The sequence below is a fragment of the Python bivittatus genome, unplaced genomic scaffold, assembly GCF_059951505.1.
Source record: "Python bivittatus isolate LINGU-HERP-01145 unplaced genomic scaffold, Pbiv_v1 ctg000070_np1212, whole genome shotgun sequence".
Lineage (NCBI taxonomy): Eukaryota > Metazoa > Chordata > Lepidosauria > Squamata > Pythonidae > Python > Python bivittatus.
In genome coordinates, this window is record NW_028277034.1 from 40,894,679 (window position 1) to 41,038,857 (window position 144,179).

Here is a 144,179-nt window from a genome sequence, read left to right on the forward strand (position 1 = left end):
GTCCTGGCTTTATGTGAGATTTGCCCCGTTCGACAGAGAAACTCTCGTGACACGTGTGGTTCACAAAGAAGGTTTACTCATGCGTAACGTAGTAGTCACAAGCAAAGCCAGGACTGGCTTGGTACAATTGCATCACTTGTTATATTCCCCCCTTCCCGCGCTTTTTCCCGCCTCGTGATCGCGTTGCGGCTGTGGGCTATTAGGCCCCCCAATGTCCCCCCGATCGTTCATGATGGCAGGGTCGGTCAGAGTCCATTGTCCTTGATTGCCAGTCCCCCTCCGGCTGGGTTGGTCCCTCCCTGCTACGTGCAGACCCGCGGGTTCTGTGCTGCGTTGCGATCTTGTTTCGCTGCCCTGCGGCCCCGTTCCTTGCTTGCTCGCGCCGTTATCAGTTCATAGTTAAAAGCTTCCGCTGCGGTTTTCCTGTTTAGCTGGCCGCAGGTGGCTCGTTAATTAGCGGCGCTTTCGGTTCCTCTTTTCCCCGCTAGCTACCGCCGGTGGATTCCGCGTGGTCTGGTTGCGAGCTTCCCTGCAACCCCGTGCTTCCCTGAAGCCTCGTGCTGACCGAACCTGACATCCTTCACTTGAAAAAAAAAGGTCAAAAACTCCAAATATCAATTAATCAATGTTTGGAAACCCTCCTTTCCAATAAAGAAATTTTTAAATTAATAATTAATTTAATCTTTTAATAACAGGACAAAAAGTTAGATTAAACTCTTACCCATAATAGTTGTTACCAACTTCCACTTCTGCATCAGCTTCTTTTCTTAACTTTTTAGTTTGAAAAATCATGTCCACTTTTCTTATTTCATATGTTGAAATAATATGACAGTGATCACATTATAGCCAGGAATTTCCAGGTTTCATTCCTATTGCTTGCTAAAATCCCGGCAACTGAAAAAGTTAAAGCAACTGAGAAACCAAACAAAACGAAATACTATTGCATAGAATCATACTGTTGCATAGAGTTCAAAGGGGCCATTTCGAGGTTGACCCCTACTAAGTGCAGGAATCCAGATTAACGAATCCTTACAATTGACAGCCTAAGCCTCTGCTTGAATACATCCAGCAAAGGGGAACTCACCATCTCCCTGGATAATTGGTTTCATTGTGGAACAGAGAGGTTTTTCTAACATTCAGTTGAAATATTTCTTTCCTGCAACTAAATCCATTAATCCATGCCTTGCGCTCCAGAATGGTAAACAGGTCTTGACCTTCTTCTGTAGGACATCCTTTTAGGTATTTGAAGAGTGCTATCATATTACTCCTCAGTCTCTGCTTCTTTAGGCCAAACATGCTCAATTAGTAGTCCTGTTAAAATCCTTCCTGCCCTTCTCTCAGGCTCTTCATTTGTCTGAATGCATCTTCAAGTGTGTTACCTGGATGGTCTGTCTGTCTGTCTGTCTGTCTGTCTAAGGTAGAGTACTGAAGCACAATAGAGGCGAATATGTGTAGCTCAGGGTACTGTAGAGTACTGAAGCACAAACCAGTGAAATTACTATTTGTGATCCCATTACTGCATTTGCTTTTCTGCAGCCATATTATTCGGCTGACCCATATGTAATCAACTACTATCCCAGTATCTTTTTTCACAAAGATCATTATCAATCCAGATATTCCCTAGTCTGTATCTGGGCATCTGATTTTGTTTCCCAGATGAAGAACTTGGACTTTCTCTTAGTAAATTTCAATTCAGCCTGTATTTTTTTTTAACATATCCAGGTCATGTTGAATTTTATTTCTGTATTCTTGAATATCAGTTATCCCACCCAATTGTGTCATTTCCAGATTTGGGGGGGGGGGAATGGCAACTGCAATCCCTCCACTTCTTCATCCAGGTCATTAATAAAAATGTTGAAAAATATAGGACCCTGCAATTAACCTTTTGGTATCTCACAGGATATCTTTCTTCAGTTTAATGAGCTATCCTTCCCTGTTAATGACTGCTGATAATGAACATTAATCTGTTGGGGAAAAAAAACCCCAAAACACTATACTGTTTCAACACTAGAGGGCTGTTTTGCACAGGCTAACAATTTAGGGTGCTATCTACAATTAGCCCAGGCCATAAATAATATGTACACTTCAAAAAATAAAGTTATATTCCGAACCATCATTCATGAAACAGTATTGTATTTTTACCTGGGATATTAATGTAAATACATCTACTAGGGGAGTTTTTGCAGGGGAATACGTTGTGTCCTTCAAAACTGATTTTCTCCCTGGGAAATGTTTTCCTCCTAATGAACTTTCCTTGACATTTGAAATAGCTCTTTTATAATCAGATACTGAAGTGTGAAATTGTGATGCTTTTCCTTTCTCGTCCTCTGGGGCTGAAATCCCTCCCACCTGATCTTAGATGCAGATGGTCTGAGAAGTGATTCATGATTCAAACTGATTCCCAAATTTGGGTATCCTGTATGGCTGACTGATGGGTTATGAAAGTTGTGACTGGCTCAATGCCTCATTCTGATTGAATATCCAGTCTGCAATATAACCAGAGCATGTGTTTTTCCTAGAAATGCTGTGTTCATTCTAATCAGTACTACGGTTTATTTAGTCACAGAATCTTTCTTAAATATCATTACTTTTTAAACCACAAATGTACAAATATATTATAACATAAACTCTAGCCTTACTGAATCTCCGAATTCATCACATCTAGTACAGAAGAAATTATTAGAAACTGGCATGGGTTTTTGTAGTTTCCTTTGCATATATATTTATTTCAATATTTTTTAAAAAAAATCTGTTAGACCCATATGGATCAACCTTCATGTACCTCAGTATAATTAACTTTGAAATTTTGTAACCTTCTCTTCAAAATTTTAATCAATTTGTATCCTATATTCACAATAGCATCTTAAAGGAAGAAAAAGCAATTGCAAACACAAAAGGAAAATGTCACCCCCAAACCTACATCTTTCCAATTATGAATATACTTTCAAAGAACCCTATCCAAGGCAAATCTATTGCATAACAACTTTTGTCTATACTTGAACCTAAGATTGGCATCAGAAGCCCTCATGTGTGACTTCAGAGGTTGCCATTCTAACTTTCCAGATGTTTAGAGATGTAGCCTAAAGTAGCTGGGAATAAGAGGCACATCTTTATTGATCATAGTGCTCTAGTTCTGAAATTCTGTACTTAAAGAAAATACAGAAATTAATTTTTTCCCTACTTTTAGATAACCTGTGGCCTGATTCCTACATGCTAACCCATAATCTTGTTTATATTTGTTTTACAGTAGTATGATGTGCAAACCAGATCGCTATGCCACTACAGATTAGCATTAGTATGAACTTACTTTTATTTAACACATTTTTTAAATATTTGTCCTGGTGTTTAAGAGTTTCGTAGTATTTTAATGCTGGTTTAGTATATTATTATTTTAATGTTTATTTAAATATTTTTATATACCTCTTTGGGTATACTACATATAAAAATGGAATTAAAATGAAAAGAAATGACATAGTATTATAAAACTAGTTTAGTAATATTCATATTGGTAAGATATATTCATATTGGTAGGGTAATATTCATATTGGTAATAATTGTATTAAGGCATGAGTCCAAAAAAGGGAAATGTTAATAGGTTTTTTTTAAAAAAAACAGAATACTTGAAGTTTTCCAACTAGATTTCCTTTACACTACATTATTGCACATACCTAATTCTACTTCAACAATAATATTGTAATTATATGCCTTTTTTTTGTATTTGTCTTAAATATTTGAAAGTAGAAGAATGGGGCAAAAATATATTCGCAAACGTCTTGGATTCTTGCAATGAATGACAGTCAAACACATTTATTTTTACTATGTACAAATGTGGTAGTTTAAAATAGTACTTTATTCACTCGGCTGAAATGACACACAGTCTATGTATAGATAATGGTTTTGACCTAGCAAGCTATACTGATCTTACAAAAATGCTTCAGAGTTTTCTTACTCTGAACAAGTCATTATGAAAATCAAACCAGTTTGGAATTTTCCCACTGCTTCTCCTTTATCTCCTTCACATCCTTTTAAAAACTTCTGAAGATGAGAAGAAAATCTTCTTGCAAGATCTAAAGTACTGATTGCTATCCCTGGATTAATACTATAAGAATTAAAGAAAAGGTAAGTGTGGTGTTGTTCAGATTGCTTTTTTCTTCTGTGCTGAAATATTATTAGACCTCATTGTAACAGATAAAGCTTATTCAACTTACACTAGAGAAGCTTGATACCCTTTAATTTTAATAGGACTCAAGTGCGATTTTTATTATGGCTGATATAATTAACTGAACTGAGTACAATTCTAAATCAACTTAATAAATAAAGAGGCATGAACAAGTTAAAATTAGTTCTATTTCTCTATTTCATGACATATTAAGAATTGTTCTAATTCCACATGTTGCAAGTATTTTTGCAGGAAAGAAGCATGTTGATAGAATGAGAGGATGGGGAACATTTTAAATGTTTTTGCATGCAATTCAATATATTCAAATAATGTTCCATAAACTGGGAAATAGTGCTTTTTAAAAATTACCATTAAAAATACAAGTCATTTGAAATTGCCAATGTCTTATTAACACTAAATTCAGTCTTATATTTTGCCCACTGAAATATTATCTGGGAACGAGGTAATATTTTTAAAAATACTGCTTTCAGCAGTAAAGGGTGCTTTCCATGTAACTCCCCTTCATTCTCATCATCCAAAAAACTAATAATCTTTTAAAATCATTACATGGATTAATTCCCCATACATACTTACATATTTCTTAACTAGAAGTATAAGAATTTCCATATGCTTTCTCTTCATTTTGGGATGTCTGGGAAAACTGAGTGGCAGATGCTGCTAATGCTGCTACTTCTGTTACCAATGGCATTCAGACTGACAGCTCTTCGTGCCAAACTAACAACTGTACTTCATAGCTCAGGAATAAGACACTGGCAGCAGCAACAGTCACCCCCCCCCCAACTCCACAGAGACAACAGCAGCCACCCAACCTACTACCCCAGCACTATCAAGCAGCTCTCCAGGGTCTACAGCTAAACTACAAGGAACAACGTTAGGAACCACGGGGGAACACGTGTGTAGGGGTGTGTGTGTCTCTCTCTCTCTTGACTTTGAGTCCTGGGTCCAAATCTTGTTGTTCCCTTCAATCAGCTTGAAAGCGATCACCATGGAAGTGCTTACAAAACTGCCTGCTGAACAGATAATTATTCAAAAAGAGAATGCTGGAAAAAGCAACAGCCAAATGTTCAAGTATCATCCTCAAGAGCCATCAGTTTCCTCAGCCAAGGAATCAAAATATGTGGAGATTTACGATTTTCCTGGAGGGAGTGGAGAGAGTCCCCAGACTCTAAAACTGAATCTAGCACAGAATGGAAGTAAAGTGGCTTTTATCAGATCTAAAAATGGACCATGCGGGATCAGTGAGGTTAACAGATTGGCTAACAAAATCTTGGCAGACAAATCTGCGAATCAAGAATCCCTGGATTATACATCTAAAATGGAAGGCACTCCTTCCCCCATGGGGATGAAAGCTGATGAGGTTGGGGAAAGGATCACTGGCATCAGCTCAGAAGGGTCTGAGAACACTCTGTCCCCTAGTATCTCCAACGTTCAGCTTTACACACATGGCTGCCCAGAATCATCTTCATCATCTTGTCCTTCACCAATACAAAAGACAGGGAGTTTTCCAAACATGGATGACTTAGAAAGAGGGGGGAAAACCTCTTCCTCATTTGGGTATGACAGCGATGAAGATGAAACAGACTGCAAAGAAATCTGTCTGAGCAATGAGAGAGGAAGATGCAGACATGCTTCACAGCTGTTGCAGTCACAACCTACCTATACCAGTGAAAACAACAATAGTAATAATGATGAAGCACATTATATTACTACCCATGAAATCCAGCTTAGTGAAGTAGACCATGACATGGATTTTGACTATGGATTAGCTTCTCGGTGGGACTTTGAGGACAACAATGTAATTTATTCCTTTGTGGATTATGCTTCCTTTGGGAGCGAAGAGACTCTTGCAGACACACAAACAGAAGAGGATAATAGCTGTTATCTCAGCACAACCACCAGTGATCCTAATAATCAGACAGACAGTATTGATAATACCAGCAGTACAGAGATAGTCAGCATTAATTCTGAAAATGATACTCCAAGCACAGACAAATGCGCCAGCTCGGAAGAAAGTCAGTCCAAGAACCTCTGCAACATGAGTGAGAATTCTGCAGGCCAGATACTCCTATCAATCAAACCAACTTCCAGGGCTATAAATGAGCCTAGCAACCAGCACGGAAAGCAAAACATTATTTATGCTGCCAAGCATGAAGGCGACATGAGCCTCTGTGTCTCCACAGCTCATGAACGAAATTCAAGTTTCAAACAAGATGTGTTTCATGACTATGCAAAAAAATTTACTGCAGTTCCTGCACGCTTGCAAACAAGGTGCGGAGCCATAAAAGCAAGAGAACTGGGTGGATATTCAAGTGGTGCCTCCAGTGTGGTAAGTGAGTTGGATGATGCAGATAAAGAAGTAAGAAGCCTGACAGCAAGGGCATTTCGGAGCTTAGCTTATCCCTACTTTGATACCCTGAACTTGAGCTCCAGTGAGTCTTCCACATCTCTTTCAGATCACAATCTAGGAATCAACCGGTGGTCAACTTACTTGGATTTAAAGTGCAACAGCCTTGGACAGAAAGCAGAGCAGAATCTTTTCAAAAGTAGCGCTGCATCTGCTGGATGGAAAAGAAGCTCTGGGACTAAGACATCCAGTGACCATTTCTACATTCACTCCAATAAGTCACAGACTAAAGCATTGGAATTTGTTGTCAGTAAACTTGATGGGGAAATAACGCATGTTGAAACACCACCTTGCTTTGAAAAACAAGTCCAGTCAGGCTCCCGAGTTGTTACTTTGCTGGAGACTTTGAATTTCAGCAGCAATATTAATGCGGGTGTCCCCAGACCTGCTAAACCTTCTGAAAATGCTGCTGTTGGATCAAGTTGCACAGATGAAGTTACAGAAACACTGCCAAAGGAGCAGGGCAATGAAATCTGCAAACAAACCGGAGTGGTTGCAGAAACCATGGAAGGAACGCAGAAGTCAAAATTTGCATCTAGCCTCCTCAAAAATGTTATTTCAAAGAAAATGCAACGGGAACATGAGTTCAAAATGGAAAGGGGAGAGATCACAGACACCACATACTCTGGTATGTCAAATTCCTCATCTTCTAAAGAGGTAGATAGCACTGCCAAAGAGAAGTTAAAGAATGGGGGGTTGCAAAGACAAAATTCAAGATATTCAGAAGGCAGCTCTGATTGCACTATTGTAACAGCGGATGATTTGGGGGAGTTTTTTGACAGCAAGTCTCCAACCTCCAAGCCCTCTACTCCCCGCGAGGCCACTATTAGCTTAAATCGAAGCCTTTCAGAATCATTTTTAGAAGAAGCATGTAAAATAAAACGAAGTGCCTCTGAAACACTCAAGGCAACTTTCCTCCGTAGCCAGAACAGTGCATTTAGAATGTGGAAAGAAAAAGAAGCAGAGAAAAAAGAGGAAAAAGTTCCTGTGGGAAAACTGAAAATTGGATCTAAAGGTAACTGGAAGGCTGATATGGGAGAAATCACAGCTAACAAAGCAACTAAAATGTCTCATCTTTTTGTCCCAAATATTCAACAAACAACCAAAGATAATACTAATTTGCATGTAACAAAATACTCCTTAGCAACTACTCCAGCAGCTCAGACTGCTATTGCCACCACAATGATAAAGCCCAAACCTCCAGAGATCAAGATAAGCTTGGGAAGTGTGGAGCAGAACAAAGATAATTCTTTCAATATTGCTAAGCTTCTCACCCCCAAGATAGCTGGAAATGCCCCCAATTTTTTCAAGACAGCTGTTGATACCAGATGTCAACAGCAAAAGCAAATAAAAGGGGAGACTATGGACAAACTGCCTCAATTTCAGGTACGTGATGTAAGAGAAAATAAGTCTAAAGTCCAAGGGCCTATACATCAGGTGAGAGATGTCAGGAAATTAATCAAGAGTAGTTATGGTCTTGAGTCAGGGGATAGCCACAGTGACAGAGGTAGTGTTAACTCTGATCAGGGAACCTTTGACCAGAAAGCCAAACAGCTGATGTCAACAGGCATTCCCAGGTCTCTGTCTCCCATGGTGATAACTTGTCAGGCAGTAAGTAACAGTAAAGAAGACAAGAAGCCCAACAGATCTTCTGAGGTGGGGGCCAAAGTAAGTAATGGAGGCAAGATGCTCCCTTCCAACCAAGAAGGAACCATCTTGGTGCACAGGACCTCAGGAAGGCTGCCAGTAGCCACCATTGCTCCCAACAAAAGTGACCCTCGCCAGCCTGCTGTACTGAAGATAGTCTCCAAAACATCTGTGCCCTGGAGGCAGCAGTCACACCCACCACCACAGCAGTCAGTGACAACTGAGAAAAGCAGTAAGGTGGGACCACTGGTGGTGGATGGAGAAGAACAACTTCCCAAAGAAGAGGTGACCAAGGCATCTGTCTCAGCAAACCATCAGGCACTGCAAAAACTCACAGCAGCAGTCCGGAGCATGGAAGAGCTGTACAGTTTCAGTAAAAATGAGTGGAAACGGAAGAGTGACCCGTTACCGATAACTGACAGCCATGTCCTGTCCCTCATTGCCAGCGAGGAGCGGACCATGGGAGGCATGAACAGTGCTACAGAAGAATCAATGACAGCTGCCAAGGCTGAGGACCAGGAAGCAGCTCGGATGGTGGGCTTAACAACTTCTCCCAACAGATCCGCCCCAGAGCACCAACCTCGGGGCAGGTTCAGCAACCCAACCAAGAGCGCGGAGAAGGTCTCAGCCAAGACAGCGGCCTTTGAGAGCCTGGCCCTGGCCCGAGAGCGGACACGTGGTTCAGGCATCTACGGGGAATCTGCCGCCGGGCCTGCTGAGAGGGGCAGAATCCCTGCGGTCCCCCGCGCCACCTTCACCTTCAGCGCTCAGGCCCAGAAGGCCAAGCATCAACCTCCGGCGCCTTCGCCGCCTTCCCCTCCTCGAGGCCTCAAAGGCCAGGCCAGGCCTCGGGCCATCAAGCTCTTTGGCGGCCGGCAGGGGAGCCTGGTGGAGCCCGACAAGGACCGCAAGCCCACCGTCCCCGACTGCGGGAACTACCTGGCCATCTCTCTCAAGGAGTCGGCCGCAGAGCAACCTGGATCGGTCGGCGCAGGCGCAGGAGCAGCGGTCAGCCGCGCCGGCCTCGTCGCGGCCGCCTCGCCCGCTGCCGCCCAGCCTCTCAGCCTGGGCCGGTCCCTGGCAGGCTCCAGCCCCAACAAGGAGCCCCAGCAGCAGCCCGCCGAGGAGCGCACTGGCCCCACCACAGCCACCACTCAGCCGCAGCCTCAGCCTCAGCCTCAGCCCCAGCCTCAGCCTCTGGCCAAGCTGCCGCCGCCCTTGCCGCCGCAGCTCCAGGCGGCGGCGGCGGCGGCGGCGGCTCCCCCGCTGGAAGTGTCTCCGGCGCACATCTTCCCCCAGGCTCTGTCCCTCGCAGCGGCCGCGGCCGCCCTGACCGGAGCCGCTCAGCCAGCGCCGCCTCTGCTGTGCTTCTCGCCGCCCATGCCCGCCGACCCCACCGCCTTCCCGGCGCCTCAAATGCAGCGCAAGGTGCTGCTGGACCTCAGCACGGGCCAGTGCTACTTGGTGGACACCCCGCTGCAGCCGCAGCCGCAGAAGCGGCGCCTCTTCGACCCCGAAACGGGGCAGTACGTGGAGGTGCCCTTGCCAGCCCCGCCGCCGCCGCCGCCCCTGGCCCCCATGACCATCCCCATGTCCTCCCTGGCGCTGGGAGCGGCCGCGGGAACCTACGGCGCCCCGGCCGGGGCCTACATGTTCTACCCGGGCTTCCTGCCGGCCGTCCTGTCCGCCAGCGCCCTGCAGGGCCAGCTCGCCCAGCAGCCCAGCGGTGAGCTTGGAGCCGCGGCCGCTTCGTCCAGGAGCGCCGCCAGCCCCGCGGCAGAAAGCCCGTATTACGTGCCCACGGGCGCCCAGCAGCAGCAGCAGCAGCAGCAGCAGCAGCCATCCCCGCGAGCGGCTCCCGGCGACGGGAAAGCGCCGCTCATCAGCATCACCTCGCAGCCGCTGGGCCCCAGGATCGTCGCACCTCCGTCCTTCGACGGCACTACCATGCGCTTCGTCGTGGAGCACCGGTGATGGGGCGCCGGCCCGGAGAGATGCTGCTGCTGGTACGACGGGTGAGTTGTCGGGCTGGGGGCGGGCAGCTCAGACCGCTGCCGTGTTAATTATCACAGTCTCGTCTCCCGCCGTAATCAAAGGGGAGCGTTTCTGCAAAAGGTCGCGCGAGGAGCAGGGCCGGCAGGGAGGGGGAATGGGAACAGGCCTTGCAAAGCGCACTAACGTTTGCCACCAGACAAAAGGGTCCAGCTGTAGCCGGAAAGGGCTCTTTTGCCATTTACAGGTTATTTTGATTGATAGCACAATCATTCCTAGCATTAGCAAGGAAAACATACGGTGCAACACTCTAGATCGGTGTTTCCAATAGAGGTGAATATGTTTAGCTCAGGGTTGAACTGTGGAGTCCTTGGGGTTCTCTGAGCTTGGTTCTTTTCTTGCAAACGTTTCATTACCCAGCTAGGTAACATCTTCAGATGTTACCTAGCCGGGTAATGGAACGTTTGCAAGAAAAGAACCAAGCTCAGAGAACCCCAAGGACTCCCCAGATCGGTGTTTCTCAACCCTGGGCACTTGAAGATGATTGGACTTCAATTCCCAGAATTCCCCAGCCAGAATTCCACACACCTTCAAGTGCCCAAGGTTGAGAAACACTGGTCTAGACTTTTCTTGCTGAACAGATTTTTGGGGTAATGAAAAAGCTGGAACAGTAGTAGAAGGTTGCAGGTGAAAGATGATGCTGTCTAGGCCCAGCAGCAGCAGCCCTCACAGTATTCTGTTCTATGAATGAGGAAGGGGCCAGCCACTTTTTCCTGGGAAGAAAAAATATTGAAGAACAATGGGAAATGGAGATTGACTTACAAGTGAAAGTAAATTCTTTCCTGGGGATAAATGCCTTATCTGGAAAACTGTCTTGGTGACAAGGAGTGCTTCCAGAGGAACAGCTTCTAAAGGCATTTATGCAGCTATTTTTTCTCTTTCCCTCTTTATGAACCTGTATGTGTGTGGAAAAAACTAAAAAGAAGAAAAGGAAAAAAAATGAGAGGGTGAACTATCACAACCTCTGGATATATCCACATTACCTTAGATTCTGTAAATGGGGCCAAGGAAATACATATAACATTTTAGTCTCAGAGTGCTTGCAGCATGCTTACTCTAGTGTTCAAAGTGTATTGGGCAGCTTATTTATCAAAACATAGCAAGAGATGGCAAAACATGGCAAAATTACAAATGAAAGACAAAGATATTCTCCCTCCCTGCCTCTCTTCCTCCCTGCCTCCCTTCCAGTCAGTTTTGATTCCTGGCGACTGCCTGGACAAGTGCAGTTTTCTTGGCAAGATTTTGGAAGTGGTTTGCCATTGCCTGCTTCCTAGGGTTCAGACAGAGTGACTGGCCAGAGGTCACACAGCTAACTTTGTGCCTAAGGCAGGACTAGAACTTACAGTCTACTGGTTTCCAGACTGGTGCCTTAACAAAAATCTTGTTTGGCAGCATCCATATTTATGGACACATTCACTCCATAATGTGCAGTATGGTGTCACTAATACAATAAAAAAAGACAGTAATCTTGATTCTATCATGAATATTCATGAATAGGCTTGCATTCAGGGCAAATAGCAGAAACAGTGGCCCATGGGAAGAGGTAAGATACTCATGCATGATGGTGTTCATACCATATATACATTTTCTTTCTACTCAGAGTTTATCCATAAAGACAGCTGTGGCATGTATGAAGCAGGTTTGTATATAACTGTAGAATTGGGAGGTGTCATTTGGAGCACTGAGTCTATCTCTGTGCTCAGTGGAAAAATTCAAACCATCCCTGATTGTTCAGAAGAAACCTCTGCTTTCAGAATAATAAAATATTTTTATAATGTTTTATTTCTCAGCACTTTATATCTATTCTAACCCCATTTTCACCAAGGGAACAGAGAAAGAAAGAGAAAAAGTGAACATATGTTTGCAGGTTTCTGAAAAGAGGAAGACAATATACATCAGAAGAGTTTTTATACAATGAGATGAACCCAATCAGTGGTCCTTTCTTGAGAGTAATTTACATGAGACACAAGTGAAGGGGATTGTCTGTGTGTGTGAGAGAGAGAGACAGTGTGAATGCTTTGACATATCACAGAAATTGTGAGACTGCAAATCACCACCTGCTTCACAATATACACTTCAAAGAAATGCCGCCAGCCACTGAGCCTCAGTTTCAACACTGTGATATATGAAACCATTCATTTTAATATTGGAGTTGCCAGCTTTATTCTAGTAAGGCTTTAGCAGTTTGACCGAAACTCCATAGGTAAAGTTTTTTTCCCATTAGGTACTGTGGATAAGAAGCTGAGCTCAGCTTGTGGGTTTCTTTGCTAGAATATAATGTATATTTCACTGAATAGAATGTAATAATATGAAGTATAATATCTCTAATATACTTTAGATATATTAATATACAGGAGTCCTGCCTACAAAAAAATAATTTTAGTTTCAGTAACATTAGTAAATTGTTATGAGGAGGAATTACTGCATCAAGCCATTTTTTAATGACATACTTAAAAATATCTGCTCTGCAATAACCTAGAGGGGATTTTCAGCAGGGGAAAGAGTTAACTTTTCCTCCTTTAGGACATGATCTTGATCTGGACTGCAGTCAGCTGTGCCTGCCAAATGCTGTATTAAAACATGCTATTGAAGTAATGTCAACTTTGGCCCTCACTTGATGGAATAGATTAGGCATGGAGTAGCAGTATATCTTTGTCAAGGGGTTTCCTTGAACTACATTGTATTTTTCTTTTCTGAGATATATTTGCAGAGCAGTACAAAAACACCCAGTCTTTCTTTCTTACAAGTATTTGTGGGGAACCTTATGGAATAAAGCTTTCATTTAAATGGGAGGTATACAGTACAGTATTTGTAATTAATAATCATCTTGCTCTTCTAAGCATACAGCTAAATATAATGGTAGGTGATTCATGCACAATTCTCCCATTAATTCTTTCAGACTAATGAGTAACATTAGACTCTTTGGAGATGTAGCAGTTTGGGGGGACAAGAGGCTAAGTATAGTCTGTCAGTGCTGTGACTCAGTCCAATTTGGGACTGATCCTAACCTTTAAAAACGCAGCGGGCCTGACATCTCATCTAAGCTGATGCTAATTTGGTAGATTGATTGTAAAGTATATTTTCCAGTAGGCTGTGGAGAAATAGGTATATAATATATATTTTTATTTTTAAAAGTTGCTTGGATGTCTGTTTCATTTCACTGATTTTTAATATGCTTTATTATAGACATTATTACAGGCAAGCATAGAGAGGTAAACCCAAACGTCTTCCTTAAAAATGGAAACTATCTGGCTTACACATATTGTCATCTTAGTAAAGTTCTGACTCCCAAGTTCATCTTACCATTGGTCCCTTGCTTGAAGGCCTTTGTCATTTTCCCAAAAGGACCAGGAAGTCTCATTTTGACATTACTGGGCTAAGAGGGAGGCCAGCCAGGGTGGCAGGAGGGAACAGCAGCTGGAGTGCAAGAGTGCCATAATGGCAGAAAACAAGGCTCACGGGGTTGCAAAAATACACTTTTGGAGCACTTCAGGTTTGAGGGAAAAAAGATACAAGGAAAAGCTCCTCGTTCATGTTAAATTGCATTCAGAGTTCACAGCCAAAATCACCAAATGTCAACACTCATTTCTCAGCCACCTAAAACTACTTTTCTTAAAATATTGGGGCATGCAAAATACTGGGGCGTTGTGTCACAGTTACTCATGTGTGCATGTTATATGTATTTGATCAGCAAGTCTTACAAATAGAGACAGAAATTGGAAACAACAGTATTAGACTTGCTTTAAGGTTTGTGGATTTGAATAGCACTTTCATATAATTGTTTAATAGTAATATCAAAATAAAGTTTTTAAATTATAGGATTATAGAGTTCAACAAAACTATTAGGTCAGATATAAAAATTACAATACCAGGGATCTGCTTAAATTTTGTATTGGGATTTTTTAATATAAAATACCAACCGCCAACCATTAGCATAATAAGAATCATTCTAAGGGTCAAATTACTTAAAGTGATATGAACATATTTTTCAAGAATGAAAAATGTAACGTTAATTTAAAGTTCAAGAAAGTTCAGAGAACATCTCACATTGATATAATGACGTTGCTAAATGTATGTGTTTATGCTTTATCTTACAGGCACAAAGAACAAGAATTTGGAATTTATCTCCCTTAATCTGAAATGTACTTGGTAATTCTAAATTTTCATTTAAATTGCTGTCTTCTGATGTGTTGCTCATGCATTGCTTTGTGCAAAACATGTGTTACCTTGTTTTCATGTTTGAATAAGCTGTCCCTCCATTTTTAACTATGCATAAATTTAATTATGCAAATATGAATGATTGAATTGTAGCATTTCCTGTAGTTTTTTTAAAATGTAGAAACTAGTAATCAGTGTACTGTGCAACACATAGCTAACTACATACTACCTACAAATGCATATACAGAAGGAGAAGGAATCATTTTTGGTTTTGAACAAAAGACAATTTGGAGTGAAGGAGTGACATTCTGGTATAGCCTTGCAGATACACATTTGCAGGGTTTTAAAAAAGCATGGAAAGCTTGAATTATTACTCCAATCTGTTTTTCTGTTTAAAAAGTGGCTATAAGGTTACTTTAATACATTTTTGATACCTCTCCATAGTCTTGGGAGGAAACGTATATGTAAAAGTATAAACTTCTTTTTTTTTTTAGTTTCGTCTCTTCAAATATATACAGAATTTGCCAATAATATCCACTTAAGTTAGGCTTAAGTAGCTCCCACTGAAGTCAGTTTTAATTTAGGGATAATCTTCAATAGCAGCTGAATTAGGATTCCATTACATAATAGGTATGCACTTTGATGAGTTTAGTTCAAACTAACTAAACCCCAGGTTGGCTAAATCAAAGGATGACAATATAGTATCCATGGTTACCAAGGCAAATATCAGACCTACAACAGTGTCCATTATTCCTCAAAAAAAAAAAAAATACCCAGATCTTGCAAGATCTCCAGAATCCTATGAGATTTCAGCAGTACTGTATCACATGTGAGAGTTTGCAAGTTATTTCTGGCAAAAAAAGTATACTACATTTTAGAAATTTTCAAATCTTGCAAAATTTCAAGCAGTTCTTTTGGGCAGTGCCCATTGCACAAGATTATATGAGGGTATTTTAGAGACAAAAAAAATTGGTGAATCCTGAGTTAAATGTATTCAAGGCCCACTGAAAACTAGTTTGTTTCATTTAAAATCCTTGGGATATGAAGCCTAATTCTATGGATGTTTACTTGGATTTAAGTCCTATTACTTTTTCTGGGGCTAACTGCCAAATGCATGCATATGATTTCAGTTCCTATTATTAATAGATCTACAAAATACAGACTTTATTTAATGGTTTCCCCTTAAAACGGATTGTGAAAGTAACTGGAAATATAGTTCTTTATTTTGTTTAAATGCTGCTTTATATTATTTTCAAAGAAGTCCCTGAGCTGCACTTTTTTTAAAAAAAATACCAGAAAGCTAGAAAAGTGATACAGTTAAATTTACTACACTTTCTTGGTGCCTTCAGTAATTATAGAGCAGGCAGGTATTCAACTAGTGAAGCTTTCCTTATCACTTTATCTCCATGTAGAATAAATTGTGTGTGTGATGATAACTGAGTGTTATGCAGCTCCCCAAAAGGTGTTAACCTTTTGTGTGTGTGTCTTTATTATTTCAAAGAAGAAGAGACATTCTTACTTCTCTGTATGAGGATTTAGTTTTAAGGTGGGAGGGTTTGTTTTGTTTTTTACAAATGTATGAATTTTAGGAAGTTATTTTAGAAAGTACTTTGTGATTTTAACCTAGCTATTTCCGGTCAGTATTCTAAGCCAGTAATGTATATTTGGCACCAAGCTATAATTTAAAAGATATACCTTGAAGCGTTCAAGGGAAAAGAATGAACACTTTAATGAGCTTTTAAAATGGAGAGTTCTTATAGGAGATTTACTTGGTGCAGGCATGACAATCTTAACCACCATTAGGACAGAGCGGTGCAGGAAATCCTGAGCAAACTCAGGGTGATGTTTAAATGCAGAAAGGTACGAATCCCAAAAATATGGTTCAGCATGATGAAACCTGGGGTGTATAACTCAAAGCAACAGGGCCACATAGAGCCCCTAAGTCTTTGGTGTAGTCTCCAGAAGGCCTAGAAAAGCTGCTACTAATCTGTATTTTTTTAAGTAACCCTAATGTCAAGATTCTCTCCTGTCTGTCATGTCAACTGGACGTGCCTTATTGCTCACAACACTTGTGACCTAATTCACATGGCATGGTTTGTTGACTAACCCAATTGACTGGATTCACATAAGGTGTGATTTACAAAAAGTTGTGATTGGATTCACGTCACACTAAGGCTTGATGTATTGATTGGAGTTTTTCAGAATGTTCTGTCAGATAAGCTGATCTTAACCCATCTGCAGAATACATCTAACAGGGTTATATATATTAAATCAATTTTAATAGACCTATATGTTAAAGCCAGAATATCAGGTTGAGGTCCCACTTTTTATTCTCAGGTACGCCATTTGCCTCTTTGATTTCAGTACCATTAATGCTAGAGTGAGTGTTTGGATTTTCCTTTTGAGAAAAAAATAGAGGAATTTCCAGGGAAATCAAAAGATTTCCCATAAGATTAATGGCAAGTGTCCTCAGGGTATTTTCATAAATCTATAAGCTATTATGATATTTTGCACTGGGGAGTTTTAAAAAGTTCAGAGAATTTCAAAAGGAAGCTAAAAAGAGTTTCAGTAGCAATGTATAACATTTCTCGGGGGAGGTATCACATCAGCGTGGATATTACTGAAAGTCATTTGTGTTACCAGCACATTATCAGATAATTTAGATTTTCTGTATATCATTTGTTGCATTTATATCATTTGCTGCATTTGCAGTGACATAAACGTTGTTGCAATATAGGGAAGATATAACAGAGATTGAAGCTAAACAACCTAAGGAAAATTGTGTATATGTATACATACATGGACACCCATGTATACATACACACAGTGTTGCATCTTAAGTTCTGTTTCTGATTATAGCTGTGAAGTATTTTAAGATGCCCTAGGTGAAGCAAGTGTTTTTAATTTTACAAATCATAAGGAAAAGTGTATTTGGTGCATCAATTTTAAGAAAAGCTTGGCCAAGGCAGCAGTGATTTACTGCCAGTATTCAATTTCTGGTTGGGTATGTTGCAAATGCCACTGCCACCCACAACCATACCAGTGGGTGTTGTATGGCACATGATCCATGCAGTATACAGATCTCCAACTAGCTACTAGTTTCCTGTGGCTGGTGGACCATCAGTATAGTGCCACAGGTTAGTAGATCAGATCTACTTCCTTAAACCAAATAGCCAATAGCTTCACTCAAGTGTACAGCCAAAATGCATAAGCCATGGTGTTCTAAGAACAAGTCTTATTTTTTTCTGCCATACTGTTTTACTGAGAGCTCTTTGTGTTTTTGGCCAGAATTCAACACAGTGGGGCTTAACCTTGTATAGTAATACCCTTGATTCTAGCCCTGTTTTAAAACACTGAGCTTAACATTTTGAAAATACAGTGGTACCTCTACTTATGAACGCCCCTACTTATGAATTTTTCGAGATACGATCAGTTCCGGCCCCAAAAATTTACCTCTACTTACGAACTCGCCTTGACTTATGAACCGGATCCGCGGCCATTTTCCGCCTGTTCCACGTGGTCCGCGGCCATTTTCCGCCCGTTCCACGTGGTCCGCAGCCATTTTCCGCCCATCCCACATGGTCCGTGGCCATTTTCCCACCCGTTCCACGTGGTCCGTGGCCATTTTCCGCCCATTCCACGTGGTCCGCAGCCATTTTTCCGCCCCTGACACGTGGTCCGCAGCCATTTTTCCACCCTGCCATGTCGTCAGCGGCCGTTTTTCTGCCCCTGACGCATGGTCCGCGGACACCGGAACGGATTAACGGTAATTACATTGAACCTTATGGGAAAATTTACTTCGACTTGCGACCAACTCGACTTGCGATCAGAGTCACGGAACGGATTAAGTTCGTAAGTAGAGGTACCACTGTACAAGGCTAGATGGACCATCCTGCTTTTTAAAATATGAGCATTTCCACGTAAGGCTTTTACACACACACACCCCCCATTCAAGTCATTCCCATAGCTCTGATTCATTTGTAATTCCTTCATCCGCATTAGAACTTAAATCTTCATGCCAATGTAAGTTCAGGAGAAATTCTCCACTTTGCTTGCTCCAAGAAGTAACAGTAAATGAAAGACCAGTTATGTTCGCATTGGGTACCTGAATCCCCTGAAGATTGAACATGCAATTCACCTTCCTTTGGAATAGCTAACAAAAAACTGGATTCAAGCACATTATGGGTTCCTTGTAGTCATTGTCATTTGGATCACTTAATATGAGAGTGGCTTAAATGTGCTTTCCATGGAATGTGTGAAAAAGCTCTCAGTGCTTACAGACTTATTAGATATGATGCTAATTCAGATCTACTTAGAAATGATTTAACATGGGCTATTTCCATTTTCTAATAGCTTTATGTGAAAAAAAAATTATCAGGTTCTGAAGAATGAAATAATTAAATGTGACAATAAGACAATTGTTATGGGATTAATATGTTTATTTTTCTAGTTTGCATTTTGTTCTTTTTCAAATTATTTGCTTCTTAAGGGAAAATGAATATATTGTTTCATAGTACGTCCCAACTGCTCTTTTTTGCTATTTTTTTTTCCTGAAATGTGTGTGCTGCATAAAAGATTTCTGTGTAATCAAATCCATATAGTATTTTCAGACTGCCGGACAGTATGGGTGCAAGATTATCTCAGTTGTATCCACATAGTCACACAAGTGTCTGTGTAATCAGTGGCATGATTTTTTTCATCTCGGTGCTCACAATAAAGTTTCCGTCTATAGTTTACAAGATGCAGCTTTTCACCCACATGTATATCCTCACACAAACAATTTAGTACACAATGAATTGTTAGTTTTATTTTAAATTTAATTGACAGATGCTCAGGGGTTACAGTTTTACCCAGTGTACTTGAAAAAAGAGTGAAATTACGTTTTATTAGAAAAGAGGCCCATCACCAGGAACAGCAACTCATTGTCAGGTTCTCCCTTCCCTTTCTCCATAATTTGTCATTCAAATTACCTCATGTTTCACAAATTACCAAATGTATCATACATTTTCTCTCCGTCTTTCACTTTTTGGCAGGCAGCATTGTGGAATCAGAATCATAACATGACTGAATAACCAAATAAGTGCTATTTATAACATGAATGTTGGCCTACTAAAAAATGAGGAACAGGCATACTATTTTAAGTTTTGGAGAGATTTCTATACCTATAAATATCTTCTCTCAGGGCAAAACTCTTCAGAACAGTGCCAAAGAAGAAAGTGCTCCAGCATTTCTAATGCCTGTTTAGAAAAGCAAGTTTTAGCTTATGTCACTTACTATGCAAATGACTCCCTTCCTTATTCATCAATTGTAAAATTAGTACTATTATTTGCATTACTTAATTATTATTACAAACAAGTAATTTCATGATTTCAGAGAGGACTTAATTCTATCAAATTGCAGTAATTTTTAATTGAATATTTTGTATCTAAGTCAGCAAAAAAATTAAGTCTGTAACTTAATCTTAAGCGCAGAAATGGTCTCAGTAATTGCATTAAAAGCCAAACAGAGGTGTAAATATTTTAGAACATCAGGACTAGGAGCTTTATAGATGATTATGTTGGATTATCTCCAAATTCTGTATGTTTGACCCTCTTGTCAAACTGAAAAAATAGAAGGGTAAAAAGAAAGAGTAGAAGTTGCAGAAAATAAAGGAAAAAAGGGAAAAAAGAGAGAGAAAAAGAAAGAAAAAAGTATAGTAAAGAAAAAGAAAAGAAATATATAAAGAAGTGACTTCCCACTTTCATCATAAGTATAAACAATTTTAGTAACTTATCAGCTTCTTTTAAAATACAACAAATGATCTCTTCTTCCCATATCCAAAATCTTATCTATAAATAAATCCATAAAGCCTTGTCATTCCAATCCTGATGTCAGCAAAAGTCCATTGAGGGTTACCAGAGATAACAACATATCTATTTTAACCTTGATCAAATAAACCAACTTTATATTCCTTCCTTTTACTTCTAACAATCTTAATATTTAATCCCTTTGAATATTGTAATAGAATTTGATTTCTTTTCATTTTTTCTTTGTCCCTTCTCCCAAAATTCTTGAAAACTTTAGCAAGCCTCTTTTGTAAATCCCATATAGGAAAATTATCCAGGTCACTCTCTTGGTTTGTTGCTTGTATATCCCTTTCAATCATTAAGACATCAGCCAGTTTCTTTTGTATGACCAGTGTAACATCTTTTTCCATGTCATTCTTGTAGCCTGTCATTTTTAAGCCCACTTTCAACTCAGTCTCAGTCTTGTCAGGTAGAACTTGTTCCTCTTCCATAACATCTTTTAGACACAGTCTATCTATGGAGGCAGACACTATTAAAATTATTTTCTTGGTCCATTGTTCAAAAATATCCTTCAGTATGTCTAATGTTAAAATATTTTGCTTCATTCTGTAATTATAAGTGGAGTTTAAGTGTTCTTTTCCTTTAATTGGAATCTTTAGTTCCCTTTAGTTCCCTCTAGTATCCAGTGTTTAAAATCTTACTGTTGTTTTTTTTTTTAAAAAAGCATTTTCCCATGGGAAGGATTCTTTATAATTAACTCCAAAATCTTATTTCAAATTTATCTGAACCCTTAGTCCAGTTGTAACTTTCTAAAATCATCCTTTTGCTGTTTATTAAAAAAATTTTTTTAAGTTCTTAAACTTGTAGTTAAAACTTTTTGTGCTAAGGATTGAAGGAAACTCACCGGCTGCTGTCAAACTTGTCCATCCAAAGGTTTCTATTAGCTGAAAATCAGTTAACAAGCAATTTCCTAAAGTAATTAGAAAAGGAAGTATGTGAACTTAGTGTCCTTTCAAAGGTGCCGACTGCAGTTTGAGCAAGTTGGCCATTCCCTTGTCCTCAGAGCTCTAAACCGGCCGGAGACCACTATCTTGTGGTCTCTTCACAAGGAGCAGCTGTCTGGAGCACTTGGGGCAATCTCAAGTCCTCTCCTTGTCCGGAGAGGTTTCGAAGAGTGGGTCTACTCACTGGCTCTTCCTTCCACTGTGGTCGTTAGCTCCGCTTTTCGTGGAGCTGTCTTCAATCTGCCATTTCTTCTTCGGAAGTCTCCCATGTTTTACAGAGAAGTCCAGTAGTACATAACATGTTCTACATGTTTCAGATGTAGTGAAATTAAACGTATTTTAGGAGGTAGAGAGGCAAATAGCTATTTTATTTTATTTGTCTAATTATGTGGCTAGACAAATTAGACACAAAAAATTGGACAAATAAATGCTATTTTCCTAAAATCCTGGAGAACACATGCCAATAACGGTAGAAAGCACTAAACAGATTGTTGATCTGGCTTAATACAATTTCAGTTATGTTACAACACAGTGTACAGTTCAGTGTCACTAATATAGTTAGGAACCTGAGATTCTTTGATGCTCAAGTTCACAAATAACTCACTCTCATATAAAAACAAATTTGTTTATATTCATTTTTGCAACTATTATATAGCCATGAGTGTGGCCTTATCTTATATTAAACCTATCATATGGTAAACCAAAGTTTCTGATAATGGAATAAGCTTTAAATTACAAACCTTTTCTGCCAGAGCTCTGAAATGGCATGCAGCTGAGAAGAAAGGGGCTTTTAGTGTCAGAATTTTCATTCACAAGTTCCCGTCCCTCTCAGTGAAGCATAGTTCAACTTTTTTGCCTTTACCTGAAGGAAACTTCATTCTCCCATTATTTATTTATATGCAGTTTTTAAAATCTGGCAAAAGTTTAGTCTGACTTCTGGTTGTCCTGCTTATAAATAAGATATTACTATGATGCAGAACGTAATTTCATGTACTATAGGATAAATTAATAATTCAGATTTATTAAATATGTTTTGTATCCAAGCTATAGAGTTGGATGGAAAGAACTGTGAGAAGGAAAATAGTCACTAATGCAATTCTGCAAATACTTATGTTTGCTCAGTGCTATTATATGTAGGCTATGTAGCAATTTGTATGTATCTTCTTGTTCAAACTGGGTCATAAATAGACCCCAATTTTAAAACTTTATTTTTCTTAAACAGTGTCTTGGTATCAATATAAAGCAACATTTTCATAAGGAGATGGTCAGTTTTGGATTTGAGCATATAAATAAACTGAATTAGGTTACAGTCATATCTACAACTACACTGATATCAATGGGGCTTATTTCCAAATATTGTAGATGAATTTGGATAATGCAATGAGTTGCTTGTCTCTAATCAGTTGCTAATTCCTGAATTATTTGTTGATTTATAAAAATGAGGCCTATTGTATTTCTTGTTCCAAGCTTTAATTTCCAGGCCACAAGTTTTACTTTTTCATTTATAGTGAATTTAAAAGGATTAACAAACTGATTGTTTTCTTGTATTTCACACTGTATGTTATTACAGAAAAACTTTATCTCAGTCATAATATTTAGGCATCAATGAAGTGTTAGGACCTTTATCCCAACGCTGTTTAAAAAGGAAAAAAAATCTATCAATTTCACTGGCTTGTGTATGATATTGTATTTTCAGACTGAGATGTTGTACTGAACATTTGTACCTGAGATTGACTTTTACAGCATTACTTCTGCAACTATTTAATTCTCCTTTGGGACTACTCCAGATAGCTGTGTTTTCTGTCTAGACTGAAAGATACCTTTGCTGTATGAGTTGGATGGCCAAGGTATCATTCCTTTTTCTGTTGCAATTGCACCAAAGTTTTGGGTGCCCAAGGAGTGAGTTAGTGTTAGGATTTAGCAATTCTAAAATGCTTTTTCAAACTGAATGAGGGTGGTGATGTGGTTTCCCTCCTATTTCTGGTTAAGGAGGACCCATGTAAAGGGATTTAAGAATGGTGGGATAAAGAAAGAGCAGTGATCCTGAAAGAGACAGTTGGTTGAATGTCTGAAATGAGTGCAGTTGAATAAAATGTTAAGGGAAGAATGCATTTGAAGATTGTTTTAACAAAATAGTGCTACTGGTGAGAAGTCTAAGGAAAACTATCTGGAAGAAAACGACTCTTTATGCTGCTTTCAACATAGGTGACCTTATAGCAAGTTCTTAGCTGAAATCTGAAGTGATTTTCTTACAGAATGCTGTGAGCTTGGAATTGAAAGACAGCAAACCCAGCTAAGAAGCTCTGGGAATTGCACTACGTGTGTATTGCACATAGCAAAGATATAATTGTATGAGGATCGCAAGAATATATAATAAACTGTTTAAGTCCTTTCAGAACCAACCTTTTAAGCAAATAAGGATTTGTATATTTTTTGAATGTTATAACAAATAAAATGTATTTTTCAGTAAACTATATTATAAACAACCTCTCAGTATTCTGCCTGGATTACTTAAAGAAATATTGTATTATAAGTCTATTAACCTGTAATACAGGGGAAAATTCATCTCATTTTCAATTTTTTTTTTTTTTTTTTTTTTAATCTGCGCTCAGTCATTGCTGACCCTGCAGTGACTGCTTGGACGAGTCCTTGCAGTTTTCAAGGCAACTGTTTTTCGGAAGTGGTTTGCCAGTGCCTCCTTCCTAGGGCAGAGCCCAGCTGGCGAGCGCAGGAGGTGGGGTTTCCGTTGCTTCGCGCCCTTTTCGGGCGCGCACGGTTTTTCGCGCTTACCAGCAGCTGCTCCCAACTCCTTTTTTGCAAGGCGCCGCCAGCATTTTTCCTCCCACCGGAGTGAGAGTCCCCATTTATCTACTCACGTAAGTTTTCGAACTGTTGGGTTGACAGGAACTGGGGAGGAAACAGGAGCTCACCCTGTTTAACGCGAAGGCTGGACTCGAACCGCTGAAGCGTCGACCATTTCTGGCCAGCAACTTTCAGCGTCATTAAGCCGCTGCGCCACCGTGTCCCCCCATTTTCAAATAGGGTTACATAAAATAAAGAAAATACTCCTATACAAATCAATTACAAATTCACCATCTGTTCACCAAGGGGAACTAAAAAGACTCTAACATTATCCTCCATTTCTTAAAATAGTAACTGTTAACACAGTGCCAGCCCTCTAAGTTTTGTTCTGCCATGCCTTTAATCAGTGTTGTCCAAACTTGGCCACTTTAAGATGAGTGGACTTCAACTCCCAGAATTCCCCAGCCAGCCATGCTGGCTGGGGAATTCTGGGAGTTGAAGTCCACTCATCTTAAAGTGGCCAAGTTTGGACAACACTGCCTTAAGGACTTGCCAGCTTGAAGAATATATGTTTTGCAATAATACAGAAGGTGAAGTGGCTTATGGACAAGCAAAGGTTTGCAAAGCCTGTTCGTTCAAAGAAGAGTTATTTAAAAAAAAGTTTGGATTGCTTGAGATAGTAGTTTCTATATGACTGATTTAATAAGCCCTTTTTAAAAAGCATTTTAATCTTAAAGCAAAAGTTGGTATAAAATATAATGGAGGTGGTGATTTCAAAGTTCTGGCAGTATCAGGAAAAAGACTGAAGTTAAAGTTTAAGTCTGTCCACAAAGTTGTCCAATCCATTCAATTGACATCTGTTATTCTGCAATACTTTAAATGAAACTATCTTTATATTTAGGTGAAAAATTGAATGCAAATTGAACTGTTAAAAAAGTATTTTTGTTTCTGCCTTATAGAGAAGGAGGAAACCTGTATAAACAATATACAAAAACAGCTATCTACCATGCTAACATCATATTATTTAGGGACCTTTTTTCTTTTTAAAATTAAATCAGGATGAGTGTAGGGTTCTAGTGTTTTGAATTGCACTTCCTCCAGAACAAGATGGAAAATTTACAAGATTAAGGCTAGCAGTGGAGTACTGAAACATTATTTAGCAAGGGCATTTGTGCCTAATTAGCACAAAGTACATTTCTGATTTTATTACAGTCCACTTGAAGACAAGACATTGTGATTGTTTTACTTATAAATAATGTTTATGACCATCATTACTTTAGTCACTTGCTTCTGTGCTGCTAAAAACAAGTGATTCTAACATAATTTTCCCCTATCTTCACTGCAGCTGCAGTGCATAAGGGCCAAATGCATATTATGGCTGGTAATATTCGTTTTGTTTTATTCACAGAATAAAAAATTATCATCTGCAATATATTCCACAAATGATTTCTTGGGTCTATGTCATAACAAAGTAGGAAGTGTTTCAACCATGGTTTGCACACATGCAAAGAGCACAGGAACATATTGGACTAAAAGTAGAAAGATAACTACAGCCTGCATATTTCATTAAGGCTGAAATCTGATGTATGTAGGAATAAGACAGCCTTATTTCTGAGGAATCTCAGGTCACACTAATAAAATGAAATGACTTGTGGATACAAACTTTGGAGGAACTAGCAATTTCAGGCTTCTGTTCTTTCTTTCTTCCATCCTTTGGTAGCACCAGGCAGCAGAATCAAACTATGTATTAGTATTAAAATGTCAATTTAACTCAGCTTCTTTAAGAATCAAGCTAGGAAAAAAACATTTATTAAAGAGGTCTGCATATCAGGCATCATGCTGGATCCTGTTGGATGGAGTAGCCCAAGAATATTGATCATTAACATGCAAATATTTGGTGGCACTACCATGTTGTTCTCAAATAAAATTTTACATTTCTGTTGCATATATAACGAGATTAGATTACACTTCTTTCTCTAACACATTTATTCTCTATAAAGATGAAGGATTTGAGGAGAGATTTGAGCCAGCAGTCTCACCTATGGTAAATAGTTTTTTGATTTAGATATAAATGAATAAAAACACTTGTTGCTGCAGCTGCATATGATCATGGCTGTATTTTCACGCTCTGTGCAATTGCTATAGTAACAAGGTCCACCATGTAAAGAAACCATTCCTTCTCTTACCCAGCTGTTGAGCTAAAAATCCTCCTGGAATTCCCCTTATGTCCAGCTGTTGGAAGTCAGATGCCTTCAGAATCAAGTATATTATGATGTGACAGAGAATTTAGAAGGACATTGCTCTATTCTGCAGGAATTAGGCTGATTTCAGAAATTCCATTTCCTCCCAGCTGTCTTTAGATTTAATTGAAGCAAATACTCCTTAAGAGTCATTGCTGAAAGACTGACAAAACATAAAGGCTAATAACAAAAATTGTATTTACATTCAAGCCTATATCCCATATCACACAGGTGTCACTATCACATAATGGCTAGAAAATAATTTCCAGAAAAGAAGAGACCAATAAAAGTATCTGGAAAGTTCTGCATAAAACCCAGTGAAGAGAAGAAGAGCCATACAAAAGCAATTCTCTGAGCCAAAATGAGACTTTCTGCTTTTATCACTTTTATCAGTCCACAGACTACACAAATTACTAGCATACAGGTAGAAGAACCATATCTTCATATAACAAATAATTACTGGTGAAAGAATCTTGTGCACTTGATTCAAATTTCACATATCATAGCCTGAAATCACTTTCAGATAAGCCTATTCACGTTAATAGCTAAATAGCTTCTGCCCAGCCTATACGATTGAACAAAGTTGGCATGCTCCAGATCTCATCCATTAAGCAGTGTCACCTGATGGGACCCATGAAGTGTGCCTACTATTTTGCAGCATCTGTCTTCTGGAACACCACTCCCCCCACCCCCCGCCAAGATACATCTGGCTCCGAACCGAGCCGTGTTCAAGAGAGCTCTGAAAACCTGGCTCTTTCCTCAGACCTTGGGTTAGACAGGGTGGCAGGTCTTGCATTTATGTCTTTTAATGATTGCTTTTCTTCCAGTATTTGGGTGGCTTTATTTAAATTATATTTTATTATTATTTTTACTGTATGCCACTCAGAGTTGGTGTAGGGTTGGGCAGCCTTATAAATTTTTAAAATAAATAAATAAATTGACAAATAGTGGTCAAAATCCCTATTCTTGAGTTTACCAGAATATCCATCTGACTACAAAACACTATACTGTTCATTTGGAAATGAGCAGCGTGGTACAAAACATTTAAAATTGGACTGTTTTGGATGCAAACCATTCTGTTGAGTGCAAAACAGCTGTCTCAAATGCAGAAGAGGCTGTTTTGAGCACCTTGGAAATGCTTTGAGCTCAAAAAAGATGATCAAATGCAGCTCTTCCAAGCTGGAAACATTTAAAAAATGTCCAACAGCCCATTTTGCATTTAAATGAAATATTTTTTTCATTTTAAACAGCCATTTCACACTCAAAACAGAAGCCATTTTTAGAAGGCATGATTCAAAGCATTTTGTACATCACTAGTAATGAACTAGCCACTACGTTTTCTTTTTTTAGTGGTAGATAGCTGGAACGACTCCTCCCTCTGATTTCCATATTGTCCTTTCCTAATGTACCTGCTGAAAAACAAACATACCATAGAACAAAAAATTGCACAAAATAATGAGGAACAAAAGAGTAACAAACTACTGATTATTCCAATTTATTTCATAGGTTCTGAATGAATAGAACACTTTGGATCATATATCAAAAAGCATAATATCATCAACCTGTTGATCTGACCTTTAGGCACTGATTAATACCAATGCCCAAATTTAACAGCTCCATGCAGGCCAGTCTAAGTGAGAATGGTTTCCTTCATTTATTTCAGTGCTTCACATTCAAAGGAAATGAAATAAAGCACAACATGAAATGAAGATCAACATCAGTTTGATGTCTCTAAGTTCACAGTAATATTTAGCTGACCAATCAAGAGATAATGTGTTGCTCAAGTAACCAATAAAAAGTTTATATATAATACTATTGCTCTAACTCCTATGGTCTTCATCATCATAAGAACCCTGTAATGTTATCCTATACTAGTAAGTGAACTTTGTCCCTGTGTGGAGATCAAACCCATCACACTGATCAAAGTCCAATGCTATTTTTTTAAAAAGTAACCTGAAATTTTGTGGCCAACATGTATAGCAAATATGAATAATGTTAATTGTCACACTTACTAAATAAGGGCTTCAATATTTTGGATGGATCAGGATATACATTTATTATTTATTACACAATAGCAATAAAAACATTTAGTCAGTCTGAAAAATTTGGCCAATGGAGTGTTTGATAATTAGGTGAGAACAAATTCTCTTTGTTTTCCTAATGAATAGTTAGGAACTTGCAAAACCCTTATGTGGAAAGTTCTCAAGAAGAAAATGCACAAGGTGTAATCCTACAAGCTCAACTAAATCCAACAGATGCATATGTAAACAGTGAGAATATAGATCTACTTCTATTATTTCAATATTCTTTACTTCTTGTTTACCAGAGAGGTAAGCACAGCACCTGCAGAGAAGAAGCTGTACAAAATGTTTAAGATTTTTTTTTTCTAGAATCTTAACTTTTCCAATAACTACGACATTGATCATATGGCTTTGATGGCTAAAATGGAACAGACCTAGTAGGAAGAGATGGCCAGATACTCCGGTAAGGTATGCAACTGCAGGACAAACAAAAATACTCAGCAGAACAGAAATGCTTAATAGTGCCCAGGCCATGCCTCTCCATAAGTGGAAGGCCACTTCTCATGCCCTCAGATGCAATTTACATTGATCTTCTCATAGCAGAATGGCATTCTAAAGTAGGAGTAAGCAACTTATGGGCCACAATTTCTTGCAGCCCTGAACCATTGTTTTCTGAGCACCTGAACTCTACTACCAAAATTTGGCAGTTCCCAATTGAAACTGGCATAGCTCTGTGTATAGGTATGAAACAGATTAAAATTACTGCTTACACTTTAAGACTTTCATCACATGGTAAAGTCCACACTTTCTAAAAATTCTACCTTTTCTCCCCTCCTAAAAATCTAGCCCTAGTGATTTATATGATATTGCTCTGCTCACTGCAGTCCTATCTACTAAAATCCCTCCCTGAAGTCCCCCTTTGCGGCCTATGAAAGTTTGCTTGCACCTGTTATAAAGGGCAGTTTAGTGTTCATAGGCTGGATCTGCACAGCGTGCTAAGTTAAACTAAAATGGGGTGATAGTTGTAGTTCTGCAGGTTATATGTAACCAGCCAGTTCTTAACGTTGTGTGAGCTGGACCATCATATTAAGCCGTAATAGAATTTATTTTGGAGAGACATTATGTGAATACAGGAACTCTGTTTTCTTAATCCAGATCTAGAATTTAGCATGTTGCATGAACTCAATTACAAAGTTCCAAAACCATTCAGGACTTTGGGAGAAACAGTAACAGTACTGGATCACAGTTTAGTTACAACAAAACCAAAATATTAAAACAGAAAATCTATACTAAGACAATGCATACAGTCTAGAGGATTAGTTGCATACTGATGAGAGGAAATTGCATTTATCAGTGGGATCTAATCATCTTTAGACTAACCTACTGCAGATACTCCCTGAATGTCCAAGTACTCCTTGATTCACAGACTCTCTTTTTCTACTTATTCCACTATCAGTTTTGAAATGGGAATTTGAGGGCAATTCCACTTAAGATACTTTTACTAGAAAATGAGTGGAGGAAGGAAGCCCCAACAATTTTTCAGTTATACATATGGATTAATTTGAAGCTAATTATATTTTGTACTTCCCAAACTAGAGAGAGGAAATTACCTAGTCAAATAGGAAAATTACAAGTCCTTATATCATACAACGGTATAAGGCATCAATTTCCAACCTAGCATATGGAAAAGACTACTATAAAGCAATAATAAACTGAGGAGGAGAAAAGTTTTTTTTTTCTTTTTCCTGTTCTTGATATTCTCTTATCTTCTCCTGGTTCCTGTTCCAGTTTTGTGATGAATGACTATCACATTCTTACTTTCAACATATAAGATCTTCACAAAGCACCATCTTGAACTATCTTTATTTACACTGGAGTCAGGTGTTGACTTACAGGGAGCAAAATGAATGTTCAACTTTTTGTTCTCCCACCTTCTTTTCAAATAACATATGTACATAAGAGTTAAAATAAAGATAAATTATAAACACATGAATTGTTAACTTAAATCTCAGGCTGCAATCTTAAATTCACTTACTAGTGAGCAAGACTCGCTGAACACAATGAACTTTACTTATGAATAATTAGGCACAATAATTATTCTTTAACAGGCAAACAGATATCAAACTCATTCCAATTAAAGAAACATCTGCTAAAAGCATTAAGATGAATGAGATTTTTCTAGAAACATATATCCACGCTGATATTAAGGCTTGCAAAAAGAACACACCTTGCTTGGACTGTGGTAACAGTTCTTTAAGCCATCTTAGCAAGGAACGTTTCTACATTTTTTTTAATCAGTAGCCATTTTTTAATGGTTCCATTGAAGTTATGATTTCTCAACAAGGAGTCTAAAATGGCTGAGAAGGGCAACCTAAATATATTTTTAAATAGTGTTTGCTTTATTGAATAATTTTCAAAAACTCCCATAATAAACATAGACTTTGTATGGTTTAAGAAACAATACATGTTTTCTGTGTTTTAACTTTTAACACCAAATGGTATTAATCCTTAAGCACAAAATAAATATGAGAAAAGGAAATTTGTGACTGGATTTATTGCGGCTTTTTTCTTTTGTTAAAAATGATATGAAATGGGGCTATGACTAGGGATGGGCAAATGTCTCAAATGTCAGTTTTTTTCTCAATGTAAAATCTGTTAATGTTTTTTCAGTTTCTCTTTTTGCAAATCTGTCAAGTCCATTTTATCAAACTTGAAAAATTTATTTTAAAAAAATTGCACTAAAATTTGCATTTTAATTTGTATGTATTTATAATGAAATGTGGTGCACATTTCTCCATGCCCTATCACTAATAGGTCCTCAATGAACACCTGGATTTGAAACAAGTTGTATTCCTGACTTGTTACAAACAAAACCAAAAACAAATCTTTTAAATATATGTAAATATGTAAACACAGTGCACAAGACTCAGTCCTGAGCCTCTTAAAGTTTGATACAACAAAGTTCTCACAGACTTGTAAATTATAGATTTAGGCCCTAAACGAAGGCAGCAGAACTTAAAGCCGGAGTCAGCTAGGTTTCTGGTCAAATGCAAGATCAGGTGCCTATTTCAAAACCAACTTTCAGAGGAATCAGATTGGTCACTGAAAACTTCCCTGCACATGTGGGAGTTTTCTTGGTGAAGGGGATATTCAGAACCTGCCAGCAAGTTCACTTTTCCTTTCCGAGAGACATATGGCTTTCCAGAAGGAAGACTTTCATATTTCGTTAGGTATTGCCTGCAAAATAATAATAGTGATATGATTATACTGTATTACTTGAGGGACAACATGTTTTAATCCCAGTAACAATTTTAAGACACACACAATTGCAAGGGATTATGTTTTAAGTTTTCCTTATCCATAATCTTCCAGAACAAAGTTGAATAAAAATGAACACAACAAATTTCTTATGGCTTTGAGAATCAATAATCTGGGCCTTGTGCTAATGTACAGTTATACAAATTTGTCATCAACAATATTTTTCCTTGAACACAATATCAGATGCTGTTTCGAACCAATCTTTGGGGAAATCTGATTACTGAGAACCTCCTTGCGTAGATCAAGGTCAAAGTCAGGAGAGAATGGGAGCAGAATCACTGCCTCTCTCAGTCCCCATGTGCTGAAATGGGACAATTAAAAAGAACCCATACTTGCATTCAAGCCATTGTACATCTATTGTGGAATCCTTCAGACCTTCCATATGAATGCATGTGGACTGGACAGCAGTGTGTACATTTTGACTGCTATCTCAGAGGAATGCAGACTTTCACTTAAAAAAAAAATCCCTCATATTTCCTCAGCAACAGAGGTTGGCAAACATGGTTCCCACAGAAGGTACTGCATATTATTTAATCTTGTAAGATTATGATAATTGTGTGTAAGAACTATGAAATCTCAGATATCTTTCAAAATAAACACATGCGAGATATCATGAGATTTAGTATCCTTGTGGAAACAATCTTTCAGGATGTTACAATGGCACCTGAATAATTTGTTGATCCCTGCTCTATAGATACAGGTGGCCCTTGTTTAACAACCACTTGTTCAGCGACCGTTCAAACTTAGGATGGTGGCATGCAATTCCAGTCCCACTTGCCATTGTAAACCAAGGACTACCTGTATTACAAATCCAGTTTTGTTAGCCTCTGACAAGGATAAAACTAGTCAGATTCATTTCTCCTGAAGTAAATTCCTTAAGTGGATTTAACCTCTCCTTCTTTCTTCCTTCCTTACAAGTTAAAGTTTGCCATTTGCTTCTGCTAGAAAATTAATGGTTCTTGTGTAGCCTGCAGTATTCCTCTTCTTGATATGCATCTGTCACACATCTTTGAAGTTCAATTGCTCTTTAGCATCATACAGTACATTTGTACCTTTTAAATAGATATATGATATAGCCATTTTAACTTATTGTATAAAGTTCCAATTGTTCCACAAAAACATTACTAAAGTATTGGAAAAGGCCACAGAAAAAAGTAGCCCAAATGATTTAAAAGCAATTTCCTACAAAGTTCTGTCCCCATGACATGTTCAGCTGGATCAATAGGAAGGAGTTAATGTGTTGTGGGAACTTTAAAAAGGGGTCATTTGATTCAGTCAACTAACCGCAAGAGCACACACTGCTGGAATATGGTGCTAAGTCTATTGGTCAGAAGTTGGGACCTGGATTGTTTAGGTAATGAGAATAGGACAATTAACACCTAAGTCCTACTGATTAGGGACTAATTTAAGGGCTACATAACCTCCTACACAAATTGCATGTAATACTACTCCAGTTTCGTATTTTATTTATTCAACAGTAAGTACATAATGATCTGTTCTGAGATCAGATTGTGAAAAGCTGCGTTAAAATGCTAGTCAGATCAATAAACATTTCTCTTTGCTCCCTACCTAAATGGACTTTCAGTTTTGTCCATCTGCATGCAGACTAAAAATGGGTATTGTGAAAATTTCACTGTGGAGATGAAATCCAATGTTGCTTCAATTTCGGAAGTGGTTTCCATGCCAGCCTTCACAAATACAGCATCCACAGCAATGTTACCAACTATAGCCCCAGCTCCCCTGAAAAAAAGTGGTGGGGAAAAAAACAGGTGGTCAAACATTGAATGGTACGATATTGCTGGAATAATATCTCCTCCAACTGATAACTTTTAGACAAACTTTTCTGTATAAAGATCTCATCATTTCATGTTGGCTTCCCTGCCTGTGCCTCTACATTACTGACTGCTCCTAGCAGGAAAACCATTGATGTTACTAAGGATAGAAGGAGAAAGAGAAAGGTGGCTATACCTCCAGCTCAAACACTAATTCCTGAATGTTTCAGGAAGTCAAACACTACAGGGCATGAATGATAAATCTGACTCCCTACATTTTGCTAAATGACAATTTGCAACATTCGTCACTCTAACCCAACATTTCTCAAACTTGGCAGTCTTAAGCTGTGTGGATTTCAACTCCCAGAATCACCCAGCCAGCTACATTCTGGGAACTGAAGTCCACACAGCTTAAGGCTGCCAAGGTGGAGAAACACTGCTCTAGCACATGCTGGCTGGGACCACTAAATGTAGTAATCTGGCAACTGGAGAAGCATGGGCTCACCCCAGAAGTACTCAGGTGTTGTCCCACAAATTATTTTTCTCAAAGCTTAAACCTGAAAACCTGATAAAGGCAGTACACAAACTGTGAGCTATCAAGGGTATAAGTATCAGTTTTTAACTATTTCATGGTTTAACTCATAGGCATCTGTGGGGGCAAGTGATGAAATATTGCCACACAAACCACGTGACTACCCCAACTTCAGTTGCAAGTTGACAGCCAGGTGAAGTAAAGTTTCATTTTACCCTTACATGACTATCAGCTTGCAACTGATGTTGGGATGCAAGTATGAAATGTCGGGGTTTGTGTCATGTTGTTGCAATATACATTTCATCATGTTTTCACTATCGCAGTTTGTACCAGATGTTTCAACTACGGTATTCAGAATCAGGTAGCAAAAATAATCCTCTGCAAAAACAGTAAAATGACATTTTCTCCATTTTCAGCATGTTTCCATATGACTACTCTTTCAACTAAGGATCTAAGTTTTGAAAATGTTTAAAAGAAAAATTTAAAGTTGTATACACTAATTGAATTTAAAATCCCCCATGTTGATGATCTAATTTGATATCTCCCTCAAGAACTAAATTAGATGTCTCACCGATTTTTAACTTTTGTTTTGGATTCTCTATACCAAAGGCTGAACTCCATTCCTCCTGATACATCAATAGTCATACCTCCCTGGAATTCAGTGCTGCAAATCAGCCCAGACTGCAGCTGGATAGCCTAAGTACAAAGAAAGAGCGCATGTAATATTTCTTGTTTATCTAATACATGTTCAGATTAGTAATGTTTTAGGAAGGCACAAATACTTATCTCTCTGCCTCCACTTCTCAGTTTCCCTTTCTGAATTTTCTCTTTGGTGTCCCCCTAAAGAAAGATCTCTCCACTCCATGCAACTGGGCTACTCAACTAGCTAAGAGCAGAAGGTCCATGGAAGAAGCTTGCGGTGTAGGACAACCACACAGGGAGACCCTTTAAAGCACAGGTAGTCCTTGGTTTATGACCATTCATTTAATGACCATCTGAAGTTATGACGGCACTGAAAAAGTGACTTGTGACCGGTCCTCACACTTACAACCATCACAGTGTCCCCACAGTCATGTGATCAAAATTCGGGCCCTTGGCAACCAGCATGTATTAATAATGGTTGCAGCATCCCAGGGTCACGTGATTGCCATTTGTGACCTTCCCAGGGAGCTTCCGACAAGCAAAGTCAATGGGGAAAACTGGATTTGCTTAATGACCATGGGAAAAAAGGCTGAAAAATCGGGTGCGAGACAATGACTGCATTCCTTAGCAATGGAAATTCCAGTCCCAATTGTGGTCGTAAGTTGAGGACTACCTGTATGTCTTTTAGTCTCAAAAACTGTTCTAGAAATTGTTGTTTCAAGTTGCACAGAAATGAAACATCTATTGCCTCAGCACTGTTCATGCAATTTTTTGTTGCTATCTTTGGTCTAGACCAATGGTTCTCAAAGTATCTTAAGCAGGTCCACAAAGTCAAATAAATATTTTAAAATTTCACAGTTTTAATTTCTAATACAGTAAATATCAATAGATTAATTCATATAAACCAAAGCTCTTGGGGTCCTCAATCATTTTTAAGAATGTAAAGGGGTCCTGAGACCAAAATGTTTGAGAATGCTAGACTAGACAATACCTGTGAAAAAAATAGAATACTATTTAAAATTAGAATCATTAATCACATTTCATATATGACCTCCGAACTATTAAACTGGGTATTAATAAAAAGCCTTACTATCAAAGCAATGGCATAATAAAGCTGCTGTAAAAAGTGACAAATTATTTTCCATATAATTCAGTGACAAACACAGCTTTATGGACAAGATAGCTTCCTGCCAAAACCAACATTCCCAGCTGTCAAAAACCTATAGCTGGATTGGGAATCCATTGCACAGAGCCCATTTGGGAACAGTCAAAACTGAAAGCAATTCTGGGTCCCAGCAAGTCATTTCAGTTGCGTGCTGACCTAGAGCCAACATTTTAAGGTTCGTACCGCTTGGAAATTGTATTAAATATATTTATAGTCTTCCTACAATACATAAAACAAAGTATGATGCAGCTCTGGTGGGTGCATATATATTCAGAAGTCAGTCCCACTGAGTTCAGTGCAATTTACTCTCCAGAAATTGTGCAGAGGGATTTGGCTGATGCATAGTTATTAATAATTCCCACTATTTTCAACCCAACTGAAGCAAGATGAGTAAGTCCATTCATTTTCTGAATACCCAACAAAAGCATTGAAAAAGTAGGGAAAATTAGTCCAGGGTTCAACAAACATGCAAGGTTCTCCTTCGAAAGAAATATCCATAAGCACTATATGACACTGTAACTCTTCTTTCAACTCAACCTTGCTTCCTATTACTATGTCAAAACAGCTGGGCACTACTGAGATCAAGAACTCTGAAGAACCAAGGAACAGTCTTGTTTCACAAAATTTCAGTCCTCACTATCATCTTCTGATGATTGTGGTGACTATCTACGGCCATGCCTTTTATGGCTAGAAACAAACATGATGTATGATAACCACCACCAACATTTGTCAGTCAACAGTCAAATGTACTTGGAAGAGGGTACATTTAAGATAAATTCTAACTCATTTAAAAAGCCTGTGCCTGTCTTGCCACCTTACAGTTACTAGGTGCCATTATTAAAAAATATTCCCTTGTAATAGGTTATTCAGTTCAAAGACTCAGATTTATTCTTCTTGCTTAGATATTATTTATGTTATTATGGTTTTGTCCTGACTTCATCCAAAGGGCTCAAAGTATTGCAGATGGGGTCCACTTCTGATCTGATTTTCACAGAGTCTTGTAAGGTAGGGTCTGAGAAGCAATAAAAGATTTGACCCAACACTGCTCAATAACCTTCAAGCCTGATAGGAGATGTGAGTATCTGTAGTGCTCCAATATTTAGCTAACAATAGGCAAACTAGTGCCCTCCAGGTTTTAGATTATAATATCAATAATCTTCTGCCACTGGCCATGCAATTTTGGGGTTATGTGAGCTGAAGTCCAAAACACTGAAGGGCACCAGGTTGCAAATCCTCACAACACAAATTTATGAGTTGTGTCCTAAATTTTACTCTATGTAAGAATATAAATAACCTAAAGTAAATTTTAAGAAACATAATAGTTTGCTTCCTTGGTCCATCTAACTTTAAATGGGCTATTTGTGGACTAGCTGTCAACACTGAAAACACAGAGGTTAGAAGATTGGTTGCTATGCATCCGGTTGGTATGTTACAGCAGGCATCCACCACATGGCACCCTCCAAATATGTTGGGAATATAAATCCTGGAATTCCCAGCCATTCGGGCTTTGTGGTGCTGAACTGGTCTAGAACATCCCCAAACTAAGACAGTGATTGGCCAAAGGTCACCCAGAAATTTCACAGTTAATGTTCAGGAACCTCAATTCAAGCTTCCACTTTGGTCAATCTATTCCATGAATTGGTGTCAGACAGAGTTGTATTCTAGCCCCAGTGCTTTTTAATCTGTATGTCAATAATTTACCTGGGTTCCTGTATGTTGTGGACACACATATGCCAAAGATCCTTGATAAATGTATTACTATTTTATTATATGCTGATGATATGGTTTTAATGGCACATTCCCAAATAGGCCTGAGAAGACTGCTGCAAAAACTGAATACTTATTGTGCTCATAATTTTTTAAACATCAATAAAAGTACATCTAAAGTGATGGTATTCAGCAGGAAATGAGAGAAATATAACTGGCAGATAAATGGGGAGTCTATTGAACAAGTGAATCTTTTCAATTACCTAGGGGTGGTTTTTACTAGTACAGGATTGTGTTCAAATCACCTCAAAAGAAGCTCGGCAAGGGCCACCGCAAGCACTAAAAGATTATACAAATTATTTAACTATAATTATCCAGGCACCCTGACCCCTATATTAAAAGTGTTTAGGGCAAAAATAATTCCAATGCTGACCTATGGTGCAGAATTGTGGGGTTTAAATAAAGCTACCCCACTTGAACAAATTCAGACCCGCTTTTTAAGATGCATATTGGGAACTGATAAGAATACGTCTGCCCCTGCAGTCAGAGCAGAATTAGATATCCATTCCTTACATAGTCATCTAATAATTAAAGTTTTCACATACTGGCTGAGGATCCAATCAATGGACTCTGATAGACTTCCCAAAATATGCTTAACTGAACAGATAAATATGGTACAGCCCAATTCCTGGATCAGCCAACTCTCTGAAGTTATTTCATGACATGGGTTTTCCATTCAGCATCTGCTTTCAACAGCCTCTCAGGCAAGGGAAATTTTTAAACAGAGTCCTAGATATTAGTGCGCAAACTAACATGGAATTATTGACTAAAAATAGATCCTTAAGACAGTTGGCTAAAAATAAGATTACTTTTCAACCTGAAAAATATCTATCAATGAGTCTGCCACAATTTTTAAGAAAGGCGTATTCGAGAGCTAGATTTGAGTTGATGGATTCCATGGCCAAATATGGGTGTTTCTACCACTTGCCATATCATGAGAGAACCTGCATATGCGGTTCACCAGCCATTGAAAATATTTTCCATATTTTGTTCAGTTGCCAATTATATGCACTCATTAGGCTTAAATATTTATCATCCTTATTGGAAAGAACAGCATACTGGGATCCAAAGCATAGGATTCATAGCATTAGAACTCCTGGGTTCTAATGTGCACATTGTATGTACACGTTTATAACTAAGGCAGCAGTCATAAGAACCCAATACATTGAACAAATTGGGGTATCTTGTAAGGGAGATTCATTTATCTGATTACTGACTCTTTGTATTATCACATATGTATTTCATTACTGTATCTTCTATCTATTTTCCTTTCTGAAATTAGATTATGCATTGTATTTTACATAATTTTTATTTTATTTTATTGATAAGGTTGTAAGATTAATCAATTAATAATAAACTAATAACTAAACTATTCCATGAATATGGAACCCTTTTTGGATTAAGATCCACCCATAAATTTGGGGAAGGTACTGAGAGACAAAGGTGAAAGTGGATATAGTCAAAATAAAAAGTGAGCATATCCAAAGAAGGGGAAAAAAACATTTAAAAAGCATTTTAAAAACCTCCAAACACTCCATCTAGTCAATATATTTAATATTCTTTTTTTAACATTGTTAAGTATAATGATAGTAATTTATTTGTATAATAATATATGAGTTTCATATATAATATGTACATGAAATATATGTCTGCATGTGTGTATAAATACATACTGTATACCCACACAGCTAATCATCTATTTATTACCTGGATTATGGATTCTTCTTACAATGTGATTATGTGAACTGCCATTACCAACCTCTATGCTTCAAAAACCTTATTGGTAATGAGAGCAGGGCATAAATTTGAAATAAAAAATGTCATATACAACTAGAATATTAGGTTTCCAGTACATACATTTCACAGTACATACCTGTGAGAAATCCATCAGAAGGATGAGCCCTTTCACTACATTTATGGGGTCTCCAGTGGCTGAGAACATTTTAGACATTAAATCACCGTATCCTTGGAAAAAGGTAACTGGACGGAGCTGAACATCAAGCATGATTGCTGACAAGCCAGCAAAGGATTCAAGATTTTCTTCGCCTTCATCTGCAGATGCAGCTATAATGGATTCCAGACCTTGAGCTTCAATTACCACCTAAAGGGAAGCAACAACACATGGCACATATGAAGGCTTACATGTGCATGCAAGTACATTTCGTCCTAAATTCAGCAAGATTATTATATTATTCATCTCCTGTCCATGCCTTCCTACAAATGAGAGGCAACACCAGGCTCTTCTAGATAACTGCTATATTGAAAAGGAAAGGAGACATGGCAACTGTCATCAAAGGACAAGACTAGAAAAAAAAAATAGATGGAAGCTACAGAGGGGCAGATTTTGATTAAGGATGTGGAGAAATCTCATTATGGAAGTTCCTGTTTGACAAGGGAGTAGGCTTTCTTAGATGTCCGCTACCTCTCCTCCACTGGAGGGATTTATGCAGACTGCTTTAGTCATGCATCAGGAACTACAGATCCTTTACTGAGAAGGGTTGGGAGCAAATGATCTCTAGGATCTTTTCTCATTCTATGATTCTATCAAAGTTTGATAGACATAGTTGGGCATTCAAGGTAAGAAAAAGTGCAGCTAAAAGTACAATTATGAAAGATATGGAAACAATCTTCTTTTTTTCCATCTGGCCAATTTATTTTAAATTTAAAAAAAATAAAGAATATAAAGTTATGGAGATACTACCGCAATAAACTCTAGGCCACACCATTAAAGGAGGCTTAGAGTACGCAGGAGACCAGGATCAATCTGTAGCATCACCACTCAAAGATCTAGATGAGGAGGAGGATCTTTACCTCCATAATGAGTTAGGAGGACGATAGTAGCTGTGCATGCTTCCAAGTTGCTTTTGTGAATAGAAGAGGTGTTATGCTTGTGCATGCATATGAATTCTGAAGCAATTCTGAATCATTTGCACAATAAGCATGGTCCTAAACAATAGTTTGATCTTATTTAAGACAGTATCCCATGATCAAGTTGTACTTGATTCAAACTGGAAGCTTTTCTGCTACATTTTTATTCTAGTAATGCATGAGACTTACCTGACTGGCATGAAGTTGAGCAAATTTATTGAAAAGGAAGATATTCATGTTGCTTCTTCTTAAGATGCCTGAACCAGAGTACAGTATATCAAGGCTGTATGTAGATGATATATCTTGGCCACCTTAATTAAACAGAGTTGCATGTTATAATTATTATTTTGGCAAAACAATCAAGAAATGCTAATGTAATCTAGTATTTACTTTGTTCATCACATACGTGTTAGGTAACCAGAGAAAGCCGAAGAAGAACCCATTTTTGAAAATCGGTCATAATTATGAATCAACATGTCCTTCAGAGCTTTACGGATCATTTTGCTGAAAAACAAACATTTCATTTCTATTAGAAAATAATTTTTTCCCCTCTACAATGAAATACCAATAGGTATGTTTTAGTAACAGCATCTGAAACAGAATGATTTGATCCAAAATTCCTACTAAGAACCTTCTTTGGAAATAGAGGTACTAATTTATTTAAGAAATTAATTGGATTAAAGGGGTAGGGTTATTTGCTTAAAGGAACAGTAAAATAACCTCACTTTTACAAACTCCTACTTTTCTATGAATATCATCATGTCACCAATTGTTGGTTCAAATTCTACAGCTCAGTCTGTACGACAATTGTACTTACATTGAGTAATTCTTCTGTAGTGTAAACCTGATTTCTCTGTTATCACAAATGACTTATAGCCAGTGTTCACAATGAAACACAAGCTTGCCAACCACATTTAGCCTACTAAATGTGTAATGTATCCCATGTTGTTACTATTATGTAAATCCAGAAAATTGGTTTAATTTTTTTACACCCATCATGGTAAGCAAGCATACTGTGCTATCACAGCCATTCTATCAAACAGAGAGCTGAGTTAGCATTATGCTAGCTTTAATGTGGATATCCTGACTTTAAAAAAAGTTTTTGTGAGAAAAGATATTTTAACCTTTATATATTTATATTTCTTCCACCCCTACTACTACTACTTAATCATATGAAAACAATTTTTAAAGAATTATTAAATCACTCCAAGATAAGAAAGGAACATGAAATATGACTACTAGCTCACGGTGAACTTAAAAAACTATGCTTTTTCTCCCAGTATAAATGTGATGAAAGTGGTGGGAGTACTTCCAAAACAGTCCCATTGTACAAGAGTAATATTTGTGCAGCAATGTTACATAGCAGCACAGTTACATAAATAACAACGACACTTGATATACCTGGCAGGCATTTCAAAACGTAGAATGTCCTGGACTATTGAAAGCATGTACTTATTCATTTCCAGTGGCAACTCTCCAATGGAAAGGAGGAGGTTTTTAACTTCCATGAAGGAAGGATTGCTGCTGAAGATAATAGCAGCAGCTGTGGTTCGTACAGTCTTCTCATGAACCTTATAATTCTGGTGATAAATCCTGTTCATGGTTTTCTTCACCTGGTGGGAATATAATCTGGTTAGTTCCATTGCCAATGAACAACTGGTAGAAGAACAGAAGAAAGGAAAGAAAGACTATCACCAATAAATGAGAACAGATAGGTTTCTGACTTCACATGGTAAACCTTGTGTACTAGGATGGTATAGAATTCAAAAGTATTGTGTCAGGACCAATAACTACCAAGGAATTTGACCTATTCCCTCCAGTTTTCTCAAACTGGAGGAAAAATAATGAGTTCTGATAAACATGTACCTTATTTTGTGGTGGTAGAAAATATTAGGAAATTATGGATTGTGTATCAAACTTGAAAGCTGCAGCGTTAATGGCTAGACAGTCTAGCAATTGCTAGACAGTCTAGCAATATGAGTCCCAAATTTCCAGTTTCTTCTTCACCTTTCTGCAAATTGGACTTCACCCTTGATCACATCTTGTTCATGTTTGTTATGGTAGATATATGAAAAGACCAAAATATGGTTCTTCTTCCAAAAGGTTAAATATATTCCTGCCCGTATCTAGAGCAATCAATGAGACCATGAGTCACCCTTCAAGATAAGGTGGGTAACAACTCCCAGCCCAACACATCTGGAATGTGCAGGATTTGACATAAGAGTTACTTCTCACACTGATGTAAGTGGTTTTAGTTATCAAAACAGTGAACAAATACAAACTGTTCCTTTGTCACAAAAGAGGGAGGCATCCAGACCTTTGCATAGAAAATGCAGAAATGGACAAGAAGTTTACAGTTTAAATTTGCCTACATATAGGTGCCTCATAATCCTCACTGGAATTCTTTTTTTTTTTTTAGTATTTTTAGTATTTCTAATAAATATTACTTTCACCTTTTACCTTCTGTTTAATAAACTTTTATCTTCCTTCTAATAGAGGGAATTAATCAGACCTTTTTGATTCTCATTCTTTGGATTAAATGTATCCATCCAGATTGCAAGGAGGAAAATTTGAAAGTGAGCTGGTTGTCCAAGGATTACCTTGCCTGCAGCTTTTGCCAATTTGGATGTAGAAAATTGTAAAACAAGAGTTGGCAATATGGGACCTGTAATAACTCCAGACAGCATATATAAACTGTTCAAGTTGTGTTCAAATTACATTTTTAATTACAAGAATTTTTAACTCTCACATGAGATCACCAAAATTCCATAAGGTTTTAAGTAAAAGCATCTATAGCTCAAGATTTCAAAGTTCTTAAGATTTGATGATCCAGCCAAATTGGAGGTAATTTTCTGGAAGGGCACAATGACAGCAGGTGCTTAAAAAGGTTGCTGATATAAAAAACTTAAATGTATATTCAGCAGTCTCTTGGATTTTGCATGAGAACCCCATAATTTTTGTGGGTTCTTCAGTAAGATATACATATGTATGTACAACTTCACTCACTAAATGAAGCACCATCTGATAAGAGGGCAGCATCTGATACTCTTAAAGACCTCATCTACTTTTTATTTACCTCGGTGGTGATGGATGAATGATCATATCTCTGTAAAGCAGTAACAGCAATGTTGCTGATAGGTCCTTCTCCTGACTCAGCGTATTTCAGCAGCATAGGAACAGCTTCTGGCAAAAGGGCATTCTTCAGTGCCAAAAGGAACATCTTCACATCATCAGCTTTATCTGCCCTGTTCAAGCCTTGGAATATCAGTTTCTTGGCTTCCACAACAGCCTGGAAAGAATCCACCCCCACCGCACTATATTAATAGTACATCGAAAAGAATCTAGGAGAACCTGCTGTAGTAAAATGAGGAGCACTTTAAAAAACTAGGAATCAAGAACCAATATATTATGCTTTATTACGAGTCATCCATTGAGCTTTCTTGTTGGATTTGATGAATCTAGTAAGGTATTCGTTCATAATATTATGAATAGGAAATTGATTATGGTTTAAACCCTTGGATATGAGGTTGCTGGAAAGCATCTTCAGGGCAGGATGGGCAAACACTTTTCTACCAAGGGCTGCATTCCCTCAGGAGCCTTCGGTAAGGCCCTAGATGGAGGGGAGGCACGATGGCATGCGGGAATGCCACTGGGGGACGGGGGAAGAACTGCAGCCAGGACAATGGTTGGACAAGTGGCAGCTGAGCCTCAGAAAGAATGGGGACATGGCAAACATCTCAGAAGCGACCCTCCATAGTTTCTTGGGCTGTAAAGGCGACGGGGAGAGATGTGCTTTCAGACTTGCAAGATCCTGTTAATTCAACCTTACAGTAAACTAGAGCTAGTAATTCTGGGTGTGCTTCTTGGCTGGACTACTTGCAAGGCTGACAGGAGGGCTGAAGCAGGTACCCAGTGTGAGTGAGTGTTCATTCTCCATCTCTTCCTTTTATTCTCTTTCTGCCAACCCCTTCTCTCTCCCAAGTAACAGGCTATGGGAAAAGGGCAACATCTCTTTCCAGAGGTTGAAGTGATCTTGTGCAGAGGGCTTTTGAAATTCTTCCAAAAGCCACATGTGGGTTGCAGATTGTCCATATCTAATTTGGGATGGGAGTGGGGGAGGTGAAGCAACCATCTGTGAGCTATTTTAAGAGCAAAATACTATTGTGGCTGCTACTATGGGCCTTTTATATATAGCACTGATAGCATGCCATTGTACTCTGCAGTATATGGAAGTGACACGATCCTTCACCCAGTCACCATACTAGTCTTCATTGGATGGATAACATTGCAGCAGTAGACAAGCAAGGGAAAGAGAAAGCAGAAAGAGGCTGACACAATTAGAAGAGAAGAAGGGCAAGAGATAATGAAGAATCAGGGAAAGCAAAATAAGAATTATTTGGCTCTTAAGGGGCTTAAATGGAACAAAGGAAAGGGAAATTGTCTGAGGCACAGAGAAGGGAAGGTTCTTCCAAGCAAACAGGGAGATAATAGATGGAGTCAGCAATAGTTAGAGGAACTTAGATGAAGCTTCACATTTGCATTAAGTGCCTATTGCATTATTGTGTCATCAATTCTTAAAATGTTACTTGTAGGAACCAGAAAACACATACGGGCAGTTTGCAGCCTCCCACGTTGCACAGCTTTCTGATGAGTGCTCCTGCGATAATAACGACCATTTCTCTGATTTCACTGCTACCAATTGGGCTCCTGTATGTATTCTGTTGTATTAAAAAAGACAACGGTATCAGCATTGGTCCCTTAAATTTAACATGTAGAAATGTCTATGATCCCCTTGGGCGAGTTTGCACAAACCTTTTTCCTTGAAAGTTGGCTTACAAAAAGCTAGCATGACCCAGTCTACTGGTTTTCTGTAAGGCTTTAAAGACCTTGGTTCTATTATTAAACCTGGGGCCTGAGTATGTAGTTGAGCCCATATCATGGTTATGTTGATTGTACTGTTTGGTTTTATCTCAGCTGCTATATTTGTTATTTATTGTTTGGTTATGTCTTTATCTTGTTTTTATTTCCTGGTAGCTGCCGAGACCTAGGTTTGAGATGAGCGGCCATCTAAATTGAATAAATAAATAAAATAAATAAATGACACCTAACCTGATGTTCCAAATCCTGTTATGGCTGGAGGGAATAATGCTCCTTATTCAAGAAGGATCAACCTTCCCGCCAACATGCTATAAAATGTTGTCTCATTTTATAAAATAGCCAGTGATTTGGACAAATATTTCCCATGAAGAGTTGCAGCATTTCTGCTGAACGGGGAGGGATAAACGATAGAATGGTATCCACTTCATCACAAGGAAATAGCCCAATCTACTGCTCCATAGAGCAGCTTTTGGCTCTAACCATGACAAGTTTTAAAATGGTATTTTTAATTAAGACTCACAAATGGGAGAACAAAAATAATCAGCATTGCAGTGTGAAAGGAGGGGAAATTTAAACGTAACCCGTCTCAATCTAACTTGAATAAGCATCTCTCTCTCCACATTGGAGTTAGCAGTAGGGGGGAGAAAACCCCATTAATTAGCGCCCATCAAACATGTTTTCTTAACGCTCATTGCATGTCAGGAAGAGGAGGAATTTTTAGCCCCACCCATTTTTTATGTGCATCACCCCTGATGGTGCTGATTTTTTTGAATTCCAAAAAGCACTTATTTAGCCTTACTCAAACGTTTTTACTTTCATTATTATTTTTACCATGTGGCTAATGGTACTTAGTACAAAGATACTAAGTACAGCCCAAACCAAAGGGGGCTTATTCAGAAGCTAGTCTCATTTGATTCAAAGAAGTTCACTTCCAGGTGGGAGCAGAGCATCATTTGATTTCAAAAGCTCATGTCCAGCTCTTCAGAAAAGGATGGGTCAATCTCTTTTCTCAGAAAAAATTATGCTCTTAAAACTGAAGTAAATAGTGTTTCCTTGGCTGCCCCTGGTAACTTACAATTAAGGATCTGAGTAATAACTCATTGGGTTGAGAAGCAAAACCAGAAGCATAGAGAAACCGTTCCTGAAGGAGAGATCCACTCTTGTTCTTGAAATCCAGAAAATCCAACATCGCTTCCAGAGAGGCTGAGGTGTATGTGGAAGCCACAGCATCAACTAGCTGAGGACTGTGTGTAGGCCAAGGAGAGAAATAAGAAGTTAATAATTATTTAGTTTAAAACACATTGCTATTGCTGTGTCATCCTGCATTTTTGATAAGTGTATTGGATTACAGGTAGTCCTTACTTAACGACTACTTATTCAGCAACTGTTTGAAGTTACAACAGCGCTGAACAAGGAGACCGTAGGAAGTCCTCGTAGTTGTGGGTGTTGTAGCAGCCCTGCAGTCATGTGATCATGATTCTGGTGCTTGGCAACTAGCTTGCAATTACAATGGTCGCAGTGTCCTGCTGTCATGATTGCCATTTGCAACCTTCTCTGCTGGCTTCTGACAAGCAAAGTGAACGGGGAAGCTGGAAGGAGGGGGCAAATGGTGATCACATGACATTGCACTTTATGACCACATCATTTAGCGATGGAGTTGCTGGTCTAAATTACCATTGTTAAGTGTGGACTATCTGTAGAATGTTTCATGTTACTATTCAGTTTGAGCAGCTACACAACAGGTTTGTGCAACACTAGCTTCTGTAAAAAAATCCAGAGAACACTAGATGGCAGCAAAAGGTTAGCATTTCTTTACGTCTCTTTCTGCCATCTACTGGTTATGCATATTTTTGCAATTCAAAACTGCTTGAGTCTAAAGTTAGATCTGAAACCAGGGTAATAAGGCTCGGTTAACAATGGAATTATTTAATAGTAATATTAGCTGGCTTACTACTAATTTATTTATGGCTTATTCAGGAAAGAAATATAGAAAACCCTGATCTTTGCTGCATGGCTAGTAGGTGTCCAGATTTTTCAAGCCCTGGCACCTAGATTTATCCCTTAGGTGCTATTAAAGCAAGAATTAGCTTGCCTTAATAATCGGAACAGAAAATTCTACAATTCCGCATATTCTGCATCCGGTCTCAACTGATGCTCAGAGACTGAAGTTGTCATATCCAAATGTAGGAAGGCAACTGTCACGATAAAAGATCTCCAGATAGTGCTACTGGTGCAAGTACATAGTAGCTTGAAAACAGTGCATATTGTGCTAACAAGCAAGACCCACAACAGTGCTTGCTCATATTGGCCATAATAGATCTAATCCTATATAATTCTACATAATGTGGTAAATCTTCCTTCAGTGCTTATGGAAATCTAAAATGGACATGTTACAGCTGAAAGAGTAAAACCCATTGCCAGCAACTCACAGTATTTCTGTATTATTTTCATTTCTCAGTAGCTGAAAGATTTCTTCTTTTGTTGCTTTCTTCAGGTTCTGAACAAAGGCCAAAAATCCTTTTGCAGCATCAGCTTTTGAAAGATTCTCTGGTTCAAGCTGCTTTTGGATGGCTATCCACTGCTGAAAGAGCTGCCAAAAAGAAACCCAGCTTGAACTTTTGCTGGTAGCTAGAAAGGTTTGTCCCCTATGTGCCGCTTGTGACGGCCTAAAATATTACCTCCTGTCTTCTGATAAGATCTGAAAGGTCAAATCCACTGTAGCTTTAGCCTGGATTTCTAAAGGAGGACCTGACCTGTTGATCCCACCAGGCCCCTCATGCAAGACTTTATCATTTCTTTCAGAGAAATCAGAAGGACCAAATGAGAAAGTAAACCTGATGTGATCAGAAAGCAACATTTGTGGGGAAGATGCTTTCAGAAATTTCTTGAAAGGACAGAGGATGTATGACTTTTCCAATTTTAATAATACTTGGTCAAATTTCAGAATACCAGACAGTGTTGTGTCCATCTTGCCTTGCCTTTTAAAAGACAATTAGATCTATCAATTGCTTCAGCAGGTCTTTGGTTTCTTATTAACTGTTGCATATATAGACTAGGGCCATGTTTGTAGGCATTACACTGTACATAGTAGTGTCCACTCAAGTCTCTCAACAGTTTACAATAAAAAGAAGGGGGGGGGAGTTGAAACAAAAAATATTAAAATTAATTAAAATCAAAATTAAATTAAGAGAGAAGAAAGAAGTTAATGCCCCCAACTGCAGTACATTCCAAAGAACTGGAGTGGCTACAGAAAAGTGCAGCATTTTATCTTTGATCTCCACAAAGTGCTTCGGAGTATGCAGGAGTACAAATGTGACACCTTTCTGCGACACCTAAAAACCACTGAATCCTTTCCTGGGGTCAAGCAGCAGTTGTGAAGGCAGGTATGCAATCCTAAGAAAAGGACACTGCTGCTTTAAGGTGTGGCAGACAAGTGCTATGTTCATACCTGTTCATGTTCCAAAGCATGTTTTGGAGACTGAATCAAAAGCACTAGAAAGGCCCGCAGAAAGGCTTAGCTCCAAGATCACTATGAGGCAAGCCCATAGCAACTGTAGTTGAATTTCCTCAGATTTGCTCAAGGCAGGCAGGGTAACCTAGATCACAGCTATACAGAATTTTAAAGGTCATAACCAACACTTGATATTTCATCCAAAAAGAAACTAGGGCCCAGTGCAATTGAGAACTACAGAGTTGACTCTGCAAACGCAAAGGCTGTTAACCAAATGTGAATTAAGCTCAGGAAGACTAGATAGTATGAGAAAGAAACTTAAAGGTGACTTGCCTTGACTTTCTTTGGTATAGGAGCAAATGAAGGGGAAATGCTGTCAGTCTTTCAAGATTATTATAGCCTATATTAATAAAGTAGAGTTTCAATATTTCATATGGAGTCTGTTTCCTGACTTGGCTGACAGTAATGCTATTAGCACAGGTGTCATTGGTCTTCTGGGGTTCTCTAGTGACAAGCCCAGATTCTTAGATCTAGTTTGCATATTAGCCAAAGCTGATAAAAAGAGCTCCTGGCTGTTACTTCAGGGTAATCAACTATGGAATCACTCCAACTATGGATCACTCCCAAACTCTCAAGTGTAGCACTGCTCTCCCCTCTCCACAAGTACCTGTCAGAGTCTGCACACTCATTTCCCAAGTTCAGTAAATCCTCTGGACTCTAATTAGTTCCATTAAAGATTTCTTTATTGAGAGAAATGCACAGTATCTATAGATTGTTGGGTCTAAGAATTTCTAAGCAAAACCCTTCCTTTTAACCCCTTCCCCCTTCCCCCCCACTTTCTTTTCCCACTTGAAATTCCTCGCGCCTTTCTCCTGGTCTCACGGTTGCTTGACCTTGTTGGCGCCTCTGCAGAGATAACGGTAGCACCTGGCTTGGCAGCTTCCTCCCCCTTCTCTCCTAACTTTGATGGCAGGAACAAGCAAGCGGGCCTCCAATTAACAATTATAACATTTAACCCTGTCAACTATTCATCACTAGTCTACATTTAATTAAGCTTTAATTTCTAGCTTGCGCAGATCCTGACAGTACCTCTGCATCATCTGGATTCAGCTTTAATTTACTGTCGCTCATCCAACCCAATATTGACTTCAGGAGAGCCACACCTTTACTTAAAAGAATACTGGTAGCACCCTGCTTAAAATCCTCTGATGAACTGGCCCAGCAATTTCATATGGATATTGAGTGCATATGTCCATACTGGAGACAGACTGGAACCCTGAGGGAGACCGTAAAATAACTCTTGGTTTGAGGAGCCATCTTTCTATTTGACACTATTTCATTAACAAACACATTACTCATTCACACTCTTCTGGATAAAGAAATAAAAGCGATACACTTCACTAAGAGTAAGCCCCATAACATTGCACATAGTTTCCTTTTGAATAGATACACATAGGCCTAGACCATTGGTGCCCAATACTATTCTGAATCTTCAGATGTCTAATTCTGCAAGAAGAAAACCCTGATTTCTATCTTGGAAACATCTTGTGAAGTTTTGTCTGTCATGTGGAAAAAAAAAAAGGGTGAATGTTCAAACAACTTCCCGTAGAGAGCCGAGGGAGTATTTTGACCAGCGCTACCATATACAGCCACTTCTGTTATCCAGTATTATCTCTGGCATTCTTTAGAGAAAGTTCAGCTGTTCTTTCCAGCAATGTTTATTGCAGCTCTCCTAACTGGGAAATTATATCAATGCCAGCTCAGCCTTTGCTAAAATATCCTATCTCTATTGGACCAGGTTTATTAAGCAATAGTAGCAGATGCTAATTGCAAATAGCACTATAATTTCAGCAGTACAGAGTTCACCTTACCTGAATTGTAACTAAACATACAGAAATAATGATGAGTGAGGTAGAAGCTATTTCTGGAGCCTTAATGAATGGCAGGGGAGTTATGATAGCCCAGGACACAGCTGGAGATTATAAACTTCAACTGAGCATCCCCTAATATATACTATGCTAAATATTGCTTTATAGCCAAGAATGTATGACCCAAGGCCTTGGGATCTTATGTATCCCTCATCATTTCCAAAAACTTATGCGTGACCCCTACAGCTCCTCCAAAAGTTGCCCTGAATTGAAATATTTATTGTGACAAGAAGGAGAACAATTGTAAATATGTGAGGAGTGATTATATTAATTATTAACTGTAATTATATTAATTATTAACTATATTTAATTATTTTCATTTTAAAGTTTAAAATTAAAGTAAAAATTACATTTTTTGTGCTGATCCCACCTACTTTTTGGAGTATGTCTCCCAACATGCCATTTAAAAGCCAAGTGTGACCTTAATCTCCAAAAGGTTCTGCTTTATGGACATTTAGTCTCTATAATTATACTGTTGAAGGGCAGATGAATGATAAATGATGAACTTTCTATTGTGAGATTTCATTGAGATGGCCCAAGCAATGTGATGACTGGCTGAATGAGCTCAACATTCACCATGAGCTAGTCACTACTTCTCAGCCCCTTCTCTGTAATATGAGAATAATAAAACTAGTCTACATATTGTACAGAGTTGTTGCCAAAGCAAAAGTGAACCACCTATGCTTGCCCTGAAATTCAACTACATGAATTACTTCTTAAATGTTGTTGGCTGCAGTTATTTATCAAATTTAGTACTTTGAAAGTATTAGGATTAAATACGATTCAGTCTTTGAATGGGAGAGACTGAACCAGAATTTTGGAATTTGTAGCTTGGCCATGCCTACTTTTTGGACTTGTCAAAAAGTCTATCTGAAAAAACTGCCTGTCCTTGTTGTTCTGAGATAATGTGAACATTTCAAACTTTTCAAGTTTTTACATAATTGCAACAACTCTGATCAGCAATTACCGAGATTATCCAAGGTTTGTGAGCTTAGGAGATATCTTCTCTCTTGTGTTCTGCCCCATTCTCATTTATCTGCAGGAGATGTTCATCTCCTTATCCTTTCTCTTTTAGAGATGAGAATGTGCAGAGTTTATTAATCCATATAGTCTCAGCCATCTTATAGATGCCTATCCTGTGGGTTTTCATCTTTGCTCCCCATACTGGCTTCAAGTGAAAACCTGACTTTTCTAAAAAGCATTTCTTGCTTATTATCTCAATGTGTTTTAACTCCTGGATTCTCTTTAACTTGATTTCAATAGCTTTTATTTGGCTCTGTTGATTAGGTTCATAGATTTGTGATAGTTTTATGCATCATTTACGATATGCAGTTTTCAGGGCATATTTTCAGCAGAAAACACGAGTAATAATTATTGAAGCAAGAAAAAATAAAAACATTAAAATGCCTTGTTCCATTGAGTTACTAGAAATCACTTCCAGACATGCCACTCAGAGGAAGCACACACAGAGAAATTCAGGAAAAGCAAACAGGGAATGAAGAAGTATATTAACAGGACATCTTTTCACTGTTTTTATGGACATTATGTCAGAACATATCTAGAATTTGGGACATTTCCTCAAAGGGCATTTTTGGATAACTCCAAATTCTGCGTAATAATAGAACTCTCGATTGTTCATTTGCTGAAGAGGAACAGGGGACCATAGGATGAGGCCTTGATATGAAGAACAATATATTACTGGTTCTAACTGTTTAAAATCTTGGAATTAGACTCAGAAATATAACTAGCAGTAAATATATTCCCCAAAGCTGAGATACATTATGCAGTCTCAAGTTCTCCAATTCCTTCTGGTACCTTTTCAGCTATGGTCATTTAAATAGTACATGAACTTTTATGCTTCTTTTCATGTATTTCTTTATTACTTACTGAGGGACAGCTTTTGCATTCGTGGGAGACAGGATCTGCCACTAATGAAATGGCAACATAATTTGAATCCAGAGCCTTGATAATGCTGGCAGCTTGCTTCCCAGCCTTCATTCTTGGGCCAGCTTCAGTTGACTTCAGTTCCAGTTTCTGCCTGTGTGTACACATAAGGAAACAGAGTTTTAAATCTCGATTGTACTTTAAGGCATGCCCCCCTGCTAACACAAACAGTAGCTTAAAATGGTTGTATGTATTGCTTCATAGCAGTAGCAAGGACCACAAGACTTCTGCATTCTAAGATATATATAGCTGAGTAATGGTCTTAAACAGGGACACATCTGTTCTATGGCACATTTCACACAAATGAGGAATCAGATATTGTGTACTGTAGAGCTGCAGCATCTTAAGAAACTCCTTTTAAAAATAAAAAACAAAAGATCCATTTAGGGTTGATAGAACATTCTTGGTCCTCAAAAACAAAAAACAAAAGATCTGTTTAGCTTTGACAGATCATCCATGGACTTTGATATTCAACTAAAGAAGGGAACAACAGGAGAAAGTCAGGCTCTGTAAAGCAATCAGATAAGTGCTTTACAACTGAGTCTGACAAAGCACCAGATTATTAAAGCAGCTGAATCATTTGCATGATTTGTCTGGCTGCTTTGAAAGCCATCCCTGGCTGTCTGCATGTATGGATCTGGCCAAAGTGCTATCTCTGCAAGCACTCACTCCAACCAGGGAGAAATTTCCAGCTAGCCACTCAAGATTTGCAAAAGATGCAGCTGCTTTAATGTATTGAGGAGACATGCTTTGCTTATATGCTTTGCAAAGCACGTCTTCCAAATGCATTGCACAGCCCTAATAGAAAGTTCCATTAATACAGAACAATGAAAGCAATAATAAACATATTAAGCTTCTTAAATTGTATACAAAAAGACTTTATTTACAAAATGCTTTCCCCTTTGATTTAAATTATAGTACTTGGGATATCAGTAAAGGATACTAGGTTGGTTAAAAGCATTATTAATTGGATTTGACCACTGGGAATTTTCTGAAAAATAGTCAAAGAAACCACCTTACTTTGAAACTACTTTTGCATTAATAAGTTGCAGAGATTTCAAATTCAAAATATGATTTTCTTCAGCCCGCACAGACTTAATGAAGGTGTCCTCCAGTATATAAATTATAGCTGAAGTGGATTTTTTCTTCACCTCAAAGAGCTGAAAAATAATTTTGTATAAATCAAAAAATACATAAAATCAGGATCTAATTCTTCAAATTACTTCAAGCCCTTTTTCTAGTATGCTGGATATAAAATGACTTGAATTTATCGTTGCTCTAAATGATAACACTCTGGTTCATCGAGTCAGATCAATTAACAGTAGTTTTATGATAAACAAAAGAAAGCAGAATCAAATAGAATCAATTGCCGCAATTTAGGACAATGGTCCCTGGTTTATATAATTTTTTAAATCAATAAACCATTAGGAAATCTGAGAAAATATATATTGAGCCATACTCTGATTGTCCCCAAACCCGTGTTTTTTTTTAATTCAGTATTACTCAATCCTTTTTTGTCTGATGTAAAAAATGTTATTCTAATTGTCATAGTTATCTGTTTGTGAGGCTCCTGGAGGCATCTAGCTGACCATGGTTTTGCTGAACAAAGCAGTTCAGGATTGGAAACACAAAATTAAGACCCATGAATTAACCAAGTTGTACAAAAGTTATGAATTCCACTGTACCTGATTGTGGCTGGTTACACTTGGCCGTTCTAATTTGCAAGAGTTCAGGGCTTTAATTTTAGTGATCTGATTCTGGCGAGCCTGGTAAGTTACGTTGCATTTTCCACAGATATCAATCTAGAGAACAGATGAAACAAACATGTTGGTGTATCAAAGACTCCCTGACCGACTTTTATTTTTTTTATTTTTTTTTACAAAACATAGCATCTGCTTTTTGTTATAATTATTCTCAAAGTAGTAGGACAAAATAGGATTAGTCTGATAAAACCATACAATTGCAGCACAGCCACAGAGATGCAATTGAAAAGCCTTGGTGAACAAACACGTTTTAACTGTTCAAAATCTTATTGCCAGCTATATCTGAACATGCTGAAGAGAGATCTAGATTCCCGTTGGGTTTCTACGCAATGCAAATTTCACCTTTAGTGGAGGAGTTTTCTGATGAAGGAAAGATCTGCAGCCCCAGTAGTTCTAATTCCCATTAGAGTAATAATGTTTAGCACTACAACTCTAAATATTTACTCAGGATTTGATTACTATTCACATTTCTTTCAGACATCAAAGAGGAGACAAGAGATCCAAACCTTTTCTGTAAGTCTTTTATTGTTGTACTGTCTTAATCTAACCTTTACTTTGGATTTCCAAATATATTGTAGCATGGATGTCTGCACAAGGGGTAGGGGCAGGGTAAATGATGTCACATGCATTATAATGGCATTGGACAAATGACACAATGACAGCAGGACACACGTGATTACGGATGCTTAAAATTATATGTAGCACTCAGTAGACCTTATCTAAACACCAGAGTGAATCAGATAGTTCTAGTTTACAATACTCATATGTGTAGAAACTCTATAAAACAACAAATCAAGCAACAGCTATTGGCTGTGTTTGTATCCCAACAAGCCATGGTTTGTTAACTATGGTTTTATCAAATAAAGTACAGTTGACTAGAACCAAACAAAACTATATTCTTGCTTCGTGTGATGGGTGAATCCTATCTTAGACTTGCATGTATAATATGAGTGGCCTACTCACATAGCTTCAAAACTCCAAGTTCATGCAGGACAGCACTGCCCATTCTTTGAACTTTAAAACCATGAACAATTCTGTTTTCCAGTTCTAGTTAGAAAATGAATTTGGGTATATTGTTTCTGTGAGCAAGCCCTGCTCCCAGGTAGCTGTTTATGTAAGTCACTGATCAGGGTTCAACACTGTCTTTATTATCTTCTTCAATCAACGTAGCATTCTTCATTATTCTCTGCTTTTCCTCCGCCGTTTTCCCTCCCTGCTCCCCAGTTTTCTCCAGATGAATTCACAATAGGATGAGATGAGAGACAGAGGCAAACACACTGTTATAATGGGCTTAGCAAAAGGGAGTGAGCATTTCACAAATTTACTGAGATGGTTTCAGCATGGGATACATCTGTACAGAATAGGAAAACAGTCATAGTACCCCATGAATTCATTTGGTCTTGCCCTTAATCCTTACTTTGAGGGCAATATGAGCTGGTTCTTCAGCAGAGTTTATAGACTTCTTTCATTACTGGTAGTGTGTTAAATAACAAACTTCTTACATGTCACACATAATGCATATGCATTTATGTTTTACTTTTTAGAGCTCTGTCCTCAGCACGTAAGATAGTACTCACTGCATTAATTTCGGCCCATATTTGAACATATACCTACAAATGGTTTCTATTAAAATCTGTGTCCCCTTTTCTCTTCTTTTTTAATGATGTACTTCCTCTTCCAGAGTAATATGCCATCTGTTCTTGTTCTTTATTCTCTTTTTTATTCCTTTGTTTTTTATAATTTTTGTTATATTGTATTTTCCTATTTTGTTTGGTTACAATGTATACCACCCAGAGTCAATTTGGAGTTAAACAGTGCCTAAATTAAATAAATTTAATTAATATGTTAAGGTTCTCCTATTAAAATCAAGGCAAACAAATATATTTAAGCTGAACACTTTAGCATGCATGACAGAATAGAGTACCTCACTGGCATCACCAGAATTCAGCTGTATTTGAAACAAACTAGCCAGGCCTCTCTTGAGATTTTTGATAATAGAAGGTTCATCTTCATAGCAGTAGAAATTTTTAATCTGCAAGGTGTGGTGGAGGGAGAGGGAAAGAGAGAATATGTAGTAAGAACAAATTTTAATCTGAAAATTATCCTCCAAAATTCCAGTCATCGTTTGATCATTAATTTTCCTTAAATTAATTAATATTGATTAATTTAATTAATCATTAATTAATTATTAATATTAGAGGATGAATCAGTATTCTATTCCACGCAAATATGTCCCAAAGCAGGTCCAATAAAACAGCAGCAGTACAGAACAGGAATACTGTATGTGTTAAATCATCAGGACAAAACACAATCTATTATAACTTATTTCCATGCATAAACAATTTTATTTATTTATTTATTATTATTTATTAAATTTCTCCCCCACCCATCTCCCCCCAATGGGGGAACTCTTACTATGCAATATTTCATTTCAATAATAGAAACATTATAACATTTTAAATTCATCCAAAATCAGCAGTGTCATGAAAACTCAAACATGACGTTATTTAGAGGTTGCTAAAATATGTGGCCCAGAATTAAATGCAATAAATCTTTCCCATGTTGCCATGAATAAATAACACAATTACCACCAGACAGTTGCTTAAAGTGCCAAGCGCAGGCAGTGACAAGCAGATGACTTCGAATTGTCAGTACAAAAAGTGATGGATGATGTGATGCTTGTCTGGCAAATAAGTCCTTTATTTTCTTGTGATGAGTGTCCAGCTCTGGTACAGAACACATACTTTAAATGCAGAAGGCCTTAATACAACCTTCCTCAACATGGTGGCCTCCAGATTATTATAATAAAATTTCCAGAATTCCCAGCCTGCATATCCTAAAGTCAGTTCCTGGCATCTTCAATTTGAAAAATTGAATCAGAAGGCAGAACAGTAGCTACTCAAAACCATAGGGAACCACTACCAGACTAGACCACCAGTGGCTACAGGTTACATTCAATCCCATTTTTTAATGCCTGTAGCCCATCCCTCATTGATACTGGCCAACAACACGGTAAAATGTTGGGGGAGAGGTTATTAAATAGTGAGCAAAATGGCTATGTCAGTAATCTTCTAGATGAGATGAATGCCTCCCGAGGGTACATGATTTTTTCCCTGGAAATTCATGATCTAAACTATCTATGGGCTTCTCTCATATCCCTCTAACCACAGAACAAATAAAAATTTTTAAATGGTCCTCTGTCCTCATGATGTTTTCTTTGCCATCCCCAGCCCACAGCAGTCTTAAAATAGCATTTTCCCTTTCTCTTAATACAATTTTTGCCATGAAGATTGTGCAAGATGCTTCCTCAATGATTCTGGTGATGATGTTATCAGGGACTGGGACCCGCATAGCTCCCATTGGCTACTTTATGCAGCTGTCATTATGCCCCACCCCCTCCAGTCACTGGGCATTGCCCTCCATAGCTTTTGGGGATTGGGCTGCAGGAGAAAATACACACCTGGTTTCATCAGTTTTGGAAAATGCTGGTCAGGCATTGTGTGGGTTCCGTATACGCACAGGTTTAGTGCTGTACTGAAAGCACCAGACCTACTTTTTTTAAAAACAGGTTTAATGTTCTGTAGCATGATTGGTTGATTGGTTGATTGATTGATTATATGCCATCAAGTTGGTGTCAACACTTAGCTTCCACATAGATAGATTTTTCTCCATGACAATCAGTCCCTAATCTGGTCTTTCAGATCTTCTAAAGGTACTCCCATTGCCACTATAACTGAGTTCATCCATCTTGCTGCTGGCCATCCTCTTCTTCACTTTCCTTCCACCTTTCCCAGCATTAGAGCCTTCTCTAGAGAGCTAGGTCTTCACATTATGTGTCCAAAGAAGGATAATTAGAGCCTGGTCATTTGTGCCCTGAGTAGAACTCTGGATTTATTTGTTTGATGATCCATTTATTTGTTTTCTTGGCTATCCATAGTATTATCAGGAGTCTTCTCCAGCACCAAAGTTTAAAAGCATCAATAATCTTCCTATCCTGCTTCTTCAAAGTCCAACTTTAATTTCCATAAAATATCACAGGGAATACCATTGCTTGCACTATTCTGATCTTTGTAGGTATAGAACATCCTAGTATCTGAATATCTTTTCCAAGGCCTTCATGGCTACTCTACCAAGCGCTAGTCTGTGCCATATTTCTTGACTGCTTGTTCCTTTATTATTAATGGTTGATCCTTAAAGGCAGAAGCTATCTACCACTTCAATATCTTCATTATCAACTCTAAGGATGATTGTTGTACCAGTTGTCACTAGTTTGGTCTTCTTTATATTCAATTTTAATCCCATTTTTTCCACTATGCACTTTTGCATTTTCAGCTACCATATTAGAGTAGTGTCATCAGAGTAGCACAGGTTATTGATGCTTCTTCTTCTGATTTTAAAACCACACTCATCTTCTTCCAATCCAGGTTCCCCTAGCACTATGCCTGTTTTTAAACAAGACTAGTACCCTCTGGAGAGAGTGCTAATCCTATGCTGCATAGAAGGGTGATTAAAACAGGAAAAGAAAGATGGGTCCTACCAGCTGTGTGCTGTTATTTCTGTCTCAAATAAGAGCATTACATATTTTCTGTGGTTTCTGCAAACAAGGGGTTCCAGATCAATTTATTGTTTTAATTACTTGGGATAGGGGCATCATTCTGCCTCCTCTTACACCATTTTGCCTATTCTGTGGGCTGCCTCCAGGTCGTGCTGGCCATGAGATCAGAACAGTTTCCTTGCTCACTTGCTGCTAGCACTGACACTCAATTATGGCAGACTGAAGAATAAGTGTAGGCATTTAATTGTTAGTTCGATAATACAGTCACGTTCCTGCCCATGCAAATAAATACTGAATTCTTCCTGTACATGTCCTCCCCACCTGAGATTTGTCATCCAGACTATTTTTGGACATGAGTTAGGGTTCTTTTAAAAGCATGCTGGACCTGTTACTAGTCCAAGTAACGGGGAATAGGGGTGAAGTACCTTCACACTTGTGATTTGCCACTATAAAGATATGTGAGAAAGACCTTGAGAAATGGGGCAAAAAAATGCTGCCTAGGGAACGGTAAGATAAGAGAAGGCATAGCACTCAGCTGCATAATGGGTGGAGAAAGAGGCTCAGAAGGGACCCCCCCCAACTTCTCAGGCTGTAAAGGAGAAGTTTCAAACTTGCAAGATTCTGTTAATGTAGCCTTACAATAAAGTAGAATTAACTTTAATAATAATTGTTGCGCGCCACCTAGAGTCACTTTATGTGGGATGGGCAGCTATAGAAATACGACAAATAAATAAATAAATGAATAAACTCATCAAGTTGTGCTTCCTGTCTGGTCTACCTGGGGAGACTGTCAGCTACTTAAAGTAGCTAAAACCTCAGTGCCAAGCACCCAGCTACATTTCATGAATCCTGCCCCACCCTATGTTAAGGAGAGCAAAGGTGGTTATTTTTCCCAGTGGCGGTGACATTTGATCAGAAGAGAAACAAAACTAAGGACTCCACCAATTGTTTTCCTTAACTTGTCCCATGTGAAGACTGTAAGGACAGCACCTTTTGCGGGCTTTATTACTGAGACAGAATGAAGCTTGACAAGACAAGGCTGCAATTTATGTTGCCTTTTCTGCCAGCGTAAGGACTAAAGGAGAGTGCATTAATGCAGTTGTGAGGAAGATCTCTTTATGGCGGTACTGTTTTATCTTTGAATAGGGAGGTACCACTTCAGAAACAGCAACATATCACTGCCTTTCAAGGTGGGGTATTTGCTCCATGGGTGGGACCCTCTTCCTTCTCTTTCTGTTCTTGGGGTTCCGTCACAGGAACACACTGGCATGGGTGAGAAAGGTGTCTGAAGTGTAGAATTGCTGGCATGCCCATAAAAATACCAGCATTACAGCTCACAGTAGTTGGAAAGTAATGAAGTAGATAATATAGGCTACATCTTAGACCTCATTTGTTGAGTTGAATAGGTAACAAGTGTATTTTAATATATATGCCTGCTACTACAAGTTGTCAATATTTTAAGTATGACTATGTTTGTTTTATAAATTCATGTCTTTGTACTGGTCTATGACTGTAATAAAGATTGAACTGAACTGAAGTTCATGATGACTGAGAAACGTTTGAGGTACAGGAATGCATTTGATTAGTCATGTATTTGTTTTTTGACAATTCATCTACTTTCGCACAGCTTCCACAGGAGCTGCCCTAGTATTTTTTTCTCCCCAAACAATGGACCTCTCTCCCACCACGTTACAAATACATGGATAGAAGTTCACGGAGCATAGAACAGAGGGAATGCTAGAAATGTTTTTTCCTACACTGAGGCACAGACTTGGTGAAACTTGAGAGAGAGGAGAAGTCATTCTGTTATTGGCTGCTTGAAAAGATAATAAGAAAGGTCTTGATTCCCTGATAGTTCTTTGTGCTGTGCTATTGACCACAATGAATAATTGCTGATTAACTGACAATCCTCTGTAAGCACTAGACTCGCAACGTATAGACATGCTGCTATGGTCATGTTTGATATCTACATGACTGATCTGCAAATAGTCCAGAACAACACAGTTCAATCTCAGAAGCCTTTTAAATAGGGTGGACAAGGACTGAGAGTAGGAAAGGTCACCTGGAAGAACTCTTAAGCCTCTCTTAAACCTTTGACTCCCCCCCCCCCATGACAATCTTAACACCACCATGTATTCTCAGAAGCTGGGGAAAAGTGTTGGTCCCAAAATGATTGCCTCCCCTGATCAAGATGAAAATAAATGAATCTGTCTTTGGGGTGGCATGAGGGAACTTCTACTGTTAGTACTATCTGACCCTAATAACAATCATGTACTTTAGTCTTTAGGATATGATATGAAATATACTTAATACTCTCACATTTGATAGTAACCCCTCTTTTGCCACTCGAGCAGAAATTTTGAGATAACATATATCTTGCCCGTTAATCTAAGCTATATAATCAGTCAAAAATGAACCACTGTGAAATTAATAACACAGAGACGTGTCAGATGCACAGTGATCTTTGCACTGCTGCTGCATCTGAACTTAAACCACAAGACTTTGTCCTTCCAGCCAGCACTCCAGGAGTTACAACTTGCCGGGCTCCTGCCCATCCTACACTTTATAAATCACGGTTGCAATAGATACACTATCTCCAAGTGGCACTCCATTGATAAATTTGGCATCCCTTTGACAGCTGTATCCTGTTCCCACGATGGGCAAAACATTTTAAAGTCATGTAAGTGAATCATTAGAAGTCCTTGTCATTCATCCCCGAAATGCCATTTTTCCATCTTCAGATAATACAGCTTTCACCAATGGTATAATATCCCAGGCTCTGATATAAAGTGGGTTCACCGGCCTTTGATCCTCCTCTCTTTGTTAAATACAAAAAGGTCCAGGAGGTTCAGGGTAGCCCACACAATTTAAATTGCTTTTCTGTGTTGCATTCTGATTCTCCCTGGCACGAGATTGGAATGGAGAATCTAAAACGTGAATGGATGTGTGGGAATGGGTTACCCACAAGCTACTTCCCCTTATGAAACCCTTGCATAGTTTCATGTGAACCAATGCAGCTTGACATTTTATTTTGGTTGCTCTGACAGACAGAGTGAGGGCAAAAAAAAAAATCCACCTGTCCACTCTACAATTTGCACAATATCCTCAAGCCAATCATGATGATGTATTGTTTTTAATGCTGGCATTTGGTAGTCCATGTAGTTTATCTATCAGGGCTATGCAGAGATCTGGATTTCAAGGGCAAACTGAAATTCAGAGAACATGTGGGTGTGCATGTCATGCTCGTTGGGATCCCCTTAAAGCAGCTGCAGCTGATACACAATCCTGGGAAAAGGCACACTGGTTTTCCCCACAGTTGCCATAGCATGCCTTCAAGGGCATCCATTGGTGAGGGAGGGGCTCCAAAAGTCAGGATGGCAGCCATCACCACCCAGGTGAAACCCCATTCCTTTCTGCATGTGTTACAGCATGCAGAAAAAGGGAATGGAACTTTGACTGGATCACAGTGTGTGCTCTGAATATGGATCTTTGTTCAGCCATATTAGCTATCAGGGATCTACTAACTCTCCTCCTCTTCCTATTTGCATGGAACTGCAGATACAAGACAGCTTTTGAGCAAGTGCTGGCCATACAATACATGGCGAAGGGGCTACATATGATTTAGCCTGTTACAAATGTTGTGGACCCTAATTCAAAGCATGCAAGAAATATATATTTATAAGCAATACCTTTAAAATAAACCTTTCTACCTATCCTCTTACCTTTCCACGAATCCAGTGCAGAAATACAGGCCTTTTTAAAGCAGCAAGAAGCTCTTCTTCAAATAGTTTATCTTTGTTTTTTTGCTGAAAAATGTCTTTTGTTTTGGGACGTTCATTTACATTTTCAAGTATTACATCTGTAATCTGGAAAGGCAAAAAAATTAAGATAGAACAACATAATCCATCTTGCAGTGGGAGTTTATTTCCTAAGACTTAACTTCTCTTTTCTTCAACTATTTTTCAATATGTATTTTCTGTTTTATCTGTACAGTGATTATATACATTGAAGTGGCTTTTCAAAACCAGTGTGTAACCTGCAACTTCTATTGTGGTTATTGCAAACCATGGATGCAGATCATTCAGTTTTCATACAGATGGCCAAAGACAATGATGAGTTCACACAGCACACTAACCTATAATGTGGTTTATTTGTTTTTGGCTTACTATGATGCGATTGTACAAATCTGCCGTTTGTTCTATTAGATGAGAGTTTACACAAGAATCCTGAAATGGTTAAAAATCTATATAACTGGTAGATCTTCCCCAGTGAGCCTTAAATATTGGAAAATTCCAAACAGAATCTCTAGATGTCTCACTTGGCTTCAGTTCTCTAACCTTGAGCTCTGACAACCTTGAGCATCTGTTTAAGCCTGCATCCCTACGCACTTCTTAGAAAGCATGTACCACTACAGGATATGCCATACCAAGCATGTACATTGTGGGCCATACTTTCTAAGTAAACAGTGCAATATGCAATGCCTTCAGTTTTAAAATACATCCTACATTTTCTATAAATAGATTGTAATCACATTTTAAATCTTGGTCCTATGTTATATTGACAACACTTTTGTTACCCAAATCAGAAAATGCCTTTAAAACATCATGTTGTGATAATTGCCTACCGCAATTTTGATCAACTGATCATCATCGTTATTGGGGTTTCTCCACACTAAGTTGACATCCACTCCAGATGAAATTCGATAGCCCACGCTCTCCTGGGGTAAACTTTTCACTCTGTCAATAAGAACTTGGGTGGAATAGGCAAATTTATATAATTTGTCATTGTTTATTCGTGGACCAGTATTGTGACCTATATGAAGAAAAAAAAGATAATTGTGGAAAATGTTGCATTAGTAATTAGCTAAAGTGCAAAGAAGCCACCGTATTATTTTCCTATCTCGAAAGCATGGCTTAAATATGAGAGATGACAGCCCTTGAACTTACGTCTGATCAGATTCACCGCCAAGATTCCTCCTACTAAAACTTAAGGGTCTTTCTAGATGCTTTTTAAATAAACTTCTGTGAACCATATTTGCACTAAAACTTTATTTGAAACTAGTCACCTACAATGAAAGAGTAATGGTGTAGCATACCCAAACCAGGTTTAAAAACAGGAACACTCTTGTATAGGAAAACCCTATTCCAACCAAAGCTTTCTGCTGAGCCTTCCTTCCTTGCTGAAGGAATCTTTCCCACTGGCAGCATTCTATAATACGCTGCTGGGCTGTAAACAGCATTTCAATAGTATTATTTCAACAACCTTTTCAATGGATGGCAGGGGTAGAGTTTAAAGCAGTGTTGTGCAAACTTGGCCACTTTAAGATGAGTGGACTTCAACTCCCAGAATTCCCCAGCCAGCATGTCCACTCATCTTAAAGTGGCCAAGTTTGGACAACACTGCTTTAAAGGGAAGCAGCATGCCTCTTTACCATATCCATCCATTTCAAGGCCATCCCTGCTATTGGGCATATTAATGCAGCTGGCTCAGGTTGTAGCTGTTGGGATGAGTGGTATAGCAACAAAATACTGGATTGCGCTCCAGAACTGGGTGTACCATGCAATTTGACCTTCATCTTTTAACTCGTTTATTGTAAACTTTGCATTAAGATGCCTCCTCTCTGCCTCCTCCTGGCTGCATTTGAGGGAGATCACAGGATCAAAAATGCCACCAGCAGTGACCATTACACCTGAGTACCATGCAAGTTCATTTGTTAGAAATACATGTGTGCATCTAAATCTGCTTATTTTTCTTCTTCGTTTCCCTTGCTTTTTTATTTTATCATCATGTATTAAATGATATGCCAGTATTCTAAATATGAAAAAACCTTGAGTATTTTGGCAAAGGCAATGCATAAAGATCACAGAAATAATAAATAAAACACAGACTAATTGGAAAGATACATGTAGGGCCCCATTCACTCCATGGATTGAAGACCTGATTATACTTGCCATCTATAAGCAGATTTCCTATAGACGTAGACTTTGTATGGACAAGTATAATGAAATATAGGACTGATTTATACAAAATACAGTAGGTATAAAAATAAGCATGATAGTTACATAAGTGTATTAGAAATAAATATATACATTCTTGCATAATATTTGCATTAGATAGGTATATATAGAATTGAAACTGTTACAGTATATTATTTTTTTCTTTTTCTGTTGTATTTTTTACCTTTTTTTAAAGCACTTGTGGGGTTTTTTTCTTTGACAATGTACCGTATTTTTCCGACTATAAGACAATACTTTTTTCTAAAATCCTTATGCTAAAAATTGAAGGGCGTCTTATGCAAGGAAGTAAGCCAAGGAGGGAACCGCGCAGTTGCAAAACTGCCCATACTTTGCCTCTGCAAACAGGCTTCCTCCTATTGCTAGCCTCCAGTCACGAGTGAAATAACTTGACTCTGCAAACAGGCTTCCTCCAATCACGAGCCTTATGTAACTGATGTCAGCTGATGCTGAACAAACCAATTGGAGGAAGTCTGTTTGCAGAGACAAGCTATCAGCAGTTTCACTTGTGATTGAATGTAATCAGTTATGCAAAAGAGCCTGGAAATAGAGCTGCAGAGAGACGGTTTGGACCTCCTCCCAGCGAGTGTATCAGGTCAATGTTACCTAATTACTAAATAAAAATGTGTTCTGCACTATCTTTAAAATATTGATTTCTTAACTTTGGGTTGGAAAAGTGGGGTGCGTCTTGTACATGGGGGTGTCTTATTAAAGGAAAAATACGGTATGTATTTCTATCATGATTATCTTTGCATTTTGTTCTTTTGTTCTTTCTTTTTCTGTTATTATTTTAAAAGCAATAAATAAGAAATAACAAAAAATAAAATACAGACCAAAAGAAAAAAATTAATATATCCTTGGGAACAACATAGATTGGGTTAGAAAAATCCTAAAATGTTTAACCTGTTGGTTTATTTTTTTTAATCTGATTTATCTTTTTTATGATATGTTGTTTGCTGTCTGATCTACTGATCTTAAGCTTACAGTAATTTTATACATTTTATCCGATTATAAAGTGTGACAAATAATAATAGCCCTAACGCTAATGCACAATTAAATGTGACTGTTAATGTATTAATATGCATCTGTTTTCATATTCACAACAGCTTCTTTAGTCTACATTGCTTTCCACTTTGAGTATTATCCTCCTTCTGATACAGTGGCAGAATTTATTCTTATAAAGGTAGGTTTCCCATTTCCCTAAACATTACTCGACGTACATTTTAATGCAGCATGTTGATATTCTCACGTAAAGCAGAGAGTGCCTCTGTCATTTAAGCATCTTGCAGAGAGAAACGGGTACATGCAACTTGAATAGCTATCTTAGTGCCTGTCGTTACAGCTTTCTATAATTAACTCATGGTACCGTATAATAGAGAAAGTTATGCTGCCCGAGCTGAGACAGCTGTCAGGGACTGTACCTTTTATTAGTACTCCTGGCATAGACAACACATGCAGTTTTAACCATTAGCTGGCTCTAAGATCATAAGTTTACACTTGCTTTACAGCATTAGTTCACTATTTACAGCAGAAAATAGCAAATAATTTGGAGAAAATATTAAGCTATAGTATTACAGATGCATTTTCTGCTGTAATCGCATTGAATCCTTCTGAAAAGTATAATTAGAAATATTTTATGTGCATAAGCAATCAAAGTATGATCATTAAAGTGTTTATTTTATTGTAAAAGCTTCTGTCGCTTCAGTTGTGTGATTCTAAGCAGCTGCAACAAAGCATACAACACATACAACACATTACAATAACTCAAAAATTATTAAAATGAACACAGGGAGCCAATAATTAAGATTATCAAAATGAATTCAACATAACCACAATATTGCCACGGAAAAGCACTACATCTTACAACACTAAGTGACCAAATTTATTTATGATAAATTTGGGTTCCCCTTTGCCCAATTATCTGATCATTCTAAGGCACAAACATATTGTTTTATAATAAATTAGCAAAAGGGAGTGGAGGCAATATTAGCTATCCACATGCTTAGGCTAATTTAGAGTTCTGCATTTATCATTACCAGATCACAGAGACTTTAAAGAGTCTTCCATGAAGATTTATTTTAAGTCCTGCTACAGTCAAAAGGTCGCAGTTGTACAAATGATGTTATAATTGCAGAGATAATGTAAATAAAATTAAGGGAATACCATTCAATACAGATTAATAGAAAATATTGGAGACTTATTCATGCTTCCATATTTATCACATATCGCCAAATTAAACATTATACTTATGACATTTTTAGAAAATGCTTAACGCTGCTACTGTTCTTTAAAAGGAAAAGCGGCTGTTTAGGACCCCAATCTGCTGCTGTAATCCAGATTTGGATCAGAGCCCACATCAGTTTGCCACTCAAAATCCACTTTCCCAGCTGCTATTTGCCCTTTAGCTTTTCTGCACTTCCCCTTGGCTAATGTACAAATTACCATAAATAGCAGGATAGGATATTAGTGATTTCTGATATATATATATATATATATATACATACATACATACATATATATATACATATATTTCATCACACCACAACTAGTCCTACTCAGTGGACACATTATTTATTTTTTTTAAAAAAGATGCAGCTCCTATCCACTCAAAGTTGTCCATCCTAGATTTAGACCACAATAATATTAGCATTTCATCACTATGGAGACTAGTCACTCGGAGATCTGTTCCCCAGGTGGTCGCTTCTATTTCAACACCACTGCTTATACTGCATTTCTTTCATTTTAAATCGGGCTGCCTCCAGTTGGAGAAAAACACGCTGACAGACCTTCAAAGAGAGGTATATTCTTAGAAAAGTAAAGCAAAGGACCACTCTAAGTTTCTCAGGTGGGGCCGGAAACTAAGGAATATATCGTTTAGAATTTGATCGCTTCCTTTTTGCCTCCCACCATAAACAATGAATGACTCCAACAGAAACCCAAAAACCTATGTGGGGGTGTTTTCAGTGTATTATTCATAGACCTTTTGTTACTAGCATGAATGAAATGTGACACATTTGCAAAAAGTGCCTTCAATAGGAATTTAGTCTATTAGCATAGGGGCATCGTTCATTCATTTCCAGGGGCATTCAGGGAGATAGTCAAAAAGGTCAATATGACAGCTAAGGCTGCACAGATAAAGCCCCGGCCCTTTTTAATGTGCAAAAAGCTGAAGGGCTTTAGCCGTGGCTGCCATCTTAACCTTTTTTACCCCCCACCCCACCCCGGTGCCTGTAGTCCCTTCTCATTGAAGTTATATAAATTGCATTTCCCTCCTAATTTTTAAAATTATTTAGACGATTTACAACCACACACTGAAATAAGTTCTGCCAACAATTGTAGGATAAAATAAAAAATGGATCATATTACAATGAAAGTACAATAAAACGCAACAACAACAAAATATAACCTTATGTCAAAATAAACAGGACAGAAGACAAATACAGAGAAGTAAGTACACTGAAAAACAGAGTAGGGACTACAATGCACACAGCTGAAACATGGTCCAAGACAACTTGGCCTAAGAAAATTTTAAAAGTGGTTAGGAAGATGTTTTTGGAGAGGACATCACAGCGGGAAGCTACTACTATTAAGAAGACCCTCACCTTGCTGTCACTCAGCAGGGACACTCAGAGAAGGTCACTGGAAGATTATGCCAGCATTTGAGTAGGCACATGTATTAAGAAGCAATTCTTCAGTAAATCCTCACACTATGAAAGGTTTTGAAAGGACTGGACTTTAAGAGTCTGGCAGAAAGCTCAGTTGTCACTTAGCTGAGTGAAAAGGACGGATACCAAACACAGCAGGGCTTGCTGATCACATCTTGAAGCAAATAAATTATGATATATTGCAATTTATCTGGGATGGGATACTCAAGTTCCCAAATATATTGTCCACTGTCTCCATTTATTCACTGAAAGCATACTGTCCCAACACCTTCACTTGGACCTAAAAGCTGCTTAAAAGACAATGAGGATGACAAGGTATTCCCTCATCTCTCCCAGTAAGAGTCTCCCTGCAGGCAAATTCAGTGCCAAACTCCATTTGAAAGTGATCTAGAAAATGCATTTTATCTGAGAGTGCCCACAGTTGGCTAGCAGCCAGGTTACCTGATCTTCTTGCTCAGAATATAGTTCAATATTCCTTCCTTATCACCTGTTTTAATGAACTGGAACTAACTTTTTCTCAATGAGGAATTTACCATCTGCAAGACTCCATCCATGATTCCTTGCTGGATGTAATAAGCTAAGAGCCATTGTGTTTAATGATATACCATCTTGTTCATATTATGAGTCCTAAGATTTGATCAGTTAGATGACAATTAATGTGATCGAATAAACTTAAAATATAGAGTGCTCTGGATTCCTAAACTGGCTGATCTACTTTCATTGTGATACCCAATAAATATAAACAACTTTGTCCTTAAAACATTTTGCAGATGTGGCCCAATGCACTGCAAGATGTTCCACTATATTTTTGTTAGGTGACTTTGAAAAAAAGTATGGTAGAACTCTGCCATATGAAACTGTAAGGATGCAGTTCCTTGCTACTACCCCTGCACAGTGTAAGTTTGATAATGAGTTCTTCCTTGTGTTTTCTCCTGTACTTGCATTCCAGTGGAATATAACCTGCCCCATCACCCCTTAGAACTGTCACCTTTCTTTCTCATTGATAGACCTGGTATCTAACCAGAGGTTGAAGAAGTTAAGTTTCATCTCTCCACATTCCAGGAAATCTTGTATCACATATCATCCTGAATGAACTCCTATAAATTAAGTTTACCATTCACCTTTCACCAGCAGATCGTCTGTGTCATTGTTGTAACATGATATTTCAAGATCCTTAAGAACATGGAAAATCAAAGAAGATGGTGCAGTGCACTTTGCTAAAACTACATAGTTGTAGTACATAGTTGTTATACCTTAGATCAAACTGACCTCTGTTTGAAAGACTGCCCTGTACTATCTTTGAATCAGTTCAATCCAATATGAAAAAATGTAAGACGACAGACCAGGAGGAGAATAGATTGAAAAAGTTTACTGGACAGCAGGTCAAGTCATTGATGAGATATATTGCATTTACATTACATTATTGTTTAAATGTGCATGTGCCTATATAGTTAGTTTATGCAAAACTTATACTACTGGGAATTAATTTATCTTCTTTTCCATAATAAGCTTTGGAGATATTTTACAGTACCTGTGGATATGAACTATAATTATTGCATTCCTAAAATTCCTCCAGATTGGAGTTTTTCTGTAGACAGAGGAAGGACAGCATAACAATACAAAAAAAATATTATGTAGTCATTACATTCCAAAACTTAATTGAAATGATTTTTTTATCTGGAACACCAACATGATTTTTAAGCCATAAAAAGTAATAGGTGGGCTAATATCAGATCACAGCACCCTTCAACCAATCTTTGCAAAACCAACAAATATCTGATGCCTCGAAAAGCAAATATGCATCAACTATTGGTCATGACTGCACAAGAAGTCAGTGATTAGCAGTGAAATCTGTTCAGAAATAACTCCCATTGGTTTAAAAGGCATGGCCTAGATTAGAAAAACTATTTTCCTAAACCCTTTTTTCAAGGAGATTCCTGTGAATAGTTTCATTGTTGAAGCACAAATCCAGGCTCCATAAGAAAGAAAGACCTGACTTGCTCCAAACCACCGGTGGCCCATAAAGCAATCCATATAACAAAATCTCCCCTCCTCAACCCCCAATTAATTCAAAATGATCTAGATATAAAAGATCCACATAAGCAAAATCTACATTATACTTTCACTTCTCTTGTTAAAAGGCACAGATACTCATCTACTAATGTAAGTCAAAAGATTAAAGATACAAATGAAAGTCAAAAGATTAAACAAGCAACTTACCTTTGACTGATGCCGAGTATGTGGAAATGATGCATGGGAAAAGCACAGTAAGAACCATGGCTGGCTCATATAAGCTACAAATTATCATATTGGAAATAATGTAATGCAACTGAGAAGTGAACTGCTCTGATTGAAATGAAGTCTACAAAGAAGTCTTCTATCTGACACAATGGTGTTTATCTAGATGTAGTAAGAGTCAGATTCCAAATTCCACACTTGGGTACTAAGTTCATTAAAGGTCTTTCTAGTTAATTATTGAAGACTGAGGTAATTTGTGTTTAAATACTTTATTGTTCTCTTAAGCTTTCATCACTACATACTAAAAGACATACTAATGTTAGCCAGTATATTATATGTACATTTGCCCAACTTTCTTTAAACTTTGTAAATGCAGTAGGAATTGTTACAAGAGACATTGGATTGATAAATAACCTAATGAAAAAATACTCTTTTAATCTTTGCACTGTGTGACATTGTTTCTTAAGAACTTCAAAACATAATTTGCCCTTCCTATGTTTTTGCCCTAAATACTTTTTTCATGCCACCACTGGAAAAAAGTACATGTACTTTCGTTATCTCACTCCTAATTTTTAATAGAAAACAGCCACTTGGAAAAGCTGTTTTCAATTGTATGCAGCCTTCTTGGAACCATATTAAAATCAGAGTACACTTTCTGTGTAATACTAATTATTGCCCAGAGTTGCTACAAGTCAGGAGGCATAAAAATATTATTATTATTACTACTACTACTAATAATAATAATAACACTTGGCATGTTCAGGAATTACTTTGACTTCTTAAAATATAAACAAAATATTCCCTTCTGCCTCACAATTTTCACTAGATGATTATGTGATCCCACAATCTCTAGAATGATTTCACATATGGCATGAGGAACTGTAGTTCAAGAAGAGCAATCCCTAAAAAATTTCAAAATCTTGTATCAAAAATCCTCTAAGATTTAAATCTTCACTAAACCATGGAGTTCACTGGGTGCCTTTGAGCATTTCACAAAGATGTTCAAGATGAAGATAAAATGAGTGCCATATTAGAAAGGTAATGATGATATTACTCATTCAATCATGTCCGATTCTCGGTGATTGTATGGATCAGCTCTCTCCACATTTTCCAATCTTGTATGGCTTCTTTCAGTTGTTTTATGCTATGGTTGGTGTCGGCTTTAATGGTGTCTAGCTACCATGTTTTTGGGTGGCCTCATTTCCTTTTACCACTGACCATTCTGAGCATAACTGCCTTTTCCAGTGAGTTTGATCACATGTCATGGCTGAAATAAGTAAGGCAAATTTTTGTGATTTTTGCCTTCCAGTGATATGTCTGGTTTTATACGCTCCAGAACTTGCTTGTCTGTCACCTTTGCTGTCCAAGGAATGCACAGGAGCCTTCTCCGACACTACAGCTCAAACAAGTTGATTTTCCTCCTGTCTAGTTTTTTTCATGGTCCAACTTTCACAACCGTAGGTAGCTATGGGAAACACGATAGTGTGAAATTAGAAAGGTAGGATCTAAGTATTATAATACAATAATAAATTACAATTGAATATTAGAAAACACAGTTTTAGTGAATAAAATGTGGAGAAATTAATGACTAATAAAAGGAAGTATTTCTTTACACAATCCATGATTAAACTGTGGAAATTGCTACCATGAGATGTGAAGGTGGCCATCTAGGTGGTTTTAAATGGGGCTAAGCACATTCAAAAATAGAGCTCTCCTAATCCATATTCAAGGGTACCATGACTTAAATAGTAGTGGCTACTGCACAACAATGGAAGATAGTTATCAGTTTCATGTCATCCTTATGAGTTTCTCAGTTTCATCTAACTGATCTCTGTATGACACAAACTACTGACACAGAGGACTGAATTAGAAAAGCCTCTACTTTGGTCCAGCATTGTTCAAACCAGAACCTATCTAGTCCACAATCCTGTTTCCCACACTGATCAATAGATAGCTAGAGGAAAATTCAAAGCATTATATTGGGGTTAGGGGTGGAGGGATGGTTTTCTCCATCCTGGTATAGTTTCCCAGCAACTCATATCCAGAGGCATAACATATGCCAATCTTAGATTTTCCAGGACACATCTAATTTTGTTCTGGGTCAAAGGTAGTTTCAGTGAATTCAAAGGCAAATTAGGGTACACTATTCCAGGGAAACTCAAAGAGCTTTTTGAGAACAAATAGATTCCTATTTCCAGAATTGCTATTCTTACAAATGGTACTGTTCTCTTTGACCTAAACAAGCATTTCTTTTCAGTACACTTCATTTAAGTCTTGCTGGCCAGTGTCCAGGGTTAAAGTCCTATTGCTGTCATAAATTTCCAGAGTCCAAGCCATAAAAATCCTACCATTATCATGCAATGAAGGTAATTATGGTTTCTTTGACTAAACTGAATTTCTTGTAAAAAAAATCTTCTTAGTCTGCTTTTCTCACAAGTCTCTATAAATGCTTAGTGGGGGAAATGTCACTTACAAAGTTGCCATGTATGTACCATCATCAATACAAAACAGTTTGGCAATTATTTTCCAGCCAAGCAGGAATTAAGGCTCGTGCAGAAAGAAAATCACTATGCATTAATATGTGTGGGGAATATGCATTAATATTTTTGTCAGGAACATATCACTGGGACATGCAAACCCACGTGCACCTCTTCAAATGTACACTCACACATTCCTCTTTTTTTTCCTTCTGCTTCTGTCCCAGTGCCCCTCTGCCAACCATTGCTGCCCATTGGCAGAAACCACATTGTTTGCCTTCCTGCTATTAATAGCAGCATTATCATTCTCATCAGTCACCCAGTTAAAAAAAAAAGTCACAGAGCCAGAGGTCACATTTTTGTGACTGAGGGCTCTGGGTAGCTCCAGGCCACTGATTAATCTCCCTTAAGATGCATCCCTTTGATTGCAATGATCAGTAAGCTCTCATGACCATTTACAGTAATCTGACAACTGGAATTCATCTTTTTACAATAATATATCCCTCAATTCCTAAAGACTCAATCATAAAAATGTGATATGACATGCTGAGTTTTATAAGAAACTTATCCATATATCGGCTGTGTAGTAATATTTTCCACGATGTATTCTATATTCATTTTCGTTTTGCATCTGCTTCTGTATCCTGTGCAGTAAGCTGAATACTCCTCACCGAAAATACTTGAATGGGAAAGATGTCCTGCATAACGTAGGCTATCTAATCAGACTTTAACGCTGCAGATTCAAATGCCAGCGTGCACTTCTGAAATCCGCCGCACTGGTGTCTGATTCACCACGTGAATTTAAAGGCACGTGCAAGAAATCACGTTTGGATTATTGAATCAGATATGAAATACTTCTTCAGCTCCCCCGGACAGCCAATAGATTTGAACAGCACTAAGGTCTTTTTAAAAAACATTTAAAAACTGATTAACATCCCCCCTAAAAAGTGAAAGTATTTCAAAGGCAAAGGCGACTCGGGGAGGAGCTTTCCCACTACAAACTCCGCCTACTAAGCCACGAGACGAAGAGGGGCATTACGTCACTAGTCCGCGCCGGGGTTTTGCGGCTGGGGTGTTTGGCGTCAGCGGCGCCTGCGGAGGGAAGATCCGGAGCGGCTTCCAGGCCCTTCGGCGGTAGTCACTGTTTCTGGTTCGTGCGCTGGGGCCCGAGGTAAGAGAGGGGGAGCCCTCCCTCCTGGCTTGGTCGGCGTGGGACATCGCGTTTCTCCTCAACCTCCCTCCCCAACGGCTTCAGCAGTCAAGTCCAATCTCTCCCAGCCTAGCGCTGCCTGGCGGCCATGTTGGCTGGGGCACGACGGGAGTTGAAGTCCAGCCCTGCTTCTAAAGACCCCAGGCGGGGCCAGGCTGAACCTCAGCTCGTTCTCCGCCGCGAGGCGGACTTCGGAGAAAGTCCGTTAAAAAGGCTTCGAGCCTCTGTTAGGAATGACCTGAAAGAAGGAAGGAAGCCGCCCGCTTTAGTCAGTTGCGGCGCAAAAGAGGCGCTCTGTGGCACCGCAGGGTGGGCCCGTCTGTGGCGTGACGAGGCTCTCTGGGCCAAAACGTGTTCGCTCAGGACCAAGAAGGGTTGGGCTCGGACTGAAAGGAGCGGGAGCGTGGTCTGAACTCTCCCTGGAATCCGAATTAATGGTTGAGATCATCCCAGGCTAGAAAGCAAAGAATGGCTCGCAGAGGCAAAGGAAGAAACGTGGCTGATAGCCCGCTTTTCCACCTCGGCGCTCTCCAGATTTTTTGGATTTACACGTCTGACTGAGAGTTCTGGGAGTTTGGCTCCAACATCTGCATCCACTAAATGTGGATACAGTAATTATTTTGCTCTCTCGTTATCCTTGCAGTTCTCCCTTTTCTCCATGTCAGTGTAACTTATGCCACTTTATTAACCATTAGTATAATTTGATTTTCAGAATAATATTCAGGATGTAATAAGAGTACCTTAGAACCTATATCAGAGCCAATATTTAAAATAATAGGACCAATGCATCTTATTTCATTTCTATCTCTCTAATGATTTTACTCTCTCTTGGGTTCCATCCCTTTCTTCATGTCTAATTTACTAATAGCTCACATAGGAGTGGAGCCTGGGCATGTCCACTGTCATTCACAGCTGTAATATTGTCCAAGGCCCTCAGTTAGTTTCTATGCTTCTTAGGAGGCATAAGGCATCCTGACGTTAACCAATGAAAATTTTTGAAACTTCAGCAAAGTTCACTGGGTAACACTCATAATTTGAAAACAAAACAAAGTGGACTTAAAGCATCTATCTTCCCAACTTTATCTCCTCAATATGTGTTGGGATTAGCAGACCCAGGCTTCATAGTAAAAAAAAAGGATAAAATCATGAGCATCCTCAGGCTGCTGTTTTGTCATTTTGTCATTTTGTTAAAATGACAAAAGCAGCATTGTACTGCAGATTCTGGCCCTGTGTGTGTGGTGTGTGTATGTGTATAGAAGGGGTGGGGCTTGCTGCTTCTGTTAGACCCACAAGTTTGACTCCCAGACACTGCTGGACAAAATTGCAAGTCATGGTTTTTTGCAAATTAAATTGTTTCAAGAAAATATATTCCTTTAAGGCAGTGGAATAAACTATGGATACTTTATATCCTATTATTGTCAGTTTTACACAAAGCATTTGAAAAAGGTTCTTTGCAGTGTGCAGCACAGGCTTTTGCAATCTCTTTGAAAGCTGTCCCTGCTTGTCTCTGGATGCTTGTGAAGCCATCAAGGAGAGGTGATTCTTTTATGCTTCTGAATGTTCTAAGTATCTTTTTCTAAAGCTTTGTGCAGGCTTTTTTTTTTTAGGTTTGGAGATATTTTTCATTTCATTGAGTTATATAAAGCTTCAAGGCTATATTTTGCAACCATATAAACTTTCTATTATTTTTTTCTTTACTGATATTTCCAATGATATCAAAATGATCATTGATGTGATGCCAGCTGAAATGCTTGTATCTTAGTTTATTCTGAAAGCCAGGAAAGTTGGCAGTTGTATAGATGGATATATAGAAAAGTTAGACATATATAACTTCTTGTGTTTGCTTTTAATAAATATTAGGATACTAATGCTGCACATATATTAATTATTAATATTAATTTACTTTATTTCCTGTCTTTCGGTGTTTTCTCCCTGAACTTGAAAGCTTTACAGTCATTTGCCCCCATAGATGTTAAATATATCTATGTATTCTAATATAAATTTCTTAGCAACCAGATTGCTGTGCTATGATTAAAGCTAATATTTGTAAATAAACTACTATGAGAGCATCTAGATAGGTTTATAACATATGGTTTTGAAATCTTTGTCTTAATTTTTTAATGTAACATCTTCCTCATTTTTCCTTATATATTTTTTCTCATCCCAAACACTCTGCTTCCATCACCAATTTTTTTGATTCTTATCCAAAGAGTTGAAATCAAATAGTTTGTTTATTTCTCTAGTAAATATAATAAAGTGGAGACATAATCCAGATAATTTTAAAACTGAAATAAATACAATGGCTATTATATGGTTGCAAAATATAAGAGAAGTGTAATATATCAGTGTAACTCTGACATCTGTGAATGTTCCTGTCTTATTACAATTCCCCAAATACCAGCGTTGGACATCTGTTTGTTGTTTGTTTATTTCAACAGCAATTGCCTTGAATTTGTACTATTTCTTGCTGATTGAACATTTTATGTGTTTGTGTATGCATATTAATATAGACAATTATAAAATAAGGGATTTTTTTCCTTCATAATTTGTACATTAGGTGGAGACAGTGCTCTATATTCAACTGCCTTAGACCAGAGTTTTAAAAAATATAATATTTTAGGCACACTTTTTAAATAATATTATATATTCTATTTGGATTTCACAATTTATAGGGCCTTCAAAGAAAAAAACAGTTCAATTATTAGGATGCTCATGTCATCAGGAATGGCACCAGAAAACCTTAAGACAGCCAAGGTTACTGATACAGAAGAAAATGTGAAGTGCAACATTGATCAGGTAGAAAGCAAAGAATTGCCACTGGAAAAGATGGAGAATATTGAAACAATGTCAAAAAGGCAAAGAAAGAAGCTAATGAAGCAGAAACAGTGGGAAGAACAAAGAGTCTTGCGCAAGTATGGTTCGTTTCTTGCTACAAGGATGGATTTTGTGAGTAGGCAGTTCTGGGCTGATTCAAGTTTTATTGCTCCCCTGTTTCTTTCATGAAAAAGTTCAGAACTAAGCCTGAGGATTATATGAACTCACCCTGTCCTCCGTTTCATTTACACTGGAGAGGAGTGATCAAATGTACAGTCTCTTTCAGTCTCCATGAAAGATTTGTAAGAAACTACTATAACCTATCTGATTTCATACTGTATAAATGGTCTGTTATTGGACAAATTAAATAATAGGTTATATATAAATAGATACAAAACTTTTTTTCTTGTTCCGGCCTTTTCTTTCCACATTTCAAACATGCTTTTTGTCTTCATGACTTTGGCAATGCTACTGAGTAACATAATGCCATCCAGATTCATTGTTTTGAGATACAGTAGTCAGCCATATAAATTGTTCAGATAAATAAATAAATAATTCAATGAAGTTCTTGAGTTTTAAATTATCTTCTTTCAGCCTCATCTCTGCTATATAGGACTTTCGTGTGAAACTTTCCTTTTAGCTCAGTCATGACATTTTAAGATATAAATGAACATTTAACTCTTTATTCACTAGCTGAGTTTATCCTTAAAGCATGTATTCTGCCTGAGAATTGTATGCCAGCATCTCAACATTTCAAGGTCATATTGGTTAAATAAATAAATAAATAAATAAGCAAGCAAGCAAGCAAGCCTTAGCAGGCAATCAACAAGGTTAATTATCAACAACAATATGGAGGGACATAATACATCACATAATAACCTATGGTATATTACTGAATAATGCAGTGATGTTCTGTCTCCAACATTTCAGGCAAAAACGTAAAGAAAAGCGCTTGAAGAGAAAAATGGAGCGCCAATCCCAGCTGGAATCAAATGGTGAAGGAAGTGTCAGAAAACGTATGCGTAGGGATATTGTTCCTAGTGCACTTCGGCTTATAATAGACTGCAGTTTTGACAATTTAATGGAGTTAAAGGTAAATAGAAGTCATATTTTAGAAGCAATGTATTCTCAGTGTCTTGATTGATTGATTGATTGATTGATTGATTGATTGATTGATTGTCATCAAGTTGTTGTCAGCTCTTAGCAACCACATAGATTTTGTAATTATTCTCAGAGATTCACAAGATACAGGTAGTCCTCAGTTAACGACCACTCGTTCAGTGACTGTTGGAAGTTACAACAGCATTGAACAAGCGGTACTTGAAGTTCCAGCAGTCCCAGCACCTCAGCGGTCACATGATCACAGTCCAGGTGTTTGGCAACCGGCTCACATAACAGTTGCGGCGTCCTGCAGTCATGGGATCACCATTTGCAACCTTCCCTGCTGGCTTCCCACAAGGTAAATCATTGGGGAAGCCGGCAGAAAAGGTTGCAAGTCTCTCCTGCCACTTTTCAAGCCGCAGCACCCCCTCCTAGCTGCGTTTGTGCCTTGCAGCAGCATCCTCTTCCCAACCCACATGGACTCGTGTCTCACAGCAGCAACCTCTCCACAGCCCCCACATATTCATGCCTCGCAGCACCTCTCTCCCCAGCCCGTATCCACTTGCAGCAACACTTCCTACCCAGCCCACGTGAACTCCTGCTTTGCGGCAGCACCCTCCCCCCCCCCAGTTTGCATGCACTCGCTGCAACACCCTGCTGCCCCACCTCACTCTAGTACTCACCCACCTGCCTGCTTGCAAGCTTCCGGGGACTTGTTACTTCTCACAGGTTGTAGTCACATGAGGTTCTTGCTTAACAACTTGCAATCCTCACTTAACAACTTGCATTCCTCCCTTAACAACAGCAACTAGGACTGCTAAGTGCAGTCGCTAAGTGATGCAGTCATGTGACATTGCGCTTTATGACCACATTGCTTGGCGACAGAAATTCCAGTCCCAATTACCATCATTAAGCGACAACTACCTGCACATATTAAAATTAATATCTGAACTGAATTCATACAAAAGATTTTCAGAAAGTATCTTTTCAGCCCTGAGAAATTAAAATAGAATTAACGAAGACCTATAGGGCAGAAGTAAGGTTTAACCTAGTACAGAATATATCTTAAATTTTTTTGTGTGTGTGCACCTTCAAGTGAGTGTTTACTCCTAGCAAATGCCTGGACTAGTCCCTGCAGTTTTCTTGGCAAGATTTTTGGAAGTGGTTTGCCATTGCCTTCTTCTCAGGGCTGAGAGAGAGTGACTGACCCAAAGTCACCCAGCTGGCTTTGTACCTAAGGTGGGACTAGAACTCATGGTCTCTCAGTTTCTAGCCTGATTCCTATACCAAACTGGCTCTCATATGTTAGAGAAGTACTTGATAAACATTACCAGTACATCCCAATAAGCTTGGGGAAATTTATGTCACACTTTTGTAAATTGCTTGTATAGTTTAATTCTAGGAACATTAATTTTCATTTTTCATTGCATAATTTTATTACATTTTATTAATAAATGGAATTCAAAATTACAGCAAAAAATTAGTCCAGTCCTAGAAAGAATTATCCATCACTATTATAATTTTGAAGCCATACCCAACGCTTGCTCAGGTGCACAGTAATGCTGCCCAGATATTATCTTTAATCAGATTGCTGACATTATCTTCTTCATTTTTAGAATGATAGGCTAGTAATGGATAAGTGAGAGTTCAGAAAACCCTACATATTTGTAGTGAGCATATACTTTCTTCATAATGGTTTAACTTCTCTCAAAGATAAATGTTTTAGTCAGAAGTAATTTTTGTTGGTTAAAAGCTTCCTTTCTTTCTCTTTAGCGTCTCTCTGAATCTCTTGGTTAAAGCATTTTGTGGTGCTTTCTCTGAAGGACAGTATAAAAACAAATTGTATTATATACAGGATGTCAAGAAACTTCACAAGCAAATTCAGAGGTGTTATGCAGAAAATCGTAAAGCGCTTCATCCTGTTCAGGTATGTCAGTTCAAGTAACTTCCAAGTATCATTCTCTGACTATTTAATTAGTGCTTTACAATACATATAAAAGAAAACTTCTTAACATAATTTTTACTATACTTGCATTTTTAGCGTACATAAAGAAAAGTTATTTTAAAGATATCTAGATACTGGTCTAGAAATCTGAGAATACAAATGTCCCTTTGTGTCTTAATATAGATAATTATCATACCAATAACAAGTTTACTACTGTTGATAATTTAAAGTATTGATTACCATGTTTTTTCTGCTACAAAATATCTTGGGTAGCAATACATACATACATACATAGAACAGGAATAAGAAGTAGTAAGGAAACTAAGCTAATGGCATGAGATAAGAAAAAAAAATTAAAGTGTGGCTAAATCTAGTTTACAGCAATCCCATTCACTATACCTCTCCATATCTTTCTAGTCCTTGCAAACCATCCTTGCTTCCACCACATCCATACACTAACTCATACGTTGCCTTTTGTTCTTTAAACATCTTTCTGAGGTCCTTGTCAGCTGTGTCCAGCCACAACTTTCTTTATTTTCTTCTTTCTCTCAGGCCATTCATTCTTCCTTCATATGTTTGTTTTCAGATTCAGTCTTCAGTCATTCCCTCTGCGTAATAAAACATCTTCATGTATACGCTAAACTAGGCTAACACCATGTTTAATCACTACATGAACTTTAGTATAAAATACAGTAAATGCATAGCAAGACACAGACCATATCTAGGCATGTGCTATGAGGTAACACCTGGTACAGACACACTGCAGATTTCATGGGAAAGGTAGTTCGCTGATAAGCTTGCTTGTCATATATTTTACCTGACAGTTTGTTTTGCACATAAGTTTAATGAATGCTTAGCATGATGGTTATAAAAGCTTTATAAACTAGTCCTTGGCACAGATGTGCCATGGCAGAACACAGCATACATACCTGTTGCCCATCACAGGGAGCATTGCATGTATACTCCTGTAAGTATCTATTTTAATAAAGCCTGTACTGATCACCCTGGCTTTCAGCTCCATTTCCTTGGGAATCCCATACAGGTATAGCATATTCGCTTTACCCAGAGGTGCTCTTTTGGGAGTTTTGGGGGAAAACACTTCAACATACTTCTTTTATACTGATCACTTGCTTTTGTATTCAGTCCACATAGTATCCATTCATACCTGACCTCACTTCCTCCAACATTCATTCCTTGCAACAGACCACATGTTATCCACTATTTTTCTACTAGAATTTGCACATCTTGAAATTTCTCCATCCATTTTCCCATTTAGTAAATTGTGACTAGTAATTCTATGCATGTTCCCAAATTCATCTATTTGCTTGACTTTTTTTTTCACTATTATATCAATTTTTCATTTCTATTTTCTCTGACAAAACTGCCTTGGTTTTTGATATGTTGATATGGTTCTATACTTTTTATTTCATCTATAGTTTATCAAACATTTGCCACAAATTATTTGGATCCTTAGGCTACACCACAGAATCACCTAAATAAAAAATACCAAAAAAACCCCACATCCGTTTGAACTTCCAACTCTGAGGAAGTTTTGTGGTGAAACTTAAAAGGTGGAAAATAATAAATGTTGAAAAAGAATATTTGGTTATAGAATTTTAAAAATTATCGTGAATATTGTATCCTTTTTCCTTTCACAGTTTTACTTGACCAGTCATGGAGGCCAGCTGAAAGACAACATGAATGAAACAGACAAGGGATGGATAAATTGGAAGGTGCTAGCAATTTAAGTATATGATTTAATTAACTATTACTATCAAAAGTTTTTTTTCTTGAATCAATTATTTCTTAGAAATACATGAATCAGATATTGTTTCTTAATATTGTCAATTGTCAGATTGCTGGCCTGTTAGACTATGAACTTTGACTTCAGTGAAATGAAGAAACCATTTTATGATGACTGAGTGACTTACGAATGAAGTATTAAGTTCTTTCTTCATTTTAACTATAATCTTTACAATATTACTTCTATATATAGTATATATACCTGAATGTTTCCAGATATTAATGATAATGTGACACTGTTTCATTGCTATGTCAACCTTTACTGATAGTTATATACAGCACAGTTTTATTCTTAGTTATAAAGCAGTGCAGGCATAGAATACATACTCAGGGTAGTTGAAGGTCTTTAGTTTTAAAATAACTTGATTTATATTTGGATTTGTGTTTATATCTTGAAGGATATTCATATTAAACCAGCTCATTATAGTGAACTGATGAAGAAAGAAGATCTTGTTTACCTTACCTCAGATTCTCCAGATGTCTTGAGTGAATTAGATGAATCAAAAGCCTATGTTATTGGGGGCTTGGTTGATCACAATCATCACAAGGTAGATCACTAATTATTATAATTCTGTGCATGCATACTTGAAAAGATCTCATTGAACTAAGAAAATGGAAAATTAATGGAGTCAAAATATTAGATGTGATTTTGATGAATATAGCGTGATGTTCGGTAGTGGAGAATCTGTGGCCGTCCACATTTTGTTGAACTACAGTTTGCAACATCCCTCACTACTGGTCGTGGTGGGAGTCGCTGGGAGTTACAGTATGTTTCTATATTTATACTCTGCACCATAGTTAGGGTACAACAAAGTCAAATGCAAAAGTCAAAAACAAAAGCAAAACCTCAACATAAACAATTAACTTAATATTAACAGCTGTTAATAAATCTCATAAAGGTTCTCGAAGCTAATCTAAGGGCTGAACACTCATTGGAATTAAACTGTTTAACTTGCTCACAAAACACCAGCAGAGTCAGGGCCATCTGTACTTCTGGGGAGGAGTAAAATGGGGGTTACCTTTGAGGAGACCTGTTACCTGGCATATGTCCCATGCACCTAATAAGAAGGAAGGATCTGCAGTAGTCCCTCTCTTGATTACTGGGCAAAATGGGTGGGCTCAGTTCTGTTATATGCCTGATAGAACTTGGAGCTGCATTCTAAAGAGCTTTAAAAGCACTTTGAATTGGGCCTGAAAACCTACCAGCAACCAGTACAGTGAACTCAGAATGGCTGCTATCCAAGCCAGTTGGGAGCAACTACATTTTGTACTAGCTGTAGCTTCTGGATCATTTCCAGAGACAGCCTCATATAGAGTGCATTGCAGTAGACCAACCAATAAGGGCATGGATTCTTGTTATCAGGGCATCTTGGTTCAGGTAGGATTGGAACTGGCAGAGCAGATGGAGCTGAGTGAAGGCTTTCCGGCCATGGTTTCCACCTGTTTGAACTGGAGCTAAAGCCTGAAGTCACAACAAGCTCCGTCCAGGGGAGCACAGTCCCATCAATGCTGCCTACCAGAATTATTGACAATCAGCAACTCCAACTTGGTGGGATTTAAACTGAGCTTGTTTTTCCCCATCCAGATTCCCCCAACTTCCAGGTACCAACTTAGGAGTTCTGTGGCATCTCTAGTTAAACCTGGGGTGGTGATGTCATCAGCATATTGATGATACCCCACTCCAAACTGCTGAATGACCTTTCCAGTATTTTCATGTGCTTTTAAATAATATGGGGGAGAACACTGAGCCCTGAGCCACCAGCATTGACTTCTCAGGGGCTCAAATGCTGATCTCCCCAAACCATCAGCAGGAACTATCCACTGAAGTGAGAGGCTCCAGAACATTCCATATGCAAATGAAAATTCTGTAGGTACTGTCACACTACAAATCAAATCTTTATTACGGTCATGAACAAGCATACTGTCACACTACAGCATGCTCCGTAAAACAGCTATAGCATATCAGCTGTGTATTTGTGCTGTTAGCATTTCATCCAATGTAGATTCTATTATTTTTAATCAAGTTTATTGTTGTATTGCTAGCAACTAAAAATAAACTCCAAAAGAATTTAGTGTCTAATAAAAGTGTTTATAGCATACGTAGGCATAAGCTTACAGGAAAATCTGTAGAACGTGCAAATAGGGCAAGCTGTTGAATGATTGGTATGCTTATTATTATCATCTGTCATCTTACTGTTTCTTTAAAAAGCTTGTGTAATTTGTATGGTTACAATGATCTGCCTTCAAGTCATATATCAGGACTATATTTCTTTAGCTTGACCAGCCGTTATTTGTTAACATAGATAGTTTTAGGACACTGTTGAAAATGTGAGTTTAATATTTGGGGAAATGAGAAGACAGCATAGAAAGGATTTGATTCATGCAACAAATTAATGAACATATATTTAACATTACCAGTATGCTAATTAATCTTTTGAGCTGTTTCTCTCCATACCAGCTCTGCTAACTGATTCAGTTTATAAAGAAACTGTTTACTTTTGTGAACACTTAATGAATTAATTGGTTGAGTTTATATACAAGTCATGAAAATAAAAGTTCAGCTTTTTCTCAGCATTTTAGGTTATATATAATGGCTTACTAATTCATATCTTTTATAAATTAATGCTCTGTAATATGAAACATCTTTAAATCGTGCCATAGGATTTCTTATATGTGTATAATGCATATACAGTGGGGCAAAAAAGTATTTAGTCAGCCACCAGTTGTGCACGTTCTCCCACTTAAAAAGATGAGAGAGGCCTGTAATTTTCATCATAGGTATACTTCAACTATGAGAGACAAAATGGGGGAAAAAATCCAGAAAATCACATTGTCTGATTTTTAAAGAATTTATGTGCAAATCATGGTGGAAAATAAGTATTTGGTCAGTATCAAAAGTTCCTCTCAATACTTTGTTATATATCCTTTGTTGACAATGACAGAGGTCAAACGTTTTCTGTAAGTCTTCACAAGGTTTTCACACACTGTTGCTGGTATTTTGGTCCATTCCTCCATGCAGATCTCCTCTAGAGCAGTGATGTTTTGGGGCTGTCGCTGGGCAACACCGACTTTCAACTCCCTCCAAAGGTTTTCCATGGGGTTGAGATCTGGAGACTGGCTAGGCCACTCCAGGACCTTGAAATGCTTCTTACGAAACCACTCCTTCGTTGCCCAGGCAGTGTGTTTGGGATCATTGTCATGCTGAAAGACCCAGCCACGTTTCATCTTCAGTGCCCTTGCTGATGGAAGGAGGTGTTCACTCAAAATCTCACAATACATGGCCCCATCCATTCTTTCCTTTACACGGATCAGTCGTCCTGGTCCCTTTGCAGAAAAACAGCCCCAAAGCATGATGTTTCCACCCCCATGCTTCACAGTAGGTATGGTGTTCTTTGGATGCAACTCAGCATTCTCTCTCCTCCAAACATGACAAGTTGAGTTTAGACCAAAACATTCTACTTTGGTTTCATCTGACCATATGACATTCTCCCAATCCTCTTCTGGATCATCCAAATGCTCTCTAGCAAACTTCAGACAGGCCCAGACATGTACTGGCTTAAGCAGGGGGACACGTCTGGCACTGCAGGATTTGAGTCCCTGGCAGCATAGTGTGTTACTGATGGTAGCCTTTGTTACTTTGGTCCCAGCTCTCTGCAGGTCATTCACTAGGTCCCCCCGTGTGGTTCTGGGATTTTTGTTCACCATTCTTGTGATCATTTTGACCCCACGGGGTGAGATCTTGCATGGAGCCCCAGATTGAGGGAGATTATCAGTGGTCTTGTATGTCTTCCATTTTCTAATTATTGCTCCCACAGTTGATTTCTTCACACCAAGCTGCTTGCCTATTGCAGATTCAGTCTTCCCAGCCTGGTACAGGTCTACAATTTTGTTTCTGGTGTCCTTCGACAGGTCTTTGGTCTTGGCCATAGTGGAGTTTGAACTGTGACTGTTTGAGGTTGTGGACAGGTGTCTTTTATACTGATAACAAGGTCAAACAGGTGCCATTACTACAGGTAACAAGTGGAGGACAGAGGAGCCTCTTAAAGAAGTAGTTACAGGTCTGTGAGAGCCAGACATCTTGCTTGTTTGTAGGTGACCAAATACTTATTTTCCACCATGATTTGCAAATAAATTCTTTAAAAATCAGACAATGTGATTTTCTGGATTTTTTTTCTTATTTTGTCTCTCATAGTTGAGGTATACCTATGATGGAAATTACAGGCCTCTCTCATCTTTTAAGTGGGAGAACTTGCACAATTGGTGGCTGACTAAATACTTTTTTGCCCCACTGTATTTTACTATGCAAAAATAAGGAGTTAAAGTGAATCTCAGGCATTGTAATCTACTAACAACTGGTTATTTTATTTCTATTTTGCTGACAGGGAATCACATACAAAAAAGCAAAAGAACAAGGTATAAGCCATGCACAACTCCCTCTAGGAAACTTTGTGAAAATGAACAGCAGGAAAGTTCTGGCAGTCAACCATGGTAAGAATAAATTTTATTTTTTCCTTTATTTTTGATTTAAGTTTTCTAAGTGAACCATTAAATTTATGTTTTATAAATGTCAGAAACAACTATCATCTCTAGTTGTGATTTCTGTTAAACACAGTGACAAGAACTTAATTTCTGCAGCAGACAACTGTCTTTATTTCTCAAATTCCTGGACATCAAATACTTGTATATACCAGTGTAATAGATTAAATATCCACTGTGTATCACTGTATTACTTAACAAATTAATTTTATTAACCAATTAATTTTATTTATAATATGCACCTGTAGAGTTCTGACTTAACATATTTCCCTAGTTGCTACTTCACTCACTGTACAGTGAAACTATTAGTAAACAATTCAAACCACAGTAAAGCTAACTGGGAGAGAGAAGCTACACAAGTACTCCTCAACCAGGAAAAAAGGCAGTACAACACAACAGAGGAAAGTTTTGTTACTGCAGATATTCTGCTGACAGAGTAGAAGTCAGGAAAATGCTTGGGTGTGCATGAATAAATTATGCTCTTATTTTTATTTATATACTCACAGAAATAGTTCAGTGGAAGGGTCCCTACCCTGCCCTCAGCTATCCATTAGCTATCACAATCACATTGCAAACAGATCTCCAGGGTAACTTTTTTTCTCAATCCCCATATCACATGTGAGCTAGAAGTGCTGTTAGGTGTTAAAAAATGGAATTGATTTTGTTGAGTCTGTTTTTCTTCTTTGCAGCCTAGATTAATTGCAATACATACCTTTTAGAACTATGTCTTCATCTGCTTTTAAACATCAACTAATTCTATTTATGGATGTGTGATTTAAAAATGTTTGTCATGTTACAGAATTTAGGGAGAAAAACATTAAGAAATATAGTTACTTTTCACTTAGGAAACAATCTCATGCTGACTTCTCTTCTATTTCATAGTCACTGGTTACCCTATATAAGCCAAAATGAGGTTATTTTGTGGTTATTGCAGAGGCTGTAAATAATTAAATTTAGTTTCATTACCTCAGTAATTTTCTTACCTTGCCAAATATTTTCTTTTCTTTTTAAGAAAAATGGATGTTGCTGTATGGTTTTTTTTTTCCTCATAGTATTTGAAATCATCCTAGCATACCTGGAAAAGAGGAACTGGGAAGAAGCCTTTTTTACTATCTTGCCACAACGAAAAGGGGCCAAACTGCTGCATGAAGTAACTGTTGCCTCCCCATGCAAACAGCAAGAGTCAGGAATGGTTCAAGATGAAGTCTCTGAAAGCAGCTAACTGAAAATGCTATAGATGACACGAGATAGGAGGGTTCTGAATGTGGATTTATGAAGTGATGCTATAGCTTGTCTCTTGGTTTCAAGCACTAAATTTTTATTGCCAAACCTAAGCTGTATATTTACTTATAAAATATTTAATAGCATTTTAAATATGCAAAAGAATAGCTGAAGGAGCTTAGATTTCCAAAGATGCTAATATTTATTTTCCTTTTTAATCTTTTATTTAGTATTTGCTGGAGGGTATCTATTTCTTATTCTGAACCTCACAACAGAATTTTAATTATAATATAATAAACATTCACTTGGCTGAAATATGTACAGAAACTCATGTTAACTGTAATGTCTTCTTTATAATTTTCTTTGCTCTGCATTTTGCTTCATGTTTGTATTATTTTAGATCTTTCTTTAGTAAAGGCATGACATGAGATCCAACTGCAACTGGAATTGCAGACTAGGGAGATGAAGAATAGTCTTGCATTTCATTAAGACTTTTGGTCTTAATCTAAATCCTCCTAATCCAATTGACTCCTGTACTTGTAGGAACAGGACAGAAATTTGTTTTACATTTCAGCTTTGCTGATGTAATTCTACTGCAGTTGACAAAATGGCATGCTTAGTAATTTCTGCACTAAGAATGCAAATGGTGGAGCATCAGCAGCTTTTCACTACACTACTAACATTGTCTAGGTTTAAGGAGTTACCATGGTATATGTTTCTCCCATAAGGCTTAGGTCTTTTCATATTATCCTTCAACAATATACGAAGAAGCTATGCTCTCACAACTTTTGTGTGGCAAATGAATACAAGAAGTTCTAGTTTCCTCCCCAGTTTCACTGATAGGTTTTTTTTTATTGTTTCAGTTCTTCTTTGGCAATATTAAAATCGTGGAATGTCCAGAAAGGCATATTTTCTTTGTTCTATAATGTTGCATGACATGATGAAAAAATAAGTTTGCATCTTCAAAGTTACTTCGTTTTCAAAAGTTCAAAATTACTATAAGATTCTGATATATTACAAAAGCTTGAAATGTTTGAGCCAAATTAAGGAATTTGCATATGACTGAAGAAGTTAAGCATATGCCAAAATTAGAAGTGCTAGGCTTTGTTTGAGGAGTAATTGTTTAAAAGAACTGACCAAATAAATTCTGTGAACAGTGTAATATGCTATTAGACTTGAATCCTTTTTTGCCTACCCTATTCAAATTTATGTGAAATTTAAAATAACTAACAAATGTACAATATATACATTGCTAGTGAATAAATCAATATAAAACAGCAAAGTTGAAGTTGTTGTTTAATCTGTTGAATTAATTCTCCAGTGCAATAGAACTGTTTCTACATATTTTAGTCCTCTTAAAATTTTAAGTTTTTTCAAGTTGCAATTTTACTGAAGTGAAATGGCACTGGAAATTTATGAAACTAAATGTGCTGCTTGAATAATAGATTTTAGTAGAAGAATGTTACATGTTATAGTTAATGTCAGTGGATTCTTTTCTGTATTTTGATTTTGTTTACTCAAATGCAGCTTAATATATATAAACAAATTTAGATTCTAAAACTAATATTTATTTATTTATATTTCAAATTTAGTCACTGCCCATCTCACTCAAGACCAATTCTGGACAGTTTAGAGTGACACAAGAATAAATATTAATTAAAATACAATAAAAATAAAACAAAAATACATGTTCATACATAAATAATGGCTTCCAAAATACTGATAGTAAATAAAGGTTACTGGAGCATCTTCAAGGTGCCAGCTACCCCCAGGGTAGTTGCCCCTCTTCTCGCCCCACACAAGTTGGCAGAGCCAGGTCTTCACCCCTTTCTTGAAGGTTGGGAGAGTAGGGGCCCACTTCGCCTCTATGGGGAGAATATTCCATACGGCGGGGGAACAGCAGAGAAGGCTCTCCTACTAGGCCTCACCAGCCAACATTCTTTCGTCAATGGGGTCCCTAATGTATCTTCTCTGCCTGACCAGGTGGGGTGGGTTGATGCAATGGGGATGAGACGGTCCCTCACATAACCCGATCCCATGCCATGCAGGGCTTTAAACGTGATAACTAACATCTTGAATTGGACCCAGAAGCAAACTGGCACCCAATGCAGCTCCCACAGCAAAGGTGTAACGTACCATCCTTGGGGCACCGAAGATTGCCTGCGTGGCCGCATTTTGAACCAGCTGTAGTTTCCAGATACTCTTCAAGGGTTGTCCTCAAGAAGCAGTAAGAATGAAAGTGGAATGGAAATGGGGAAATTGGATGCTCTATTTAAAGCTTGAAAAAGCTATTTAAATTTAAACTAGATTTAAACTATCAGAAACTTACCACTATTTTTGCTATCATATAGGAAGGGTTCCAAACTCAAATAAAAAACAGTAGTCTAAACAACCTGTTTGAATCAGGCATTTTGCACAACATAAGCTGAAGGTTTTCCTGAAAGAACAAGAATGATTGAACTAACTTTTTTTCTTTCTATAACAAAATGCTGCTGAAAGTTTATTACCAATAAATTTGTTTTTGTGCTCCAAGGATCTGGCAAAATAAAAATGCATTTTCCAGTTTTGTCTCTTCTTTTAGGTGTCATGTATTCTGTGCTTCCCTGTTTTGAGTTTGCCTTTATTAGTGGTAACAATGTTGGTTTGTCATTTGATTTAAAAATAATATAAAAACACTTTCAATCTATATTTTTGTGAATAATTATTTGTCTTTTTAGGAAACAATTTTATCATGTATTTCTTCCATAATATTGTGAAAGTTTGCTGTCCTTTGCATAAACCAATCTCCAGTGACATTTTTAGTAGCTCCCTAAAGTAAGTTGTATAAATATATGCCTAGGAATATTTGGTTGCTGTCTGAGCACTTAAATGAACTGTTTGACATGGATATATGACTGTTTAAACAAGCCTATTTGACTCTTTTCAGTAGACCGAGACATACAGGATCCTGAAGACTTCAGACTCAGCTGTTTATGTCTGGGGAAAGTTTGGAGAAGGACCATTAGATTTTATTATAGTACAATGAAATGTATCCACCACACTAGAATAGACTGGTGTAGCTCTCATTTCTATGTTACAGCTTGTTTTGGTTCTTCTACTTTTGGTGGACAACTAAAGTAAGCAAAGGAGCAGGTGTGTGTGCATATTGGGTGGAAGGGGAACTGGAGGACATAGGCATTATTTTTCTTCATGCAACCTCAGGCTAGAGTTAATAAATTACTGTGCATTAATTGGGAACAGTCAGGATAGGGCTGAGACCTCTGACACTGGCTGGAAGGAAGTTTTCCTGTTCCTCCATGCAGAATTTTTTCAGCTGTGTGATGTTTGAGGGGTTTCTTACAAACACAACCTGTTTCAAATCACCCCACAGCACCTTGATGGGATTTAGAGCCGGGCTTTGACTTGGCCATTCCAGAACCCTCTACTTCTTTTTTTTCCAGCCATTCCTTGGTGGATTTACTGGAAGGTTTAGGGTCATTTGCAAGGTCCACTTTTGGATGAGCTTCAGTCTTCTGACATGGTCTCATATTATCTTCAAGCACCCTCTAGTACAATGAAGAATTCATAGTGGATTCTATCATAGTGGGCTGCCCAAGTCCTGATGCAGCAGAGCAGCCCCAAACCATAACATTTCTACCACCGTGCTTTACAGTTGGTATCACATTCTTTGGTTTTGGTGAAACGTCTTCTGGTACTGTAGCCAAATAACTACCTCACACATAGATCTAATTAGTGCAGCTTCTTTCTAATGGTATACACATGCACTTGACAGTAGTAGTGATGAGAGCTACTTGTAGGTCACATGATGAAATTGTGAGGTCCTTAGAGACTGCATCTTGCATTCTGCGCCCAGGCTAAACTTGCTGGGACAGCCTGCCCTGGCAAGGTGGCAGTTGCTTGAGATCTTCTCCACTTATAAATGATCTTCCAGACAGTGGAATGATGGGTGTCCAATTGTTTGGCAATCTTTTAAAATCCCTTCCTGGACTCTTAGGCATCTATAACCTTTCTGAACGGTTCAGACAGTTGTTTCAATCCAGGCATGGTGATACCACACACTTCAGCAACAAAGAGCAAATCAAACTAAATGTCAGAGGTTTAAATAAAATAGATTCTTCCCAGATCCTTTCTAACAATGTGCTAATCATTTCCATCTGATCTGGTGTACCTAATTCTAATTTTAGGTATTTGATGTAGTGATAAATGTAGGGTTGTACTTATTTTTTTCCACATGTGAAATCTTCATTTATGTTTATTTAAATTACACAATGGATTGCAACATGTGAATGATGCATTATATTCGTTATGTTATATCCCCTTTATCAATTTTGTTGAAATTAAGATCAAATATCTGTATGTTGAAGAAGTAAAAAAAAAATTCAATGGAGTGTACTTGCTTTTTCATATGACTGTACACATACACATTCTGCATTACTGCCAGGCAAACTACATGGATGAGTCCATGAAGAGAATGAGTCATGATCAATTTGAAGATTTTATTATTAAATACATAAAGCTTATTTTGGATTTCCTTGCACTGATACTCATCACACACAAATAAGAATACACAGTGATTCTCTGTGGGATATGAGGAGCTCTAGCCAGAACTCAAAATTCACAGTTACTCTCCCTATGCTATGCTTATGCAGAAACCATAATCCATTTGAGTATGATGCTTCTGCAGTGTTGATTCAAATTTCTCAACAAATATATTTGCAATCTGATTTAGTAAGGAGTCTTTGTTAAAAGTTTCCTTTCTGCCCAAAGATGGTACTACTGCTTTCATTCTCTCTCTCATAAGCTACATTTGGTCTAGAGATGTGCACAGTATACATTAAAATTCCATGTATCATTAAATGGTAGCTCTTAATTTGCCATCTGTGAAATAATGCCTGTGAAAACATATATGTAAGTGCCTATTAACAAATGCTCATTTTAAACAATTAATTATGTGTCAAGTTGGTGTCAAGATGGTACCACATAGATAGATTTTCTCCAATATGAGTTTCTTAATGTATATATGATCATCTTTAAGTCACTTTAGCAAACACCTTTGCTATCCAGAGGAGGAAAGTAGAATGTATTCCCATTCATTTGAAGTTGTCACTGAATTAATGTAGCTGAAATGAGCAAACAGATGGGGTATCCTAGAACTGCCAATAGAAATAAAGCTGTTAATGATTTCTGCCCAATAAGCCATGTTGATGTGAACTGACTTAATATCAGTATGCTGGTGTGCTACTGAGGAGTTGTGCAATGGCCATTTGAAGAAATACAAATCTGAAATAAGCTCAAGGAAGTTATCCTACTTTTTTTTTAAAAATGATAGCCATATCAGGCATAAGAAAAGAAATTCAAAATCCACATTAAAGCAACATTTAAGACTAATTCAGTATGGTAAAATAGCATACAAGTTCTCAGGTCTTCCAGAGCTCTTAAGATAAAAGTAACAAAGCCCCACCCAGCCCCTCCAGAAAAAAAGCAGAAGTTTTCAGGCCATGTCTGCATATTGTTCCAGTTTTGGATTGTAACAATATCCTATTATAGGCATATTGAAACTTACTAAGGAAGCTTCAGGCAGCACCAATATTCTACCAAGGATTACTGAAAAGGAGAAATGACCAAGCATGCAATTGTTGACTTTCCATTGAAAATATAAAATTGAACAGTTAAACAACACTATCTCCATCTTTAGATGAAGCAAATCATTTCTTTGGTAAGTAGAAAACAAAATAATCCATTTTTAAATGAACAAAACAGAGAATTATTTAAGATGTTAAACTGTTGACAATCTTTCCCAGAGTTAATCCTCGATGAAAAGTGCTTTCAAAATTCTAAAAGTTATAAAGAAAGAAATTACTTCATTATTTGTATTCTGAAATAATGAAAATGTCAGTTATGTCTTCTACAAATAACAGACACAAGTCACGAACTCTTACAAAGAAGAATAAAATATATTTAGCATTTTCATCACTGGTTCACTGTATTAATGTTCAAGATTTGGACTGACATCTAGATGTAACTGTCAGAGATGTACAACATGTTATCTTCCAAGAAAATGTCATGCTGATTTTCAGAGATTCTCAGGACAGGAACAGGTTGGAAGAATGGTCTTTCCTCTTGAATTAAGAGTGAGTCTTTTTAGAAAGAGCCTTGCGGTATAACAAATGGGTGCTGGTTTGGGTCTCTAAAGCAGACTCAGGGCTAGCTGACCGCTTTGCAGGGCTGTTGGGAAGATCTAACGATACATTCCCATTTATTTTCTCTCTCTTTGCCAATAAATTACTTCTTTCTGTTTCTGAAAGAAATTTTCAGAATCAAAACTCTAGTTTACTTAAGAACTGGAATTTTCTTGTCTACACATCTAATGAAAAAACTGCCTTAATTAATGCACTGTATAAGCAATTATGCAGACAGTAAGCAGCAGCCTGATACTATTTTCCTCACTATTCTTAATTTAAAATATTTATGAGCTAATTTTTTAGGAACAAAATGTATACCTACCTGGTCTTGATCCTTTACTGGCTAGTGATTCTTGGCTTGAAGTCCTAAATGGAAGTAAGATTGTTTAACCATTCTGTACAAATCAAACATATTTAGTGTGACTTTAATAAGGATCCCAGGAAAAGAATTAATATAAATAGATAGGTAGACAGGAGTTGAACAGAAAGATCTACATTCCTTCAGTGTGTAAAGCATTCTGGCAGCAATCTTCTCTAGAATAATAACTGATGAAAAGTTGTCCCCTTCCCGCGAATCTCCATGATAATTTCCCCATTTGCTGTTCGATTTCAGAACAGCAAATGGTTTTATCAGCAGACTGGATTTTAGAGTCTTCTAATCCATTTCACTGTGCCTACAGAAAATTCCCCAAATAGTGTTCCCTACTAATATAAATAATGCGCACCTTCTCACTGAAGCATATCACCAAATTAATAATACTGCAATGCTGTCTTTAAAAAACACAGAGAAGCCACAGTCATTTGAAAGCAGTTGTATGTATGTAGCGGTGACAATATCTGCATGATGGTCTGCAACTATACGTTATATAACTCTCATCCTAAAAAATAATGTTGTACTGAACTTAAATATCAAGTGCATACTAAATAAAAATACTACTACGTTACTAGTGGGATATTATCTCCCTTTCCATGGGCATTCCAGGTCCAGCTGCTTTTGCCATGACAAAAATGACAAAAGCAGCATCACGTTGCAAGCTCTGCCCCTTTGGGGCACGCATGTGACATCATGATACATGACCAAAAAGGGCAGAACTTGTGGCGCAGCGATGAGGCATCATATACATGATGATCATATACATTTGGAAAAGGCAGAATGTATTTTTCTTTTCGTTGGTGGGCGCACACTTCTTGGAGAATGAATCATGAGTTTTACCACAGTAGGTCAAGCTGTAAGATTGCAGTATTACCACCGATAGTGTCAAAATTACTTGCTTTGAAATATTATCCACCTGAATCAATCCATTGTAGGATGATGGCCTTTTCACTGAAGGTTATGGACCATAATCTATCACACTCATCCAGTCCAGTTGGTAGATAGATGGTTTTTGACTTCCCAGTCTAGGGCTGAGAGAGAATGACTGACCCAAAGTCACCCCGCCATCTTCCATGCCTAAGGGAAGATTAGGATCTGGACCTTCCCATTCCACTGGCTCTCATGCTTCTCTTAAATAATTTTGTTTAAGTCAGGCTGTCCCCCTTGAGATTGTGAGCAGTTTAATTATACTTGCAGGAACCCTGAGAAGCTTTGGATAAACAGGTTACAGTAGGTGCTTCCATGATGCAAACTCCATTCCTTGTGCACTTTTTGTGAGTGTACCTGAGCCGGTGGCCTTCGTTAAGTATTCCTTTCTGAGCCCTCAGCAAAGCCTGAATGTTTGGAGCTTCACTTTCAATCTGTGGCGTTGGCTTATAATTCAACAGATCTCGGCTGGTCATATCTGAGCGTATGAAATTGGATACAAACTCCTTCTCTAAAATACAAAGAATATAGGGGCAGTTTAAAAGATAAGTTTTGCAGCTTACCTTCTGGCTCTGTGGCGAGCATTTTCCTCATGTTTAAATGTCACTCCGTGTGGTATGCTTGGTGACTGAGAGTGTGGGTACGTGCAGAAAGTTGATTAAGAGCCAGAGCCAGTGTGGCAAATTCCCTCTCCCTGTAGCTGAAGGAGGCTTCCTTCATTCTCTTTCAGAATTAGAGAATATTCCACACACATGTAATCTAGAGAATTTTCCTAGAAATAATGTTTAAGCCTCATCCTCTATCTGCACATCATTGTGCTTCAATGTGCAACTTGTCCACCACATCAGATCTAGTCCTATATTTAGTTGATACGACTTTAAAAGATGCAAGAGTGAGAGTCTTCCTTCTCCCTGAATGAAATAAAATATGTTCCAGATTCTTTCCATATGGTTATTTTTTCCATCAAACTTTTTAAAATGAGTCCAAACTTTATTAACAGGAGTATTTGCAGGAGGAATAAAAAGGTCAAGATGGTGGCTTCCATCACACAGTCATAGCCATCATCTTGACCTTTTCATCCTCTTGTGGATGCCACAGTTTATTAACATAACAACATCACATCATCACATCATCATCACATCATATAAAGTCTTTTGGAGTGGGCAGCCATAATACAATTAAAATTATTATTATTATTATTATTATTATTATTATTATTAAAAATGACAAATATTGCCTGCTACATTTTATATTCAACTGAATTTAGGAAACCTTCCTAATGTTAAGAGCAGTTCAACAATGCAATAAATTATTCATTTAGTTGTTAAGCTTACTTTGCTGGATATGTTCAAGCAGAGGTTAAACAACCATCTTCTGGGGATGGTTGCTGCCCTGAGAATGGGGTTGAACTCAATGGCCCGAATGGCCCCTTCCAATTTTTTGATTATATCCTATGTTTAAAACCACAATGGCTGGCTTCACAAATCACATATTTTTATTTTTTAAATTAAAAAAAAAATAATGTGCAAGTACAAATCCTGCCTAATTAGGCAATCCTTCGTGTGTTTTTCTAGCTTTGCTGTTTTTCTAGTTTTGCTGTGGTCATGTTTTGCTTCTGGACTATTGAGTTTGCCTGCAAGAGGGAATGATATTCTGATCTGAAGTTGCTTACTGCAATTTTGTATAAATCTTGAGATATAATATAGTAGGATTGAGCATGTTTTGGAACCGATTCAGAAGCACTTTGGTCTCTATGTGAATACAGCACCTCTTGGCTATTCATTAATATAGCCAATCATTTTTCAAACTTCTGGGTAAGATGAAAGAAAGATACAGCTGTTTCAACAGGCACATTACCTTTAATGAGCCAGATCCTTAAAGCAGCAGTAGCAGCACATTTAGGTTCATGTAAAAGCCTGAAAACTGATGTGTTGCTTTAAGGAATAGCAAAGCATTCCAGAGCATGTCTTCCAAATCATTTTCAAAGTGTATTGAACACAGTTCTAATATGAGTTCCTTTTTTAAAATGCATGTAGTTTGTTAATAATTGACACAATAAAACTAAAAACAGTCTGATTGTGTGCAACTATAACATGTCTTTTCTTACCTTTCACACTTGCCTTTGATATCCACTTCTGGATCTCTGCAAGAGTATCTGTCTGTAAAATGTCACAGAGTTTTTCTAGGACCTAGAAGAACATCAAGATGGTCATATTAGGCAGTAGTTTTGACTTATCGTACAAATCTATTTACCTTTTTAATGTTCCAGTTCAACTTAGAACTGTTTTATATTTTAAAAAATCAGACAGAATTGCCAAAAAGATGCCAATATTTTTCTTTTAGAATTCTATTGATTTCATCTCTGACTCGGTTTATACTGAGCAGTTCAAATCAGTATTATACATATCAGTTCAAATGATATATAAGCACGGAGCGTAAAATGCAAAATATATTACTTAACCTTCATAATGTGTTACACATAACATCATGGTTATAATATTTCAGATTTCTAAGATTTCAGATATTTAAGCTGTTAGAATAAGGCAAGTATTTTGATGAATGGCATAACAATAGAAACACGATGTGTTTTTGCATATTACCTTATTTGATGTTGTCAACTTTGATGTTGTCACACAGAATAGGGAGTACAATCTTCGTGACTTTGACAAAGACAATACAACATTTTCATGCACCTGGGCAAAATTGCAAAAGGCAGTTTCCAGTGGATTCTGAATTTTTAAAAAGTCCTATGGAAACTGATGGAAAGAATAGGGCTACAGCACCCAGGCTGCAAAAATCTAGCCAACTATTTTTTATTTTTATTTTTTGGTGTCTTTGAGTCAGTGTTGACTCCTGGAAACTGCCTGAACAAGTCCCTTCAGTTTTCTTGGCAAGATTTCAGAAGTGATTTGCCATTGCCTCTTTCCTAGGGCTGAGAGAAAGGGACTGGCCCAAAGTCATCCAGATGGCTTTGTGCCAAAGGTGGGATTAGATCTCACGGTCTCCCAGTTTCTAGCCTAGTGCAATCTTTATTCTTTATTGCCATTTAGGGATCACCCAGATTTTTGCTGCCCAAATATGGTAGCCTAAGGAAAAAAAGGCCCACCAATATTGGTTTCTTAGGTGCCATTGGCTAAGTAATGCAATATTAATACAGTTGGTCCTCGTTTAACAACCACTCATTCAGCAGCTGTTCGAACTTGTGATGGAGCTGAATGAATGGTACTTACAACTGGTCCTCGAAGTTCCAGCCATCACAGTGCCCCAGCAGTCACATGATACCAGTCCAGGTGCTCAGCAACTGGCCCGGATTTCCAACCATCACAGTGTCCCACGGTCATGTGATCACCTTTTGCAACTTTCCCTACTGGCTTCCCACAAGCAAAGTCAGTGGGGAAGTCGGCAGGAAGCCAGAAGCTGTGATCACATGAGGTCCTTGCTTAATGACCCACAGTGATTCACTTAACAGCAGTAAGGACTGCTGGAACTGCCATCACTAAGCAGCACATTCACGTGATGTCACGCTTCATGACCACATTGCTTAGTGATGGAAATTCCAGTCCCAATTATAGTCATTAAGAGAGGACTACCTGTAATTCAGTTGGGTTTTGTATACACCTTTGGTTCATCACAGTGCCTTCTAGGATTCTATTGCAGCCTTCCCTGGGATGAGTGTCCTCCACTCATGTGGAGTTAAATTCTTCCAGCATGGCCACTGTGACTTTGCAAATTTAAGTCTATGTATGTGGAGGATACCACAGTTGGGGACAGCTGTCCTGGAACATTTATGGGTTATAAAGAAGGTTTAAACATTTATCTGCATTCAGTTCCCAATAATTTCATCTACCACCTGCATTTTTTTACTGATAGTTCCAATTAAATAGTGACAATGCAAACAATTCAAAGAAAAATAAGACCACTACAGAACACTTCCTGGAATGCTAAGAGAAAAATTACTGTGGATTCCACTGTTTCACTATCTTCTAAGCACAATTCTTCTTTGGCCAACATGAAATCAAATTCAATTCAAACCTTTATTGGCATTACAAACATTAAAATACAAGGAATTAGCATATCATAAGGATAACAGCAAAAAAACAATACTCAAAGAAGAGTTTGGTTACATTTTCTTTTGAACACTTCCTCCAAGAACTTAGCAACGATTTGGGTAATCTCGGGTATAGCATCACAAAGCAAATACTGGCAGGATGATGCAGAATCCACATTGTTCAGTGGGTATTTACCCTGCAAAGGTCTTAAGAGCAAATCATGCTGAAGAGGCACAAATAAATGACAATTGAAAATGATATGATAGATTGTATCTGGGCTGCCACAAAGACAGAGCCTGTCATGGATGGGAATGCGTTTATACCTTCCAAGGAGCACCTTAGAGAATCAAATTCATAACCTTTGGGCTGTGCAGTGCTTTAGACAGAAATGGAAAAATGTGCTTAAGCCATGTATGGGCAGGCAGGTAGCCGCAGTCAGCAACTCCTTAAAGCAAACGCATCTTCTCTATGGGACAAAGTGGGCGATGCTGGGAAAATATGCAGGTTGTTTAAGAAGCTGTCAACAGGCGCTATCCGAGCGCTTCCTTTTACTGGGCATCATCTTCACAGCAGTGTAAATAAATGAGGTGGTTTCAAACTCAAGCCAGGTACTCCCAAGTTTATTTATAAGTCAGATTCAGTTATCTCAATGCAAGTACTACTGATTGAGTAAAATGACAGCCTGGAAGTACTTGAATGCATCTTACATTATATAACTCAAGAAATGTATAGAAGAACCACTTACTGATCATATCTTACTTTTATTTCCTGATCCAGATAGTTTGGGGTATAATTAATATCTTCCCTGATGTCTGGTTTGTGATGCATTCCCTGATAAGGGAAAAGCTGGAGGTCCTGGTAAGTCTTACTTTTTGGATGGTCTCCTAAGTATTTCCGCAAAGGGTCATCCTAATGACAAAGTATCATACAAAGAGAGGTGGTAAATATAGGTGGGACCAAAACACATCTTTCCAAATTTGCTATGCTTCTGTTGGGCTGTGTTGTGATATGGAAAAGGGGTACATCTGAGGAGGTGAGGGGAGATCTTTGCAGGGCTCAAGCCTGCAGCGAAGTCGGGGAAAAACTAACTATGTGACCCTCTTCTTCCCTTTCTTCCAACCTGGGGAGACATGGCCTCAGCTCCTAAGCTATCTGACAGGTTGTCTTGGAGACCAAAGAATTCTCTTTATGCTCCTTGGTGCATATACTGTAGCTAAATGTCAGATCCAGTCTCCTAAACACACCAGTTGCTAAGTCTATAGGTCTATAGGTAAACCCCCTTTCTACAATTATACAATCTCCACAGATACTTTGTGTGTGTGTGGGTGGGTGGTACCTTCAAGTCAGTGTTGACTCCTGGTGACTGCCTGGACTAGTCCCTGCAGTTTTCTTGGCAAGATTTTTTGGAAGTGGTTTGCTGTTGCCTCCTTCCTAGGGCTGAGAGAAAGTGACTGACCCAAGCTGGCTTTGTGCCTAAGACGGGACTAGAACTCACAGTCTCCCAGTTTCTAGCCTGATTCTTTAATCACTACACCAAACTGGCTGTCCCACAAATACTACATCCATGTAAATCAGAAGAAATCATGTCTTTCCCCAATCATTTCTACAGCATAGAAGTATTGCTGAAATTTGGCTATTTGGGTGGCATGATCATAAGGCACTGACGATTGTATGCAACCCAAGACAAGAAGTCCTGATTGGTTGAATTATAATGATGGTAGAGGGCTCCTTACCTTTTTCTTTAAGAGAGGAGTGTTTCCTGCTTGTTTTCTTAGCTCTGCAAATTCATCTTTATTAAGATCTGGAATATAATGAAGGTTTTTAAAATGTTAAAGTTGAAATTAAGAAGGATGAACAGCTAATTAAACTTCTATTGAAAAATTCACTAATGTGTAGTATTTTTATTAGTTGGGGATGGGAAAATAGATACCCAAATTCAAATGTGCAATATTGTAGTGATACTAATATATACATGCTAGTGGATATACCTTTTTGCAAACCATTCACAGTCCAACAGAAGCATAGCAATTTACCACAACACAAAATTGTTCATTAACCTTGAAAAACACAAAGTAAAACGTGATAGGCTGGTCCAGTTATTAAACTGCATCTCAAGTTGGCCTTTTAGTTGCTTCTCGGTCTCTTACATCTGTTGGATCTCCAGTTATAAACCACCCAGGGGTGGCAGACACTTCACTGAGAAGTGGCTTCATCTTAGTACTCTTCAGCCATTCATTTCCACTGGAAGCATGGAAAAAATTAATATAGATGTGAACGTCTAAGATGCATTTTGATGTCTCATAGGAAAAATCCAGACTGTAACTTTGAAAGGAAGGATTCAAACCTCAGTGGCTTTGCAGTCATGCGTTTTACTTACGTGGAAGATTTGCCCTGGTTGTCCCTGGGATCAGGCTTGGCAGAGCATTACTGGGGAAAGTCTTATCTGTGGCAGTTCCAACATGCCTGTAAAGCTGACTGTGTTCTGGGCTTGGGATGATGAAATGGCCTTCATTGTATGCTTGGTCCCGTACAACACAGATAGGTGCATCATTTAATCCTGGGCAAGAAAATGTGCCTTTAATATTTTCTCAGGTGCATAATTGAGTTTGGCATAATGGGCAGGCAATCTTTTGGGGCCACTGAATAAATTAGGAATTTTAAGAATATGCTGTGGTTGCTTTCACCAAAGAGCTGCCTTGGTGGTCAAGACGCAAACTTTAAATTACTAGAATGCAAACGAGTGAGGTTGCTCCCTGCCACCCCTTTCCGCTTCTGCCGAGATCCTTTTTACTATTCTAGCTTGACGGTCTTCTCTTTTTCCTGGATGTGCTACAGAAACACAAGGCAACATAAGTGTTGTCCATTTTCATTTTCTTAGAAGGCCTCTGAGAGATATAGGAGGCCTGGAGGTGTCAATAAAGGCAATTTCTGCAAGTTGCATTTTGTGTTGCAAAATTGTAATTAAAAACTATTTTTAATTCAAATTGTTATTTAAAATTTAAGTGAGGTGGGGTAGGAAGTCCTTCAATTGCCATAGGCTTTACACTAGTGACTCTTGCATAAACACAGTGGAATTATGGCATTGAATCTTGATCTTACATAGGCATGTCCACATGATTATGCAGTACACGGAGCTGGTTCATATCTAAATGTTATTTACATGACTGAACAGTCATATAATTTTGGATGGATACATGAGCCAGCACAGGTTAATCATCCCAGAGGAATGCTCACTATATTAAATGCTGTTGTTCCAGATGTAAACTCACCCGTGCATATTTGAACTAACTAACTCCCATTTGAGTTGACTTCAGTCAGTATGAAAACTCTGAGATCAGTCACTTCAGGGACTGATTTTGGTCATCATGTAATGCTTCAGCATCCAACATACTCATCTGAACCAACATTATCCATTTATGAATCTCACAAAATCTCACAAAAGGAGAACACTTCAGTTTAGTGAACTGTAGTTTGCTAAAATACCCATTTATTAATCCATTAACTGGCTGGCAGTGATTTGCTGCATCAAGCAACTTTATTTTCATTCCAGAGTTTATTAGTTAGTTATTGCTAATGAACCTGAGATACCAAATATCTCTCAGTTGATCAGTCTAAGCCATATTATATAAATCTACCCATTATGATTTGTAAATCATAGCTTATGGTTTAGAGTGAAGAGTGATACCAAATCTGTTAGTAAAGAAACCATGGAACAAAGCAAACCACAGTTTAATATAGTATGTGAACTCAACCAATGTTTCTATTCAGGAAACCATAAGTGAGAATAGAGATTAGCCATATGGGCTTTTGGGAGGGTGGGAGGGAGCTTTACCTTTAATGTGACATACTGTTTTGGGATGTGGGGAGTGTCTACAAACAAAGTAAGTTCTTGTCCCTTGCATGGGGTCATTTGACCTTTGCTTTAGGGTTCCTTTGTAGTTCAGTTGAGGCTCAGCCTGTGGTCGGAAATTGATATTCATCTTAAAGCTTTGCTTTTTTTCCATGCGGTTATTCCCAGGGCAAAGAGTGGCTGCAGCATCTCCTGGAGAGAGCTCTAATGCTGGAAATAGAGAGGGACAAAGATTCATACACATCATGGTATTATGGGATGGAGATTGATCAAACTATCTTCTAGGATTGCTTTCAACTCAGTAACCTTGAATATCTGTGGGTCTAGTTGGTATTGTCCTAGGATGAATGCACATGACGAGAAAGGAGAGCTAGGCTGGCCCTAGGAAGACATGAACAGAGAGGACTTACTTTTCTTTCATCCAAGTCTGTTTCTTACATGTGTTACCACAGTTCATCACACATGACAAATATAGAGCAGATTAATATTAATAGCCACTAATAATAATAGCTGCCCAGAGTCCCGTATTGTGGGGGAGACGGGCGGGGGAGAAATCCAATAAATAAATAAAATAAAATAAAATACAGTGGTACCTCTAGTTACGAACTTAATCCGTTCCGTGACTCTGGTTGCAACTCGAGTTGGTCTCAAGTCGAGGTAAAGTTTCCCATAAGGTTCAATGTAAATACGGTTAATCCATTCCGCCCTCCGAATTTGGTCACACCACGAGGCAAATTTCCCCATAAGGTTCAATGTAAATACAGCTAATCTGCCTTCTGAATTTGGTCGCACCCTGAGGTAAATTTCCCCCATAAGGTTCAATGTAAATACAGCTAAACAGTTCTGAAACATATGCATTTTATTTTTAAACCTCAAAAACCTTCCAAACGCCACAAAAACCTTCCAAACGCCACAAAACACACCACAAGCCTCACCGAGTGTCTCCTTGCTACCGCGATCTCACCCACAGGAAGCCGCAACTGCGTGGCAGCAGGGAAAATGGCTGCGGATCTGGTTCGTAAGTAGAGGCAGAGTTCGCAAGTAGAGGTAAATTTTTGGGGCCGAAGCTGGTCGTATCTTGAAAAATTCGTAAGGAGGGGCGCTCGTAACTAGAGTTACCAGTGTAATATTGAATATTCACTCTATTAAATGTGGTTCATTTTGTTTTGATCTGATAACAGGATCTAGATGATAGAATACAGCCTGTTATTAAGATTCCTCCCCCCTCCCCCCAGACACATACAGTTCCCATTGCACCTGTGGGTTTGATACTATCTCCCATCACAGCACCATTACTAAATCGGAGTTTTGTGGTTAACAAGAACTCCTCCTGTGTACATTTGAAAATAAATCTTATCCTATAGAAATGCTGTTGGTCTCATTCCAAGAGAATCAGCTCAACACTGTGTAAGTTTGTGTAAGCTGGAGTCTATAAAACTATTCACCTTTCTGAAGTGGAATAAACACACATATGCCACAATATTTGTAAGGCTGCAGATATCTGATTTATAACCTTGGCAAGGATTTAATCAACAATAAAACTCTGCATTACTATATATAGGAAATTGACCAGATATGCTATTTTAGGACTATTTTAGGACTTAGGGCTAAAGAAAAGGAGCTCCATTTACATACAGGGCTATGCTTAATTATGTCAAATTGTTTTTCTTTTTTTTTTTAATTGGGATTATTGTTTTAACCTCAGATATTGTAGTTTACATTGTGGAATTGTGCTGTTTTAATTTTGTATGCCTCCCAGAATCACTGCTATGAGATGGGTGGCCATATAAATCAAATAAATAAATAAGGAAACTGATTCTACCCCCCACCCCCACCCCAGCATGGCTCCTACCAGCTGCCCAGGCCTTACACAATTTTTACAGAAAGGTAACCTCCAAATATTACAGGTAGTCCTTGCTTAACAACCGTTCATTTAGCAACCATTCAAAGATACAGTGGTGCTGAAAAAAGTGACTTACAGCCAGTCCTCGCACTTATGACTGTTGCAGCATCCCTGCAATCACGTGATTGTGATCTAAGTGCTTGGCAACCAGATCACACTTACAACAAGTGCAGTGTCCCAGGGTCACATGATCACCATTTGCAACCTTCCCAGCCAGCTTCCAACAAGCAAAATCAATGGGGAACTGCGTGATTCACTTAACAACCATGTGATTCACTTAATGACTGTGGTGATGCACTTAATGACCATTGCAAAAAGGTCGTAAAATTGGGTGCAGTCACATGATGTCTTGCTTAATGACCACCCTGCTTAACCTCCAATTTTCCAGTCCCTATTGTGGTCATTAAGCGAGGACTACCTGTATTCCTATGACCTGGAACTTGGACACCTGAATAATTGTTCATGTACTGATTCCAACTTCTTCTCCCCTTCTCTGGACATGTCCACATTGCTTGAACAGCATAGATCCAGAGTCAGCCGGAGAAGTGGCAGTCCATGTAGGGCTACTGGAACCAGACCCTGCATACAACTGCTAAATTTTGGCTTCACCATTGCACTAAAGGGCTGAAACCTATGAAACCTTCCACCTCAGGAGCACAGTAGCTAACACAGATTCACAGCTGCCAATAAATAAGGAGAAAATCTCTGGACTTTATAAAACCCAAGCCATGAAACAAAATGTTCAAGTACTATTCTGTCCCATCGTTTTCTGAAGAACAGGCTTGCTACCACCTTTCAGTGGCAGTTAGCTGATGGAATTGTCAACCATGATTGACAGTTTATTTATCTGCTAAGGAGGTTCCCTAATTAAATTTCACGCCATTTTTCCCTGATTAATTTTGAATCCAATCCCTTCCTAGGGAAGACTGCTTATAAGAAACAATGGAGAAATGCAGAATTGAAATGTAGCAAAAGTATATCTGGTTCAATTCAAGGACACTGAATCTGTTCATTGCTTGTGCTTATAGATGCTATTGGCTGCTTTATTGCCATCTAGAAATGGATGTAGTTATAAAGTAAGCAAGCTATAGCTTAGGGCCTCACAGTCTGAAGAGACCTCTCAATATTTCAGATTTTTTTTTCATTTGTTATAGTTTTATTATAATTTCATATATGAACTTCTCCATAAATTAAGCCCTCCTGTATGGCTCATATGACCCTCATTAATTGGTTAAGACACGTTTTGGGTCTACATGCATTCAAAGCTGTTTAAAGAACTCCCTTTTCCACCCCATCACTGGTTTGTCATGCATCTTGGCAGCATTCTTCCCAAATTCAATTGTTACACAACCTTTTGCTCTGTTAGCCCTTGCCAAACAGAGCTTCTACGGCTTCCCATAACTGAGGGTCCCACCATGTCTAAATCCATCCCTGTGGCCATCTTCACCCTACTTAAAGGTCCATGCAAAACAATATTGGAAATCAGGAGTCCTTACCAAATTATGTAAACAAAATACCTCTGATACATCTAGTGGAGTGCAGTGCTTATGAAATCTTCCTTATCCTACTGCTACTTGCAGTTCTTCAATTGAGGCAAATGATTTACTTTTCTGGTTTTGAACTACTTTTCTCTGAATAGGCGAATACATTTAGCCCTTGTCTCAGGCAATTTGATAAGCTTTTCAACCTATATTTTGCTTTCTTTGTTCTTGGCTTTCCTGAACAGCTGAGAAGAAGGCAAGTAGAGAAACAGCAGCTTTGGACTGCAGCCCAAGAATCTTTTCCCTCCAGCATTCTGTGTACATCACTTCTTTTATGACATCTTCCTACCATACCCAGATGTAAGCAAGCCCACGGTTTCTTGTCCACTGTACTGTAAACAGAAAATGCTGTGAAGTTCATGGCTTACTACTGGAAGCATAAATTATTTATACAAATATTCAGCTTCACTTAACAGTGAAACAGATGTCAAAAATAAAGTAGACAAAGGCCATTCCTAAATAAGGAATGAAGTTGGTGATAGGATGACCATCAAATGTAATCCTGGCTTGTTTACACATGAGTATTCATAATTTCATATGGCCCTGTACTAAGAATAATTCAAACTCTCTGCCAGGGGTCTCATAAGAGAGTTGTGGCTCCCCAGGACATTGTCAGCAACCTAGACAGGGGTCACAATTTCTTTTGAATCCTGACCAGATTTGCACAGGGAAAACTGGAGGGCCCTCAAAATTCACTCTGGACTTTGTTCCTCACTTTGCTTTCACAAGCTTGCAGCAGGTAGTTGTAATATTGCAAGGTCTGAGATTATTAAGTTAAAATGTAATGATTAGAAGTAAGAGGTACATTTATTTTTTGCTTAATCTTAATCCAAATGAAATGAATCATTTTATTCATGGGCTGGGCAGAGTCACCCACTGGGGAAGGCAAAAAAGTCAAGACAGAGGCTGCAACTCACAATCAATGCTTTGCCCCTTTTCTTACGTCTGACACAGCTGGGGTGGGGGAGTCACACAAATTCATTTATCATCTTAGGGGTCATGGTACTGCAAAGTTTGAGGAGCCAGCTCTATGTCATGCAAGACAGTTATTTTTAAAAGAGGGACCTGAGACCTCTTTCAGAATAATAAATGATTTTTGTCTTATGCAAAAAAATAATTCTATTATCTTAACTGAATATTTTTGAATCAAACTCCTGTTCTGATATAGTGTGCTAAACTATAAGTTAGCAAATCTACTGCAGAATTAGAATATCAAAAACTTCATAAGGGCTCGTTCCATGCAACGCACTTTAGTAGGTTAATTTAGTAAATTAACCCATTTAGTGAGCTGAGCTTATTAGCACAATTATTCAGAAAAAAAATGTTTCTGACTTCTCTCTCACTCATTAAAGCAGCCCCACATTTTTCAGCCCCATTTCTCTGTGAATCTGGAAAAGGGATGTTGCAGCTTTAAGGAAACCACTCCTTAAAGTTAATGTGACTTTTAAAACAGCAGCATCTTTTAGTGAGCTATTTTAATGAATACCAAATTGATGACAAGCTTATGCAAGATCCAAAACACTTCTTTTTAGTCATTTTCAAAGTGTTCATAGTCTGACCCATTTTTTTGGATTCTTAAGCAAATGGAATATACTGGAGCTATTCAACATGCTGGACCATCCAACAGAGGTTAAAACTAAGTAAAATTACCTTGTAGTGTGAACACAGCCATTATTTTACTCTAAGGCAGGGATCAGCAACCTTTTACAGCCCAGTATCCTGGCCAAAATCCTACCAGATCACAAAATTTCATGAGAACTTGCACAGAATGCTAACATCATATATGAGACAAAATGTAAGAACTAGCAAAACCCTGTGAAAACTTGTATGAGAAGGCCAACAACTTGTGACTTTATGATATGAGATCATTGAAATCTTGCAAGAATCTTTGAACTAAATTGAATTGAAAGAGATTGCCAAAATGAAATTTGTGATCTTACAAAATTTTAAGAAATTATTTCATGTCATTTTATTTGGGACAGTAAGAGTGTCTCTTGAGGGTCTGAATCCTGACTGAAAAGGGTCTAGATAATCCATCCTCTAGGATCCTCTGGAGTTGGTTCCCCACCACCTTCTCAAAAATTAAAAAGGGAAGAAGGTTGAAAACCAAAGAAAAGTGATCAAATATGCTTGGTTTGGAAATGGTTTCAGTACGGGGTGTATTGCTTTCAGAGGAGATGGCCTCAAGAAACAAACAACCTCCTGGATCCAACTACAGGTAGTCCTCATCTTACAATCACAATTGGGACTGGAACTTCTGTTGCTAAGTGATATAGTTATTAAGTGAATTGTGCCCCATTTTATGACCTTTTTTGCCATGGTCATTAAGTGAATCACATGGACATTAAGCAAATCTGGCTTCCCCCATTTACTTTGCTTGTTGGAAGCCTCCTGGGAAGGTTGCAAATGGCAATCACATGACCCCGGGATGTTGCAACTATCATAAATACATGCCAGTTGCCAAGCATCCGAATTTTGATCACAACTGTGGGGACATTGATGGTCGTAAGTGTGAGGACCGGTTGCAAGTAACTTTTTTCAGTGCAGTCGTAACTTCGAATGGTTAAACAAATGGTCGTAAGTCAAGGACTACCTGTATTCATGCCTTGCCTAGCTGCCCAAAGAAGCCAGACAGGGCATGGGTCAAGATCTCAGGTCACAGAGTTCAAACTACAGAGAGCATTTTCCTGGATTGTACAAACTCAAAATAATCCCAGATTACAACAGAAGATGCTGCATGGCTCACCTCCATGGACACTGCCCAACTGATGTCCAACCCAGAACAGATATGAGCAACATGCAAATTCAGCTGTCATGCCTGCAGGTATTTTATCCTATCCATCTTTCTCTAAAAAGATCTGAGTAACTCTGAACAAGGCCATCAGGGAGGAATCTGTGGACAGTATAAGCCCAAGAAGAAGTGATGCTTCACCCCCTTATTGATACTACACAGGCTCAAATACGAGCTCTTACCGATGCTCATCACTTCTAATTTTCCATTACCATTGTTCTAGATGTTTTTTCCATTAATTCAGTTCTGCTGGTAGATAAACAGCAAATGGTCCAAGGCTGGGGAGGCAGGAAGAAATCCATCTTTGATCTTTATGTTTTTTTCACGTTTTTTGCCATGGTCATTAAGTGAATCACATGGACATTAAGCAAATCTGGCTTCCCCCATTGACTTTGCTTGTTGCTCATCACATTTGCCCATTATGTGATAAGAACATTTCCAGAAGATGTCGCAAATCTCCTCTTGTGTCATCTAAAATTCAGAGAAACATTAATTTAACATCTCTTTGCAGGGATAAAGAAAATTCCATTGTTTGGTATGGGAAACCCATGGGCCACACTGTAAGCCACTAGATGGTGCAATTTCATATCCTGCCAATATTCTGTAGGTGACCTGTTCACCACTTTTGTGACTCAGCGGCAATGCTTTTTGCGCAGAACACTGCAGTCCATTCCCTGCCAATTCTCTGCGGTTTTTCTTTTCCCTGAAAAGACTTATTTGGTCCAGTCTGCTGAAGGAGGATACATTAGTGACATGCATGTCACATATCCCAGTAGAATTTTAATCTCACAGCAAAGTCCTCATATGCAAAACTGATTTAACCTGCCCATGGATTCCCTTTCATCTATCCAGCAAGTTTTTTAGCCAATGTTGTGTGTCAAACAAACAAATCCACTCTTCATATTCCGCACTCAAAGCACTTATTATTACAAGATTATATGGCCACATATTCTATGTCCTGCATGAAATATCTCAATATATTGCCATGGGTAAGGCTGCTTCTAATTGGGCAGATAACCCTGTATCAAACATGGTCTGTGCCCAGATCAGGTTGTTTTAGCGTGCACACTGGTAACACTGGATATATTTCAGGATAGGGTGTGTTGTTGGGTGCTTCATCTGTTAACAATGGTACCTAAGTTTTGGTTGGCAGAAGCTTTTGAAGATCACACATACCTCCTTTCAAAGGCCAAATGTGAGATAGCTTCTTGACTAGCAAAGTAGAAAATTTTGGTTCCTTGACTTCTGAATGCAAAATTCTCAGCTGTAAAGGAAGGCTATCAAATATTACATAGAGGATTTGAAAATTCAGTAATTCCATTTTTTAATTTGTCCTAGGCTACCCTCACCCATTTTTGTCATATGGTTTTGGGGCTGCTCCCATTCATTTCCCCTATTCTTTGGTGAGAATTCTGTAAGTGCCACGTTGAAATGCATGGTTTCTGAATAGCAGAAGAGTGTGGTGTATTATATACCATCCATGGTCTTCTAGGCAGCAATAACACAAGGAGGTATACATATTGTTCATAAAATATAGCAGTAATTTCCACTCACAAAATCCATAATTCATAGATATGTCCTGTTCCCAGATTATGCTTAACCATGTAAGCCAGTGTTATCCAAACTTGGCCACTTTAAGATGAGTGGACTTCAACTCCCAGAATTCCCCAGCCAGCATGGGTGAAGTCCACTCATCTTAAAGTGGCCAAGTTTGGACAACACTGATGTAAGCTCATATCTGCTTACTGATAGTTCTGACAACCTCTATTCAAACTGACCTTTCTGGGGCATAATGAGTCCCTATCTACTTTTTCTAGGCCTTTGTGTTAGGACAATATTAGCGAGGCTTCATTGCATCACTCGCCTTTTCCCATTGATCAGGCAGGCTGCAGCGGGGTTGGCTTTGCCACTGCAGTGAATCAATGCTACTTAGCTGTGGCATTGAGTTCTTTCACATGAAAGTTGCTTTTTCAGTGCTATTCCCTCCAGCTCATTTCCTGGGGGACTAGGGGGACAAAATCAGGCAACGACTGGGTTTGGATGTTCCCACAATATGGTTGTGGCTACCTAAGCACTCCTCTATGCAACTATTAACTGCAGATCAGTGATGCTTCAGCAAACTGACTTAGAGGACATGAATGGATAATATTGCCTTGAGCCTACCCTGTCCCAAGGAGGCAGCCTCTACTCTTCTTTCCTTGCTCTACTTTCTTCCCATGAGGTTTGATTATGGCTCCTTGTACGCTGGGATGGGGACCTGCCCTGCTCCTATTGGCCCCAAGGATGCTGCAGGCATGCCTCCCCTGATCACTGGTCACTGATCTTCAGGGCCATTCACCTTTTGGCAGGGAAGAATCCAGGCAAGCAGCCATCTCTCTCACTTCTTGTCAACCCTGCCAGACCTGGCAGAAGATTCCCAGGCAGGTGGCCAGGCCTTGGAAGAATGATAAGAGAAGTGTGTTTGTGTCATGAGGAGAAGAGACTCTTTAACCCCCAGTTTGCCTACGCCACAGAGAGATCCTCTGGCTTTGGAAAGCTGTCAGGGGAAGGGATTGATCTGCAGCTGCTATAACCTGTGGTATCTCTGCCACCCAGCCCTGGCAGGCCAGGCACAGCAGGACCTGATCTGCAAGCTGTGTGGCCACACTTTTCAAGACATGTTAACCCCCCACCCATTACCAGGTGCTCAAGATCCTACTACACTGGGGGGAGGGGGTGGCAACAACTTTGCTGGATGGAAATACTGGTTGAAGATCATTTTCCACCTTCCTTCCTATGGAGGAAGGGAAGCAAGGAAAGAGGGTCTTCAGCTGGCACCCTCTGCAGTAAAAGGAGTGACTGCTCCTCAGGGGAGGGAAAGGGGGACCAGGTTTTTCTCTCCAAGGAGGAAGAAATGGGGGAGAACAGCTTCTCTTGTGCCAGTTCTCCAAGGCCACAAAGTGACCACTCTGTGGGATTGGAGAACTGACAACAAGAGACTGGTGAGTCTTCTGATGCAGCTACTGGCATCAAAGGAGGATTCCCCACCCTACTTCTCTCCCCCCTCCCCAGCCTCTTTCCTGCTTCATTGCCAAGGCAGAATAGGGGGTGGAAGAGTGGTCAGCACATCCTTAAGCCAGCATACTTTTCTGCTGCCTCCTGTACAGGATAACAATAGTTGAGTGCTGTTGTGCAAAGAGCACTGAGCTGATTCAGTGTAACCCAACGCAACCATGGATTTACCTTGGGCTAAATCTAACCTACTGGATCAGACTGAATGAGCTGACTATGTCAGTTGCTCTCTTCTTGGTATTTCTTCAATACACCGCACCCCCAACTGATCTAATAAATCATGTTGTAACTGGTCAGAACAGGAATCGGTTTTTTATCTCCTCTTTCTGCTTGCCCTTTACATTTCATTATAGAGATAGATATTTGCATTGTGTAAGAATTATGTAAGCAATATGGCACAATCACTTGGTTACTTACATAATGCAAACAACCAACTGACTATGCCAATATTTCAGGCTATTGCAAGTTATGAAGCCATTTACACAAGGAAAAAACAAATAGAAATTATTGTATGAACCAATCAGGAGAAAAATTGCTATTGCAAAGTTTTGGGGAGTATGGCATAAGAAATGGAAGCAACATTTGCCTGTAGTTTTATGGAATACAGCACAAAAGAGAAGAGTCGTTCTATTTACAAGCTGATTTACTGCATAATTTACTGCCTAATCAGTAGCTACCATTTCTTGAAGTGATATACAGGGGTCAGCATTTCAGGTTTTCAAAAAAAAGAAAAGAAAAGAAAAGAAAAAGAAATGTAAGGTGATATTTCCCAAACAGAAGTCTTTTAGATGTATTAGGATGAGGAATAAGAAATCAGTCACTTTCAGTTTTCCTTACTTTCTCATTTTTGAATTCATGTGTTAGATTTATTCTATATATGTGTGTGTGTGTGTGTCTGGGTGTATACATACAGATACACGGTTTTATCTATATTTCCCCAAAATTTGCAACTTTGTGTAATGGTCATAATTTTTGCAAACAGATTCCTCCCTCCCTCCCTCCCTCCCTCCTTTTTGGACTTAAAATACCCACAATCAAAAGATTTTCAGCAGTTTACAATCCATCCATAAAAGAATACAATAAAATATCCATGGTATAAATCAATAAATAAAAAGATCTAAATAACCCTCAATGCACATAAATTCAGCCAATAACTGATGGCATCAATTCACAACCCAAAGACTTGCTGAAATAGCTCAATGTCTGATAATTTAGAGAAAACCAAAAGCATGGGAGTTGATAGGATTTCCAGGGAGATGCTATTTCAGAGGGCAGGGCTACTAACTGAAAAGCAACCTTTACAGTAGTCTTCCAAACCCCTCACTGCAACAAAAGTGGAGAACTAGAAGCAGGTTCTCCCAGACACATGGATTGAATGGTCAAAACTTGTGGGAGAATATGGTCCTGCATTTGTACACACAATTTTTATGAATGTATGCAATTTTTGTACAGACTCTCCTTTAACAAAATGTTCTTTTTTAAAATGAGTGCTTTGTATTTGGGTATTAGTTCAAAAATGTTTCTGTATTGGTTCCAGTGTTCTCATTCAAAATGAATTAAATGAAATTGTCTCCAGATGTACTCAGGACAGCAGATGCCAGATTACTCCAACTAGAGGGCTGCAACCTCCAATAATTGTAATCCCAACATATATGGAGTAGGACTGTGTTTTGGATTTGATTCCCCAAAAGTATTTTGGAGCATGTGGGGGTGTGAATGTAGCTCATCTTTAAAGCAGCTGTTGTTTTCTGGGATTGCACAACAACTGCACAACTCTAATCTGAAGAGCACCATATTAAACAAGCTGTTATAGAATATAGTGGACAACTCAATACATTTTAAGGCATGAAGTGGGCCAGCAGTCAACAGCAGTCCAAATGTATTGCAGCAAAGAAGCAAAATGTAATGATCTTTACAAAAGTCTAGTGCAATAGATAACACTGACATTGGGGGCATGGCTGGCAAAGCCCCATCACTGAGGGAGATGTTTCAGATTTAATCATTTATTTGGTTATACTTTGACACCATTTACTCAAGCACATGAAGTTATGAAATGTCTGAGAGGCTACATCTAAATAAGCCAATATTAACGTGACACTGGGAATAACGCTGATGTTAAGCCAGTGCCTCTTCACTAGAGGATAAGGGGGGCATTTCAATTTAAATCAGGGATTTCTGACTCAATCTTTCCCCCCTAATATGGGCTCTTTCATGGGTTCAGTCAGATTCACTTTAACAGCACTCTAGGCATCTCTTCTATCCTGTCATCTCCCAGAGCTTCTGAGAAAACCAGGTAATTCCTGCCCCCACCCCCGTGATCAACAACCCAAAAGGCCACATAGGAGCAATCTGATCCAAGGCTTTTGACCCTCACCCATTCCAGGCAGAAACTAAGGCCTCCCTCAAATTGCCCATTAGAACTGCAGTGGGGGGGGGATCAAAGCTCCCTCTGAAACCTATTCAGGTTCATTAATCATATGAGGCAGACAATAGGTCCAACCTCCCTGTAGGCAGGGGTGGCCGCACTAACAAGCCAGAAGGCAACCAGAGAGTAACCATAGCAAAGGACTGGTGGCAATGTCCTCAACCTTCAGATCACACTGCAACTGTCCCTCAAGAAAAACTAAATCTAATATGTGAGCACCTGTGTATACTGGGCTCTCGATGATCTGGGATAGGTCCATGGCAGCCATGAACTCCTGAGCTGTTCCACACTTTGCTTCTCACGAGGGCAACCTAATGTCTCCAGGAACTATTAATCATAAAGACTCCACCAATAGAGTGAAGCAGTTCAGGCAAGGATGTTGGGGAGGCTGGTACAAGAGCAAGAAACACAATTGCTCAGCCACAGTGTCTCCATCTGGTTATCTCAGGTGCAGTACCTTTAAAGCTCTTAGGGCGTCCCAGATAACAACTGCTACCCTCACCCACTCTGCACCTTGGGTTCATGGTTAATGACACACTCAAAATCCAGCTGGGTACAACTTCAAGAGAGGGACATCAACCCAAGTCTTGATTATACACATCAGATTGGCTGCCTCATCCATGATAAGAAAGTGGAAGATGGAAACTTTGTTGCAGATTGATCTGGCATTTAGCCAGAAGCTAGGGACACTGAGGATCTTGTGACCTGGCAGTGGGGGTGAGTTTTAGGGGCTGGAAAGTGGAGTCAGTTTTGGACTTCTGGTTGAGCGCCATGGAGAGCTAAACATCCTTCTTTGCAGCGGGATGGCATTACGACAGAGATCTGCACAGGATGCAGGATCTTGGCCGCTGAAATGCTGTCCAGATGAAGGAGAGGTCTTTGAGATAGCCCAGGTGACTCTGCACAGCTGCTCCTCATGAGTAAACCACAGGAATTGTTTTGCGGTTGAGTGGAGTGGCTGGGAGTCACTTCTTAATCACTTTGGATTTTTTTTGTTTTTTTCCCTGCTGCCATAAAAGGATTAAGACCCTTCGGAACAGCAAGTTATATTGCATTCACTAGGTGAGTTGCCTTCTCCTTAAAGAACTTTAGAAAAATATTACTTTTTGGATTAAACAGCAAAAGGGTGCTCATAATATGGACTTTAGAAAGTTTAACAGTGGATTAAGGGCTCAGACTTATGGACTTGGAATTATAATTTTAAATGCCCACAAAGAGCTTTGAATTAACTAGAAGAAATTTTCTCATGGGAAAAATGGTGATTGGTTTGAGTTTCTTCATGATAAGGGGACTTTGAAGGTTGGACACCAGAGGGAGCTAGTGGATAAAGAAAAAGGACCAGAAATCTATAACACAAACTTGGGAATACAGTGGTACCTCAGGTTATGAACACCTCTGTTAACGAACTTTTCAGGTTACGACCAGCTCCAGCCGCAAAAATTTACCTCGGTTTGTGAAATCCGCCTCGGGGTACGAACAGGATACGCGGCCATTTTCCACCCCTGACACGTGGTCCGTGGCCATTTTTCCGCCCCTGACACGTGGTCCGCAGCCATTTTTCTGCCCGACACGTGGTCCGCGCCATTTTTTCGCTCCTGACACGTGGTCCGTGGCCATTTTTCTGCTCCTGACACGTGGTCCATGGCCATTTTCCGCCCCTGACACATGGTCGTAGGGAGGGGGACTCTCCCTCCAAGCAATAGCCACCTCCCTGTCCTCCACGCCAGAACGGATTAACGGTAATTACATTGAACCTTATGGGAAAATTTGCTTCAGGTTGCGACCAATTCGGGGTGCGACCAGAGTCACAGAATGAATTAAGTTCATAAACCGAGGTTCCACTGTATTTGTCTGCCAAGCTTCTTGACAAAATAGATAAATTTCTTGACAAGATTGATAGAACATGTTGTGATGAAATTACAGAACAAGTTGCAATGGATGATTCTGAAATTACTTTGAGGGGGGCCTTAAATGTAACAAGTAATGAGAATGATATAGAGAAAGACATGGGCACACAAATGGAACCAATGGATGACTTATTCCCAAAAGGAGATATACAAATATTGAACTAGGAAACTGATTTTGATAATTTTTTTTTTTTACTGGATATACAGTACAAAAGAGCTCTGTTAAGGTTTTGAAGGACTTGATTAGAATGGACAAACAAAAGGACAAACTTTACTTATTGGATATACAAAAGAAATCTGCTAAAGTTCTGAAAGCTTTCAAGACCTTTGGCTTGAAACACAGATGAATAGAAAACTAGCTCTGGGACTCTTTTTGAAGGAGTTAAGAGATATTTTTAAAAAATTCAGGGAGGAAATACACAGCTGGCTTATTTGACCAGGGCTAAAGGAGAAAAATAGTTACATCTGGTTACCCTTACTGGACTTTTGCTGACAAAGAATGACTGATGAAGCACTTGGATTTTGTTTTTTAATGTAATAGATGAGATCTGAGATGAAGAATGATTATGTTGTAGAAATAACTATAAGCTATTAAGATTGTCTTTACTTGCTAGGATGAAGGGGGAAGTTACTTCTTTCTTTTTTCTGGTCATCAGGATCATCTAACCTAACCAACAACCCAACAGTCAACCACATATCCCAATCTAACCATCAGGTTTAAAGTTTGCATTCATAACAATTCTTTCTAAAATGAATTTCTTCAGTATCTTCCACATCAAGGCTCAACAGGACCAGCCCAACATATTTTGCTACCCAAAGTGAGGAAATATCTGTCAAGCTCAGCCCAAGAACCATGATGAAACAGTCCAGCCCAGTCCAGTTCCTTTATTAGCTTACACCTTATAGACAGAATCTTGCCAAAGTAAATCTACACTACAGCAACTAGTGGATATACCCTGTGAGAGTCTAGGGAGTGGCAACCCTGAACCTCTTTCACTTCCCACGCTCCTGTTGCAGACTCAGCTGCCTCTTGCCTCCTCCTCTCTCCTGGAATACACCCCTCCTTCCCAATAGCCTTGATCTCCCACATCACTCTCCTCCTGGTAGATACATTCCATCACAATATCCCCCAAATCAAGATATAATGCTTATGGCTATATAATGCTCTATGGCTAGCCCCATAGAGGCCTTCTGCCTTCAGCCTCAGATTTTTCATCCTCTTGGACTCTCCTTCTCCTTTTTAGTAATGTTTTTAATTAAGGTTTTAGGTATTTATATATTTTGTTTTTAATGTTTGTTGTGAATCGCCCAGAGTTCCCCCATTGGGGGGAGATGGGCGGTTGAAAAATTTAATAAATAAAATAAATAAATATAAAGTACTCAAAGCCAGGTAGATCATTTAGGCACATAAGGAAACAATCCTACAAGCATCTCTGCTCATACGTTTCTTTATAATAATAAAATGGCACTAGAGATTTGCTACATAAGGTCTCTGTCCAACTTGTCTTAATGTCAGGGTCTGCTCTACTGTCCTGTCATCCTTCTACTTACAACTTGCTCTACTTACAACTGATGAATTAGCAGATGGAAGAAGCAACTTAACAATGGCATAAAGTGGGTTTCTGTTTTCTGTCACCGGAGTTTGTCTTGAATAAAGGTTTGTTTTCTGCGAAGATTTAATTCGATTCAACCACAGTAGGAAAACTACAATCAAGCAGGTGACACAAAACAGACCTGTGGAAACTTTCATTACCTTGATTGTATACCAGGCAGGACTTGGCCCCAGCAGAGTTTTCTAGGGAACATCTTCAACTCAATAACCTCTACAGTACACCTAAGCATAGGTATTTAATCCTTACATGGAAAATTTGCTCCTGATATTCAGACAAAACTTATGTTTAGAAAACCCATACCTCTAAAATTCCTCTGCCTGCCTCAGCTTCATTATGAGGCTTCAGGTCTTAGAGACGAGAAGCATGAAGAAGATGGCAAAGCTCAGCCTAGGGATATGATCCTTTTCAGGAAGAGCTTCCACTGGCCCTATCTTAGGTTGAAGTTCTAATTTCAAACACTTGTCAAATAATAGATGGTATGACATTGGAGACAAAATGATTTAAAAAAACCTCACTTTATTCTTGCCAGATCCATGTAAGCTTGGCAATGAAAGAAGGTAAGGTTGGAAGAGACAGGTCGTTAGGCACCTTTTTAGTGGTCCAATTTTGTTAGGACTGTTGGGTCTTGTGGGGGCCTTGATGTTAAGTGTTCAAGTGGGGGCCTTGATGTTAGGCTAGAGAGGTTTGTCACCTGTCTAAAAGCATCATCTGACAGTCTGGTCATAAGGTCAAAAAGCTGTCATTATCTCAGACCATCTGATCAGAAACTTGCCCATTATGATGAAAATGGAAAGTGCTTCTCTTTAAATGATAGTAATTGTCAAAATGTTCATCTTTATTTATGTCTCTATATATGAGATTAACAAATCATAGGCATCCCTGTGTTCTCTTTTATGGGAAATGTCTATAAGAACCTGCCTAATCCTTAGAAGAAGCAGAATATATTCTTCATGATTGTTCATATAGATACTGTTATCCTGAAAGATAACTGCATGAAAAGATATCCCTGTAAAACTCAAATTAATACCTCTACTGGACCTGGATTTAATTACAGTTTGGGATGTTGATGCCCTTTCATGAAGTCTTTTCACCTTCTTTCCACCTCTGGTCTCTTTTGCTCACTGGACTACAGGAACCCTCACAGAAAGCAGCTTTGATGGCTTCTAAGGTTTATTTCCAGCTACAGGTTAAACATTCCTCTGATCTTCCAATTTCTTCACCTACCTCCTCCTTTCCTTCTGGCACATTCTCATTCCATTAGCATGGAAAGAAATATGTAAGAACTTGAGTGCCCTCAGGGTAGACAGGTGGAATATAAATCAGATAAATCGAAATAACACGTTCTTAAAATGAGACATCTTAAATCTAATTTCCTTCCCACTATGGAGGTAAATGATCATTATGTTGTTCAGCCATGCTGACTGAGATTTCTGGGATTTACAGTCTCAACCCACCTAAAGGGTCCAGGTCAACAAAAGCTACATTATTTCATGCTTCTTTTTTGGTATATACGATTTGAGGTTCCAGACACATTCAGTCATTCTCTCATCTATCTATCTATCTATCTATCTATCTATCTATCTATCTATCTATCTATCTATCTATCTATCTATCTATCTACCTACCTACCTACCTACCTATTGCAATCTGGAAGAGGAGGGATAAATTCCTGTAATTTACAGGATGTCTGTGCTACCCATAAAAGATGAGAAACTCTCCTTTTACAACCTGTGCAGGAATGCAAAAGAGGCAATATCTGCCCATCTCCACCAAACTTTGTGATCATAATGATGAAGATGATGACTTCCAGTTGAGAGCCATGGCAAGCTAAACATCCCTTTCCGCAGTGGATGGCATTATGGTGGAGATCAGTGAGGGATGCAGGATCCTGGTCACCAAAATGCTCTCTGGCTTAAGGAGAGATCTCTGAGATAGCCCACCTGACTCTGCACAGCCACTCCTCATGAGTAAACTGCCTATGCAGTTTTCCTATGGGGCAAGTGGCTGGGAGTTGAGGGAGGAACCATCTTTGCTCACAGTCATTAACACAGCCTTTTTAAAGGACATTAAGCTTGACTGAGTCTCACTTCTTAAACACTTTGGATTTGTGTGGGGGGTGTTTGTTTGTTTTTTGCTGCTTTAAAAGGATTAAGATTTTGCATTTTTTTGTTTGTATTCTTTGTAGCCTGTACTGGCTTTTATTCTTTTCATGTATAATTCTTAATAAAATCATATGAAAAAAAATGAAGATGACGACACTGTGTAGTGTCACTGTGAGGTAATATCACAGGTTCTTTTTAAACTGTACCCAATTTGATTGATTCAGACTCAAAAGATCCATCAAAAGCAGTGGACCCTAGACACTCTGATTTTTATATCTCCCTATAATGGTTGGGGAGATGTTTTATTTAAAACAATATCCAAGATGTAAAACTGAAATATACAGACATACAGTATATGTATAATAGCTTTCTATGGGTATTATCTTATCCTACACTCTATTTCTATTACTAATGATACTATACAATCTTTTCTATACTATATGCTACTAACTATTACTATACTACACTTTATACTATTACTTCTACACTATGTAATACTAGTACTAGTATACTATTACTATTATACTACTATTACTAATACACAAGAGCGTTTTACTCTTACAGACCCTGGTCTGTCTTTAAGTCCTCTCTCTTTCTGAGATTTCTTCTATTATTTCTCTTCTTTATTAATGGTCAGCATGTAAAGCACTTACACCTTCCCAACATTGTGCTTTGCTTTGCTTTGCCTCTTCTTTTTCCTCTGAACCTTCAGTCTCTAGGAAATAAAAATGCTTTCTTTTATTGGGCTGCCTTCTCTATTAGTTGCTGCTGCAGAGCTTCCAAAACACACACGTCTCCTCTGTTCTCCTCCCACACCTGGTTCAAGGTTACAGCTTCATTGGCAGCTCTGCCTTACTGACACTGGGAGCAGGCTCACATAGGAGGGGAGGAAGGCAGCACTGTTGGCTGCAATTTTTCTAGGCAGCAGGCTCTTCCACAGGTAGTAAGTAATGTTTTGAACTAAAGAGACCCAGATTCAAGTCCACCATCAGCCAGAGTTGTTCACTGGGTGACCCTGGGCGAGTCTCATTTTCTCCCTCTCTGTCTCACCCATAGGAGATATATTGTAACAGCTAGCCAAAGCACCTGAAGGAAAAACAGAGACGAATCTAACAAATAAAATCAAGAGGTCAGCTAACAGCTAGTCACAATTCCAATGTGCATATTTACAAGGCTGTCAAATATTTTCATGCAACTCAGCTTTTGAGTTGGAGCTGAAATCAAGAGAGGGGAGGTCCAAGAGTATTTCCTTTTTTAGCTCAGAGGTGGACCTTGGGGATTAGTGAGCTTGGTTGAAAAGCTGCAGCCTCTGTTCAGTTGAAGCTTGCCCTGTAACTTAAAAGCAAGCCCTCCAACGCTCACTGATCAATTCAGAGTTGGGTGCATTCTTGATTTTTTACAGCAAGGAAGCAGAGAACAGCAGTGACTACAAAACTGAAAAGAAGCACCATGAGTACTGCAGGCAAAGTAAGTAGACAAGTTTGTGTTGATTAATTCACAGTACAGAATAAATTTCTCATTGTGGTGAAAGACACCATTTTTTATTTGACTGTATTTTGTTAGCTTTTATAGTCTCTTTCAACTGCAATTATACATGTGCTTTATAAACTGAAAATATACACATAAAGCAAGAAAGAAAAAGTGTTTATTGAATGTAAAACCTGGTCATTAAAAGAAAAACACATCTTTCGCATATTGCAAGAGATAGAAAGAGCTCCTTGAATTGCGAAATTAAATGCAGTATTACAACAAAAAGTTTGTTTGCAGAAGGATATAACATTTAATGCTTGTTTTTGGTCTAATGAAACCAAACCCTTTCACAGTGAAAGTTAAAAATGAATAGGGAGAGATTCAGCTAATATTACACTGATCTCATTGGAGTGGTAAGCCTAATGGATTCCTGGTGAAAGCTGGAATGCTTAACTTTTGATTCCTGTAATTTGTGTTTTAAAAGTCTAATTCTTTTAGAGCTACCAGTTACATACAGCAAATATTATTTTTTCACTATTTTTTCACCAGTGGATAGGAACAGGTGGTTGTATGTTTAGACCTTTGTTTTTCATTGTTTCTTACACATGTATAAACACACTGAGGTTATATATTGAAACAATATTATATATATAAAAAAATAGCATAAAGCCTTTTGAGAGCCAGTTTGGTGCGGCGGTTAAGGTATCAGACTAGAAACCGGGAGCCCATGAGTTCTAGGAACAAAGCAGCTGGGTGACCTTGGGCCAGTCACCCCTTCTCAGCCGTAGGAAACCACTTCTGAAAAACCTTGCCAAGAAAACTGCAGCAAGTTGGCCAGGAATCAAGACTGTCTTGAAGACACAAACACACACCTTTCAAAGCAGCATGTTTAACAATTATAACTGTTCAAACAGAAATGAAATCCATAGCCATTTTAGTTTAGCTATATGAAAGGCAAATACCAAGCAAAGAAGACCAGGTTTTTTTTAAAAAAAGTTACAATCAAGAATGGAGAAATACAAGTTAAATTTAGAGGGAGGTTTCTCATCTACCAAACTAACTGGATGACAATAGGCAAATCTTGCAAGTTAATTGATCTCCATGGCTATTTTGGCTAGAAATTATAAGGGGCAGGAGTTGTAATTCTGATATCAGTGAATTAATGCAATGAAGGAAATCCAAAAGCTTGTTCAAATTTCACAATGTCATTCCTTTAATGCCTCTGATATATTTTTTACAGGTGATAAAGTGCAAAGCAGCTATTGCTTGGGAGCTGAAAAAACCCCTGAGCATTGAGGAGATTGAAGTAGCACCTCCGAAAGCACATGAAGTCCGCATTAAGGTAAACCAAAAGGACAGCACTATGGATGCTAAACCCATTTTCAGTGCAGCCTCACAGTAGTCATCTCCTCCTCCTCCTCTTCCTTCTTCTTCCTCTTCCTTATTTAAATATATATCCAAATGATATTATTACCAATGGGAAAAAAAGGATGCCACAGACAACCAGTGTGTGAGGAAGCTCCACACATCATTCTCTGACTGAGGTTGTGATGGTCAGCTTAGATCAACTATGAACTCCACCAAGATAAAGTGTTGAATTCTGCTTTATTTTTTACTGTTTAAAGCCATTCCATTTTTAATTTTTTTCTATGTTTGGGATATTTTAATATGACAACTTTTAAAAAGTGCAAGAAATGGTCTTCCAATCAGACAGGATATTGTTAGCCCAATGGTGTTTTTCCTGAATTACAGAAGAGACAAACGAGAGATTCACTTTATGTGACTGCAACATGAACTGAACTGACATGAATTTGGGAGACTAAAATACAAATTAGAACTTCGTTATCCATCAATTTTCCTATTTCTCTAATATTTCAACACAGCCCCAATACAGAAAATTTGGGGATGAATATTTTGAGGAAATCTACATTTCAGAATATGTATGTTTAAAAGAATATAAATCTGGCTTGTGCTGGTTTTATTTAGTTGGCTTCTGTTTTTTTCCGACAAATATTTTCAGATATAGAAATAGTGCCAAGCAAAATTTTATTGGTCATTGTTAGATTTCCCTTTCAAGAATTATGCTTCTCCTTTTTCACATCTTCACTTCCCTATTCCCCTATTCTGTTAAGCATACTGTGTCATGCAAGTAAAAAATAAGATATTTGGATTAAATAACTCTAACAAGCTATGTTGAAAAACCCCTAGATAATGAGCATTGTGATGAGTCATAGCTGTTCAGATTGTAAAAATAGAAATCATCATTTTAATTTAGTATGCCTTATTTTCAACACGTGGTACATGAGGCAGGCTAAAAATACAAACACAAGTTTTTTCTCACTATCTGAAAGCATGATTTCACTTCTTTGCAGATTTTGGCCACAGGGATCTGTCGCTCAGATGACCACGTGATCACTGGTGCTTTTCCCATGCCTTTGCCAATGGTGCTGGGCCATGAAGCAGCTGGAGTCGTGGAGAGTGTTGGAGAGGGAGTGACTTGTGTGAAACCAGGCATGAGAAAAATTGGGGCCTGGGAAGGGGTGGGCTACACAAGAACCCTAAAACCTGGCCCAGAACACCAAAACAGTTGGCATATTTTCACTGGCTTCTCAGTAGAACAGGGTCTGGCAAAACAAATGTAACATCCAGAAACACTATATAAACCTGTCTTATGAGAGAAGAGAGGATCGTGAATGCTTTGCCCCAAAGTGGACATATGAGTAGCTCTTCCCTTTTGTTTTTGTTTCAGATAAGGTGTATTTGCATTGACTGCATTCCTTTTGCTGGATTTTTATATGATGATGAATAGTTATTCCCTTGTAACATACTTTTTAACTCCCGTCTATACTTACTACACCTGAAGTAGTACAAGGACTAACACAACATTAAAGGAGTGTATTTGTGATAATTTAGAAAGTGATATGGTTTATGATGCCATGAAGGAATGCCACCGCTATAGGTTAAACTTGGGAAAAATGTACCAGAACAAGACAATGACAAATGTTATGCGCTGTTGTCAAGAAAATTACATGGATGTTGCATGAAGTCACTAGCAGTCAAGATCAATTCAAAGGAGGCTTTACCCTGATATCAACAAACTGAAGCTCCTAAATATAAGACATTGCATACCTTAAATTAGGATCATGCCTCTTAGTTCCAAGAATGAAAGAAACTTCATTTGAATTTAAAAAGTAGTGGATTTGATAATAAGACATGGGGTCCTAAAGTTCTTATTACACTCCCTAGCTTCCTCCTGCATTTCTTTTAAAATAAATGAGTGTTTGATTACTCCTAATCCTTGGTATCCATCTCTAACTAGAGTACATACGTTATTGTACTTAAAAGTACATAGAAGGATATCCACAGAATAATCAGAACTATTTCCAAACATCTTACTTTCAAAGTATTTTGGACATGGATCCCAAACCAATTGAAAATAGCACCATTTAGGAGTGTTTTGTTTCATTTATATAGCTGTGTGCTTGCTCGCAATGGGCATGGATCGTGCTTCTGTAACTATTCGTTTTTCATTCTAGGAGATAAAGTAATTCCACTCTTTGTTCCACAATGTGGAAAATGCAGGACTTGCCAGAGTTCCAGAGGCAACTTGTGTTCTTCAAATGAGTGAGCATCAATTTCCTTTCTTTTTCTTTATCAAAGACAATATTTTAATATATTCTTTAGTTGTTTTGATTGAAATTACATTAAAGGGGCCAGTTCAGAATTATTTTGTCAAAGAATCAATATTTTGTCTCTAGGCTGCACCCAGAGCAAATTTCTTGGAGAAGATTCATCATAATCAGTAGAGCTTTATTAATTAGTATCTTCCATCAGGCTGCATTGACTTTGATGGGTCTAATCTAAGTCTGGATTTAATCCTTGTTACATTAATACATTTTTCATATGCCTCTAATTGGCACTAAGACTTTGGTCAAGATGTATATGGGAGCTTACCTGCTTTTAGTACTACACAAAAGGCTTAAGGGGGGGCCTGTGACTCTCAACAGCAAATCAGTTGTGGCTTCTGAACAAGTCCAGGGCAATCCTCAAGTTGTTCTAGAATGTTACCCAAATTGTCTTTCTTCTGTCTCCTGTCCAACACATACTCTGAATATAGAAAAGGAAATCAAAGCAATTAACAGAAATGTAATTTAATTTGAACCAAGTTTTTCAACCACGGCATATACAACAGGCAAAAGATTAAAAAGGATGCTGCAAGTCTCCACAAGTAAGAACTTGTCTGCTAACTTTCATAATTCTGAAACTATTGCATATTATTCCTCTAATCTCACCTAGTCTCCTGAGGAATTAATCTCCTGAGGGTAAACTGAAGAATACCAGCTGGCTTAAACTACTGAGCTCTGAACTTGGCTCTCCCACTAAAGAGCAACATTCTGTCCACTGCCATATTCTGTAGTTCCAGCTACCCTCAACTGTGCATAGCATCTCTGCATTTAGTATACAAATCCTGGTACATATCACAAAACTTGGCTGGAAGGCTCTGAGTTCTGCCTTCCAGGGTTTTAGTGGTATAATAACCTTAATGGTAAGGATGGGGTTCTGACCATACTCCATGATAACCTGGCTGTTTCAGAACTACTACTCTAGAGGTGACTAGATGCAAGTGTTTATACCTGAGATTGGGCTTCAGAAACAAGCTAGGGATTCTGCTGGTAGATTACCCACCTAGCTTCCTAGCAACATATCTGAGTTTTTTGAGCTCTTCTTGGGGTTGGGGTTTGAGACTATTAATGCTGGGGGATTATGTCTTTGAAACAGGGTCAAGAGTGACTCCAGAAATCCTGGTCTCAAGGACAACCATGGGCTGGTCCCAAGGGAGACCTTTCCTTGTCCTGTTAGTGAATACCTTTGACCATGATATCCCACTGGACTGCCTACAGGGAGTGGGAGTTGAGAATACTGTATTGCAATGGTTCCACTTCTTTCTGAATTTATTATTTTTTTTTTTTATCTGCGCTCAGTCGTTACCGACTCTGCAGTGACTGCTTGGACGAGTCCTTGCAGTTTTCAAGGCAATTGTTTCGGAAGTGGTTTGCCAGAGCCTCCTTCCTAGAGCAGAGCCCAGCTGGCAAGCGAAGGCTGGACTCGAACCGCTGAAGCGGCAACCATTTCTGGGCGGCAACTTTCAGCGTCATTAAGCCACTGCGCCACCGCGTCCCCCTTCTTTCTGAATAGAAGCCAGTAATGAAGTGGGATGAGCAAGCAAGCCTGTTACCTCTTTTATATGCTGTACTACAGAATTTGGCATTCTCTCCCATGCTATATAAAGTCTACATGAAGCCCCAGGAGATCATCCTGTGGTTTAAGATAAAACATCATGTGAGCGGCCAGAGTTGCTTAAGATGGAGACCATATAAATCTTTTAAATAAATAAAATAAAATAAATAAATAAATCAGCAACATGCTGTGGATATCCAGCTTATACCTAGAACAAAACAGGAGAATCTCTGCAGTTTCTCATCTAATATCTAGAGCAGTGTTTCTCAACCTTGGGAACTAGCTGGCTGGGGAATTCTGGGTGTTGAAGTCCACACATCTTAAAGTTCCCATGGTTGAGAAACACTGATTTAGAGGCTGTAAGGATCATGATGGGATGAAGCAAGCCGAGGTTGAATCCCAGCTACTCAGACCTTTATTACCTCCAGATTGGATTATTGCAATGCATTCTGGGGCCATCTTTGAAGACAAACCTGAAAACTGTAGTTGGTGCAGAGTGCAGCTATCTGACTAGTTTGAGTCAGTTAAGCAAAATAGCACCTATATTGTGGACACTGAACTGGCTTCCAATATCCAAGTACAATTCAAGGTGCTGGATTTAACTTATAAATGCCAACATATGTGCTCAGAATATCTACAGAACCATTTCCTTCAAGCTGACTCTGGCTTGTTTGGGCTCCTTAGAGGAGGATACCCTGGGCACCCACAGTCTGGGAGGTAAAGGGAACACAGAAGTTTCTCATTTGCTGCCCTAACCCTGAAATCCAGATGCTTTACTTTAGCCATCTTCTGGAAAACTGATAAAACCTGGCTATTCCAACAAGCCTTTAGAAATCAATCCCTCCGCTTTGCTTGCTACCTGTTTAGCAGTATGCGGTATTGTATTGTTTTTAATAAGTGTTAGGTTGTGGTTGTCATGCTTTTGCTGTTTGTGAACCACTTAGAGATATGCAGTTGTGGCAGGATACAAGTAATGGAAAACAAGCAAACAATCTTGACATTTAACTAGGACTCAGTTTGGAGGTGTGTGCATGTGAAAATATGCAGGATTGCAAACCATAGGCAGAGGCAATTAGAAAATTCTCTCCTTGAAGTTTGCATTTGGATTAGAAGAAAATTCTCTTTGTATGCTGTATCTAAGTCTTTTTCAAATAAAAAGAACAATTTAGTGGCAGATTTTTCTCAGGATCATGGCAAAGGAGGAAGGGGTTCAATTTTCTCCCTGCTGCTGGGCTGGTGGGGTTTTACCTTAGACCAGTGTTTCTCAACCTTATCAGCTTTCAGATGTGTGGACTTCAAGTCCTAGAATTCCCCAGCCAGCCTTGCTGGCTGGGGAATTCTGGGACTTGAAGTCCACACATCTGAAAGCTGATAAGGTTGAGAAACCCTGCCTTAGACCCAGGTTATCAAAATATAGCTACTGATTTTCTATGATGTGCAATGACTAAACAAATAACTTGCATTGTGGCTTAATCCAAGGGCCTGAATCCCATTGCATGTTAAGGCTATAGTTTGGTTTCCTTCCCACATTATACTAAACCACAAGCTATTCAACCTGATTTTAGCCTATCGTGTTCAGCAGGCCCACCCGTGCTCTCCCTCCCTCCCTCCCTTATCAACAGATACTTAGAAAACCCCAAATGCTAAATGCAAAGACCATTTAATAGCTCGTAGACTTTGACTTCCAGTCTTAGCAAAGTCCCTTTTTATCAGCTGTAACCTTTTCTCCGTGTGTCTTTTTTTCACAGCCTTAGTTCAAGTAGCGGCTTAATGCCTGATGGCACCAGCAGATTCACATGCAAAGGAAAGAGCCTCCACCACTTCATTGGCACCAGCACCTTCACTGAATACACTGTGGTGCATGAAAATGCAGTGGTCAAAATTGATCCTGCAGCCCCCGTGGAAAAAATATGTCTGATTGGCTGTGGGTTTTCGACCGGTTACGGGGCAGCTATGCAGACAGCTAAGGTAAGCCCGAGGCCACTGATTTCAAGAATGTACATTTATTTAAATGCAGGTACAATTATGTGTGTTTCAGTTGACAACCTACGTAACTGCTTGCCGCTCATTTTTTAGATTTGATCCAAGGTGCATTTGTCCTGTTCACTGCCCAGCATTCTTTGCCCCGTGTTAAATTCCTGGGATGAAAAATGATATAAAATTGCCAAGAATCATTGGCATTTCCTATAATGCTTCCATGTAGTCGAATGTCAACAGCATCTAGCCTTATTAGCTATTATGAAGACACTCCAGAGCACACGTTGTGCTTCACTTTGAAATTCTCTGTCCCAACCATGAAGATGAAAAATGATGTGGAGCATTTTTTACACCACCACTGTTTCCAGTGTCACTGAGCCAGTCTGTCAATAAATGCTTCCATTGTAGCCAGGGATTGCTGACAAACATGTCCTCCTGCTAACCAGTAAGAGAACACAAAAGCCAGCCTCCTATCAGCAACCCTCTAATTCCCCAGCCCTACCTTTCCTTTGCCATGTTTGCCTGCAGGGAGAAAGGAATACCAAGAAACCATAAAGCTAGGATTGAGAGGAGTCCTTTCCAATGGAAAACCATTTTGCCTATAAAGAACTTCAGTATCTCAGATATGTAACACAGAAGCTTGGACCACCAGGGGTTTGGACCCAGTTAGCAGAGCAGTGTTTCTCAACCTTGGCAACTTTAAGATGTGTGGACTTCAACTCCCAGAATTCCCCAGCCAGCCATGCTGGCTGGGAAATTCTGGGAGTCGAAGTCCACACATCTTAAAGTTGCCAAGGTTGAGAAACACTGTAGTAGAGGGTTTTTGCTGCCATGGGAAAGCCCTTGTAAAACCTGTTGAAAGCAAAAAAAAAAAAAAAAAGTTGGGGTCATATAGAAGAAGTCTCTGTTTATGCTAACTCTAGCCACAAGTCAGTGGAAACAAAGAATTGCAGCTGTAGCATTAAAGCAGCAGCAGAAAACAAAAGCATAGCAAAACGTACCTCCCAAGCAGCAAAGTTTGAACATTGCCACTTTATGGTAGCGTCCTTAAAATAGTTTAGGCTGCTTTTCGTTATAAAATTGCCAATGCAGTGTACAAGAATTATATATTAAAACAGCATTACACACAGGCTAAACAAAAGATTAAACAGAGAAATATTAACAGAAGTTAGCTTGGCAGTGAAAGGCCATCCTAAAAAGGTGTGTTTTAACAAAAAGCTAAAATATTGGGGCTTAATGTATTGCAGACCAGTGGTCATTTCATGGCTGCAACATGGCAGGTTATAGTCTGGGTGAAAACTATGGGTGCCAGGGTGGTGAGGCAACCAAAGACATTGAAGAGATTCCCTTGAGACATTAAAGCACCTTACCGTGCAACAATTTTACCTCATGCTGATAGTAAACTAGAATACAGGTGAGTGATAATTGCTGGGCATTCTTAAAGTACAGCTATTGGCTAACTTGGCTGAGCAATTCTTGGCTGGAGGTGCTATCTACAAGCTGAATGCTATGCTAGATGCATTTGGGTTCCATGGATGGTGAGGTGAAAGTAGGAAAATTCCAGGTTGGATTTAAAGTACTTTGGAAACAATTGGCAGATGGAATAGGTGTGGAGTGCCAGAGCTCATGACTCAAAATTTCAAAAATATTGTACTATATATTAGAAGGCTCATATTACATATGCTGCAGCTCTTTAAATGGTGTTATATCTGGACAACCATCAGCCAAGAGAATGAACCAAGCAGGTGGAAGATAATCCTCAGGCAAGATAAACTCCAAATCCTGTTTTCAGTAGTCAGCTGAGTACTTATAAGTTTTTTTTCCTACATCAGGATAATTTGTCTCCTGCATGGATCCTCCATCTTGAAAAAGCAGAACCATGTCATAGTTTTTTATGTATCTCTTTTCTTTTCCTTTCTATATTTTGTATTTTTTTCCTATTTTTTCTATAAATCTTATTAAGATATAAAAAAAAAAAGAACCATGCAATGTGTATTGACTTTGATTTTGCAGGTAGAGCCTGGTTCTATCTGTGCTGTCTTTGGCTTGGGTGGAGTTGGCCTCTCAGTAGTCATGGGTTGTAAGGCAGCTGGAGCTTCCCGAATCATTGGAGTTGACATCAACAAGGATAAATTCCCCAAGGCTAAAGAAATGGGAGCCACAGAATGTATCAACCCCTTGGATTTCAAGAAGCCCATCAATGAAGTGCTCTTTGACTTGACTGAGGGTGGAGTAGACTATTCCTTTGAAGTGATTGGGCGCACTGAAACCATGGTATGTAACTTTGGAAACTGTCATAATAAATAATGAAGATAAGACAAAATTAAAATAGCCCATTGCGTAGTCCTATTGGATATTAAGTATCTTCTGCCAGAGGTTGGGTCTGGCAAATTATACTCTCTTATGTGTAATACTTCCTCTATATTATTGTAGAGCATTTTCTGTCTCAGAGATCTAATGTTGCATAATGATTACAAGTTCAAATACATGATCTTGGGCTAATCCCAGCCTAATCAATTATCAAGTGTTGTTGTAAAGTTAACATTGGATTGAAGATTGTGGAGGACAATCGTGCATATCACCTTGAATTCCCTGAAGGAACACACTGTCAAAATTCAGTATATTGCTGCTCTCCAACTATAGTACAGCAACAAACAGCAGCAATCAATTGTTAGCTCCAGCACCCCATAACCAACATCATGTATGGGTTCCAGCCAGAAATTAGCCAGAGCAGCCAGTATGGCCCTGGATACTGGATGGAATGAATTACAAATTGAATTATGCATTGTGTAGAAAAATTTCCTTTTGTCTATCCTGATTCTTCCAAGATTCAGTTTCACAGGATGATCTCTGGTTTGAATGTTTTGGGAAGGGGAAAACAGCTTCTTCTTGTCCATTTTATCCACATAAATTGTGTACACTTCAATCATGCTCCCTGTCCTTTGCCTCCTCTGTAGACTAAAAAAACCCTAAATATCACAACCCTTCCTCATAGGGAAGCTGCTCCAACTCTTGGATCATCTTAGTTGCCTTCCTCTGAACCTTCTCTAGCTCCACTATATCTTTTTTGATCAGAACCACACACAGTATTTCAGATGTTGTCACATCATTATGATATTGACATCTCTATTTTCAATACTGTTTCTTATTATCCCTGGGAATGCTATAACAGGGAAGAAAAGGAGTGGAAATGTCTGATGGAGGAAGAATGTACTGCCAGAGCAGAGTATGGTTAGCCAATGGCCTAATTAGTATATCAGACTTAAAAACTCTAGAAGCCAGTTCATTCCTGAGAAGATTGCATTAGAAGCACCTGAACATAGACTGGTTGATCTTATAGGCTGGGCTCACATGGTAAGCTAAATCTAGAAGAGCAAACCATAATTCCTCTATAGACATAAAATGCTGGGCCTCCCCAAATCAACCATAATATGATGGAGATTTTGTAATTAATAAAAAAGAAAACATTCTGCTTTGATTCTGTATATCTACATATTTATGTTTCAAAGAGTTCTCTCTTGTGACATAAGTGTCTCAGGGAAGACAAGTGTGCAAATATGCAATGCATTGAAAATGCCAGCCCTTTCATACTAGCGTGCAATGTTGCAGCAGAAGTGTGAAAAAGCAGGGCTTGCATTATGAAATCACAATGCCCATTTCCTCCTTTTGGTGTCCCTGTGATTAGGAATGGAAGGTTATGTTTGTCACTTGACTGCATGAGAAAATAAAGCAATTTCTGACCAAGGATTTTGGGAACCATTTAAAAAACTGATATTATGTGTTGTTTTTCTGCATCCAGTATATATTTTAGTAGCTTATTTTTGTCTTGTTTTTATCCTGTTTTTATCATCATTGTAGACTGTTTCAAGATTTTTAAAATAAGGAGTGGATGATGTAAATGATTTTAATAAATAAAAATAAGACACATTCCTTATGTTCATCTCACCAAAGAGTGAAAGTCTGAGATGCCTCTTACCATAGAGACAATGACAGGATTAAGCCAACTTTATGTAAACCTTCTCCCTACTATATAGCTTAGGTTGGGAACCATTTCCTCCCCAATACAACAGAAGCGCCAATAGGAGTCTAGGGGAAAAGGGTGGCTTACACCAGGATCTCCAGTGCTTCAACAGCACTGCCAAGAGTTCTGAGAAGATTGATTCATCCTGTACCTCTTCTGCGACACTGCCTACCTCTGTGCTTGGCTGAGGATTTAAACTCTTAAATGTATCTACTTATCATTGGACTATGATTAGCTTTATAATTTTGAATCATTGTTTTAAGTAATGCATGTACAATGCCACCTGATTTTTTTTTTTCAGTAAAACGAACAAAAGGGGAGAAATGAGACTGCGGTTACCTAGAAATACTTCCTCTATCCTTCATTTAGTTGTAACCTTTATGAAAAGCTGAGGATGTTGAAGAGCAACATGTAATTGTAAAAATATAAATAATAGATAACGGGTGTGTCTTTGCTTTGTTTGCTCTCAGATGGCTGCCCTTGCTGCCTGCCATGAGAATATGGGGACCAGCGTCATTGTGGGGGTGCCCCCAGCTGCATGTAAGATCACTTACGATCCAATGATGCTTTTCACAGGCCGCACCTGGAAAGGATGTATCTTTGGAGGTACGGTAGAAAGTATGAATAACAAGTGCAAAAAAATTACCACCTTGTATGCAATTTATTATATGAGAGTATTCCCCCATTCTATGATTATATGAGAGTATTCCCCCATGATAATTATTTTCATTGTGTATTTGGGGATATTAATGATTTCTGTGGATATGTTTCCAAATAATATGGTGTAACTGAAATTCAAGGAACTACAGATATTTATTTATTTTGACTTTGGTGCTGCCCAACTCCAAACCAACCTGGGCAGCTCACAAGATAATGAACAATAAAAACATACAGTAATACAAAACAAACAAGATGGAACCCAGTACAAAAACTTACAAAAATTGTCAGAAACCAAAGCTATCAAAACAATCCATCTCATAACTGATTCATATTTTTAATGGTTTACCATATGCGATGAATGTGCCAGGTACAGCTTAAACAAACTGGCATTTGCAGAGGTGGACTACATATAGCCCCCAAGTATGTTGGTTTCAGCTCCCCATGCCCCCTTTAGCCACAAAGGTAATAAATAGCATGGGTTTTCTACTGTTTAGAAATCAGAAATACACCAAAAGAGACAGCAATCCTATAATATGACATTAGGGAGTTAAAACAGCTATTGAATGAACTCTAAGAGGGTTTAATACAATTAAAATAAGCCAAATAACTTCTTCTCAAGGTTGAGGAGGGAGAGAAAATCCCAGCCCCAACTAAATATATGAGGTATTCCACCTACTTTGCAACATCACTCCAACAGTTGTACTCTTGTCTGCACCCCAAAGTGCAGCTTCTGGCTATAAAAAGTCCATCTCTCACTTAGTGTGATGTCTGAGCCCAATCACATTTTTGAAAGGACAAAAAATATATATACAGCAAAGTTTCTCCCTTCAGTGACTATCTCCACTTCCAAGGTAGATGCCTTATCCATGACAATGAAAACTACTGTACAATCTAGGAAGAAGTGACTTAGAATGGATTCCATTTTACATTAATTTAAATCTGCAGAAAGATTAAACTCTCCTGTCTTTTCACAATTTTTACTGGCCTTCTTTCAATAATGCTTTCTAATCGATTTTCCTTCAGGGTGGAAGAGCAAAGACTCTGTCCCGAAATTGGTTTCAGACTTCATGAGGAAGAAATTCATTTTGGATCCATTAATCACTCATACATTACCTTTTGACAAAATCAATGAAGGGCTGGATCTGCTCCGATCAGGAAAAAGGTGAAAAATGTTCTTCTGTCTCTCATGTCCTATTTTTGTTATTTATTACTGTCAGCCCTTCAAAATAGACCAGATTAGGAAACCAAAGTCATGTAGGACAATATTGCTTCTATTGTAAAATTATAGCGATAGAATCTTGCAAATCTGAATGTGTTTCCCACTCCTTCCTTTTATATTTGTGTGAACCAGGGAGGGACTAGTCTAAGACATTTACGTAGGTTACATTCCTGCCCCAAACTCAGATTTCTTTTATCTGATCATTGCCTTGGCAACAGCTCTTCCTTGTGTCCCTCAAGGCCATTCTCTCTGCAATTACTCATACTTATTGCAGGATGGATACCAAAGAATAAGAATATTAAGGGAGATGCCAGGACAGTAATAAATCTTGAAAAAGGTTTATTAAGAAATCATCCCTGAACATTCTTACAGCATCAGAAGAATACAACCCCAAATAGCCAGGTGAGCCCAAACAGTGGGAAGGTTTCCAGAACATAATGCATGAGGAAGCTGGGGAAAAGGGGTAAAACTTATAGCCCTATTTCCCCACTCCCCCACCCTTTGGAATCCTCACCTCAGTTCTAGGAAACTAGCAAGAGGAAATTAATGTTTGCATTTGAAGAGGAACAGATTACAAGAGAGTAAGCAAGCACACAGTGGTGAATACAGGTAGTCCTTGTTAACAACCACTCATTCAGCAACCATTCAACAGTATAATGGTGCTGAACAAGTGGTACTTACAAGCAGCCCTTGAACTTCTGGAAGTCCCAGCACTCCCACGGTCACATGATCTGGGCACTTGGCAACTGGCTTGCACTTATGATGGTTGCAGTGTCCCACGGTTACATGATCGCCACTTGTGACCTTCTCTGCCAGCTTCCCACAAGCAAATTCAATGGGGAAGCCAGCCAGGAAAGTCACAAGTAACTCTGGTAAGTCTCCTGCACCTGGCAGCAGCCACTTTCACCCAGCTACACTCGTGCTGTGCCACGCTGGCCCCTCACGCACCCTCGCTCATCCTCCCCCACCCAGCAGCAGCCATCCCAAGCCCTGCCGTGCTTTGCCATGCCACAACAGCACTTCGTGCACCCTCCCATACTTCCTTTCAGCTTCCCACTGACTTTAGTGGTTGGAAGCCGGCAGGAAATTGCAAGGAGGTCCTCACTTAACGGCTATAAACCTTGCTTAACCAAAGCAACTGAGACTGCTGGGATTGCCATTGCTAAGTGATGCAGTCATGTGATATCCCACTTTACCATTGCATCGCTTAGCAACAGAAATTCTGATCCCAGTTACCGTCTAACCAAGGACTACCTGTACACATTAAAAGGAATACCTTAGCGCCAGCTGTTTGCTTAGCGGGCTCACATGTGCCTGCTTAGGAGGCAAAAGAAAGCCTTTTGGGTGAAACTGATTAGGGTTTGCCCATTTCAGATAGCAGGGCAAGCTGGCTGGAGGGTGCTAATTAACTAATTAAGGTCACAGAGCTGAGCTCTCCTTAACTTGAGTTTAGCACCTTTTAGGGAAGTGCTGAGCTGGGAAGAAAAGCAGTTTAGGAAGAGAGAACTTCTTCAAGCAATCTCTCCCCTCTGCAAGGGCGGAAATTCTGTGAATTGGGGAAAGGAAAAAATACTGGTCAGGCAGTCAGGCACAGGACACACTTATGGTATATTCAGGGATGAGATTTGCACATAGAAGTTCTAGACTTAATCTTGAATTTTTTTAAAAAAAGTTCAGGACGCAAATGATGAGAAACACTAACACCATGAAGAAAATCTGTCAAAGAAAGGATGGACAAAGGCTAGATGAACAAATAGTGTGATCTGATAAAAGGCAGATTTTACCAGATCTTTCTTTCCGTGCTTCTGTGATTAGTAAGAACAGAAAACACGTGGAGATATCTGAGGAAATTACATTTCCATGGAAGCTCAAGAGCTGCCCATCTCATTCCCAGAATGATTGTACATAGCTACTGTTAATTGCACAAGAGAAGCACACTCCTCCTCCCTAGAACAGGCTGGATCATCACAGGAGATAGTGAAATGCTAGCAGTATTCTTTAATATTAAGAACAAAACTCACATTTATATTATTTTTCTGTTTCAGCGTCCGGACTGTCTTAACATTTTGAGCTGTTGAGGCGAAAAAACCAATTTCAGAATATTTTCTTAAATTGCTGAAGTATCCTATCTACAGTTTTTATAATAACAGTTTGTGATGGAATTTTACCCTTCTACTTTATCTTCATGGACCAAATGGATGTAGAAGACTTAAGAAACTCATTTTAGAAGAAAATGTTATAAGCACAATGTTGAAACCATATATTCATATTTTGCTAACTAGATCACCTTCTCCAGCTTTAGAAATACTACCCTCCTATTTTCTAATCAAGGATCTCTCTCTCTTCTCCAAATAAATAAATGCTACAAACATAGTTCTAAGTCTTTAACATTTTCTTGTTATGCCAGCATTTTTCCAAATAAAGAAAAGCATTATATATTGGACACAGCTGTATTCATCTAGTATTTCAGTTAATTATTTTGATCCCCAAAATTGCAAGTAAAAAAATGCTGAGGTGTTCAAAAGTGTTCTTATCTGGTACAAAAGCATCCCCTGTGAACTTCTGTAGATGAACCATGCATGTATGCAAGTGGAGAGATGTGCAAATGTCTTATATAAATAAGACCAGCACCAGCTGGCCATAGTGGATAGCTTTGTGTGAATTCAGCTGGAACAACTGTTGCATTCATGTTCTTTTAGTAACCTTAATCTGTTCAGAGCTGTACATAAAATACAGTAAGCTGCATCTAAAAAATGATGAAGACTTCATTTGTAAGATCCAGCTATATTTTCCAAATATCCAGTATAACTGAGTTAATACAAAACAAAATTATAGTAGATTTATAAGATGCCTTTAGGCCACTTAGAATATTCACAGATAGATGGATGAGAACAGTTCTCTGAAATAATGGTCTAATGGTTTCGCTATTTAACTCTCAAAATCTAATGACAAAAAAAAAACAACACTGTCAGTTTTGAAATTTTCATTGTTATTGGTTGTGAGTCTTCTGGGAATCTATCAACAAAAATTGTTAGGGCCAAATGGAATTAACTGCTGTATTAACTGGTGTGCATCACGGTTCACAAGAGATGGATAATCTTCATGGTAAAACTAAAATTTCTGAAATCCATAAAGGCACAAAGAAAATCAAACATGTACATATGTGTATGTACTGATGGCCTGTTCTAAGCTGTAAATTGTCTACAAAGGAGCTCAGTTTGAAATCGGGGAGGGAGCCAATTCAATTTCCATTGGAAGGCTGTCTGGATAGCTAATGCTACTCCTGAAAAGTAATACCTCCTAGCTTTGGCTCCTTTTATTTCCTGGAAGTGGGGAACTATTAACTGTTTGTCCTCAAATGGCCTTACTGGTTGGGCTGATTCCTGTTAAAATATGCAGTCCTGGAACTGGCTAAGTGCCAAGCCATAAAAGGCATTATAAGTCAAAACTGGTACTTTAAATTGCACCCAGAAGACTTTAGGAAGCCGGTGCAAAGCCCAAAGCACGGGTGTTGCTTCCAACAGCAGGAGCCATTTAGCACACACATCACTGCATTCTGGACCAACTAAAACTTTCCTGTGATCTTCAAAGGCATCCCCATTGTAGAGTATATTGCAATAGTCCAACCAGGTAGTGGCAAAATCATGAGTAACTATTGTTAGGTTCTCCTACACTAGGAAGTAGGATGAGCTAAAAGTTCCCATCAAACATACTGTCCACAAACTCTGCAGAGCAACAGAGCTTCAAAAACTGCTTTCTTCCTGTTTCAAATAAATCAGTGCAAAGCCAGAAGAGATCGGACTTCTGGGCAGCACTTGGCAAACAAAAATGAAGCCCTCTCAGGTCCAGACTTATAAGTAATGTTGAATGGGAATGGAAAAGAATATGTGCAACAGATTGACAAAGAACCAAGAGGGTTTCATTTTTGTTTGCCCAGTGCTGAAGGGCTGGCAAGACCCCATGCAATATTTCAACATAATCTGGATTTTGCACAATAGTTTAGATAAAAAAGCAAATAATGTATATCATATGTAATATAGCCTTCTGAAAGCATTGTGCAAGATGTTCTTCTATAAATCTACTGATATAATAACACTTAAAACTTTTTTTAAAAATTGCATGCTTTCAATGTTGCTACCAGTCCTTAGAAGCAGATTTCCACCCAGCCACTGGTTTCATCCCTTCAAATCCTCAGAAACCTTTTTTTTTTACCACTTGTCATTCTTAAAATGCTCAGAATTCCCCATGAACCAACCACCGCTCCCTTCAGCTGACTAATGGCAGAGAGAAAAATTGGTTCTAGACTGTAACTTGCCCATCCTTGACATTATCTCATTATGTTTGTTTTTGCAGCAAGAATACAAACCTGGTCGTTGTGAGGGGGCAACTAGGGTGCTTTGCTCACTTACCACTTGCAGAAGGGGAAGAAACCCTGGAAGACAGGGTAAGCCAGGAATTCCCACCCATGTGAAATTAGCCCTTACTCAGTTCAACTGCAGAAGAGAAGCTGAACTGACTTGAAGCCACAGAGTCACAGCTCCAATTCTGGATTAACACAAATTAGGTCGGCAGAAGGGATATCCATTATGATTTTCTTAAAAGACACATTTATAGTCAGGCTTTCAATTAGTACAGCTTTCCCAGTATGGCCATGTTGTGTGGGAATCGAGGAAGATGCATTTCCAGTAGCTCTTGAAATGACCATGTTGACGACAATCAGGTTAGAATTATGATTTTCATTCAGTTCTAGCTATGCTTACATGAGTATGCTCTTAGGAACTCCTTCACGCTTCCTCTCCCAGCACATCTTAATTCCTTTCTTAATTCTTTCTCTTTTAGTAATACTAAGTATAGGTTTCACCACATCAGCAAAAAATCAGTTTGAAGATTGATTCTAGTAAGTCCCAGAAACTTCTTGGTTGCCTATTAAAAAAGAATTTTGATGAGAAAGCTGTTTCAAGCTGTTGCACATATTCCTTTCTGTACCCATTCAATGTTGCTTGCAAGGCAAGACTTTAGATGGCTTCATCTTTGTTTTAAAGAAGTGGCATCCCTCGGAACTTACACAAGATGGAAAATGTGGTACATTGACAGTGGATCATTTCCAAATAGCATATTATTATCAAAATTTTCTGAATAGACTCTCCTTACTTGCCAAACAGTGATGGCATATGCATAAAAATATATGCACCCCACATGGAATTTGGATAGACCATTCATAAGTAACCTATTAGCAATGTCAGCTTAATCATCAGTTTTACTCTCAGGTCAATATATTATAGAATGTGGTCAAAGGCCTTGGGTTAGTAATGTTTCCCTAACGTCCAGAAATGTTGAAATATTATCAGGATGACACAACATTTCACAAGGCGGCCTCTTCTACTTCTTAGCCATTATTTCTGAATGGGTTCTCTGTGGAGGCTCCAAAATAGCTGGGAGAAATACAGAGGATGGAAAAACAGTTTCTTTCCATCCATGTCTTCTATTTAAACCAGAGTGAGAAGAAAAGTTTTTGATTTAAGGATAGTAGGCTTTGTAGAAAGGTTTTGTATAAAGATCTAATTGCAGTCTAATCTCTCATAGTGCCAAAAATCATTCATACTCCCTGATATGTCCATCTGAAAAGAAAATGGTTAGCTCAAAGGAATGTAATATGTTATTTTATATAAAGTCAGATTTAACTGAAGCTTGAGAAGCCAAGGAAGCTGTAGACACTTTGAAGATTATAGTACTGTGAAAGACAAGATATTCATGCACATTCCTTGATAGTTTTTAAAGAAGTTTCAGGAGTAAGTTGTTTTTCAACAAGTTAAATAAGAACTAATAGGTAAAACGCATGCCAATTACTGTACCTGTCACTAATTTAGAACTGCAAATTACTTTTTAAAAATGAGAGCAGAAATAGGTAAAATCAGTGTTGTCCAAACCTGGCCAACACTGAGGTAAATGGTTGGCTGGTTGGGTGAGTGATACCATTTCTCACCACTGCCCATGCATTCTAGAGTAGAGTAAAGTGTTTGGCAGCATCTGGAAGGCCAAACATTATCTGTTTCCACTGTAGATTAAATATTTTAATAAGAGGCTAAATTTGGAAGTCGTAGCTCTCAATAAAAAAGTAAGCAAGTTTGAATGGTAAGGAATTTATTAATGTTCAGTGGCTTGCATGGAGCATATGACAGGGCTGCTTCCTCAATTTCAGACACACAAAGTTACCAGTTGCAACCATTAATCTGCAAACCATTCCCAACATATTGCATTCTCCATCTGTTTTGCCTTTTCCTTGTCCACAACAGCTGCTAGTCAAATGACTATAGGCTGCCAAACAGGAGATAACAAGAACACTGAGGCCTATAAACCAATGTCTGTAAGCTAAAGAATTTGTTAAAAGCTACAGAAAAGCTTTGATATAAAAAGCAGCTGAACAAATCTCAAAGATTGCTAAATTGAAGAAGACTTTTGAGGCCAGAGATGCATGGCCAAAGCGCTGATCTCTGAAAAAATTTACCATACCCTGAGAGAAGACTTTGTATGAGAGAATGGGTGATACTAATTATTTGTTATTACTAATAAATAATAATCTAATTAATAACAGTGAGTTGTACTAAATGTTGGTGTTGGTCCCAAGCTTGGATTGCTCAATATCTCAATGATTCTATAATGCAGGACTGGTTATTCTGGCCTGTATGGGGAGATCATGTATAGTGATCTTTGGTGACATAAACTGCCAGGAGTCCAGTGAAAATGCAGCAGTATACAAATTTAGAAAAATAAATCATGAAGACACTTAAATAGTATATTGCCTTAACTTTGTTCAATACAGTGCTACGTGCAGCAGTTTGGACAGAGAACTGCACGGGGGATGGGGATTTGACTCACAGAACCATATTTTACTATGTATAGGAAAAAGGTAAACTGTGGAACAGGAAAAACTTGAAAACTTGGTGAGTGAGAAAAAGCACCCTGTTGTGGACATGCTTGGAATCTCATCAGGGAAAAAGACTGTTATGTTCATGCGGAGTGTCACTTCCATAAAGGACACAGGGACCCCAATATGTGGAGCAGTAAATCCATGATGTAATCAAGACATTGAATATGATTGCAAGGATAGTGCCCTACAGTCATTTAATGAATCTAATGGTGAAGACCTTTAGATACAGAGAACGATGCATTTTTCTATGAAGCCCCCAGTCATTCTCTTTCTTTCTAAAAGCTGCACAGAAGAAACAAGGCATTTCTTCACAAGTGTTGTCTGGGTTTAATGTATTATTATTACTTGAGAACCCCTTCATGGATCACTGCCTTGTCGTGGCAAAGGGGCTTGCGTAACTTAGTGAAGCCATGAGCTATACCGTGCAGGGCCACCCAAGACAGACAGGTCATGACAGAGAGTTCTGACAAAATGTGGTCCACTGGAGAAGGAAATGGCAACCAACTCCAGTATCCTTGCCAAGAAAACCCCATGGACAGAAGGCTAAAAGATATGACGCTGGAAGATGAGCCCCTCAGGCTGGAAGGTGTCCAATATGCTACTGGGGAAGAGCGGAGGGCAATTCCAAGTAGCTCCAGAAAGAGTGAAGCGGCTGGGCCAAAGCCGAAAGGACGTTCAGCTGTGGATGTATCTGGAAGCGAAAAGAAGGTCCGATGCTGTAAAGAACAGTATTGTATAGGTACCTGGAATGTAAGATCTATGAACCAAGGCAAGCTGGATGTGGTCAAACATGAGATGACAAGATTGAACATCAACATCTTGGGAATCAGCAAATTGAAATGGATGGGAATGGGTGAATTTAATTCAGGTGACCATTATATCTACTACTGTGGGCAAGAAACCCTTAGAAGAAATGGAATAACACTCATAGTCAATAAGAGAGTGGGAAAGGCAGTAATGGGGTACAACCTCAAAAACGACAGAATGATCTCAGTGCGAATCCAAGGCAAACCATTCAACATCACAGTAATCCAAGTTTATGCCCCAACCACTGATTAAGCAAGCTGTACTGGTTGACTTCTTTTATTGCTGTTTTTCCTATAAGCTAGAATTGATTTTTGTGACCTCAGGCATTTGTTACTTGGATGGTTTGCTCTAATTATGTTGGTTTAATTCTTATATGCTGCCCAGAGCCATTGCTATGAGATGGGCAGCCATGTCAATTGTTTTCATAATAAACCAGAAAATAAATATACTGGAGTCTCATGACATACTGAATCATAAAATAAACACAAGGACTGGGTTTGTTGTAGTAATATGAACAATGTACTAAAGGTTCTTCCCTCTCTGTCTCAGTCTCCCAGCAAATCTTTTGCTGTCTATAGAATGCTGGAGAATAAAGGCGGTAAATTTTCAGTCTGTTTTTTTAAAAAAAACTTTTCTGCCACTAACATGCAAAAGTGCCCTTCTCAATAACCTTAAGGTAAGAATAAAATAACGGAAGTTAGCAATGATTTTCTAATAGCATGCCTCAAATGATTGAGGCTTAAAAGTAAGAGCCAGGATTTTAAACTGGGGCTGGAAACTTTTGGGATGTCAGGGCATCTGTAAAAATAAAATAAAACAACAAAACTAAAAACTAAAAAACTAGTGAGTGCAATTGTGATGGCCACTCTCCTTTCCTATATCATATGATAAACATTGCATTTTATGATCTCTTTACAGTTCCCACTTTTACAGCAATCATATAAGCCATTTTGACTGATGTGTTGTATATTGGATACAATGTACAACTTTGCTTTTCAGCACCTCTTTACAATTCCTACCTTTTACCCTGTCATTTCAGAGCAAAGGTTCAAAGGTATAACTTTTGGTCTCCACAGCAGCCAACCAGATACCCACTGAAACTCACAAAGGCAATGTATCCCCCAGTCTGCATTCCTCAGCAACTGGAATTCAGAGGCAAAGGGAAGGATTGAGAGTAACGTTCTGCTCTGAAAAATAACAAGGCAGAATCTAAATTCTCTTTGTAGGTCCATAAACCATAGATA

The 144,179-nt window shown here is 38.5% G+C and overlaps 5 protein-coding genes across 10 annotated transcripts; 3 read left to right on the top strand and 2 right to left on the bottom strand.

Moving 5' to 3' along the window:
* Positions 1–5,105: 5,105 nt before the first annotated feature.
* Positions 5,106–34,891, top strand: CUNH4orf54 (chromosome unknown C4orf54 homolog). 3 transcript variants are annotated; one of them, XR_015794618.1, is made up of 3 exons: positions 5,106–10,237; positions 14,381–14,432; positions 34,763–34,891. XR_015794618.1 is itself a non-coding variant. In XM_088133029.1 (2 exons), the coding sequence occupies exon 1, from the start codon at positions 5,166–5,168 to the stop codon at positions 10,203–10,205; it is 5,040 nt and encodes a 1,679-aa protein (XP_087989155.1). In that variant the 5' UTR covers positions 5,106–5,165; the 3' UTR covers positions 10,206–10,246; positions 14,381–20,984. The 3 variants fall into 3 exon arrangements, 2 of the variants coding, with proteins under 2 accessions (XP_087989155.1, XP_087989156.1); XM_088133029.1 differs by lacking the exon at positions 34,763–34,891 and having other exon boundaries at positions 5,106–10,246; positions 14,381–20,984; XM_088133030.1 differs by lacking the exon at positions 34,763–34,891 and having other exon boundaries at positions 14,381–20,984.
* Positions 30,142–71,010, bottom strand: MTTP (microsomal triglyceride transfer protein). Its single transcript, XM_007440428.4, has 18 exons — positions 70,777–71,010; positions 63,502–63,689; positions 62,600–62,743; positions 56,247–56,354; positions 54,245–54,361; positions 53,580–53,719; positions 52,503–52,653; positions 47,666–47,826; positions 46,312–46,480; positions 44,969–45,076; positions 43,435–43,647; positions 41,760–41,971; positions 40,765–40,862; positions 40,548–40,669; positions 39,364–39,591; positions 34,488–34,612; positions 33,182–33,352; positions 30,142–31,531 (listed from the first exon to the last, which is right to left on the bottom strand). The coding sequence occupies exons 1-18, from the start codon at positions 70,862–70,864 to the stop codon at positions 31,363–31,365; spliced, it is 2,712 nt and encodes a 903-aa protein (XP_007440490.1). The 5' UTR covers positions 70,865–71,010; the 3' UTR covers positions 30,142–31,362.
* Positions 65,429–90,766, top strand: TRMT10A (tRNA methyltransferase 10A). Of its 4 annotated transcripts, none has more exons than XM_088133033.1 (9): positions 65,429–65,486; positions 65,998–66,074; positions 77,154–77,393; positions 78,226–78,388; positions 80,252–80,323; positions 82,000–82,074; positions 82,543–82,692; positions 86,527–86,632; positions 87,733–90,766. In XM_088133033.1, exons 3-9 carry the CDS (start codon positions 77,188–77,190, stop codon positions 87,900–87,902), a joined length of 942 nt encoding a protein of 313 aa, XP_087989159.1. In that variant the 5' UTR covers positions 65,429–65,486; positions 65,998–66,074; positions 77,154–77,187; the 3' UTR covers positions 87,903–90,766. The 4 variants fall into 4 exon arrangements, with proteins under 4 accessions (XP_087989159.1, XP_087989160.1, XP_087989158.1 ...); XM_088133034.1 differs by lacking the exon at positions 65,429–65,486 and adding an exon at positions 73,052–73,160 and having other exon boundaries at positions 66,046–66,074; XM_088133032.1 differs by lacking the exons at positions 65,429–65,486; positions 65,998–66,074 and adding an exon at positions 74,328–74,442 and having other exon boundaries at positions 87,733–90,765.
* A 2,938-nt stretch (positions 90,767–93,704) lies between these two features.
* CUNH4orf17 (chromosome unknown C4orf17 homolog) lies at positions 93,705–108,398 on the bottom strand. The gene is made up of 8 exons (XM_088133251.1): positions 108,377–108,398; positions 103,261–103,492; positions 101,810–101,991; positions 101,166–101,233; positions 100,192–100,341; positions 97,491–97,572; positions 95,741–95,894; positions 93,705–93,735 (listed from the first exon to the last, which is right to left on the bottom strand). The coding sequence occupies exons 1-8, from the start codon at positions 108,396–108,398 to the stop codon at positions 93,705–93,707; spliced, it is 921 nt and encodes a 306-aa protein (XP_087989377.1).
* Positions 108,399–121,884: 13,486 nt separating this feature from the next.
* On the top strand, positions 121,885–137,643 carry LOC103066232 (alcohol dehydrogenase 1). The gene is made up of 9 exons (XM_007436143.4): positions 121,885–122,082; positions 123,326–123,427; positions 124,458–124,596; positions 125,622–125,709; positions 129,072–129,291; positions 131,314–131,574; positions 133,792–133,927; positions 135,005–135,143; positions 137,246–137,643. Exons 1-9 carry the CDS (start codon positions 122,065–122,067, stop codon positions 137,268–137,270), a joined length of 1,128 nt encoding a protein of 375 aa, XP_007436205.1. The 5' UTR covers positions 121,885–122,064; the 3' UTR covers positions 137,271–137,643.
* The last annotated feature ends 6,536 nt before the right edge of the window (positions 137,644–144,179 follow it).

Coding starts and splice junctions, on each gene's coding strand:
- CUNH4orf17 (XM_088133251.1), bottom strand. CDS start 108,398: ATGGCTGTGTTCACACTACAAG. Junction 103,493..108,376: donor GGCTGTGTTCACACTACAAG/GTAATTTTACTT, acceptor CTCTATTTCCAG/CATTAGAGCTCTCTCCAGGA. Junction 101,992..103,260: donor GTATGTCACATTAAAGGTAA/AGCTCCCTCCCA, acceptor ATTTTCTTGCCC/AGGATTAAATGATGCACCTA.
- MTTP (XM_007440428.4), bottom strand. CDS start 70,864: ATGATAATTTGTAGCTTATATGAGCCAGCCATGGTTCTTACTGTGCTT. Junction 47,827..52,502: donor AATGCAAAAGCTGTCCCTCA/GTAAGTAATAAA, acceptor TCTTTTTGGCAG/CTCTTTCAGCAGTGGATAGC. Junction 34,613..39,363: donor TTCTGATGGATTTCTCACAG/GTATGTACTGTG, acceptor CTTTGTACTTAG/GCTATCCAGCTGCAGTCTGG.
- LOC103066232 (XM_007436143.4), top strand. Junction 124,597..125,621: donor AGTGACTTGTGTGAAACCAG/GCATGAGAAAAA, acceptor TTTTCATTCTAG/GAGATAAAGTAATTCCACTC. Junction 131,575..133,791: donor TTGGGCGCACTGAAACCATG/GTATGTAACTTT, acceptor GTTTGCTCTCAG/ATGGCTGCCCTTGCTGCCTG.
- TRMT10A (XM_088133031.1), top strand. Junction 78,389..80,251: donor ACAATTTAATGGAGTTAAAG/GTAAATAGAAGT, acceptor TATTATATACAG/GATGTCAAGAAACTTCACAA. Junction 80,324..81,999: donor AAGCGCTTCATCCTGTTCAG/GTATGTCAGTTC, acceptor TTCCTTTCACAG/TTTTACTTGACCAGTCATGG.
- CUNH4orf54 (XM_088133029.1), top strand. CDS start 5,166: ATGGAAGTGCTTACAAAACTGCCTGCTGAACAGATAATTATTCAAAAA.